Source organism: Pelmatolapia mariae, linkage group LG15, assembly GCF_036321145.2.
Source record: "Pelmatolapia mariae isolate MD_Pm_ZW linkage group LG15, Pm_UMD_F_2, whole genome shotgun sequence".
NCBI classification, from domain to species: Eukaryota; Metazoa; Chordata; class Actinopteri; order Cichliformes; family Cichlidae; genus Pelmatolapia; species Pelmatolapia mariae.
In genome coordinates this window covers 10255080-10399258 of record NC_086240.1, presented here as the reverse complement: position 1 = coordinate 10399258, position 144179 = coordinate 10255080, and the positions used below count along the sequence as shown (strand labels likewise).

Here is a 144179-nt window from a genome sequence, read left to right as displayed (position 1 = left end):
CGTTTGGAGAAGTGTGTTCTGCCTCCTCCTTTCAGCGCCTGGGACTCGAGTTGGATCCCACAGAGCGCATTTCAACAAAGAGACGACGAGACACTGTTCAGCGCAGTCAAGCGAGTCACAGTCTCATAAAAACATTCTGTTTATTAAAAACTCACCCGTTGCATCCAGGCATGTTGCCAAGGGCACGGGAAAAATGTGTGAAAAACACAGAAAGTATGTTGAAAAACATAATGCCCCCACGCACCCAGGCACCACCGGGGTTGATTTCCTCAGTGGTGTCCGGACCCATGAGCGCTGGTCAGGCGCGAGCCGCCCGCGCATGCGCAGTCGGATCTGGCCCGAAGGACCAGTTTCCGCCACAAGAGGGAGCCAGAGCTCCGTCTACTGTGGATTGCCTGTCATTGGGACGGCTGTCGGCGAGAATAGAGCGATGGCGAGCTCTCGCTGCACCAGAATGGGTTGTGAGGACATTAGAACGAGGCTATCGTTTGCAATTCGCAAACACCCCTCCCAGATTTCACAGAGTGATTTTCTCTCTTGCAAAGGGCGAATCAGCCAGGATCCTGCAAGAAGAAATAACTACTTTGCTGTCAAAGGGAGCAGTACGAGAAATACCCCAGGAGCAGAGCCAGTGCGGCTTTTACTCAAAGTATTTTCTCGTGCCCAAGAAAGGAGGGGGACTGCGTCCGATACTGGACCTACGGGCTCTGAATCAGCATCTGAGGTCATACAAATTCAGGATGCTGACGCCCACCACTCTGCTGCATGTAGTGCGCCCAGGCGATTGGTTTACATCAATAGACCTGAAGGACGCATATTTTCACATTCCTATTTACCCGCCTCACAGGAAATTCCTGCGCTTTGCGTTTCAGGGCAGAATGTACGAGTACCAGGTCCTGCCGTTTGGTCTCTCACTGAGCCCTCGGGTATTTGTGAAATGCACAGAGGCAGCCATAGCCCCACTGAAGAGGCGGGGCATCCGCATAGCATCATACATAGACGATTGGCTGCTGCTATCAGAGTCAGAAATAATGGGAAGAGAGCACACCAGGTTGACAGTGGATCATCTGATGGCTCTGGGTTTCACCATAAACTACGAAAAGAGTGTCCTGCAGCCAGCTCAGGCCATCTCTTTCATAGGAATAGCCCTCAACTCCCAAACGTACAGAGCGTGTCTCTCTGTGGACAGAGCACAGAAAATGCTATCACATGCCGGCATTTTTCAGTTGGGAAGATATCTCCCATTCAGGAAATGCCTGCAGATGCTGGGATTGATGGCGTCCTCACTGGCGGTCATTCCACTGGGCAGACTGCATATGAGGGAATTTCAGCGATGGGTCGCATCACTGAGACTGAATCAAAAGCGCCATACCCACCGCCATATCAGAGTGACAGCAGACTGTGCTGCAGCACTCCGCTGTTGGAGAAATCCCACATTTCTCACTCAGGGGGTGTCACTGGGGGCTGTCACAGCCAGAAAGGTGGTAACCACGGACGCGAGTCTCACGGGCTGGGGCGCCACTCACGAGGGCAGAGCAGTGAGCGGCAGCTGGGACTCACAACAGAGGGGTGCTCACATAAATTGGCTAGAATTGCTAGCAGCATTTCTAGCACTGAGACACTTCCTTCCCCTGTTGAGGAACCACCATGTTCTGATCAGAACAGACAACACCACTGTTGTGGCGTACATCAACAGACAGGGCGGGTTACGTTCCCGTCCGTTGCACATGCTGGCTCGCAGACTGATCATGTGGAGCAGCATCAATCTGTTGTCACTGAGAGCTACTCACATTCCAGGAGCTCTGAACTTGGGAGCGGACTTAATGTCCAGGGGAAACCCGCAATACGGGGACTGGACCCTGCACCCACATGTGGTGACCGAAATCTGGACCCGCTTTGGCCAGCCACAGGTCGATCTGTTTGCCTCGAGGGAGAACGCTCAGTGTCCACTGTATTTCTCCCTGAGGGACCAGGAAGCTCCGCTGGGGGTAGACGCATTAGCTCACAACTGGCCACATGCTCTGCTTTATGCGTTCCCTCCGCTGGCCTTAATTTCTCCCACTCTAACCAGAGTGAGAGAAAAAGGGCTAACAGTGATATTGATCGCCCCAAGGTGGACGAGGTCCCATTGGTTGGCGGAAATTATGCCCCTCTTGTGGGACGAACCGTGGCCTCTCCCTCTCCTAGTCTCCTAGACCTAGTCTCCCAAGCCAGGGGGGAGATTTTTCACCCTCATCCCGAGCGCCTCGCCCTGTGGGCTTGGCCCGTGAGAGGCTGAATCTGAGTACGGCAGGACTCCCCCAGGGAGTTATAGCCACTATTCAGAATGCTAGAGCCCCCTCCACAAGATCATTGTATGAGAACAAGTGGAGGGTATTTGAGGAGTGGTGTGGAAAGTCTCACACTCTCTCCTTTCAATGCTCTGTGACAACAATTCTCTCCTTTCTCCAAGAACTGTTAGATAAAGGAAAGGCCTTTTCCACAATTAAAGTATATCTAGCAGCTATTTCAGCTTGCCATGTGGGCTTCATGGATGGCCCAGTGAGCCACCACCCACTGGTCTGCCGTTTCATGAAAGGGGCACGACGGCTCCACCCAGTGTCTAAACCTCTCGTTCCCACGTGGGATTTATCTCTGGTGTTGGAGGCAGTTTCACAGCCACCATTTGAACCACTAAGCCAGGTGGAAGTAAAAATCCTGTCTTTGAAGACTGCATTGCTCCTGGCCCTCGCGTCTGCGAAGCGTGTCAGTGATATTCATGCGCTGTCAGTACACAAAGAGTGCATCCGGTTCACGCGGGATAACTCTAGAGTCACACTCCGGCCTTTGTGCCCAAAAATCCTTATCTCCAATGCACCCCATTGGAGCTGGACGCTTTTTGCCCTCCTCCTTTCTCCTCCCCTGGACAGGAGCGCCTACATGCTCTCTGTCCAGTTAGGGCTTTGTGTATCTATATGGAGAGAACAAAGGCTTTCAGGAGGTCGGATCAGCTGTTTGTTTCCTGGGCTAAACCACAGCTTGGCAAGCCCATTAGCAAACAACGCATTTCCCACTGGATTGTTGAGGCAATCCAATTGGCTTATTCAAGCACGGGCCTGTCCCCCCCAGGGGGACTCCGTGCTCATTCTACCAGAGGGATGGCAACCTCTTGGGCCCTTTTTAGGGGTGTCTCTATAGAGGAGATATGTGCAGCGGCGAGCTGGGCTTCACCTTCGACCTTTGCAAGGTTTTACAGGTTGGATGTCACTGCACCATCTCTAGCCCACACTGTGTTGAGTATGGGTCCCCACGAGACCTCCTAAGTTGGCAGTCAGTCGTTCAGATGGGCTTATCTGGCAATACGGGAGTCTGCATATCCCCATAGTGAGACACCGAAACGAATGTTTGAAAGAGAACTTGAGGTTACTTTATTCCGTAACCCCCGTTCTCTGATAACATGAGTGAGGTGTCTCACCAGATCACCCTCCTTGCACGAAGCGAGGAAGAGGTGAGCTTATCTTGAATGACGGGTGACGCTGCGTCACAACCTTTTATAGGGAGGAGGGTGGCCCCTCCCTGACGCAGGCGTCACGACTGCCAGCCAATACTGGCTGGAGTAATGATATAGAGGCTTCTGAGGACAACGCTGAGAGAGCGTTCCCCATAGTGAGACACCTCACTCATGTTATCAGAGAACGGGGGTTACGGAATAAAGTAATCTCAAGTTATAATAACAGAATTTATTTGTCTCTCAAATGAGAAAGAGCTATTGAGAAACACAAACAGAGATTTTGCAAACAGAGTTCTGAACTTTTCCAGGTCATTTTCCAGGTTCCAAGGTCAATATTAAGGGAAGAACAGGGGGGCAAACAGTGTGATTGTTTTTAGATCATTTATATGCAAAATATTTAACACGAAGCATGATTATGAGGTTGTCCAAATTAATGGGCTGCATCCTCCTGAGGCCGCATTTGACGAAGGCGAAGGCTGTCCAAATGCCTAGACTCCCCCAAATGCAGCCGTCAAATGTGTCCTCCTTTTCCTCAGATTTGAAGGATGGGTCTGGTGTGTCCTTCGTGGCCCACCATATCCCAGAATTCATAGCGTGGCCCAGCCAATTCCATGTTTTAATAATGGCTGCCGCTACTAACTTTTTAATATTACTTTTACTACTCTTTCTGTGTCACAAAATAAACATTTAACTTATTTTCAGGCGAGATTGTAGCTGTGTAAACTTCAAATATCTGCTCGGTTTATCAAGATATCACATATTTGCAAAAGTGCTCTGATGTTTTCGGAGATGTCTGTTATGCACCAGCTCGATAGCTAGCCTGGACCTCAAGGGTCACTGGAGCTGTCGAGAATGGCAAACTACCGGCATATCATTTTCAGATCACCGTGGTCTTTCGCTACTCAGGTTACACGTAACATATAATTCACTTAGATAACCTAAAAATGTTATTGTTTGGCTGAGTTTCAGTGTTTTATTTGTTTGTGAGTAAATCGGTTTGGCTGAGATGAAAGTGATTAGATTAGATTAGATAAAATAAAACTTTATTAATCCTCCTGCTCATGGTTTTCACACGGCTGAATAAACATCAAACAGAAAATTGATTAAACGGAAGTGTGAGATGGTCGAGAATTTACACCAGTGTCCTGTTATATTTTAGATAGCAAGGAGCAGACAAAGAAATATCAAGAGTCCAAACTGCAAGCATGGAAAAGTTGTTCCGCTACTCTAGCGGACAAAAACAGTGCCTTTTATATTATATAAAACAATGACTGTAGAAATGATGGACGACGCGACACCGCCTCATACCATTGTGCAAAAATGAAGCCAAAATATCCCGCTTGTGGAGGCTGCCATCTTGCACTTTTGGAGCAAATTTGGAGTCTGCGCAGTAGTGACTTGAGGTGGAGCGACTGTGTAACGCTCCCGCCTACACACCCGCTGGACGTGACCGCAAACACGCCCCCCTACACTTTTTACGTAGCCCGGCAACTCGAGTTTTTTTGCTGATGGATTTACCGCGACTGACGACTCGTTAAATTAAGGTAAATACAACCATGTCACTGTTATAAAAAAAGACACACAGCTTATCATCTCATAGTTCTAAAATCACTTTGTTGTTAATTCGTTAGCTAGATTAGCCGCTAGCATACGCGCTGTGTTGGAGGCTTGTTGCTAGCTAGTTAGCGATGCTACACACCTGTTACTCTAATAGTCTGTGTTATTGAAGGATTCACCACTTCTTATGTTTTTTTATCCATTTTTAGACAGCGATGAGATCAGCTGCACACTCTACAGAAGCCCAGAGTTACTGTTAATATCAAAAATATAATGCTGTCCATTGAGATTTTAACATAAGACTGTGAGTGTAATGGATCTAAAACTGTTTAAATCTTCAGAGCCCTCTACAGCCTGGTAACATGGAGACTTTAAAAACAGCAGCATGAGGTTTCAGTAGTGTAGTCTAATTTGTTCTTTTCATTTAATAATAATCCATATTATATCAACAGCTACATTCACCCTGGAGAGAAACTAGTGAGGGAGACCATCAGGACCAAGCTGGGTTTCTGGGTCCAGAGGTTTGGAGAAACTTCTTCCCTTTCTTTCATCACAGCTGTCCTGTGCCAGATGTTCTGTTGACCCGCTGAAAGAGGCTTCATTTAAGAAACAACAGGAACACTGAAGCTCATCGCATTGATCAAGCAGGACTCATGATCTTCACCAGCAGCTCCCTCACAGGGAAATCTTCAGCGCTCCTCCGTAGGCCCGCCCCAGGAGATGGATACACCCAGCATTTCATGAACACTGTGATGAGACCTTTGGTTTGTGTAATGTTATAAATACTCGGATACTCCCCAGAGGCTCCAGACTTTTACATAAAGATATTATATTAAGTCCTGTAGAAAGTTATATATTTAAAAATATATGATCCTCTCTGGTTACTCTGGTATGAATAACTCTGAATCACTTTATGGTAAATAACACACTATATGCAAAAAACTGTGAAAGAATTCCAGATGACAAGTTAGTAGTTCAACATACAAGTGACGACCTTTGACCTTCATCAGGTTTTATTTAATTGTGTCAGAGAAACTCTCGTATGCTCTTCATGCAGCTGAGTACATCAAGTGTTTAAAATGGAAGCTGTGCAGGTCTGAGATCAGCAGCTCTCTGAAACACCAAACTGAGGTCCTGTTAATGCTGATATATAGTGACACTGTTACATGAGTGATTAATCCTTTTGTTTTTTTGTCTTTAACTTTATCAATAAAGCTGCAGCTTTCACTACAGCACGTGTGGTACTTTAGCCTTTGTACTGTTTTCATCAGTTCATTTTGCTTTTAACATATGAACATGTTGGATGATCTGTCTGCTGTCACTGGGTGGTGCTGAGGTCTGAATCTGAGGGCAGCTCCTGTAATCACAAAGAGAACAGAACCATCAAACTCAGATATAAATTATATCCCTCAAAATTGAAACAAAGCTGATTCTTGTGTCCTCACACACTCAGGATCTGAAGTTCTTCTCTTACATTTTTTTCAGTATTACAGTACACTAATCCATAGTTCCTGATTAATGAGGAGTTACTGAAGTAAAAGCTTTTTAAAAGAAAATGTTACTGTCTTTACAGATGTGGCAAAAGACTGAAAACATGCTGCTGTTTGCACATATTTAATATTCAGCTCTGCACAGGAGCTGCAGCAGGGTGCAGCCCGGGGCGTTTCTCTTGATTTCTTTAGGAAGGGTAAATTCATTCACCTGCACAGATTAGCTAAGCGAACCCTGACAGCCGAGTGCTCATCTTAGCTAGCTAGGTCTCAGGACCTAGCTAAGGACGGTACTTACGGATTAGCTTACAAACACGATTAACTTACCGAAAAAGTGCAGCGGGGCCTCGAGTCCTTCCGTCGGGTAGTCCAGTTTACTGAAGAACACCTCAGGCTGTCAGGTTAAAACACTCGGTCGTGTTTTCGTAGCGTAAACGCTGGCCCGCCTCTCAGAGCCTACGCTCTATCTGCTATTCCCGAACAGAGATACGCAAGTTTCTCCATGACTGCAGCTGCCAGTCAAAGCTGTTATGATGACGTTTCACCCCAATTTAACATCACCGCGGAAGCAATTAGAATCAAACTTATGGGAAAGGAGACCCCTTGGACATCAATCAGCGTGATGAGAACTATTGAAAACAAAAGAAAGAATCTTTGGAAAAAAATTATCTGAGGAGAATAAAGTTATTTTAGTCTGACCCCAGTCCCATCCGCTAACATGGAGGAGGCGGGGTTTATGGCCTATACTGCAGCCAGACACCAGGGGGCGATAGAGACGTTTTGGCTTTATTTTTGGGGAGCTGTCGCGTCTTCCATGTTTTCTACAGTCAGTGATATAAAATGATAAACAGGACTTTTTCAAGTCTTTTTCCTGTTTTTATGATAAATTTATGACTTTAATGTGAAAAATTCATTTTTTGTCTCTTGTTGTGTTTGTTTGAAGCTGCTTCCTGTTGGCTTCAGCTGTTTGGAGTTTCCATTTTCTAAACTTCTACATTCTGAACCTTCTTCAGCTCTGAACAGATAATGAAACTCTGAATGATTTCCAGCACACACTTTGTCTAATAAACTTACATCTTTCATTTTTTTATTCAGATTGAAGGACTGTGGTTTGTCAGAGATCAGCTGTGATTATCTGGCAGCAGCGCTGAAGTCCAACCCCTTACATCCCAGAATACTGGACCTGAGTGTAGACTACAACAACCTGCAGGATTCAGGCGTCAATCAGCTGTGTGTTCTTCTGGAGAATACACGATGTCGATTTGAAACTCTGAGGTCAGTCACCATATTTTAGTTGTGCTAAGATGAATATGATGTAAACGTTGTGCTGACACTGTGAATCAGTAGCCCCATAGACCCATATAAAGGAAGTCTTGTTCTACTCTTTGTAGAACTTCTGATTCCTGACCCTCTGAGTCTTACTCAGCAGATAATGTAGAGTTCCGAGCTGATGTGGGTGGGGGGACTCAGGCAGCCTCACAGACTTGATGTCCATGTCTTCCCTGCTTGTCCTGGTACAAATAAACCTTAGTATTCTTGCAGGTCAGATCTCATCAGTCAAGCCAAGGGAAGATATGACTTGGAAAGGCAAAAGCAACCTATTATAGGTGTTTGCACTAACATAGATAAATACTCAGATTTACACCTTTACTGTTTCACAAAGGATTAAAAAGCGAATGTACAGAGAGAGGTGAAAGAGGCACTTCCAGCACTGTAGATGTTTTCCAGCTCAGTGTTCATGGCAATAATCTGTAGAGCAGGATTCCTTGATAAATGTCACGTCTTCTGAGAGTTATAATCCACAGGGAAACTACGGTCTGATATTTAGTCAACCAATGAGGTGTTTGATCTCCAGCCCCACCTCATTATCAGTCTCTCTCTTTCACATCTGAATAATCTTCACTTCACATTTCAGTCAGTTCATGTTTCATTAGCACGTTCACTTTAGCATAATCCATTTTAATCCAAACACCTTTCTCTTTAAACTCTGTTTGTTAATCACAGTGTATTCAGTACAATCCTCTGTTTCACTAAGTCTAAGACATTCAGAGATCAGAGTGTCCTGTGTGTGCTCTCATTCACTCACACTCACTCTCATATAGCTGAAGTCTGTTTGTACACAGGCTGTCAGTTGGCCTGAAATAGGCCTGTCTCTAATATCATTGTTTTCTTACTTTTATTATGATTCATCATTTTAGACAAACTCAAACATCTTTATATTTGCGGATTGCTTTCTCATCATTAATTAACAGTCAGTACGTTCACATATGAATCATAATTCAGTGTTTAACATATTATCACAGATGGACTCCACAGGAGATCCCCTTTATAATAATAATACTAATACTAATACTAATAATATGGATTGTGTTTATATAGCGCTTTTTGAGACCCTCAAAGTGCTTTTACAATTCCACTATTCATTCACTCTCATGTTCACACACTGGTGGAGGCAAGCTACAGTTGTAGCCAGAGCTGCCCTGGGGCAGACTGACAGAAGCGAGGCTTTATGAAGAAACTGTGAAAGTTAGTCCAACAGTGGGAAGCATTTCAGAGAACATCTCAGAGAATATCTGTGAAGCAGAAGCTAAACATAATAATGGAAGAAAAGCAAAATAATGATCAAAATCCATCTCTGAGCAATGGTTTAAACATCACTGTCAGACAGTAAAGGCTTCAAAAGTCTGCTCATCTTTCACACTTAGTAAAAGATGCTGGTGCTGTGCACACATCAGCTGACCTGCTGGGTCTCCATGATCAGCTTTGTTTCTTGGAGATAAAGGCTGAGCCCTTTAAAACTTCAGTTCTCCAGAGCAGCAGGATGTCTGAGGTCTGCACTTCTCCTCCTCTGATTCTCTCCACATGTTGCTCTACATCTGTGCTCAGTTTCCTTACAAAAACAAAATTAAATATTGCTAAATATAATAGTATGTCATTACACTTCAACATAAGTATGTGTGTTTTTTTTATTGTTTATCTTTTATTTTTCAGACTGAGTCACTGTGACCTGTCAGAGAGAAGCTGTGAAGCTCTGTCCTCAGGTCTCAGCTCTCAGTCCTCTAATCTGAGACAGCTGGACCTCAGTAACATTAACTTGAAGGATTCAGGTGTGAAGCTTCTGTCTGAAGGACTGAAGAGTCCACACTGTACACTGGAAACTCTCAGGTGAGATCAAGCATTGTTTTTTCATCAACTGACAGAATTAGCAAATTAATAATAAGGCAGTCCTCTAATAAGAGGGGATGTGGAGGTCTTCTGAAGTGCAACATACTCTTATGTTGAAAAGTTATATAACAGGAAGTAGTTTCTGGGAACTGCTTCCTATCTTGTTATTCTCTAAGTAGAAACATGATGGTGAAAATAGTGATGAGTTTGCAGAGGTGAATCCACAGCACAGAACACAACAATGCTGTGCGTGCTGAAAGCAGACTTCTCACAGATTTTTAGCCTGCAGGTTTCATCACTGTCCAACCAAAACCAGCAGTAAATGAAAGTCCAAAACTACGCTTCACGTTTGGAAAACAGATGAACAGGGGCATCCTCACGTTGTGTTTACATCTTTTTTGGAGGGTCTGTTCACTTGCTGTTTTAGCTGTTTGGTGGTTGTTGAGATGGTTTTGTGAACTTTTAGCTGAGATTCTGACATTTCTGTAGATACCACACATGTCTAATTACTTTGTATAGCATGAACAGTCATAACAAGGTTTTTAACAGTAAGAAAAGTTATAAAAATTAAGAAAAGATAGTTAAAAGTCCAAAACCTTCTACATCTGGTTGCTTGTGGTAAGTAGCAGATCAAACTAGTTAAGAATTATAAATTTTAATTATAAATGGCCGTGGTTCTGTGCTACATGCACACATTTCTGCATCTCTGCCATTCAAACGCACTTTGTACATATGATGAAACTCATCATCTCTGACTCACCAAGTGCTGCTCACAGTGGATTTTGTGATGGTTGGGGCTTTCTCTCTAATATTGTAGGCTGTTACAATACACTGTTAAATAGCTTGAGATGACTGTTGTTGTCTGTTGGGAATTGTCTCTTATAAATAAAGTTACATTGAATGGATGTAAATGGACAGATGTTATTGTATGTGACAAAGAGAAACTGATTGTTGACAGATGGATTGTTGTTTTGTGTGTCTGCAGTCTGTCAGGCTGTCTGATCACAGAGGAAGGCTGTGCTTCTCTGGCCTCAGCTCTGAGCTCCAACCCCTCCCATCTGAGAGAGCTAGACCTGAGCTACAATCATCCAGGAGACTCAGGAATGAAGCTGCTGTCGGCTGGACTGAAGGATCCAGGCTGGAGACTGGATACTGTCAGGTATGGAGAGAATGTCTGATAGAGGAGGAAGAGCTGGAAACATTTCCTCTGTCCTTCACTGACTTCCTGTTTTTTTCCTGCAGATGTACAATGAACTGATTTATAATGGATATTAATGTAGGAGGTCTCCAAGGAGTGTGTTTGCAGGAAAGTTAACACTAGAAGTCCCAGACTTTTCTAACTCTCTGTCAGCCAAGTGGAAGCTAAATTGGCTAGTCTTTTAGCATCAATTCATTTGTAAATTAGGTCGTTACCTGAGAATTCTGGATGGGAGTGGGGGTGTGTGAATGATTGCTGATTTCTAACTGCCAACTGCCTCTTTGTTTGTGTGTCAAGTCAAGTTGGCTTTATTGTCACTTCAACCATATACAGGTTGTACACAGTGAAGCGAAACAACGTTCCTCCAGGGCCAAGGTGCTACATGCAACATAAATTTACAACATAAATTAACAGAAAAACACTAAACTGGCTAACTAGAGACAGGACAGACTGACGTAACATAAATTACAACATAAATTAACAAAAAACTAACTATCTAACTAAAACTAACTATCTAACTAGGTAGGTAGTGCAAAGGAAACAGTAAACATACTTGGTATGTAGGTAGTGCAGGAACAGTAAACATAAAAATATTGTGCAAAAAGAGCATTTACAGGTTGATGTGCAAGTCCAGTCTCAATGTTTTGAGGTAGTTGAGTTGAGCTGAGTGATAGTGTGTGTGTGTGTGTGTGTGTGTGTGTGTGTGTGTGTGTGTGTGTGTGTGTGTGTGTGTGTTTATCAGTCCAGTCCCTTTTTGTTGAGGAGACGCTGTTGGGCTTTCTTGTGCAGGAAGCTGGTGTTGAGGGACCAGCCGAGGTCCTTCTCCAGGTGGACGCCCAGGAATTTGGTGCTGTCGACGATCTCCACGGAGGAGCCGTTGATGCTCAGCGGTGAGTGGTCGCCTCGTGTCCTCCTAAAGTCAACAACCATCTCTTTTGTCTTGTCAACATTCAGAGACAGGTTGTTGTCTTTACACCAGTCCGTTAGCTTCTCCACTTCCTCTCTGTACGCTGACTCGTCGTTCTTGCTAATGAGATCCACCACGGTCGTGTCATCAGCGAACTTATTGATGTGATTTGAACTGTGTGTTGCTACACAGTCATGAGTCAGCAGTGTGAACAGCAGAGGACTGAGCACACAGCCTTGTGGGGCCCCAGTGCTCAGTGTGGTGGTGCTGGAGGTGCAGTTCCCGATCCGTACTGACTGAGGCCTTCCGGTCAGAAAGTCCAGGATCCAGTTGGAGAGGGAGGTGTTCAGGCCCAACAGGCTCAGCTTTCCGATCAGTTGTTGGGGGATGATCGTGTTGAATGCTGAGCTGAAGCAGGGTCTTGATGTGTCTCATGACGAGCCGCTCGAAGCACTTCATGATGGTGGGTGTAAGTGCAACAGGACGGTAGTCGTTGAGACAGGACACAGAAGACTTCTTGGGCACGGGGACGATGGTGGTGGCCTTAAAGCACGTGGGAACGACGGCACTGCTCAGAGAGATGTTGAAGATGTCGGTGAGAACATCTGCCAGCTGTTCAGCACATTCTCTGAGCACTCTGCCTGGGATGTTGTCTGGTCCAGCAGCTTTACGTGGGTTGACTCTGTGTAGAGTTTTCCTCACCTCAGCTGTAGTGAGACACAGCACCTGGTCGTTCGGAGGAGGGGTGGACTTCCTTGCCGCCACGTCGTTCTGCCTGTCGAACCGAGCGTAGAAGTTGTTCAGCGCATCTGGGAGGCAGGTGATGTCGTCCTGTAGTTAGTGATGGCTTGTAAGCCCTGCCACATGCGCCGTGTGTCGCCGCTGTCCTTGAAGTGGTTGTGGATTCTCTGGGCGTGTGCACGCTTCGCCTCTCTGATGGCCCGAGAAAGTTCGGCCCTAGCTCTACTAAGCGCCACCTTATCTCCCGCTTTGAAGGCAGAGTCTCGGGTCCTCAGAAGTGCACGCACTTCCGCAGTAATCCACGGTTTCTGGTTGGGTCGTGAAATGATGGTCTTGGAGACAGTGACGTCATCGGTGCACTTGATGTAGCTGGACACTGATGACGTGTACTCCTCCAAGTCAGTGAAGTCGCCGTAAGTTGCAGCCTCCCTAAACATGTTCCAGTCAGTGCTCTCAAAACAGTCCTGAAGAGCAGAGGTGGCTCCTGCTGACCAGGTTTTCACCTGCTTCAGAACCGGTTTTGATCGCCTGACGAGTGGTCTGTATGCTGGAATTAGCATAATAGAGATGTGGTCTGAGTAGCCAAGGTGGGGGCGGGGCTCTGCCCGATATCCGCCGGGGACGTTTGTGTAAACAAGATCCAGCGTGTTTTCCCCTCTCGTTGCAAAGTCCACATACTGATGGAATCTAGGAAGCACTGACTTGAGATTTGCATGGTTGAAATCTCCAGCAACAATGAACAGTCCATCCAGGTGTGTGTTTTGCAGTTCACTGATGTTTGTATACAGTTCCCCTAGCGCTTCCTTAGCATTAGCGCTAGGTGGAATGTACACTCCGATAATGAAAACAGTGGTGAATTCCCGTGGTAAATAAAAAGGTCTGCATCTAACAGTCACAAACTCCACCAGCGATGAGCAATAGCTAGAAACTAGCACAGAGTTCTTGCACCATTTCGCGTTGATGTAAATACACATTCGCCACCGCGAGTCTTACCGCACAGAGCTGCGTTTCTGTCGGCACGAAACGAGGCCAGCGCGTTCAGCTGAATAGCGGCGTCCGGTACTCTGTCGCTGAGCCATGTCTCCATGAAAACAAAAACACAACAGTCTCTAACCTCACTCTGTGTAGCCTGCTGGAGTCGGATGTAGTCCAGTTTATTATCCAGGGAGCAGACTTTGGATAAGATGATGGACGGGAGAGCCGGCCGGCTAGCTAAAAGCTGTGAACTTCCTTTTGTGTTCGTCTTGATGCATTCTCAATCATCCAGGAAAATAAATCTCCAAAAGATTTATTGATAAAAACAGTACAAAAAAACAACAACAAAAAAACCCCCAACCATTTGTACACATATTTACAAATAATAATAAAAAGTGAGTACATTTCAACATTTTCAGCAGTCACTCACAATCCTGGCACTGCCATGGTATCTGTAGTCTGCATTTACCACATGTGTATCTGTAGCAGTGAACACATCGCACAGTGGCATGATTGTTCTTGCATTTGTGTTTGACCTGACACGTGGCTCTTTTTCCAGGGCTAGGTGTGGAGGGTTGTGTCCGAAGCAACTGTTCTTATCTTGCCTTCTTCCCAGCTATACGACAGTAAGCCAACTCTTTTGCAAGCTCCACCAGGAAGTCCACCCGTCTTTCCTGCCTCCCGGTGCATGCTTGATACAGCACATGTGCATTCAGTGCTGCCATGTCAATCATGTTATAGAACACGGCAACTGGCCAGCGCCGCGTTCCTCTGCGGACAGTGTACTCCCGCACCATCTGGTCCATCACATCCACGCCACACTTTGTGGTGTTGTAAAGGGTGACAGTGTTTGGCTTCCTTTTGGTGGTGTTATCAGTCTGAACCACGCTGTGCATGCTGCTAAGAATATAGACTGTCTTCTTCCGTTTGGCCGCATACGCCGTCAGCGTGGCAGCAGGCAGAGGTTGAAAACACCTAAGAAATAAGATAAATTGTTATTTCCATAGCACTTTTACACACAATGAAACACATAAACATAGAACCATAAAAGACCTGCAACATACCTGAGTGGTGAATTCATTGCGATCTGTGTGTCTAGCGGATTGAGGAATTTCCCGGCGAATCTTGTTGACTGTGCCGAGGATGGTGGTTTTCCGTCTAAGAAGTTTTTGCGCAAGTGAAAGCGATGTGAAGAAATTGTCTGTGGTAACATTTCTGCCCTTGTCTAGGAATGGTTCCATCAGCCTCATCACTACATTTTCAGACAGTCTCTCCCCACAGGGACGATTGGGGTCCTTGCCAAGATATGGGAAGACATTGCAAATGTACTTGGATTTTAGGTCGCAAGCCACCCAAAACTTGATCCCAAACTTGTCAGGTTTACTTGCAATATACTGCAGGAAACAGCACCGAGTCTTTGATGGGAAAAGCTGTTCATCAACGGTGATATGTAGACCAGGGTTGTAGCACGTGATGCAGTTGGTGACAAATGAGACAGCGAAAGATGGCACAGTGTGGCGTGAAGAACAGGTGGGGACCTGTCTCCCTTTCACCCCAAGGTCCATGAACCAATGAACATGCTCCGTTTGCTGTGCATGTTGAATAGTCCATTCTTGAATGCTATGAAGCATGCCAAGAGTGATGAAACACAGGAAGCTCTGAAGGCGACTCGAGATACTTTTCCTGGCCTTAACCGTTGGCTCTCCATCTGCAGCGTACGCTTCTATTGGGGTGAAAGGGAGACAGGTCCCCACCTGTTCTTCACGCAACACTGTGTCATCTTTCGCTATTGGTGTGTAGTGTACTTAGTGTGTAGTTGGTGTGTAGTTAGTGTGTAGTTGGTGCGTAGTGTAGTTGGTGTGTAGTGTAGTTAGTGTGTAGTTGGTGTGTAGTTGTTGTGTAGTGTAGAGCTGAGCTAAAGAAAGGTGTTGTGTGTGGAAAAACTGTTAATTGTTACAGGAATTGTTAATTGGGCTGTTACAGGAAGTGAACATGTCTGAATGCACATAAAAGGAAATTGGCTGATGTGTGTAGCGGGCAACGAGTGAGAGAGAGACGTGTTAAAAATCTAGATAGAAGAATTAGAGAATGGAAGTGTTAAGAAATAGTAATGAAAATGATATTAAATAAATGTTTTAGTGTGTTAATACAGGTGCCAATGGACTTGGCTCAACCTCAAAACATGAGTACAGCGGCAAAGTGATAGATTAACATAACTGGGACAAAAACAGGCCAGGCTTTGGCTTAAAATTTCACAGCTTAACCTCTCATTCTGTCCTTATCCTGAGAAGAAGCTTAAAGGAGAGTCAATCTCCTGATGAATACAGAAGACAGACAGAACAACATCGTGGACTTGAAGAAATAACAGCAGGCAAGAAACAGTGCAACTGACCTAAAACACTGAAGGGTCCAGCAGCATGTATGAATACCCTTGTGGATGGAACATGCACTTTGATCAGTGATAAGACTGTGAAAGCACTTGATTGGACTCTCTTATTTGCCATCATATTTGCCATGCTGGGAGTTAACCTCGAAGAAAAGACTGAAAAGATCAAGAGAGAAGGAATGGAGAGAAGAAACAGCTGACTGGGGCCTGTGTTTGATTTGGGAGGCCACACAGGAAACTGTGAGAAGAGGGACAAGGACCGGTGAGAGGTCAAGGCTGGATGAGTTCAATTGAGAGCATATGGGAAATTGGGTTGAAAATTGAGGCTGAACTCATGGATGTTGAGAAGGGTCCAGAGCATCACAACAGAAAGGTAAATTTTAAAAAAAGAGAGAGAGATAAAGGAATAAATAAACGAAAAAAATTACATGAATGAATAGAAAACACACATATACAAATTGTTACATGTGGAATTATTTTTGGAGAGAATCAGGGGTGAGACAGTTTGAATCCACAGCTCAGCGCAAAGATGCATGAATTAGATCTGATTATAAAACACATTGAGGCAATGAAGACCAGCTTACACTCAATATTAATCTGAATACAAAACATACATACAATGAAGACATGCTTACACTCATGAATGCGAATACATGACATAAATGCATATTGAGCAGCTACACTGCACACTGCTTCCACAACTACACACTACAGGATCTCTCCCGACACCTTCGACACACAGTGTGGGAACACCAGACAAAACCACCCCCTCCTACATCCAGTTCATCCCCAGCTTATATGACCTCAGAGAGGTGATTGCTGACTGGGCCCAGGTGGTAAATGAGGCCAATGAACAGCAGCTGTGTCCTGGGGAGAGAGAAGAGCAAGAGAGAGACAGAGGGGTGGAGCAAGAGAGGAAGAGGCGGATAGAAAACACCACACTCACACAAGGGCAGTTTCAGGAGGCCCAGCTAGGGCCGTAACACCCCCTCCCATAAATACAAACCAGTGGTTTGTCACAGAACGTCCTACCCAACTTTTAAACATATCTGGTCATCTGGACCTGAAAGACGGTAAACAGTTGGCGGATCACAATTAGTCGATCTCTGACAGTGACCAAATGGCACCACCGAGCAATTATGCTACAATTGTCGCCTAGGATTGGCAACTTTGTCCGTTTGTGAACAACAGTTCACTCTTTTGAAAGCAGATCGATTTTGCTTTGAGTTGGCTTTCGAACAGTGAGCAACCATTTGGCCAGGTTTGTGGCAGAAGAAACAGAACTTTTCTCTGGATCTTGAAACCATGCCTGCATTAGCAATGTTAGCTGGCACACTCCTAGCCCTCGAGACCGACTGTTTCTGTTTGTAGGCTTCACAATTTGCAATTAAATGGCCAGGCTTAAAACAGAAAAAAACACTTTTGTTTTGCCTTGGGATGGGACACAAGTACCTCACTCTTTGGGTACTGTGCAGCTGGCACATCGCTAACCTTCACTGAGGTGTCAATCATGCTTAATAACACTGGTTATACGGATGAGGGCAAGCTCATCAGCCAGTGTTGCAGCCTGCTGTAATGAGGAAACCTTCTGTTCGTTAAGGTATACTGCGATGCGCTCCTCTATCAGCATTAATTCACGAATCGACGCCAGGTCAGTAGCTTTGCTGGACACACAGCACCGATCAAAAAGCTCACTTTTCTTCCTCGCAAAATCTCGGTAGGGTTGACCCTGTCCCCTTTTTAATCCCCGAAAACACTGCCTAGAAGCTATTGGGACTAGCTCATAAGCTAGAAGGATGGCACTTTTCAGCTTGTCATAATTCAGACTGTCCTCAGCTGACAATGAGGAACAAACTTCCTGAGCTTTACCTACCAGCTTATATTGTAATGTTACGACCCGGCTCAAAAGCCACAACATAAAAAAGGAGACGAACAGCAGAGTGTAGGTAGGAAGAGGTTTTATCTTGAAATGGCATAGGAGGTTTCCTAAAACGGCTGGTGCCACCAAGGCAAAAGCAAGTGAGCTCCCCGGAAGCTTGCCTCAGGTATGATTTTATCCACACCTGACTAGGTGTGGCCAATTAGCACCAGCTGAACACATTAAGATGATTAGGGGCTGCAGAGGGACGTAACACCTCCTCCCTCAAAAGGGTTCCTCTAGGACCCCTAAATTTATTAAAAGCCCCTCAGAAGCCTTCAGGTCCTTGACCCGCAAACCTAAAATAAAAGTAAAAGCTAACAGAAGCACAGTGTTCACATTATAGTTGGCATCTGTAAGCATGGATGTGCATGAGGATTTGAAGTTGCCACACTGAACACACAAAAAGTAACATGTGACCAATACAAAGGAGCACAACAATCACCAACCCAAAACGATTACCTGACCTACAACACAAAACCAAAAGTAGGAACAAATAATCACAACTAGGTGATCTGTTGTCTCCTCCACACAAACAGTCACATACAAGTGGCCCTATACCACAACAAGTTACTTTAATCCAAAAAGTTCAGTAAAGCAAGCACACTAGTGACCAACCACAAATGGAGAGCTATGGCCACACAATGATCACATCAAGGGTGGCTCAGCACCCCTCAGTGTTACTGCCATCACCTGGCCAACAACACTCACAAGTGATCCAACAAAAGTAGCCATATTCCCCACAACACTAAAGGTCACGGCACAAAACGCTCACCTCATGAGGATCTCATCAGCATCCATCAACACTGACATATTAGATGCACACACAGTACACATTATGCCAACTTAAAAACAACCTACCTGCCTCAGCTACAAGACCATAATTAACGAATGTCTTAACCTCCTGCCAAGTTTGGTGCCACTAATTAACTGTGAGCAACTCCCATCCTAAAACGCTAAAAACAAAACTTGACCTGCCTAGTCTTCAGTGGTGTACCGGGCTCAAGGCAACTTTAAACGCAAACTCAAGGGTAGGCAGCAGACCAGGGGTACAGCCTCCCACCAAACCCTGAAGCGTACCCCCACCCAGGATAACCACCAAACACAATAAACTAAAACAATAAAGCAAAAAAAACAAACAAGTGCTTCGATGGAAGGGCAGCACAGCCACCCAGCCGAAACACACTAACTAAAGAGAGTTTGCTCAATTACAGTGAACACCATCACTCACCCACCTAAAAGCAATACAAAAAACTGATATTCAGTCTCCACTAAAATGTCCAAAAATCCCGGACAAGCCCCCACTTATGTTACGACCCGGCTCAAAAGCCGCAACATAAAAAAGGAGACGAACAGCAGAGTGTAGGTAGGAAGAGGTTTTATCTTGAGATGGCATAGGAGGTTGGCTAAAACGGCTGGTGCCACCAAGGCAAAAGCAAGTGAGCTCCCCGGAGGCTTGCCTCAGGTATGATTTTATCCACGCCTGACTAGGTGTGGCCAATTAGCACCAGCTGAACACATTAAGATGATTAGGGGCTGCAGAGGGACGTAACAGTAACAAAATGCCACACGAATCCCATGGCCAGTGCAAGGCTGTGGCTATACGCTCAAAGGACTCAAAATAACTGTCAACTTCAGTGTCGCGAAACACTGGAACCAGACGAATGTTTTTCCCCACATCAAATGGTGCCTCTGCCTGCTGAATGAAGGCAGTCGCAGGAAGCCTGCTGGAGTTCCAACTGTCGCAACTTGACAGCTGTCTCTGCTTCCACCTCCACCTTTTTCAATTCAACCTCCCTGGCTCTGGCAAGCTCTGCCTCTAAACGCTTAAGCTCCAACCCCTTCTTTAGCTGGAAGTCCCTCTCACGATCCTCCCTTTCCAACTGAAGACGAGCCAGGCGTACACGGAGCCCAGCATCCTGCTTTGAACCTACTGATGACTCTACTGAGCGTGGTTCAAAGTGAAGCAGTGTCATTGGCCTGTCCTCAGGCAGCCCCTGAGCAACAAGTGTGGACGCTGATGGAGCTATAGCTTGAGCTGGCACCTGCGGAACAGGCTGAGACGCTACACCATGCTCAGGTGGGCTGGCAGACACTGCCAAGGCCACTATCCCTTTCTCCACCAAACCAGACACAAGAGCAGCTTTCAGCTCAGCCTTACACAGAGCTGTGGAGACACAAATGCCATAAAATGATGCCACCTCATGCAAATCCGTCTTCCTATAGGCTTCCAGCTGGACAAGCGAAGGGTTTGCTGTCAACACAGCAATATCAAAAGTAGCGATTAAGAACAAAAACAGAAAACATGGCCAATAACACACAGGCCAGCTACCCTAGGCTAACAATAATAACAAATGAGAACCAAAACACAAATCAAAAACAGGTGGGAAATATGTGTGGCCTCAGGGTTAACCAATAAATAAAAATACCACCGACCCTCTCCCCAGACCTACCCTATCTACTAAAATCTTAGCCTATTTAGCTTCTGGAGTGTACCAGGCTCGAGGCAACTTTAAAGGCTAAGCATCAAGTGCACAAAGCACCGGCAAGCCTACCCCCGACAGGGAACTAATCCCCACCCAGGGATTACTCCGAAAATAAAAAAGCAAAATTAAAAAATGAGTGCCTGAAGGAGGAGCTTACGCTCAGCTAGACACTCCCCTGTGCTAACTGGAGAGAGAGCGCAGCAGATACAATAAAACTAAACAAGCCACAGGCAAACAACACACTAAAAGCTAACCGCTGTTCCTTCCATTCATATCCCGGACGAGCCCCCACATTGTTACGTCCCCACGATGAAGGTTTAGGAATGTGTGTGGGGACTGGTAACAAATGGGTCCAGAAGAGAATGAAAGAAAAACAGACAGAGGTATTTTTAGTAAATAAAATAGTCTTTATTATAGATAATCTTTACATAAAGAGCTGGCAACGCCGTTTTACCAATAACACTTGGAAAAAGAAAAAGGTTGCAACAACAAAGAACACAACAACCAAACAAAAAACTCCACACCACGAGGAGGCACTTCCAGGGGCCCACAAGCTCACCCTGTCCCTAGAAGCTGCTAGCTTTACTGCTGCCGAGGCCCACAAGCCCACAGTACTCACGTGAAGCAGCTACACTGCACTCTGCTTCCACAACTACACACTACAGGATCTCTCCTGACACCTTCGACACACAGTGTGGGAACACCAGACAAAACCACCCCCTCCTACATCCAGTTCATCCCCAGCTTATATGACCTCAGAGAGGTGATTGCTGACTGGGCCCAGGTGGTAAATGAGGCCAATGAACAGCAGCTGTGTCCTGGGGAGAGAGAAGAGCAAGAGAGAGACAGAGGGATGGAGCAAGAGAGGAAGAGGCGGATAGAAAACACCACACCCACACCAGGGCAGTTTCAGGAGGCCCAGCTAGGGCCGTAACAATGATACTTAAAACAATTTTATTCCTGATAAAAACAGGTTTGCAGGCCCAGTGCAAATACACTCGAGAGGAGAATTGCTGAGGTTTTCTGAGAAATAATATGACTAACCTTTTTCTTTTAATTTCCTAATTGTGGTTTTGTTTGACACATGGAAATGTGTCAAACATGGGGAGCAATTCAATTCAGTTTCAATTCAATTTTATTTATATAGCGCCAAATCACAACAAAAGTTGCCTCAAGGCACTTTATATTGTACAGTAGATCGCACAATAATAAATACAGAGAAAAACCCAACAACCATATGACCCCCTATGAGCAAGCACTTTGGCGACAGTGGGAAGGAAAAACTCCCTTTTAACAGGAAGAATCCTCCGGCAGAACCAGGTTCAGGGAGGGGCGGCCATCTGCTGCGACCGGTTGGGGTGAGAGAAGGAAAACAGGATAAAGACATGCTGTGGAAGAGAGACAGAGATTAATAACAGATATGATTCGATGCTGAGAGGTCTATTAACACATAGTGAGTGAGAAAGGTGACTGGAAAGGAAAAACTCAGTGCATCATGGGAATCCCCGGCAGCCTACGTCTATTGCAGCATAACTAAGGGAGGATGGAGGGTCACCTGGTCCAGCCCTAACCATATGCTTTAGCAAAAAGGAGCGTTTTAAGCCTAATCTTAAAAGTAGAGATAGTGTCTATCTCCCGAATCCCGAGTCTCCCGAGTATTAGGTCTAATTTTAAACAATGGATTATATGATCAGTGTATGACTTTTTGTATGTTTGATAATTTAGGTAAGGTAAAATTTAGGCAGAAATCATTGTTTTCATGTTTAAGCCAAAGGATTAAAATAAACTGAATCCTTTTCAGAGGATAAAATGCTGACGAAGAAGCTGAATACCACACTCAAGGGGAAACTGTGGGACAGCAGCTTGAATAAAACATATGCTTAGGTGAAAGGAGGGAAGATGTTAGGACTGAAAATGTTTGTTTTCTCTTTGATCTTTTTTATTAGAATAAGCGGTTATAATCATTTTCTTATAAATATTGCAAAATGTGCTCATAAAAGAGTTAGGCATTCAGTCGTTCGAGGGTCATAAGCTTCATCTGGCGGGGATGTCCAGATGATACATGGTGAGAAGAGACTTAGAGTGTAATAAGGTCAACGCCAACACGCTTACACACACAGACATGACGTAGACCTATTTTTAGGGTAGAGGTGAGACATATTTTGCTCTGTCTTTGCTTAGCAACTAGTGATGCAGAAGGTGTTAAAGATAAGCATTCCATGAATAAGCTGAAAGGAAACATCTGGAGAGTGAGACAACCATATAGAGCAAAAATGTTGTTGAGCTTGTAACTGCATTTGTGCTCACAAGAGTAACAGTTTTGTACAAGACGTGCTCGAGATGTTCCAGAGATAAGGGTGAAGAGAGCAATGACGGGAAATACTTGGAGGGAAGACGGTGAAAGTGGCTCTTTAAGCGTGTTAAAGGTTGTCAAAAGTGTGGCTTACACACATAAAGAATATTGAGATTATATATATATAAATGAACATGATACTTTGAACCAAGTTTGAATAATTAAGAGAACAATTGATGAACATATTATTATTGAGGCGTAGCAGAGAGAGGTTTTTTTTTTTCTGTCCTTTACAGGAGAAGGTTCCAGGACCAGAGTAAAACTACGAAGGGGTTGGCGAGGATCCAGGAACCAACCACGAGAAAGGGGAACTCAAAAGAACCACAGAGCACCGAGAAACCTCTCAGAGGAGTAGTTGTTTAGATTACAAAGACGATCAAAGGCTTGTTAGACAGAGGTTATAATGTGAGCATGAAAGTAATGAAGAGTAATGAGAGGGACTTTAGTAATAGTTTGCAGGATTTTCATGTTACGTAAATTGCCCAAACATAGTGTTCAGGCCGGATATGCGCTATCCTCTAACGGGGGTGAAGAAACCAGGAGTAAATTAGTAAAAGAGGAAACGGACTAACCAATAGAGACTGTTTCCAGAGATTGACAAAAGTAATGTAGGACCTTTTACCAGAAAAAGCTAATTATCTGTTTTTGGTTCACAGTAGTTATTGAGGGAGTCAGTTAATTAGGTTAACTAATAAAATTAGTTAAACAGGGGGACTGTTACTATATAAATATATATTCTTAATGCTTATTTTCTATTTATATCTTTTTATAGAGCTCAGTGTAGGAAAACACCCTTGTGAGTTAGAATGTATGCCAAAGGTCACAGAGTAGACTGCACGTCTTGTGCAGAAAACAGGAAGTATAGAAAAAGAGGAACTAAGTAAACTGACTGTGTGTGTGACGTGCAGCAGAACTATATAACCATGCTGGCTTCTAATGCTTTCAGACCTGAGCTTGTGTGTTCGTGTGATCAGGTCTCCATTTCTGGAAACATAAAAATAAAGATTATTTTTTGAGCTTTACCACTTTGAGTCCAGTCTTTCTCTGTCGCCAAAAGAATTCAAAAGAACTGAATTTAATAGGCTATGTTGTCTGGGGGCTTTTGTCTAGGGTCTCCCATGGCAAATTGGTCCTGGGTGAGGGACCAGACAAACAGCGATTCAGAAGACCCTTATGAGAAAAACATCGAGGGAACAGTTTACCCTGGCCGGGATAGGGTTACCGGCACAGCCCGAAGAGGGGACATGGGCCCATCGCAGGCCCACAACCCGCAGGAGGCGCCAGAGGGGTCGCGTGCATTGTGTGCCGGGCGGCGGCCAGGAGCGGAGGCCCTGGCGGACCACCACCCGCAGGAGGCGCCAGAGGGGTCGCGTGCATTGTGTGCCGGGTGGTGGCCAGGAGCGGAGGCCCTGGCGGACTGATCGCCGGCTGCCAAGACTGGCAATTGGGACATGGAATGAAAAAACCTCTCTGGTGGGGAAGGAGCCTGAGTTAGTGCGTGAGGTTGAGAGGTACAAGCTAGATATAGTTGGGCTCACCTCTACACATGGCTTGGGCTCTGGAACCAGTCTCCTGGAGAGGGGCTGGAGAGGGGCTGGACTCTGGTGAGAGGCGGCGGGCTGGGGTGGGTATTCTAATATCCCCTCGGCTTGCTGCTGGTACGTTTGGGTTCTTCCCGGTGGATGAGAGGGTTTGTTCCCTGCGCCTTAGGGTCGGGGAACGGGTCCTGACTGTCATGTGCACTTATGCGCCGATTAGCAGTTTAGAGTACCCAGCCTTCTTAGAGTCCCTGGGTGGGGTGCTGGAAGGTGCTCCACCTGGAGACTCTGTTTTCCTGCTGGGAGACTTCAATGCTCACGTGGGTAACGACAGCGAGACCTGGACGGGCGTGATTGGGAGGAACAGCCTCCCTGATCTGAACCCAAGCGGTGTTTTGTTATTGGACTTCTGTGCAAATCACAGTTTGGCCATAACGAACACCTTGTTCAAACAAAAGAATGTCCGTAAGTGCACGTGGCACCAGGACGCTCTAGGCCGCAGGTCGATGATCGATTTTGTAATTGTATCACCAGACCTGCGACCATATGTTCTGGACACTCCGGTAAAGCGAGGGGCTGAGCTGTCAACTGATCACCACCTGGTGGTGAGTTGGTTTAGGTGGCGGGAGAGGACGCTGGACAGACCCGGTGCACCTAAACGTGTAGGGAGGGTGTGCTGGGAACATCTAGCAGAGGCCCCAGTCCGCGAGATCTTCAACGCACACCTCCGGCAGAGCTTCAACAGCATTCCGAGGGAGACTGGGGACATTGAGTCCAAATGGAGCATGTTCAGCATCTCCATTGCCGAAGCTGCTGCACTGAGCTGCGGCCGCAAGGTGGTTGGCGCCTGCCGTGGTGGTAATCCCCGAACCAAATGGACACCAGAGGTGAAAGGAGCCACCAGGCTGAAGAAGCAGTCCTATCGGGCTTGGCTAGCCTGTGGGACTTCGGAGGCAGCTGACAGGTATCGACAGGCCAAGCGGAATGCGGCTCGGGCAGTGGCTGAAGCAAAAACTAGGGTGTGGGAGGAGTTCGGAGAGGCCATGGAAAAAGACTTTCAGACTGCCTCGTAGAGATTCTGGCAAATGGTCAGGTGTCCCAGGAGGGGAAAGTGGTGCTCTACCTGCACTGTGTATAGTGCTTGCGGAGTGCTGCTGACTTCGACTGAGAAAATTGTCGGGCGGTGGAAGGAATACTGGGAGGACCTCCTTAATCCCACTGACACGTCTTCCGAGGAGGGAGCAGAGTCTGTGGATGAGGGTAATAACCTGCCAATTTCCGGAGGCGAGGTCACTGAGGCAGTCAAACAGCTCCTTGGTAGCAGAGCCCCTGGTGTTGATGAGGTCTGTCCTGAGTTCCTGAAGGCTCTGGGCTGTCCTGGTTGACATGCCTCTACAATGTTGCGTGGAGATCAGGGGCAGTACCACTGGACTGGCAGACCGGGGTGGTGGTCCCCATCCTCAAGAAGGGGGACCCGAGGGTGTGTTCCAACCACAAGGGGATCACACTCCTCAGCCTCCCTGGGAAAGCCCATGCCAGGGTGCTGGAAAGGAGAGTTCATCCACTAGTCCAACATCGGATACAGGAGGAACAATGCGGTTTTCGTCCTGGTCGCGGAACACCGGACCAGCTCTTTATCCTTTCGAGGATACTTGAGGGTGGATGGGAGTTTGCCCAACCAGTCTACATGTGTTTTGTGGACTTGGAGAAGGCATTCGACCGTGTCCCTCGGGGTGTCCTGTGGGAAGTGGTGCAGGAGCATGGGGTGCCTGGCCCATTGTTACGGGCCATTCGATCCCTATACAACCGTTGCAAGAGCTTGGTTCGCATTGGACTCGTTCCTGGTGGGTGATGGGCTCCGCCAGGGCTGCCCTTTGTCACCGATTCTGTTCATAATATTTATGGACATGATTTTTAGGCGTAGCCAAGTGGCGGAGGGCTTTCGCTTCAGTGGCCTCAGAATTCATCTCTGCTTTTCGCATATGATGTGGTTCTGTTGGCTTCATCAGGTGATGGCCTCCAGCTCGCACTGGAGCAGTTCGCAGCCGAGTGTGAAGCAGCAGGAATGAGGATCAGCACCTCCAAATCTGAGGTCATGGTTGTGATCCGGAAAAGGGTGGAGTGCCCATTCCGGGTCGGGGATGAGTCTCTGTCCCAAGTGGAGGAGTTCAAGTATCTCGGGGTCTTGTTTGCAAGTGATGGGAGAAGGGAGCCGGAGATCGACAGACGGATTGGTGCTGCGGCTGCAGTGATGCGGACACTGCACCGGTCCGTCGTGGTGAAGAGGGAGCTGAGTGTAAAAGCGAAGTTCTCAATTTACCGGTCGATCTATGTCCCTACCCTCACCTATGGCCACAAGCTGTGGGTAGTGACCGAAAGAACGAGATCACGGATACAAGCGGGGGAAATGGGCTTCCTCCTAAGGGTGGCTGGCCTCTCCCTTAGAGATAGGGTGAGAAGTTCAGCCATCTGGGAGGGGCTCAAAGTGAAGCCGCTGCTCCTCCACATCGAAAGGAGCCAGCTGAGGTGGTTCGGGCATCTGACAAGGATGCCTCCTGGGCTCCTCCTGGGTGAGGTGTTCCAGGCATGTCTCACCGGGAGGAGGCCCCGGGGCAGACCCAGGACATGCTGCAGAGATATCTCTCGGCTGGCCTGGGAACGCCTTGGTGTTCCCTCGGATAAGCTGGAAGAGGTGGTTGGGGAGAGGGAGGTCTGGGCTTCTCTGCTTAGGCTGCTGCCCCAGCGACCCGGCCCTGGATAAAGCAGATGAAGCGGATGAAGACTGATGGATGGATGGATAAATCATTTGTGTGGCTTCTTATTTAATACAGAACACCTTCTTGTTCTGTAAATAGTTTGAAATGCTTATATAAAAACCACCTGAAGCCTCGGCTGCATTTTTAGGGAAATAGTTGCAGAGTTGTTGTTTGCAAAACTTGTGCATCATTTTTTAAAATGTACAAAATGATTGGTTAAACATGTTTTTGGTTTTTACAGTAAAAATCTAATGTTTTTTCTCTGACATTTCCTCCAATGATTGGATATATGGTGTTGATGAATGTGTCAGAACTAATCCAAAGATATAACCCTGTGCAGTCTGGAGAAATGGCCATCATCCAGTCTGTCCTGTTTCCATCAATCACTGTCTGGTTGCCCTCAGTCATGAAGCATGACGGGGCGAGACAATAAGGTCTTTAGAGAGGCTCATCTGTGCTGTCTTTTCTCCATCCAGGACCTGTAAAGGTCCAGAATGAGGGACAAACACATCTCTACAGACCTTTCACATCATGGAGATAAACTGTTCACTTTTCTTCCTTCAGGCAGACGATACAGAGTGTTGTTAACAAAAAAACAGACACCACAGACAATCCATTACCCCGGGCTTTCACTTTGATGAACACTGTGAATGTTCATGTGTATGAGTGCCATGTAATGTCCATGTGTGCATGCTGACTGCTCTGACCCCTCCTCCTTTCAGGGTGGAGCCTGCTGGAGTCCGATGGTTGAGACCAGGTCTGAGGAAGTGTAAGTGTGTTTTTAATGGGATTCATGAAAACAAAGCAGCACACATTCAACCATCTTCATCATGTCAGGAGTCATCATCAAAGTGTCAATCAATGAACAGATGATGGCTCAATAACTGCAGCTGGATTGTGTTTGTTCTCTCCATCAGATTCCTGTCAACTCACAATTGACACAAACACAGTGAACAGAAACCTCCAACTGTCTGAAAACAACAGGAAGGTGACACATGTGGAGGAGGTTCAGTCATATCCTGATCATCCAGACAGATTTGATGGTTTGTGGTCTCATCAGCTGCTGTGTAGAAATGGTCTGACTGGTCGCTGTTACTGGGAGGTCGAGTGGAGAGGAAACGTTTATATATCAGTGAGTTACAGAAGCATCAGAAGGAAAGGAGGCAGTGTTGACTGTTTATTTGGATGGAATGATCAGTCTTGGAGTCTGGACTGTTCTGATGATGGTCCTGTTTGTGTCTGGCACAATAAGAGCGACACATCCATCTCCTCCTCCTCCTCCTCCTCTGTCTCTAACAGAGCAGCAGTGTATGTGGACTGTCCTGCTGGCACTCTGTCCTTTTACAGCGTCTCCTCTGACACTCTGATCCACCTCCACACCTTCAACACCACATTCACTCAAACTCTTTATCCTGGGTTTAGAGTATATCCTGGTTCCTCAGTGTCCCTGTGCTGAGTGGAGTGTAAAGAGTTTCCTCCTGTTAGAGAAACACTGACTGTTGAACAGATAGTTCAGTCTGTACATGTCTGTCTCTTTCACTCACAAACACGTTTTCACATTCATGGATTCAATCAGTTGATGTTTGAAACTCTTCTAAATGATTCCTTGTAAACTTCTTCCTCTTCAGTCACCAACAAACAGGAAGTGATGTCACATGTGTTCCTGTCCACACAGCAGAATGAGTCTATTGCTGACAGTGATGTACAAACAGAGTGAGCATTTCTGAGGCCAAAATAAACTGAGTAGTTCACTGAATGAACACTGTGAGCTCAGTTCCTTCATCATTAGTATGGATTATATATGTATATGTATTATATTAGTATCATATATATCAGGTGCTGCTGGTTTCAGTCATTGTGCAAATGTGCTGTTTGTAAGGTTGTAAAGCTGCAGTCAGCTGAGACTGAAGAAGTCACCTGATCAGTGAGCAAACGTGAAAACGTCCAGATGAACAGAATCAAGCTTTTGGGATCAGCCAGCAATGCAGCATCATTGTTGTTCAGGTTCAGAGGTTTGCAGGAATGAACTGATGACCAGAAACAGCTGCAAAGTCCAATCAAATACCAGCTGGAGTTCAGCTGCATCTGAAGAAGTCAAAGAAAAGTAAGGATGGCAAAGGGCGATGTTTTCTTCCAAAGAACTGAAAACATGGTCGACGCCTCATTAGAAGAATCATCTGGACATTTGTGAGGAGCTCTAACCAAGAAAGCAACACAAGAAAGCAACGTCACACAGATCCAACAGACAGTTTCCATGACTGGAAGTGTTCAGTGTAAAAATGCTACATTGCATTATTGCATCCTCTCACCACAGGAGGTGCTGTTGGCACCACTGATTGCTGATCAGCTGTTCTCTGATGATCTGATTGATCCTGTGAATAACGGGACTCACTGAACTCTGTGACACAGTGAAGATTACAGAGTTTAACATCTGACTGACGTCACACAGACAGAAGGATGAACCAGTGAGGCACAGAACACAGTTACTGGAGATACTGGATCAGCTCCATGTGAACCTCTGATGGAGAAGCTGCTGACCCAGAGAAACATCAGGACATGACAGGCAGCTGCACTGATCTAACAACATGTAGCAGAGCTGATCTATGTTAGAGGATCTATGACAGCAGCTGAAAGTCCAACACTGGATACCAGCTGAGCCTGTGCTGAGTGTTACAGGAAAAGAAACACTGACACTGGGAGACACAGTGATGCTGACTGGGGCACAGAGCTGAATGATGCAGCATCAGGACACTGTTTCAGTCTGACTGACAGAGAAACCTGTAGCTGCATCTACATGTGAGGCAGAGGCCACACAAGCAGGTTTCTATGTTTCACAGTGACTGAGATCTTCAGTGGGGGTGGACATGCTCCTGTACAGACCTCTGAGGAGAACCAAGGTGCAGTCAAAGAGTCCAATCTGTCCTCACAGATGTCAACATGTGGTTTCATCAGGTCTGCTGTCAGCTAGCAGGCTCACATCAGAATCACTGTTCCTGAAAAACACAGTCTGTGTGACATCATCAGTCAGCTGATGGTCCCAGATCTGAATGGTTTCTGTCTCTACTGAGGAAGTCAAAGAATCTCACTGAGGTGTGGATCAGGTCTGAGTGACCTGTGGAGGGACAGCTTTAAACAGTCCACAGGTCTCACGTCCTGCTCAGTCTGGTAGCAGATACCTCGTATTGTTCCAGATGTGCTGACATCACCAGCAGCAGCAGCACAGCTGTGTGATACGATGAATCTCAGTTATTGATCCAACACACAGTAAATACAAAGATCAGGATTTATGAGAGTAATCATTATGAGTCTGAACACATGATCACTGAATGTTAGTCTCCACAATAATAAGCTAACACAAGCAAAGACAGCTTTCAGCTCTTATTTTGAAACTTCTTTAGAGAGCTGTGATGTGAGCGTGCCTGGCTCTGAGGCACTTGGGTCAGCCTCTGTTGTTTAGAAGTGTTACAGACTGTGAATGACACAGACCTGTCAGTTTCATGTTTGTCTGTAACACAGCTCAGGGCTCCATGCTGAACGCATCCATCCAGTGTTATTGATCCAGGACTAATACCAGCATTGGGATCAATACTACACAATCACATGTGTCCACGTGATGGATTTGACCAGCTTTATTCATTAATGATCAATCAACTTATTTACTGCATCTGAGTCCAGCTTCATTTAAATGATCCAACCATGAAAATGACATCAGTCCTACAGAAGCACTTAATGCTAACAGGAAGTCATTTATTAAGGTGGAATAACACAGAGAGACACAACCACTCACAGTTAACCTGACCCCACTAACTGCATGTGTTTGGACTGTGGGAGGAAGCCGGAGTACCGGAGAGGACGCACACAAACACGGGAGAACATGAAGCACTGAAACAAAGATGGTGGATTTGACCTCAGGACCCGGCGCATAATTTCCAGGGGGGTTACGGGGGTCATGACCCCCCAATAATCAGATCCAGCCAATATAATTTCATCATTCCAGTTCATAAAATGATGAATTATCTTGATTTTCTTTAATCGTTTCAATTATTACCAGCAAAATAGTTTCATGTTTAATCATCTAGTAATGTAACCCCGCCTCCTCCTCCGCATACTTGGTATTACCCAACCAGCTTTCTCTACCAAACCTTCACTGTTTGCTGTGTGTTTGTTAGCGCAGTCGCTGGTGCCAGAGACTGCCAGTGACTTCAGTCTGAGGGTTTGAAGTTTCCATGTCTGTGTGATGTGTGGTGTGAAGGCTGCTGGTTAAACTGGGACTCACTGTTTAAAGCACTGAGTGCTCATAGAGAGATGCTCCATGAGTCCCAGTACAGACTACAAACATGGTGGAAACTTAGCTTTGATATCCACACACTCTGCACGTCTGTGAGTAACTGTGATGAAGATGTGCAGAGATCTGTGTACAAACAGGAGAAAGACTGTAAAGACTCTGTGCTTCTAACAGCCTCTGTTAACATATGTGAGGCTGTTTGTTGTTGTTGCCATGGAGCTTTTCACTGTTTGGGTCAGCAGGTCATGTGATCAGGTTTGTTCTGCTCGACGATGGTTCAGTGTCAGGGTTTGTTTGCATTCATCAATAAATATCTAAATAAATCAAAGACTCCATGTTTGTTCTTTCATCATGTGACCTCTGCTCATCCATCTCTGTGTGTATCAGGATACATTTAGTTCATAATACACAGAAAAATCAGAGTTATTACCTGTAATAAATGTGAAAGATTCCTGCAGTGATAACCAGGCAGGACTGAAACACATCCAAGCTGTCACCACGGTAACAGCACCGTCCATCCACAGGTGAGGGGAGGAGCAAAAAGAGGGACTTTCACCATTTTATACTAAAAACACTCGACTAATGTTTCTAATATTAAACAAATAAGCCCACATTAATGTGAGCATTTATTATATAATAATAATGATGATTTCCTCCTGATCTCATTTCCATAGCAGAGAAAACTGTGGTGTATATTGAGGTGGAGGGTGTGGTCTATGGCTCAGGTGTAGAGTGAGGGTGGGGTGCACCACAGCAGCATGCTGGGACTGCTGAGGGTGGAGGAGGGAGTGATGATGACATCAGAGCTGCAGCAGTCAGCAGCACAGAGACCAGTGAACACACAGTCTGTTCATCTTTGCATAGATACAATATATACACAATATTGAATGACAGAGACGCTGTGTGAGCTTCCACAGATACACTGATGTCAGCATCCAGAGTCCTCCTGCTGCTCCCCCCTCAGAGCCCCGTGATCAGCACCAACACATTCAGTTAGATGACAGAGTCCAGCTGCAGCTAGAATCAGCTCTGTGAACAACAGCACAGCGTCAGTGTTTCACACTCAGTGAAAGGAGGAAACAGCAGAAGAACACCATGTGTGCTACGTTTCCCAGGACACACTACAAACTGCACAAATACAGCACGTGGAAGGACCTGGAGCTGCATTTAAAGAGAAAAGACAGCGTGATGTCCTGTATGGACAGGTGGAAGGAACCAAGTCCTCAGCTGAAACACTCGTGTTTGTCCACAGACAGGAAACACAGCAGGAAACAAAGAAGCTCATGGATAACACACTTCCTGTCAGTCACAATGAGGCTGGAGCCAAACACAGAAAGGTGTTTTTGTCCAGATGAGCCCAGAGAAGAAACACGAGTGTTCACAGACATCAGAAGCTCAGAGAGGTGAAACATGAGGTTGGAGTCCTCGTCAGCATCCAGAAGAGCTGCTGTGAAACCCTGAGTACTCATGACAGACTCTGATGGCACAAACACATCATGATTCAAACATGAAGACAAACATGGAGCTCCTGATCCTCCTGCATGAGAACAAGCTGACATGAGCGCTGTGTCTGAGAGTGTCTCCCTGTCACAGTGACAAGAACACAGCTGCTGCTCACAGTCATTAAACTGACCTGAGGTCAGCTGCTAGCACGTCTCTGTGTTCCTTACATATGAACCATGTGACCTCACATCAGTGCTGTGGATGACTGTAGTCATAGAAGAGTAGAGCTGTAGCAGGTGGCGTGAGGAGGAGGAGGAGGTGGTGTATTCTAGTTAACGCAGTACTGAAACACTCCAGCAGAGGGCGCTGTTAAGTCCTTATTGTAACACAGTTACTGTGTGCAGTTATACTTCATACATAATCTGCACTTATTTCCATCAGACATGCTGTCAGTAAATGATTGGTTTCTATTGATTCTACTTCCTGTTGACTAGTTTGATGACAGTGAAACAATCACAGCTGATTGTGTGATGATGTCACTGTTACATTCAGTGTGTGTGACATCATGTTAGTGCAGCTGATAACAGCCTGGTTCTGTTAGAAACACATGAACGTGTCCATAGATCAGTGTGTGTTTAACATGAGAGCTTCAGCCCTGCTGATGTGTTCAATAAAGACATGCAGGAAAACTGATGAGACTCTGAAATAACTCTTTATATTTATAATGTAACTCTGCATCAAAAGAACAACAAAGGATCCCAGACAGGTTTATGTGAACAAAGACCATGTTTCTGTGTTTCTAACAGTTTGACATTATTAGGAAACAGACTGCAGTGAACAGGATTTATAAAGAGCTTATATATAAAGATATGACAGCTGTTTGTTGATCACTCTGTGTTTGGACCTGATCAGCTGTTTACTTGAAATATGTTCATTTACCTGTGACGTTATATTTATGTTCTTGTCTCTGGTGAAAAACACATTTTAATGTCCCTCAGATTTTTCTCCCAGATGAATAAATATAAAAATGACACAAACTGACTGCAGCTACTTTTTGTCCTTTCTGTCAGAAACCTTCATGTGACTCATGAGAGACACGTTTCAGCTGTTTGTGACAGATCAGAGGCCAACAAGTCATTTCTAACACTTTCCATCATTGTTTAGCACAAACACATGTTGACACAGCAGCGGGGCCGCAGTGAGAGTCAGAGCCAGGAGATAAAAACTCCTGTTTGACCACAGCCTCACTTTGTTCCTGCAAACACTTCCTGTTGTTGACTGGGTGGAGTCAGGAAGCCAGCGAGGCCCTGCAGGACTGAGACTGCAGACTGGGACGTGCTCTGTGATGGAGATCAACAGCATCACTGACTGTTTCTGTGAGGACACCATCATCCCAGCAGGGCTGTTTCCCAACAACAAGCCTGGACCATCAGAGACCTGAAGCTGCTGCTGAATGAAAGAAGAGGATCTTCAGGTCTGGAACAAGGACGAGCTGAGAGTGTTAATAACGTTACTAATGTTCAGCTACACTTTACTAGGTCACATCTGTGACACACGTCACTTAAATAAAGAAGGAAATATTGGCTCTGTTTTATCTGCTGGGCCCAAAAGTGACTCCCCGTATTTAAACTGCTATGAATAACTTGTTGGTCTATAATATGTGAAACATGTGTCAAATGTCTCCATCATGAAAGATATCAGGTCATCTTGAGCCACAAAAACATTCCTATCATGAGGTAGAAGCTGGAATCAGTTTGTTGCAGAGGGACGTTTATATATCCCATATTTATCCAGTTAAAGTCACATTGAAATTCAAAAATGTCTTTTCAAGAGTCGTCTGTCCAAGAGGAGCAGAAACAAATATAACAACAGTTATTTAAGCTGTTTTAAAGGCCACAAAGGAGCAGATTGGTTATAATGCAGCTGCTTCAGAGGAATAAAGATGAAACACTGTTTTTATTTCATGTATACTTGCTGGCTGTTTAGCCTTAAAATGCAGAACATCGAATGCTCAGCAACCCAAAGGGGTGGGTTTTGTAAAAGCTGAGGCCCGTAATGAGGTCCATGGTTGTGGGAGTAAGGTGCCAGACCCCTGTTTCGAACCATTCATTTTTGATGGCTCAGTGTCGCTAACAGAAAATCCATCTGATTTAAAACCTGTGCGTATTTTAAGGGACACTGGAGGTTCTCAAACTGTCATCCTCTCGAGTGTGTGTGCCTTGCCAATAGAGGGTGTGGCCATGTTGTTGGGCAATGATGTTGCAGGAGGGTTAGTGCTCCCCCGTCTGGAGGTTTTAGACAACCCCCTAAATCAGAAGATTTCTGATGTTTCCGTGCACACTGGGTTGTATCCAGCCTGTGTGATTACTCGAGCACAAGCTCGTAAAGATACTGATGTTGCCCTCTCTGATTCGGTGTTGATGTCCTCATTTTCAGAGGAGAATGATGTACTGACTAACAGAAACAATGTTCTGTCACCCCCAGACTCAGTGAACCCTGAAGAGCCTGATCCATTTCCTAAGGTCTCTTCGCTGCCCTTGACTAGAGATCAGCTGTCAGCAGCTCAATTAGCTGATGAAACACTGCAGAGCTGTTTCAAACATACGGTAAGTGCTGAGCAAGTCAATAAAAAGCAACAAGCCTATTTTGTAGAACATGATGTTCCAATGCGTCAGTGGTCTCCACCTGGTGCAGGAAGTGTGGACTGGGGTCAGGCCAATGCTCTGGCTGAGCAGCTCATTGCCGTTTCACAAAGAAAAATGAAACGCACTTATGAAAAGGCTTCTCTCAAAAGACACCTCAGTGTAAGTGATAAAGTACTTGTCTTACTTATTTTACTCACTTATGTATTTTTACTTGGGTACCTTGAAGAAAGTACAAAATCCCTCCTATGCCACACTTCTGTGTTAACTGCACCTGATTTGACGCGACCATTCAAACTTGAGGTTGATGCCAGTGCTGTCGGGGCTGGGGCAGTGCTGTTGCAAGAAGACTTGCAGGGTTTGGACCACCCCGTTTGTTACTTTTCCCGCAAGTTCAATAAAAATTAGTTAAACTACTCCACCATTGAAAAGGAGACCCTGGCTTTGTTGTTGGCTCTTCAGCACTTTCACGTTTACCTGGGGTCCAGCATGTTACCTCTTGTTGTGTACACTGACCACAACCCACTCGTGTTCCTTGCTCGCATGTTTAATCATAACCAGCGCCTTATGCGCTGGGCTCTGTTGTTGCAGGAATACAACTTATTCCGTATTCACCACAAAAAGGGGTCTGAAAATGTTTTGGCTGATGGTCTGTCCCGGTTGTAAACATGTGTTGCTGTGTTTGTACTTTGTTTTTGTTCACACTCTGTAGTGTCTGCTTCTGCCCAACATAGTTGGTATTTTAAGGGGAGGGGTGTTACGGCCTCTGGCCTCAGGTGGCCCCACCTTCCTCCATGGAAATCACTGGGCGTTTATCAATATGCGTACTTGTGCGTACTTGCGTTCTCGTGTACTCGTGATACGTCATCAGTCGGAGACCAAGTACTGTTCCAATTCGAAGTACGCATCACGCCGAGAACGCGAAAAAGTCCCGGATGTGTTCTCGATCCGCCCATTTTATCGAGCATGCATCGGTGTAGACTTGGGACAGCTATATCCCAGAATGCATTTCGTCCAAAACTCAACAGCGGACTCCCGGCAATGAATCATTAGAAACAACTTACAGCTGCACAGTTGTGTCAAACACATCTTTGTGTCATTGTGGGATTTTTGTGTTTCTACATGTGACACACGTCTAAAACATGCACACAATTTGAACACAAACAGGGATCATTTGTTCCCACAGCCAGATGCTGAGAGCCATTTCCTTGTAGTCCTGTGTCTATATATATGTACCATTAGATGTTATTGGAATGATTGTCAGCTTTGATAGTTTCATGTATGTTTAGCTGGACGCCTGTTTGATCCTCCACATGTTTAAAGGTGTCCAGTCCTGAGACACTGGGGGTGGAAACAGCTGTGATGTCATTGGACTGTCACAAAGACAGAAGTGCATGAAGTGAGCAGCCAAGGAGCCGCTGATGTTTTGGATTCAACAGCATTTGAAAGGTTGACACAGACACATTTGCACATAGAAAGCTGAATTTGTCATATGCCACAGTGAACTCACTGTTCAGTGTTTTTCAGGAAGCTTCTTAACTGCCTCTGCTGCCAAACAAGCAGCTGATGTCCTTGAGAAGAAGCTGAAGAAGTCTTCAACAACAAATACAGGAAGTGGACTTTCAAATACTAGATTCACTTTAGACTCACACAAGAAATGACTCAACTAGCTGTGTTTGATTGACTCCTTTGACTCTATGAAAGCTCAGTGTGTGTCTGTACACAGACTGTTGTGTTGGACTGTTATTCAGTTGTTTTCAAATGTCTGCATCTCAGTGTAGATGAGGCTGGGGGTCATGGGAGGCCACCATAGCAGTCTCTTCAACATCATGACATCATCATAAATGCTGCTGGACTGTCTGATGGGCTGACGGTGAAAAAGCCGTCGGGAAGGAAACAGAAGACATTTCAGAGGCTGCAGCAGATTTCTTTGATTTGGGGCCTTTTTCAGCTTTATTGGACAGAGCAGTGAAGATAAGTGACAGCAAAGCAGAGGGAGAGAGAAAGGGGGCGTGGTCAGAATCAAAGCCAGGCCAGCTGCTCTCCACCTCGTGGCACATGGTCACCTGCTCATCCTAGTGAGCTCCACCAGCAGCCCTTTCACACAGTTTACACTGTCAAACACTGTGTGTGGACCTCAGCTAACAATAGGCTCCATTTAAGTCTGGACTACATGCTTTTATATTGAGGCAGATTTTTACCTGTTTTTATTCCATCAGCAGCTCAACATCATGAGCAGCTTTGACATAAAGACATCAAACTCAAGCTGACTTTAAACTGGATCTACTTTTAATACAGGGGCTCAAAAACAACAACATCTTTATTATATATCAGGACAGAAAGTCATCTCAAATGGAAAACAGCTTTATTTGGAATAACCAGCACTATCAACTGGTTTGGGACCAGTTTCATGTCTTTCCAACTTCTCCAACAAAGTTCCTGTAAAATCAGCATCTTTATTGGTTTGATAGTGATTGATTATTCAGTCCCAATCTGCTGTCATCTAAAGAACAAAATGATGTTTCTATGAGTCAAAAAGCTCCAGATGTTGTTCACAAAGAAAACAAAGATTAGGAAGTTAAACACAAAGTGTTTGGAGCCAAAATGTTCCCAAGCTGCTCTTTTTGAAATGGCAGAGGTACAGTGGTGTCTAACAGCACACTGTGGAAGGCAAACATGTTCTTGTTGGATGAAACTTCATGAATCCTTTGTAGATTTGAGCTTTTGGAGCCTTTCTTTTCTCTTCAGGTGTACAGAGGCTGAGGAGGCAGGTGAAGCAGGTGGAGCTGTTGTAATGCTGGCAGAGGGTGTGTCTTAGTAACTCTGTGAGGTAGAACTGGATCCAACATTGTGGATGTGTTGATGTTGGAGCCATTAAGATTCTCTGCACACTGTAGGATTTCCCTGTGATTCACTGCGGGGGCATTTTGGAGTCTGTCAATGAAACTCTTCATATTTGTGTTTGACACCAGTTTATAGAAACAGACAAATGTCTCATGCTTTTGTTCGGCCTCCACAAATATACACATTTGTTCATTGGTTGGACTTTTTGGAAGGAGACACATTGAAAACCATGTTAATAAGATCTTGTTGTTTCCTGTGGATCCGACACAGAGAGTGGACTTCAGACAGAAAGCGTGGAAGAGATTTTAGAGGCCGTGTGTGGCAACAGGAAGTTTCTGTATGTTTGCTGATCTTCCATGTGGAAAACAACACGTGATGTTTGTGAAGTTCTACAATGATCATTGTTCTGACAGCATTTTGAGTGGGAACAGTTCAAACTGGGAGTAGTGGGAGTTATTTACTGATTGAAACAAGCTGAATGTTTCTGTGCACGATGAAGATCAGCAGCTCAGCTGATCAATGAATTGACATCTATCAGTCATTTCATGAGATGAAGTCATCAGCAGACATTTGTTCTAACTGTGTGATAAATGTCAGAACGTCAGGGCTCTGCTTTAGTCACTACTTGATGATCATTGGCTCATTGTTGAATCACGTGGCCCAGTCTGACCTCTGACCCTTTGCTGCAGGTCTTCTGTGTTATCTCCACTTTCATGTCTGATCTTCTGCTGGATCGTCCAAAATAAACATCTGAATCATTTCAACACTTCAGCAGATCTTTAGTTTGGGCAGCACAGTACAAAATAACACATATTGTACTATACTGCCCACTTCCTGATCTTATTGGATCTGTGTGTGAGGTTGGTGAAGGAAACACATGTTTACTGAGTGAATCGCTGCCATTAGGAACTAGTTTTTATATCACAGCCTAGAAATCACACAGGACCATTTCTGCAAGGGAAAAGTCCTAATTGGAGGAAAATCATTGTGTAGTTTGTGCGACTGAAGAATTGTCCCAACTACATGTGCTGCTGACCTTTGACCTTTTCTTTAGGTGCACAGAGGAGTCTGTGGAAACATCCTGAGGCAGTGCTACAGATGTCTTCAAATAAAGTGGTGTATTATCCATGTTTTCTATGGATCACATCAATATCCTGATCTAACAAGCCCCCTTTTTGTGGATTTTAGAGCCTCTGACTTTTGCTGCGTCTGCGTCTCATTTCAAGCACAAGAGCAAGAAGTGGATGAAGAAATGGGGCGAGTGGGGTCAGTGTGGTGCATGTCAGCTGTGCTCATGCTTTCACAAAGAACATGTGTATTCATTGGCAGCATTAAGGTGCACTTTAGTCTTCATAATAATAAAGTATTGTGACTTTATTATTGTGAATCCTCACAGTCATGTTGCAGCTCTGCTTTGCTTTAAGAAAATGTTCTACCAGGATGTTACTTTCCTAAACGTGTTCTCCAAATGTTCCCAAAGACTTTGTTCTAAGTAGTTCTACATGATGAAACATTCACACTAAGTTTAAGAAGGACACACAAACACCATCTGTCCTTTCATCATGTGTACAAACGTGTTCAGATGTCAAATGTACCGTGAATGGATGCAAATGTGGATCGTTCCAATAAAATGAGACAGTTTTGTAAGTGGATCCCAGTTTGAAGTTCATTGAAACCTATAAGAACATGTTATTCAAACCAACTTTATCCAACAGGAAGAAGCATCAGGGGAACAGGAAACATTCAAACATGTTTCCTGTAAGAACTGCACAAAGGAAGGAAACACAATCCTACACACGAGCACTTTAAAATGGACATTTAGCTTTTCAAACATCAGGGAGTGCTGCAATAACAACACTGTGCCCATTCTGATCAGACTGAAAGATTTATAGAGATTTATCCATGTGCTGGAAAAGGATTTGATATCAACATATATGCAGATTAGTAGGAGCATTTTCTTCATATTGATTTAGAGTTCAGTACTAGGAATATGTAGAATTAACATCTGTGTACATGACGAGTGATGAAAACTTTCAAAGGACGTCAGAATTGGTGTCTCTATCTGTGACTGTCCCAGAGGAACCTACCTGAGGGATTATTAAAGATCTGTCTATCTAGAAAGACTTGCATTGATTCACAGTGTACAATTCTTTCTAATCTATTAACATCTTCCTCCAAATCCTGTTTCTGCTGCATCAGAAGGGCTCAAACCTCCTGCTGTTGTCTGCTGGACCGTCAATTCTACTTTATGATGATCTTCAAAGATAAAAACGTGAGTTTATTTGTGAACTCTGTGAAATGATGTTTAGTTTGAACCAATCCTGTGTCAGCTGCAGCCACATCATTGCCACGCATACAAATGGCTGCGTTCCTGTTTAGACCTGCTGGCTGTCAATGGGCTTCATTCCATTTCAGACTGCCGGTGGTCGCTGTGATCTAAACTCAACATGGCTCCTGTGTTAGAAGAGCCTCTGATTTTAAATTTGCACATTGAATAGTTTCTTTGCAACACTATGGAGCTACCAGCCCAGTATATGTAGCCCACAGTAGATGGAGTTATCAAGCTGCACTGACAAACATCAGGACTCATGTGATCCCTACATGTGGACCTTTCACACATGGATCCAAGTGCAGATTCAACTCTGCATTACATTTGACTTCAGCTGTTACACACTTTCATTTTCTAGCTGTGTCACTTCCTGCTTTTTGGATCAGAGAGTTTATCCATGTCCACAAATGTTTGGCTGCATATTTGTATCATCTATATTTTCCAGTCTTCATACAGCCGATATTTCATGTGGACTCCAATCTGCCACCTGCCATCACGTTTTCAGGGTTCATTCAGTGTTGAAATGTAGGACAAACAGCAGCACATGTTCTCTAAATGTTTGCAGTCATTTTAAATGAAGCTGATACTACAGGAGACATTTTCAACATTTATTGTCTTTGAACAGAGAATAATAAAGCCATCAAACATATACAGGCTGTGCAAATACAAACTTCTGTGGTGCATTTGATGACCTGCAGAGGAGAACAAGTCGGGCTTTTCAGCCCTAACACAACCTCTTTGTTCTCAATACTACAAAACCTTCAAAGGCTGATATGCAAGTTTGCATGAATCACCAACACTGTTGTGTTTGTTTCTAGTATAGTTATAAATAAGGTGATCAAATATCTGCTGACTGATTAGATCCAGTATCTATTACAGATGAACTGGATATCACAGCATGTTGTTAATCCGTCATATCAAACTAAACAGTGTTGCTGGTGTAAATATCCTCCAATAAAGTCAGATGAGGGCTGCTGTTGCCAGGTAACGATGATGTCACACTGGATCTTCTGATCTTTAGCATCGTAGCGCTCGGAGTCTGATGTTGGCTCATGTGTTGTCAGACACCAACATGACGTTCTACTAGTCAAGGCCTCACCTTAACCCACTGATGCTGATCACACAGACCCACTAATAGAACTGTTTGATCGGGTTTATGCAGCGTCACCATTAATGTCACATTTAATCACATTTACATTACAAGCCCACTACAACCATTATCAACATTTAAATTACATTATACATCTGCACTGATTTAAAGTATTTTAACCTGGTTCATTTTTCCACCTTAACAGTTCATTCCTCAAATGAAGCAAGATATTTGACCCTCAAAAAAATGTACCAACAAATAATTTTGCAATAAAAAAATTATTTTTCAACTTTTGCAGGTGAAATCAAACAAGTGTGTTTAACAGTGAAACCAGAGTGGAAGCTGCTCATATAGAGTCCAACCCAGGCTAACAGTAAGTTGAGTAGAGCAGCATCATCAAAGTGTCGGCTCTCTGAACACGGTGCAAGATCGCCATCTGCAGGACAAAACTAGTTTTTCTCCTCGTCAACATCAAGATGACGTCATCGTACAGCAAAACATGCAGATCAGGTGACCTGACTGTCTGAGAGGCGGAGTTAAACTGTGGCAGGTAAGCATGTGGAGGAGGAGCAACAACATGACGCTGGAACATCATCATTGCATTATACAGTTTCCTCTCTAACTGGATGCAGCTGTGAACAAGAACAGCTGTGGAACCAGAGTCCTGAGTGTCATCTATGGATGAATGCAGGTCAGTGTGTTGCTGGTGATGAATCACAGGGTCCATCTCACGTTGGAGTCAGAGCTTTTCTTCAGCTGCTCTGCTCTTCAAATGTAAGGCATCGACGGCTCTGCTTTTCAGCTCCGTAGGAATATCACCTTCTTCTGTCTGAGAAATGTTCATGAAAAAAAACCTGACAAAACTCACATAAGAGAAATAATATTTTTGGGAAACATTTGGTGACATTGTTGACTGTAGTTTAATGACTTAAGCATTGATTAACAACTCAGCGTTCTCCGTGAGTCATGTTCAAAACCATGAAGGGAATTTCATGACAACAGGAGGCTCCAAGTACGCCAGTAATACCAGTTACATCGAATTTTTCTGCTGGTTTTGTGACCGAAGTAAATTTAAAATGGTTTATTTATCAAACACTGAGGTACGTTTACAAGTGAAATCCAAGCAACTCAGCAGGAGACTGTTTAAGAGCATTTTAAAAGCTCAGCATCTTGAACCATCTTATCAGCTTCATCAATACTTGTGTTTAATGTGTATTAATGATGGAGGTCATTAGATAACAGCTCACAGACTGATCACCAACCCACTCCAGTGGACATAAGAGTAGAAAATATGATCTAGTGTCAACATTTAAGGACTGTTCAGCCTGAACATTTTTATATACAGAAATGTGTCAAATGCTGTTAAACTGTATGATCTGCATTGTGTTACACTGAGGAATGACACGCTAGTGTCCTCAGTTGTTGATGAAATATTGAGATATGAACCTGCTCGTTTGAAGCTTTATGACTAAAGAATTATTGTCAGTGAATGAAGACAACAATGATTTTTATTGATCAGCTACCAAAACATGAATTTATATCAATCCCTGATACAGCAGCATAACAGAATGACTCATTTCTGATATCATTAAGATATCACGTTGGAAAACTTTGAACTTAAAGTATTAAATGACCTCCAGAAAAGTCAGACACTGTTTCCACCGTAAAGTGTTGCAAACTTCTTCAGCAGAGACCTGCACTCTAAAGAGAGATGGTGAAACAGCTCAAGGAGAGCTGCTGAAAAGGCTGTCTGTAGCAGGACTAAGGCTTGTCCGCTGTAGCAGGCCAAAGCTCAGATTTTAAGAGAGGACAAGCTTCAGGTTCACAGACATAAAAAGCAACTCTGCAGTTGCAGAGCTGACCTGCCAAAAAGAGGCAAAGATAAGAAGTCATTCGGACTTCCGGGATGACGGCACACTGAGAGGATCAGAGGCTCGTGAGCACCCGATAAGACTTTTCAAAACTTCAATATTTTGCCTATAACTTGTGCTGCCACTCTGCACAAAACAGGTGACTGGCTAACGGAAAGTATGCCAAATAAAAAAGATAAAACAGAGAACGTCGATAAGAGACCTCTGAAGTCTAATTTGCAACTACGAAGTCAGGTCAGTCCCGAGGCTAACCCTGAAGCCAATGACGGAAATATGGCTGAAGCTAATCCAAGCTTTCCCATCGTCTATGATATTTTAACTGCAAAAATAACAGATGTGGTTGGTGCGATTGTAGAAGGGAAGATGGATGTCATTAACAACAAACTCGACGTTATCCAGGCAACCCTTGATGGCAATACAAGACGCCTTGACGAAGCCGAGACACGCATATCGAAGGTAGAGGATATAATCGCCGACATGGAAACCAGGCTAACACGTGTAGAAAGTAAGATGTGCACGTTCACGAACCGGCTAGATGACCAAGAAGCTCGGAGTAGAAGAGATAATCTCCGCATATTTGGTGTCAAGGAAGGCGTGGAAGGGGCGAATGCTATTGCATATTTTGAAAAGTGGCTTCCCTCTCTTCTTAATATGAAGATGAAGAACGGGAGGATCCGACTGGACCGCTGCCACAGAAGCTTAGGGGAACCAATATCAGGTTCACCAAGAGCGGTTATAATGAAACTCCATTACCCGACCGATAAAAGGGAAGTGTTAGCCTTAAGTGGCAAGAATAAACAGATTTTCTTTGATGGAGCACTGATAACCATTCGTCAGGATGTACCAAAAAATGTGCGACAGCAGAGGAGAAGCTTTAACGAGGCCTGCCAGGTCTTGATTACCAAAGGAATACGATTTACGATGCTGTTTCCTGCAACCCTGCGTTTCACATATGAAAACAGAAGATTTTCCTTTGACTCGGCAGAAGAGGCATTGAAAGTGGTATCAGCAATCGGAATATTACGTGAGTAAAAAAAACAAAAAAAAAAACAACAACAACAACAAAAAAACTGTTCTCTGACTCAAGTGGTTTGACGAACAGCTGACTATTACACTAAGTGACTATGTTGTATTATGATACTATGGCAAGAAAAGAAGCAGAAGAAATGCGGCAACACCTGTTGGTGCATGGGAAGTCTTGTTGGGGGTTTGCTTGGCGCATACGTTGATGCGGGGTGTATCATCTCTGTACAAGGTGCGCCCGCAGCGGGTGAGGTGTCCTCCCAATCTTCGGGAGCATGAAATATTTTCTGGGACTGGTTTAACCCTGTTTTTGGGACGATATAACTGTTCATTGCAGGAATTTTATTTTTCAGTACCCAGACTTTTGTTTTTGTTTATATTTTGTTGGTGTCTGAGCAGATCTGAGCATAATTTGTTCTATATGTTAAACTACAAGGCTGATACTGTCATGTTTCGGCTGTGTAAAGGCAGGAGAAGGACCCAAACGCAAAACTCACCGAGACAAACGTGAACTCAAAACACTGCTTTATTGCAGGCTAGTACGAAAAAATATAACAAACCTAAACTGGGACATGGATAACTAGAGACACACAGGGAAACACAGCCATGAGGGAGAACGCGACACAGAACTGAGGGAGACGCAGACCTAAATACACAGAGGGTTAACGAGGGAAGTGGGAGCACACGAGGAACACAGGTGACACTGATAATCATAACAAGACAAGGCAGGAGAAAACGCAACACTGACGGGAGACTGTCAAAGTAAAACAGGAAGTACAGAGGTTCAGACAGGAGGAGAGAGAGCACGGGGAGAGCACAGACATAACAGGCTGGGGAAAACATGGAATAAAACACAAGGAGGGGAGACGAGGGCTCACAGATACACAGAGGGGCACACAGGGGGTAAAAGCCACAAGGGGAAATCAAATAAGAAACAACTTAACAGAGCAACCCAGGAACATGGCCTAAATAAAGAAATACAAAAATACACGAGAACCAAGAATGCTGGGCCAACATGGCCCAGGATCATGACAGATACTTATGTTTTCGCTACCACAATACATAAACCAAGTAAACTGATCTTTCAATGAGTGATCTAAAGTTTGTTTCCCTAAATGTTAAAGGGATAAATAATGTTATTAAACGTAAGAAAATTCTGACCTGGTTTAAGAAGGAGAAAACTAACATTGCACTCCTACAAGAAACTCACCTGTCAGATGTGGAACACCTAAAATTAAAGAGAGAATGGGTGGGGCAGGTGTACTTTTCCTCTTTTTCATCAAGTAAGAGAGGGGTTGCAATCTTAATTCATAAAAATACTCCATTTGTTCTTACAAAGTGTATTAAAGATGATCAGGGTAGATTTGTTATTATAATAGGACGTTTATATGGTGAATCTGTTTTGATAGGCTGTATTTATGCGCCGAATGTATATCAGGAAAATTTTTACTCAGAACTTATAAAAGAAATATCTCTCAACCTGACAACATTTACTGTTCTGGTAGGAGATTTTAATTGTAGTATGGACCCAGAATTGGATCAAAATCCACCATCCAAAAATTCAGTATCCAAAAAGCGAGAAGCTATTAAGGGACTGTGTTCTGACTTGCAGCTGATAGACGCATGGAGAACCCTTCATCCAGGGGAAAAAGATTATACCTTTTATTCTAATCCACATAAGAGTTTTTCCCGTATTGATTATTTCCTTGTCTCGAGGGAGGTCCTTAACAGAGTTACTATCTGTGATATTGGCACGCGTATACTCTCCGATCATTCAGATGTTCATTTAAATATTTCACCCCCTGAAGCTCACCCAACTCTACGTAGTTGGCGATTAAATCCATCACTTTTAGATAACTCTGTGTTTCAGAGTTATATAAAAGAACAAGTTGATCTTTTTTTTACAGACAAATGATAATGAAAACACAAATCCTTCTAATCTTTGGGAGACAATGAAGGCTTACCTACGTGGCGCTATTATCTCATACAGCATAGCGAAAAAGAAAGAATTAGCAGATCTAGAACACTCCCTCAAAATACATTTTTCACCTGAAGTACTGAAAAAAATAGAAGTCACTAGATCAGCTCTGAATCAGTTACTGACTGAAAAAGCAGAGGCCAGCGTATTCTATGCTAAGCACAGGCTGTTTGAGTTGGCAGATAAACCAGGGCGGTTATTGGCGCGTTTGGCTGCTGGGAAACTAGAATCTCATGTTATATCATCTCTGAAAGATGAAAGAGGACAGAATCAATACGAAAATAATAAATTGGTTAAATTAATGGAAATTTTTTATAAACAATTATATATATCTGAAAATACAGCCACATTAAGTGACACCCAAAATTTTTTACATAAACTTAATCTACCAACTTTATCTGAAGGTGATCGAGCTCGTCTTGGGGAACAAATAACACAAGAAGAGGTGCTGACAGCAATTAAATCTCTGCAACGAGGGAAAGCCCCGGGCCCAGATGGTTTTGGTCCAGACTTCTATAAAGTTTTCCAGGATCAAGTAGCTATACCTCTTTTAAATATGTATCTGCATTCTATTAAAAGGGGAAGTCTTCCCAATACATTGTACTCTGCGAATATATCGCTATTCCATAAGAAGGATAAACCAGTTGATCAATGTGCTTCCTATCGCCCAATTAGTTTAATAAATGTTGACAGCAAAATTTTGTCTAAAATATTGTCTAATAGACTAGAAAATTATATACCTAAACTTATTAAGGCAGATCAGACGGGCTTTATCAAGAATAAAGAATCAATTACAAATATAAGAAAGTTATTGAATATTATAGAACACTCTAAGGTAACCAAAACACAAGGACTTGTTGTATCACTTGATGCGGAAAAAGCTTTTGACCGCGTTGAGTGGACTTATATGTTTGCTGTGATGGAGAAATTTGGCCTGGGCAGGGGGTTTATAGACATGATCAGACTGTTATATGTCACCCCAAGAGCATCTGTTATAGTAAATGGTATTAAATCCTCAGAATTCTGTTTACAGAGATCAACAAGACAGGGGGACCCGATTTCCCCATTAATTTTTGCTTTAGTTATTGAACCACTGGCAGAGGCCATTAGAAATAATCAAAGTATATCTGGATACCAAATACAAGGAGTTGAATTTAAAATTCTACTATACGCAGACGATGTTCTGCTGTTTGTCACTAATCCCCAGGATGCTATACCCTCTGTATTATCTATTATAGAAACTTTTGGATATCTGTCCGGGTATAAGGTTAATATGAATAAAACTATTGCTTTGCCACTAGGAAATTTGCCCAGGACATGTAATATCCCATTTACCTGGTCGGGTTCGGGATTTAAGTACTTGGGGATACACATTTCACCTAATATAAGAGGTATATTGAAACAGAACATAGACATAGTTCGTAACAGTATTAAAAAAGACCTTTCCAGATGGATGGATCTCCCGGTCTCTTGGATGGGAAGAATAAATTTAATTAAAATGAATGTGTTGCCCCGGCTTTTATATCCTCTACAAATGCTCCCAATAACTCTTACCAAAAAAACTGTAAAAGAAATTGAAAAAGATATGTCAAGGTTTATTTGGAGGGGTAAGAAACCCAGATTAAGTATGAAAACGTTACAGCTGCCCAAAGATAAAGGGGGTCTTGCCTTTCCCAACATCTTGCTGTATAACTGGTCATGTCATAGTAGAGTTATACATGAATGGATCCACGCATATCTAAAAGAGACAGATGATCCCCTTGAAGCCTGGACATGTCAGCCATTTAATCTTCTAAGCGAACTAGTGAGTAAATATAATAAAAAACATAACAAAGTAATGATTGATACTTATTTAAAAACATGGCGTGATATGAGTAAATACACTGAAAGTAATCCTATACTTAGTTATCTAACACCTTTTTTAAATAATCAGTACTTCACACCGGGAATGAAAAGTGCAGTATTTCAGAGATGGTTTGGTGCAGGAATACGTGTGGTGGGTGATCTGTTTGATGGGAATGTTTGTATGTCTTTTGAGCAGGTCCAAAAGAAATATACTATACATCAAACGGATTTTTTTGCATTTCTACAGGCTCGTCACCTAATTACTTCATGTCATGATGCTTTGCACAATATAATGCAACTAGGACCCATGGAAAATTTCTTCTTACACTTAAGTGCAGATAATAGTACTATAAGACAGTTTTACAATGCACTACAAGGTTATAATAAACACAATATTGGAAAACTGATTAGGAGCTGGGAGGGTGACCTCCAGTGTCAGTGTGATGATCATGCCTGGAGTGAGTCCATACAATCTGTGCATTCTTTATTTCTTAGTAACAGATTTAAAGAAATACAATATAAAATTTTACATAGACAGCATAGAACACCTATTTTTCTGAATAAAATTGATCCGAGCAGGTCTGCACAATGTATTAAATGTAAATCTGCGGCGGGGTCCTACGTGCACTGTCTTTGGACTTGCTCAAAAATCTCAAAATTCTGGCTCTGTGTAACGAAAGAACTAAAAGGGATATTTAAAAGCAGAATACAAAGAGATCCAGCTCAGTATCTATTGGGGCTGCCAATTTCGAACAAATTTCCAGATAAAAACAAGCATATACTTCTATGCAAATTACTGTTTTTGGCAAGAAAATGTATTCTTTTTAATTGGATTAATGAATGCTGGTGGTGGTCAGAGGGCCCGGTGGCGCCAGTGTCCGGCAGCCTCACCTCTGTCAGTGCGCCCCAGTCTGTAGTTTGGACTATTCTGAAGATCAGACAGCTGCTTCGCATCTGGATCCCGCAGCTTGTTTCTATACAGGTCCAGCTCTCTTGATAGTAAGGAGAGAGGGAGAAGGGAAGACATGCATCACAGGGCTGTAGGTCAGACTTGAACCCAGGTCAGTGCTTTCCATTATATGTCGAGTAAATACAGCATGAAAAAAAATGGTTAGATATTTTTTCTTTAAATTATTGTCTAAAAACTGCATGTTGTATTTGAACAAACTACACATTTTGATGTTATCAAAACATTAGGATCCTTCTCTTCTGCATCCTCCTCATGAACTCTGGGGCAGCGGTCCCCAAGCTCCGGGCCACGGACCAGTACCAGTCCGTAAGTTGTTTGGTACCGGGCCACGAGAGTTGAGGCTTGGGTGTGAAATTTATGGCTTTCAGGGTTTATATTGTTAACTCAGTTTCACTGGGTCTTTTCTCGTGTTGTAGTTATGTCTTATTTCAAAAGAAACATTTACACGTTACCATAGCGACCATAGCGCATTAAGGGCCAGAGAGGATGTTACTCTCAATGTTGTTGGCGCATTTCAGGAGGCTAACAAAGTTACACAATTGCGCAGTGAATTCGTGTTTATTATTATATTTTAAAGATGTCCCAGTTTTTGCTGCTGCTGTAGGCCCCGGTCTGGATGGGCCTGGACTCCCTTGCCTTGGTGGGTGCCAGAGGACGGGGGTGCCTACTCGGGTCAGCGGGGGAGCTGGCCCTAAGGAGGAGCATCTTGCCCCTCCTTTCTTTCCCTCCCCATCCCCGGCTGCCTCCCTCTTCCCACTCCACCACACCAACCCACACAGGTAGGGCCTTGGGGTGCGGGCGTGTCACCAGGGTGCAGGGGAGACATTCCCCCCCCCCCGTCCCCTTCTGGCCACCTGTTCCTCAATTTTATTCCACTCTCATAACACAAACATATATAGGACCTTGAAGGTGACCACGTCAACGGCGTCCAGTGGACGGTCTGAGTATTCAACCCTACCTCTGGCGCCGGTGCCCACCTCTCAATTTGCTCAATGCTGCGTTCATACACCAATATTCTAAAAGGCCTCTGCTGTGATGCTCACACCTCTGATGACGTCTCACAGTGTCAGCTTTCTTTTATAGATATAAAAATATGGAAATGAATGATAATATTTCTGACTGTCTGAGGCAAACTGATTCAAAGTGAATGGATTGTAGAAATGAGTGAGGATACCAGCCCTGTTAGCAGGTGTCCTCTGGTGGCTCCTTGACTGTCACACAATCATGTGCTGACAGGAAATGTTGCAGCAGCTTCAGTAAATGTTCCTCCCTGAGTTGTGCTCAGTCATGTGGTGGAGAGCTTCAGATGTTCAGAGCAGGAGAGCTCCAACAAGACCAGGACTGTTCCACCATCTGCTGCCATCACAATATAACTGCTTACTGTTAGTAGTGCAGTGTCAGTGGATGCATTTGACCAAAACCAGAGTGGAAACGGTCACAGATGTGGTGTTTCTTCAAGCAGGCTGTGAGGTGGGCAGCAAGCGGCTTCTCAACAAGCTTTGACCTGAAAGAGAAACTGATCTATAATGTTGATGTAATGTTGGATCTAAGCTGGCTTTGCTGAGCTTTGCTTCCACAACGGCATGTTTGAAAAAGCTGGAACACTCCAGTCTGAAGAAAAGCGTTAAAAAGGTTTACAAGGCAAAAAGCTTTGTGGGGAGAATATCTGAGGGAGCTGCAGACGGCTGATTCTCATCAAATGTCACAGGTGTAAAAGTAGAGCAGCAGTGAGCTGCACAACAAGAACGCTCTGGGGGGGTTTGTCATTGATTTCTGTGATCTACAGAAAATCAGACTTTTGTTGCTGTCTGCTTTAGAGCCACATTTATAGGTGAGGCAGCTCGAGACGCAACAGCTGATTGTGTCAAACAAAACTTTGAATTTCTCCCATTTTTCTGATCTGAGTTTTGTTTCTGAAGTTTCAAATAGACTCATTTATCCAACGGCACGTCCTCAAGTGAAGGTCAACAAAGACGCAGTTGTGGTCACTCAAAGCTACATCCTCCGCAGACACGTTGCTGATGCTGAGGCTCAAAGAAAGGAAGCGTGTGAGACATGGCCGACTGTGGAGGCTCAGTCTGTCTGTTCTTCTTCATCCAACATGTCTGCAGCACTTTACAGGACGCTGCAGACTAGTTACCAAAGAACGAGTCAGGAACACATCAGGAACAAACTGAGACACACAAGTTTTACAGAGACCCAACGAAGATGAAGAGAAAGCTGCTGTAACCTGGAGACCTCAGTCTGACCCTGAAATACCCCACAGATGGAGACACAAACACCTCCACCTGCACCGTCTGCAGCAGGGAGGGAAACATCCTGCTGAAGAAACAAGTGCTGCTCACTGTCAGGGCTCAGTGCTGTAGATGCAGGTCAAAGGTCAGAGGTCATGGTGGGACCAGTTTACTCCATTTAATCCATTCAGCCTGTGGCTGATAATGTTTCTAATAATGACAAACTGGAAACACAACTTTACGATTGTGTCTTTAACATCATATTTCCTGAAGTATTCAGACACTTATTTGAAGCCCCTTCAGCAGGAATCACAGCAGCAGCTGTTTTTGATGCAACGAGCCTCGTCCACACCTGGAGTTTCTGTCCTTCTACTTTCTAAATACTCACAGGCTCAGGCAGTGGGCTCACAAAGAGGGGGCTCTGAGCCCGTTTGCAGTGCTGATGAACACTGTGATGTTTGCAGACAAAGTTATGATCTGTGGTGAGAGTGAGGAGGAGAGTCTGGAGAGAAGAGAAAGTCCAAACAAGGAGAGATGAGGAGGAGGTCAGGGCTGATTTATGACAGGAGGAGAGCAGTAAGAGTGAAGAGGAGGAGATGGCAGTGAGACCTGCTGTGATGGAGACACACAGACAGGAGGAGCTGCAGGTGGCAGAGCTGAAGATGCTGAGAGTTTGGTTGGAGGTGAGCAGGATGGACAGGATTAGAAAGAAGAAGATCAGAGGGATCGCTCAGGTCCAGCAGAGCTGCAGTCAGACTGTGTGCTGGATGCTCCAGAAACTGACTCAGTGTGTGTGTCAAGTTCACACAGTGCAGAAACAAACTCACTTTACAACATGATCACAGGTTTATTGATCCATCAGAGCAGCTGGAAGGAAGAGACGAGCTCCTGAACATTTCCTGCTGCACAAACAAAGTGATTCATTATTAGTTTGATTAGATCTTTGATGTCACAGCTGAAACATGCTGATGTCACACAGTTTGATCAGACTGTGCATTGGTGCATAGTGTTGATTTTACCTGCATGATTTTATTGTCATATTTATATGTTTGTTTATTTAAATATCAGGTTTTATCCTGATATTGTGTGTTTTAGTGTTGTTGCACAATATTCTTTTAATCCACTGTGGACTAAGCGCACAATAGTAGCACCTGTGGAGGTGGGGGCGTTCCCCGAGGCAGCCTATCAGCTGCCAGGCTGACCTGTTAAAGGGGATGGTGAGCGCAGAGATGGGAAGGCGACGCATGAAAGGCGAGCAGGAGGAAAAGAAACGCGTACAAGCCAGCATAGTGGGAGGCGATGCAATCCACAGCAGGGCAGGGGTGTCCCTCTGCCTGCATCTGGCGGTGCTACGACAGAGGCCGTGTTCAGGTGTGGAGTGGGGCGGGACTGTGACGCGCTGTAAGGAGGAGACAGGTCTGCGACAGGAGCCCCGCCCCCTTGTTCTTCCGGCGGCGTGGTTTCCATCCCGGAAGAGAAATTCCTCTCCTGTTTCAGATAAGGAACATTTGCCCGCGTGTGGCTGGACTGTGGCATTATGGGAATTTTGGCATATGGAAACATTTGTTTAGCCTTTGTGTTGACAGTGTAGAGTTATTTCTGCAGCAGGGTTTTTAGCCTGTTGAGACTCTTTTTATTGTATAGGGGGATTTAACCTGTAACTCTGGTTGTGTCTGTTTCCATGGAAATAAATGGTGTGTTTAAGGCCAACTTAGTGTCTGTGTCCTGAGCGCTGACCCACTCACTCCCCTTCTACTTGTATGCGAACGCACTTTGAGGTGCAGATTTAGATCCACCACTTTTAGCGGCTCCACTAACACTGAAGCCTCACACAGGAAGTCATTTCCATGAGCCGTTTATTTACTTTCAGGCTCTTTGAAGCTTCGCTGCCAAATGTGGAGGAAAAGTTTTATCTGCAGCAGGTATAAACTGATATTAATCTTTAATCTGTCAAAACTGAGAGCAAACAAAAGAACTGCTGTATAATGCCGTCCACCCACTTAGTTTAATTGGTCACATGACTGCATCATGTGACTAAAATGCGTCATTGTTTTCAAAGGGCTCAGTTTTTCTTGACCAAAAACGGCGTCTCAGTGTGGAGGCCAAAACGGAGAGAAAAAGAAGCTTTTAGAAGGAACACGTATCAGTGTGGACACGGCCTCCGTCCTCTGATCGGCTTCAGCTTTCTCTACACCTCTGAAACCTGCTGCTGTCTGTACACCTCATGCTGTGTTTGCTGTTCTCTCAGAGTGTCAGGTGGAGGAGGGGGCGGAGTCTGTCCGGCTGCCTGAGGACACTCAGGTGGAGCGGTGGCACCGTCCTGAGAAGCCTGACAAACAGGAGCAGCATCACAGAGTGAAAGAAAGCGGACAGTTCAGCCTGACCCTTAAACGCCCCACAGAGAGACAGATACAGCTGTGTGGCCTGGAGCCAGGGAAACATCATGGATGGAGAATCGTGCTGCTCACAGTTACAGCTGTTTGTTCACTTTCACTTGGTTCTCTTTCACTTATTATTTTATTGTGTTTCTGTGTGAAGCTGTCGTGTCTCCTCTGCAGGGACGCTTCAGGTCCAGGATCAAACATCAGGAACAGAAGCAGCTCCATTGATCCTCTGATGGCTGATCAATCAGTTTGATCTGTTTGATTATTGATCAGTGATGTCAGAGTGGAGTCAGTGTGATGTTGTTGTTGTGTGTTTGAGACTTTTAGTGTCCATGAAGGTCTCTGCTGCCGTAGATCCTCTGAACTGTGACAGAGGTCTCACTCTGGAGGAAACTCTCAGCACTTTCCAGCAGCTCCTCCATCATGGAGGACGTTCCTCACTGTAACAGGTGGAGGAGAGGAAGCACAGGTGGATCCTCTGAATGAAGAGGAGCGTTCCTACAAACCACATGATCACATGACCAGAGGGGCGTGGCCTTCAGTGGTAGTAATAAGTCCACATGTGACACTTTGAAGGCTCCAACAAAGCAGACCTGTGATCACTTTAACTCAGTATGATGGATTGTTTGTCTTTGTTTCTCTGGCTTTTCTTGTGTGTCTTTGTGTGTCTTTGTGTGTTGGATAGAGTCATGTGACCTGCCCAGGGACGACACATGAGCAGCTCAAATCTGGCAGGTTTCCATCTTCTGTTTTTATCCTGATGTCCATGAACATGAACTCTGTCCCTGTCAAATAAATCCAGATAAAAACAGCCGGTTACATTAAATCTGATCCAGTGTTGTTCTTCTTCTGTGGTGTTTGTGATGGAGCAGCTGCTCCTGATGTGTGTGAAGATGAAACCTGGGCTCCTGCAGCTTTCTTTGCTACAGAAAGTTACATTTAAGATGTTTAATGTCACATACAATGAAGTTTAGGACTCATTTAAACCAGCATGAACTAACAGTTGTGTCAGGAAAGGGAAATAAATGAGATGTGAACACCAAGAAAGAAGTGAAATGATGTGAACTCTCATACATCTGCACTGAGAGTGTAACAACAACAAAGACAAAGTGTTCCCAAAGCAGAAGCCATGGCTCAACAGTGAGGTGCAGCTCTACTGAGAGCAGCGCCTTCAGATCAGGAGACCAACAAACCTACAAAGAGGCGTCTGATCTAAAGGCATCAAAGAATCCAAACGCAGATTCAAACAGCGCATCGAGGAACACTTTAACACAAACCACTCCAGAAACATGTGGCAGGGATCAAGACACTCACAGGCTACAAGGACAATCGCACACAAACAAACACATCACCTCACCTGACACCATGAAGCAGTTCTTCGCCCGCTTTGACCAACAAAACAGTGACACCAACACCTATCCTGCGTTACAGAGAGGGACGACGCCCCCATCCAGCTGCAGCAGCATCAGGTCAGAGCCACACTGAGTCTATGCGAGGAAAGCAGCTGGTGCTGACGGTGCAGCCGGTGGAGTGCTTAAAGCATGTGCAGACCAACTAGCAGAGGTTTCACCACCATCTTCAACCTCTCACTGCTACAGTCTGTAGAAGGCAAACAGGTGGACAGAGGACGCCATCATTACAGCTCTTCACACAACCCTCACACATCTGGACAGTAGGAAACACGTACGTGAGAATGCTGTTTGTGGACTTTACCTTCAACACAGTTCAAGCCCACAAACTGGTTCATAAACTCAGCAACTTAGGACTCAGCAGCTCACTGTGCAGCTGGATACTGGACTTCCTGAGCAACACACCCCAGAACGTCAGGATGGGAGCCACACCTCCTCCACCCTCACTCTGAACGTGTGTCCTCAGTCCCCTCTTATACTCACTTTTCACCCATGACTGTTCTCCACACCAGTAACACCATTATAAATGTGCTGATGACACCACCATCATAGGACTGATGGACAACAATGATGATTCAGCTACAGAGAGGAGGTTCAGCATCTGAAGAAATGGTGTGATGACAACAACCTGCATCTGAACACAGCCAAGACCAAGGACATGATAATCGACTTCAGCAGAACAAAGCCATCTGAGCACTCCACCCTCTACATTGATGGAGGAGGTAGAAAGGGTGGAGAGCTTCGAGTTCCTCGGAGTCCACATCTCGGCCGACCTTACCTGGTCCACAAACATCTCCCACCAGGTAGGGAAAGCACAACAAAGGCTGCACTTCCTCAGGAAGCAATGTCAAGCCCCAAAGCCTGCTAATTAATTTCTACTGCTCCACCATCGAGAGCCTTCTGACCTCCTGCTGCACCCTCTGCTTCAACTGCTGCACTGTGGAGGACAAGAGGAAACTGCAGCGCGTGGTGAGGGCAGCAGAGCAGCCAATCGGCACTTCACTAACCCCCCTCAGAGACATCTATACTGGCAGCCTTCAGCAGGAAGTATCATCATCAAGGACCCCTCCACCCTGGACACTCACTTTCCCACCTTCCCTCTGGTAAACTCTACAGGTCCAACAAAGACAAACAGACTCAGTAGAAGTTTCTACCTCCACCCTGATTGAAGGTTAACTGTTAACACTCATGGACACTCGCACTAGATTTATTTCTAACCAGTATTCATTACAGTAGAATTCCTGCCTCTATTTATAGAACTGTGTTCTTTTACAGCAGCAACCAGCATTTCTACCACTTACTCAATGTGCAATCCCACCAATCACAGAGCACCTTATACTGACCTGATCCTCCTCTTTACACCTGCAGATATATCTATAGATTTGTTTCTGTATAGAACTTGTGCAGATCCTTTTGTTTACTTCATTTATTGTGCATTACACACATTCCCTGTGTAGGTACCTCTGAAACTTGTTCTTATCTTTATTTATCTTCTTCTATTATCCTGAGAATCTGAATGTAAACAGATACAAGCTGCCAATGGAGAGAAACTCCTCATTGTTCTGGTAACAGTGACAATAAAGATCTTCTATCTTATCCTGATAGAATTTCTATGAATTTGTGTCAAACTGTGGACTCACGGGACGAGTCTTCAGATGACGTCTCTGCTCATCGCAAGAACTCGAGCAACTAACCATAAACGTTCATCCTCTCTGTGTCTGACTTTTAGCCTCAAAATCGCTTCATTTCATTTTCTTCTTTTCTTCTTAACATAGAAAATTCCATTATGAACATTTGGCTGCATATGAATATACTTCACTTTATGAAGCATCAACCCATGCAGTTCATCTTCAGTTAGATTCACCATCAGCTCATTTTCACATCAACATCCACATAATGTCTTTTTGATTCAAACACACAGGAAAACTTTCTTCCCAGAAACAAATATATTCAGTATAATTGATTTGATTTCCATGTTAATGTTAGATTAGTGGCTCCTCCATCCTTTCCACACAGACTCTCAGTGTGGGGCCTACAGAGTTATTATCATAGTTTCTTATTGGTTGCTTTGGTTAAACTTCTACCTGATTGTATTCTAAACAGTTTCAGTCAGTTAAGCAGGATTAACTATCAGCACAATCACATATGAATTATGACTCTATTGTTAACTCTTAATGTCTTATATCAGGATGGAGTTCTGGCACATTTCTTATCTTCCAACATTCCTGCAGCCACACACACACTAATCTCTCAAAGCTGAGTCTACACACACAACATCTACACATTTAAATCATGTCAATCATTCAACATATTCATTAAACTTCTGATTCAGAATGAAGATGATTTACTAACAGCACTTCATATCAATGTAAACACAACAGCCTAAATGTTAAAACCTTTTTATTTCTCTCAGAGGCAATAAGAGGTGAGGGCGGGACTTCTGTCTCTCTCTGTCCCACCTCTCTCAACAAGGGCTCATTAAATTCATCCCACTTTCATCATTCATTAAAAACATATTTATGCTGACTATGTGATGTAATGCAAGAACAGTAGAGGTGAATGGATGATAATACAATAATAAAATGTCATATAATAACTGCAGCTGTCAGCAGAGCAGCTGAACTAGAACAGCAGTCGTACATTTATTTACAAACCCCACGTGTACAGGGCAGGATGTGCAATGGTCCAGGGGAAAAGGGACAAAGTCCAACACTCGCTCCGCCCACTTGCTCCTCTCGTATTTGTTTCCAGCACACTCACTCTCACTCCACTCCACGCCACCAGGGAAACAGATCGGGGTCACGGACGAGTGCGAGAACCTGAGCACAAGAGAACTGCGGTGAGCATAAACAGAGTAATCACACGACAAACGGGGTTTATCGGTGCTGTGCTGACGAGAGTAAGTCCACCACCCAGCCAAGAAGCCTTCTGAGCCTCAGCTTAAATAGCCCAGGAGTCCAGGTCATCAGGTAGATTCACGGCAGGTGCGTGGGCCGAGGGCGGAGCCCAGCTGAGCTCCACCCAGGCAGACAGGTGAGAGACAGGAGAGAGAGACATATAACCATAGTATGCTAATAGCAAATTCTTTTGTCAGGGTTAAAGTGAGATCCTGCAGCAGCTTCATCTGCTGGTAATGACAGATGTTTCTAGTATATCAGGCTTGGCCAACATTACAGGGACTTACTTGCAGAGACCCACGTGCTCCAAACTTGGTGCTTTATGATTGGTGCAGATGCTCTAAGCTACTATTAACCAATAAGAACCACGGGGTCAGGGGTCACTACAAGAACTTATCAGCCACCAACTTGTATATATAACTTTACTCACACTTGTAAAACTCTTAGAGTAGAACTCAATGGGGCAGAGTGACCTGAGCACAGGCCCACTCTGTGACACTCAGAGCTTTGTGGATCTGCAGGTGCACGTACTGGGAGTACTGGACACAGTGCATGTACAGCCAGCTTGCAGCCACTTTGCCACCACTTTAGGACAATGTTTACAGTAGACTGAGCCACACTGACTGTGAGCAGTCATTGTGCTGCTGCATGGCTGATGGCACTGTCCCTGCAGCTGTCAGGGACAACAAGAACCACTCAGCTACCTCAGCCAAGCCAAGACTGTGCTGATGTTGTGACCTGAGACCAAGACACTAACCCAGGATGGTGATATGATGGTGTGAGAGTGGCTGGATGAGCCCATCCACCTTAAATATGGATCATATAAATATCTATAATGCAACACATGTTTTATGCAACATGAACATATTTCCAGCTGTTTCATGTTGTGTTTCCAAGATTTCAGTTTCCTGTAACTTTCATTTGTATTTCCTTCAGTCTGTTAATCTTGGAGCTGTGTGCAGCTTCTTATTACCAGGTGAGAATATGTAACAGTCTGTAGATGTGATGACACTATGGAGCGGATCTCCTGTCTAGTTCTGCACAGAAAGCTGATGTCACTGCAGCTGCTAATATGTGCTGCAGCCAAGCCTACATGAGAGGCTGTGCTGTGGAACAGGGTGGTGCAGGTGGTGTTATCTACATTCGAACATTAGACAACAGTCACATGAAGACACTTGTTAGCTAAAGACCTACAATAAGAGAAAGAGAGCAGCAGCACTAGTGCAGCAACAGCAGCTCATGTTATAAAAACACTGATCAATGATTTGACTGTAACTGCTCCAACTGTCTGTGTCAGTGATGCTGTTGGAGATGTTTCAGTAACACTGAGACTGAAATGGTTTAACACTGGTTTCATGTTCAGAGAGATTTGACTGTTAAATGTCACATATTTCTGATATATGTATAATACATAATCATGCTCTGTTACACACATTCATATTTGACTGTTACTGTATCATATTCAGTCCTCGTCTTACACTCAGGTGTTCATCACAGACGTGTCTGTAGTTGTTGTTGTCAGTGTGTGTGTGTGTGTGTGCGTGTGTGTGTGTGTGACTTTTACTGCTACCTTTCATTACATAATTACCAACAAGAATAAACTGTTAATTACCACCAAAGAACAGCTCACTTCCAGATGATAGCTGCCAAAAGATTTTGTCAAATGTTTATTATCAACTTATTTTTTATTTTCCAACCTAAATATCAGCTGCTTTAAAGCAGCTTGGTTGTCTAGCAGTACTAGTTTGTGTCACTAGATGGCAGTGTATGCTTTGGTACCGTATTTTCACGACCATAAGACGCACTGTACTAAAAGGCGCAGTTATGTGTGTTATATATATATATATTATATATATATATCTCAGTTATGCGTGCCATTACTGTATTTAACACACACATAAGGCGCACTGGATTATAGGGCGCATACAAGTACTGTATGCGTATTTAAAAATAAAGTGGACGCAAACCTGAGTTCGGTACCTTACTCACATTTCTATTACCGGTAATCGTCATCATCAACAACACACAAGCATACAAGTGTGCATATTTAAAAATAAAGCAGGAGCAAAACTGAGTTTGGTACTCACATTTTTATCATCAATCAAACCCATTGAAGTCCTCTGTGATTGAACTAAAAACACAATCAGAAACATCAGGGTGGCTAAATATACATTATATGTGTGTTGTACAGTGTTGGGAAAGAAATGACACCGACCTCTCCCACAGGGGAATTGTAGAAAAGGGGAGGGGCCAAAGGGGTACCCCAAAATTTACAGGGTTGCACCAAAGAAGAAGAATGAGGAGGGGCTCCAACTGATAATAAACATAAGTGCAGACTTGGAGGTCCTGAAAGTATAAAAGGAACAGTTTGGGTCTGGTTCCATTAATAAACTACATTCTAATGCTCACTATTGTGTAGTTATTATAAAGTGCGACTAAATCCTCCCTCTGGATGGAAGAGTCCATGTGTCAGTATTCAGACACCTGGCTTGGGTTTCTGCAGCTAACCTGTCACCTGTGAGGACTCTGAGACAAACCCACAGCATGCAGGTCATTTCTACATCTGTTGGTGTGGCCTCAGTTTCCCAGCATGCCTTGGCTGTGCTCATGGAAGTGAATGAGGGGGAAAGATCTGTCCTGCTGCCCTGTCAGTACTCGGATTTCATACCTGGTGATCTCAGAGGACAAAAGCAGCGTTACAGCGGCGCACATCGATGAGAGCTGATGCTCTCAACACTTCAGACCTCCACCTGTCTCTGAGAAAACCAACAATGGCTGTCAGCAGCAACTACACCTGCTCCACCAGTGCTGGGAGAGAAGAGCTGAGACTGACAGCTCTTTGTACAGGTCAGTACTGCAGAGGTCAGAGGTCAGCTCGCAGACAAACCATTTAAAAACATTTTGAGCTAAAATCCATGGAAGTCACAGAGGAAAGAAGAGACACTGCAGAGAGGATCCGGAATATTTGATGTTTTCTGATGACAGTTAAAGTTTCCAGCTATCAAAAAGTGTAACAGCGCAGCCTTCATGTCCTTTCAGTTCTCCATCATTAATGATGACTGTCCGTTATAAATCATGTTGGCTAGTTTTCTAACTCAGTCCATGTCTCCAAAGCAAACTTCTGTCCCTCACTTTCTGTGCTGAGTCTTCAGGGATTCTTTTCACTTGGTGCTGAACTAACTTTAATGAATTGGGGCTCCAAAGAAACCCCAGCCCTCCCTAAACAAGGCTAACAAGCAATGCAACAACTCTGTGGGCTCTCTGTAGTGTAGCTATGAATCACAATCAGCTTTACTGACCACAGATATGCACACATGACACCTTCATGACAGACACTTACTATATGCACAGCATATGCATGAGGACTGACTATAAATATCTACAGAGCCACTTCCTCTATCTGCTGGTGGTACATACCTGTCCTTCCATCATGGCTGCTCTCCTTGCTCCTCCTCTTTCTCTGCTTTCTGCTGTCTGAGGTTTTCACTAAGTACACGCTCAGTTGTGGCTGATGTCTGTGGTCTGGTCCTGAACAGTGGTTCTGCTGACACTCACTGGTCCTCTGACTCGCTCCTTCCTCGTGTCAGTGCTTTCAGTCTTCTCCTTCGGCGAGCTCATTATCCCAGCTGGGTATCTGATCAGGGCGGCAAGGCGCAGGTGTTGATTGGCCACAGTCAGATCCACCTACAAGCATCTTTGAGGGAAACATCCTGGTGGCAAAAGAAGCTGAAAGTCACTGTAGAGTGTAGCTAGCATACAGCTAAAGCTAAGTCAAAGAGTTCTGTTCAATTCTAGTTATCGGTCACGTCTGAGCAACAACAGGAAGTGCTGTGGACTTTTGGAGGAAACAGAAAGTTCATGTTGATGTCACAGCTCATTGCTCGCCCAGATCTTTGCACATCTGTAGAACTTTGCTGCAGAATGTAAAGCACACGTGGCTACAGGAAGAGTTTTAGCTCCAACTTTGTTGGTTGGGAGCTGAACATGAGAAATCCTCAACACCAAGACTGATCACAGACACACAAAGCCCCGGGTCCACTCCACAAACTGTGTCTCATTGAAACACAACGTGACCAAACAACTATGTTAATAAGGTGAAAGCTGCTCTGAAGTCATTAGTGACCATCACCTCCTCTGTCTCCACCCGCCTGCAGGCCTTCACCTCCTCATTCATCCACAGTCTGCCTCCCTCTGCTCCATCAGCTGATGTCCTCTGTACAACTACCTGCTGTGTGCACATCTTTGATTTCTTCTTCTTCTATCCTGCAAAGCTCAAATTCACTATAATACAAAGACATTTCAGAAATGCTGCACTGAGTGAAAGATAACAGCAGTGACCTAAATGAGTCTCCAGCGTATTCAAATAGATTTTCTGTGAAGCATTAAAATCAAACTTTTGTTTCTCATCCTTTCAGTTTTGTGCTCGTGCTGTTAGTCTGAGAAGCTCCTTGTTTGAAGTCAGCTCAGGATCATAAAGACTTCAGATCTATTTGATGCCTGAGTAACTTCCATACGCAGAAACATCTGGATCAAATCCACACTGAATCTTTCTGTGACACATTTAAAAGAAGTCTGTGTTGTTCACAGTCGTGCTTGTACAGAGTGCTGACAGCTGACAGGACCTAACAGGAATAACGTGTCTGTGCTGAATGAGACATTAACATAACACATGATGATGAGTCTGTGATGGGAACACTGGTTTTTTCAGTCACTGGTGTCCTCACTCCAGTCCATGTCAGCTGGAACTAATGATTTGGATCTTATTGTGTGAATGTTGTTGGATCTGTTTACATATTTTATTAAAAACATTTTTCTCTAACGTTATCCTTTCATATTTTAATAAGAGTTCATTGTTATTATGGGCTGTAACAGGCTGACTGTGTTACAGAGGATTTCATCCTACCATCCAGTTTTATCTAACGTGATCCTTTCATATTTTAATAAGTGTTCACTGTTATTATGGGCTGTAACAGGCTGACTGTGTTACAGAGGATTTCATCCTTTGTCCATCAGGACAGTCAGACAGAAATCTGCTTCCTGTTCCCAGTGTGAGCGTTTGTCAGCCTCACTGATAGAGGACGGCTCTGTCACAGTGTGCAGACATATTTAGGCAAGGCAAGGCAAGTTTATTCATATAGCACAATTCAACAACAAGGTGATTCAAAGTGCTTTACAGAGACATTGAAAACAAAACACATAAAAAGCATGATTTAAAATTGATTAAGACAAGCAGACAAACAAAAAAACAAACAAACAAACAGTATATAAAATCAAAAATCAAAACAGTAGATAAAATCAAAACAGTAGATAAAATCAAAACAGTAGATAAAATCAAAACAGTAGATACAATCAAAACAGTAGATAAAATCAAAACAGTAGATACAATCAGTAGCTAAAATGTATATTTTGAAATTTAAGCTCAAAGGTGTGGATTTGGTGCTTTAATCAAAAGCAGCTGAGAACAGGTGAGTCTTCAACCTGGATTTAAATAAACTGAGTGTTTCAGCTGATCTGAGGCTTTCTGGGAGTTTGTTCCAGAGATATGGAGCATAAAAGCTGAATGCAGCTTCTCCGTGTCTGGTTCTGACTCTGGGAACTGATAACAGACCGGATCCAGATGACCTGAGGGATCTGGAAGGTTCATACTGGGTCAGGAGGCCACTGATGTATTTTGGTCCTAAACCATTCAGAGCTTTATAGACCAGCATCAGAACTTTAAAGTCTATCCTCTGACAGACAGGCAGCCAGTGTAAAGACCTCAGAGCTGGACTGATGTGGTCCACTGTTTTGGTCTTAGTGAGGACTCGAGCAGCAGAGTTCTGAATGAGCTGTAGTTGTCTGACTGATTTTTTAGGTAGACCTGTAAAGATGCTGTTACAGTAATCAAGCCTACTAAAGATGAATGCATGGACTAGTTTTTCCAGGTCCTGTTGAGACATCAGATCTTTTATCCTTGAAATATTCTTGAGGTGATAGTAAGCTGATTTTTTTAATGTCTTAATGTGTTTTTCTAAGTTTAGGTCTGCATCCATCACTACACCCAAATTTCTCGCCTGGTTTGTGGTTTTTAGGTGTAGAGATTGAAGTTCTCTGGTGACCTGTAATCGTTTTTCTTTGGCTCCAAAGACTATTACTTCAGTTTTGTTTTTATTTAGCTGGAGAAAATTGTGGCACAACCAGTCATTAATTTCCTCAATGCATTTACCAACAGCCTGTACAGGGCCTCGGTCTCCTGTAATGAGTTACTGCTAACAGTCACAGTTCATCGCAGCAGCTGTTTAATATGGACGTGAAAGAATCAGAGATCCAACATGTCCTCTGATCTGGACCCACAGCACTGATCACAGAGTCTGTTACACAGACTGACCGTTCTGTGGTCAAACATGAAGGCATCAACGTGACCTCTGACCTTTATCTACAGTCTATTTGAACTTTTACATTGAGCCTCATGATCACTGTGATAACATGTGATCATTCAGCCCCACGAGTTCATGGATATACTGGAGGAAATGCATCTTTATTAGAAGGACCAGACCTCAGACCTCAGAGTTCCTCTGACCAGCAGGGAGAAAGAAAAGTGTCTGTATTCTGATTGGTTTTCTCTGAGAGTGATCACAGATCCCTGCAGGGTGACTGAACACTCGCACACACTTCCAGCTGTGGAGGCGCAGTGATGGCGCCCTGCAAACATGAATGAACCCTGTGCACTTTGTTTACATGCTGCTTTATGCTCTTTGCTGTAACTGAACTTCATGTCTCCTGAGCACGACCCCGGCGCTCTCCTCCTGTTACAGGATGTGATGTGTCAGATGGGAGCATGCCCGTGGGGATCTGTGATGTTCAAGGTCAGGATGTGTTTCAGCCTCTGCTGGCGTTGATGTCACAGAAGAGTTCAATCCTTCCTGTTTCATCGTCCTCGTCTTCTGACAGCGAGCAGAGACGTGTCTGTGACGGCGTTTGGTCGTGTCGACGTCTCGTTACGACGCGAGCGTTTCATTTGATGAACAGTCCTGATGGATTGTGATTGGTGAAACTGGAGACTTGCTCCGCCTCCCACCTCGTCCATCATCTTCCTGTGTGTTGTCCCAGTCTGTGTTTGCTTTGAGCCTCATTATATCTGCAGTATTTAGATAGTTTACTGGGTCCTGTCCTCACCATCAAACATACTGGTTTGTGTCCTCAGTAGCGGTTTTAGATACGGGCGACACGGGCGGTTGCCCGGGGCGGCATCAAGGCATCGGCAAAAAAAAAAAAAAAATGCTCGTACTCGTGCTGCCCCGACATCATGCCAGCGCATATTGGGAATGGCATAGGCACCGATCAGTTTTCTATCGCCCATTTGCTGGGAGTAAGGGCGCCCTCCGCTTGTGAGGTGCGCCTGCTGCTTGTGGCACAGGGAGGAGAGGGCGGGGCGGCGGGGGATTCTCTGGCTGGAGCAGCGTCTAATAACCAACTCACAAAATAAAACAAAATAAAAACAAACCAACAAACACGAAAACACCAGACATTATGATACAGACTTATAATTTGCACCGATGTTTTTTCAAAATTCTATACACGAAAAGTGAGCGCGAGAGCCCTCGGTGCGCCTGCTGCTGAAGCCAAAGTCAACTTTATTGTCATCTCCGCTACATACAGTCCAGTATATAGAGAGACGAGTTAAAGTCTCACAAACAACCCGTTTTTAAAGTTTAAAAAAGAGGGAAAGAAGAGGAGGAGTGTAGCGACTTCCACAGTCGCTAGAGGCCGGGGATGGAGCCTGCCTATTTGCCTGACGCGCTGTCAACTTTACGCAATAATGCGAGAGGTGGAATTGCTTGCTTGTTTATTAAAGTGCTTGAAAAGTTTACAGAGCAATGTGATCGGCTCGCGATTCAAACTCTTAAAACTTCACAGGCTCTAATGCAACAAGGAGAAACTCGTTGTGCTGCGGTCAACAAAAACTACAGCTACCCAGCCCTCCTCTCTGTCAAAATCAAACCAGTGAAAGACAGACTGACAACGCCCTCTTAATGTCACCGCTAGCACCCACGTGACTCTCGTTACACATCACCATAGCAACCAAACGAATGAAAACCCAGTGATCATTAAAATTCAATACATTTAATTATGGCTCCTACAAGGAGAAACGAGCAAAAGATACAGGTAAGCAGATGTGTCATTGGATAATGGCAGGTCATGTATCCTAAAACATTAAGAATCAGAATACTTTCTTAATCCCTAAGGAAATTTTATGTGGGTTACAGCTCCTCCAAGAAGAAATGGTAAAAATAGTAACAGTAACAGACTAAACTCCAAACAATAAATACAATAATATAATATTAATTAGTCATTGTCAATTGTTGATTTGTCCTCTTCTCATTGTATGACGAATTATGATGTATGTTTAGTAGCCGTTTGCATACTATGTATACTCTCTCTCTCTTCATAAGTGTGTGTGTGTGTTGGGGGGGGGGGCAAAAACTTTATTGAACAGAGCTTGTGTGACAGGAGAGTGTGAGTTTAAAGCTCTGCACAGATGAATCACACGAGCTGGGCAGGTTTCTGTGCAGCTTCACCTGAGACACGAGGAGGGTGGAGACAAGGACACGAGGAGGGAGGAGACAAGGACACGAGGAGGCGAAGGAGACCCGATGACAAAGCGCTCAGAGTAACGTCTCTGACTGGAGGCGGCTTCATGGTGTGATGGTGGATAAAAGGCTGAAACATGCTGAAGGTGGTGTTTGACTGCAGGCTGGAAGCATCACACTTCCTGACAGCGCTCGTCTCCCTGCTGCAACACGTCTGACTCTTCTTCTGTGTTTCCAGATTAGAGAGCAACAGGCATGAAGTCGTCACCTGTGTGGCCTCGTTTACTAATGTTTGTATGAAAAAGTTCAAACTTCTCGGAGACGTCACACAAAATAACATCAGATTTATTGAACGAGACTATTTTGTTGTCACCACTGTGCGTATGTTGGAACAAACACAGTGGTGTGTATGTTGGAAACACTGGGAGCTCAGCGTCTGCTCTTCTTCTGCTCCATCTTTGCCTTATTTTACACACGACTCCATCAGGTTACAGCTGAACGATGAACGTTTCCTGCCACAGGCCATCAGGCTGCAGGTCAGTCAGCGTTCTGATGGCGCCGATCTTTCCACCAATGACATCTGTCGTCTCAGTCACATGACTTCTCCTTATGTGAATTAATGTTTTCTATCTGCATTTTGTTTATTTCACACAAACTGTTGTTGTAATGTCATCAAATGTCCACTAGATGTCAGCAGTCATCAGTGGACATCAGCCTTCATGCTCTGAATACACAAACATACATGTGCACTTAAATGAGCTCACATGATTGATCTGGACTGATGCCTTTGTTTTTATAAGTCAGTGTTACCATGGAAACGACACACTATCTAAACACACAGTGGATTTGTTTGACTTCAGTCTTGATTCTGCATGGAAACAATAACCTGACATCTTTGATCATCAGAGCGTTGCCTGTAACCATGGTTACTGACCTGCAGCCTCACATCACCACGAGGACGAAGCAGCTGTGAGCAGCGTCACTGCTGAGAACATGTGCAGGAAAGCTTCTCTGCCTGTTTACAGCTTCTGTAGGTGTTTGCATGAGAAAGATGGAATCATGTGTCCATGCACAGCTACACGTGTCTGTTTCTACACGTGTGCATCATGTCACACGTGTAGAAACATGTCACTTCTGTCACTAAAAATCTGCTGTTTTCTTTTCTACGTTTTTATTTTTGCATTTCTGTGAAGATTCAGACACTGATGATCTTTCACATGTCAAGTGTTTTTGTTACCGTGCACTCACAGATTTGAAGGAGCGCTTGCTGGTTTTGTACTCGTGTATTTAAGTCTCTGTGCTGAAGGACAGACCCTGACTCATGTGCATGAGAAGAAAAAGCAGTGATTCCAGTGTGTTTATAGGTGTTGACAGATTCATGTTTAAGCTTGGCCTCAGACTTCAGTGTGCAGGAAAAGGACATGAAAATGAGTGGAAGGAGCATTTTGATGTAAAATATTTGATAGATGAATATAAAGTTTGACAGCAGGGTGGGCTCAGGGGGGGTTTCATGGGGCCACAGAACCAAAACAAGAGCCAATATTGAACTGTTTCATCTATGAAGTGAATTTATTTGAAGCACAAACAAAGTGAACATTTAACAATCAAAGTGAGGATTTCACATCCTGCACACGTGCACATCTTTAAAATGCACTGACTGGCATCACTGTGGACTGAAACGTCTGCATGCATGAGTCCATAGTTACAGAGAAGTCCACCCAAGGAGGACTTTCCTACCAGCTGGGCTGGAAGCTCCGCCTCCTGTCCCCCATTCATGTGGTGGGAACGTCCTCAGACTGGGGGGGTCGTCCTCGCTCCTGCTGATGTCTGAAAAGAGACGAATGTGGAGGAAACACGAGGCTGTAACTGAGAACTACAGTAATAACAATAATAATGGATTGCATTTATATAGCACTTTTCGGGACCCCTCAAAGCGCTTTACAATTCCACTCATCCACTCATTCACTCTCACATTCATACACTGGTGAAGGCAAGCTACAGCTGCCCTGGGGCAGATTGACAGAGGCGAGGCTGCCATATTGCGCCATGAGCCCCTCTGGCCACCACCAGTAGGCAACGGGTGAAGTGTCTTGCCCAAGGACACAACGACTGAGACTGTCCGAGCCGGGGCTCGAACCGGCAACCTTCCGATTACAAGACGAACACCCAACTCTTGAGCCACGATCGCCCCCCGCCAGTAACTTATTACTTTATCTTTTCATTGTTGTTCATGAGTGTTACTGAAACTGAGTGTGTGTAATCACAGTGTGAGACACACAGGTCTGAGGGCTGCTCCACTGCGTCCCTCACAGCCCGTGTCCTCCTCCTCCTCTCTGTAGTTCCCTCACGCTCTCCATCTTCATCTTTGCTAACAGGAACAAACGTCTGTGTTTCTTTCATGTCAGCTGATGTTGTTCCAGCTGTGACGCTGAAAGCTGAGCTCCTGTCTCATTATGAGCCACAGCTTCATGTTTCATGGTTAAAGTAAAAGGATGAAGTCTGTCCCTGAGCCTGTGCGGACTGGATTTGTTCAATGTTAAAGTCATGACGCTGGATTTCACTGTGACGTCACCAAACCGTACCGCTTACCTTCGTCTCGTCACGTGTTTTCACGTTAGTCGGCTTTAACGCGCTCGTGCTCTTTTTTCTCCTTTCTTCGGCTGTGTCCCAATTCAGGGTATGCACGCTTGAAGTACGCACACTACGCGTACTACGGACGGTGCGTACTATAAGTATGAGAAGTGCGGAAGTGAGAGGCTTGTGAAATGGGACGGTCTAGCCTCCGTCGTGCTGCTCAGGTTGCCTAGCAACCATGATACTAACCGCTAGAAACTTTACATACAGCAGAAATGAAGGAGAAAAAATGTTTTGTTGGTCATTCATTTTTGTCATGACATCACTTTGATCAGTTGAGTATCTGAGGTTGAGACCACAGGACTGTGAAACATGATAGTTGGGCTTCATTTCTGTACTGAACAGTCATTTTAAGATTAGTTAGTAAATAACAATTAGCTAACGTTGTTCATGAGACTCACTGTGGTAATGTAAATATTATATAGCCAATATTACACGTATTTGTAACAGAGCGAAGGTGATTTTTGCACAGTGTTATTAAAGGAGGGAAACACATCTCAAAATGGACAGAGCAGTGGAGCAGCCAAGGGAATGCAAACGAATTAAAAACTGTATGACTAAAATATAATTTATTATATTTAAACAGTTAAAAGTGTAAAATGAATTAAAACAACCCTGGCCAGGGAACAACACAAAAGAAATCAATAAAACACAACATTAACAATCCAGTGGCGTCCGCCACAGTATAAAAGTCACTAAAAATTTACAATCCAGGCAAGCGGTGCAGAAGGGGGAAACCCGGCGGCGTCCTCACCTTCCTGTCCGTGTTCTCCGCTCCAGCGCGCTATAAAAAAAAAAGAGGAAAAAAAGGGCAGCGACAGTAACTAGTCTTTTAGCGGCTACCGTTCAATAAAGTGGGATAAGTCAGAAGACTTACCTTAGGTGGGCAGAGCTCTCAACTTTCTATATATATATATATATATATATATATATATATATATATATATATATATATATATATATACACACACACACACACACACACACACACACACACAAACATCACTCATATCACATAACTTTGCCGACATGTGGCCAACAGTAATGTTTTAATGTTCTTCGTTATTAAACGTTCGCACATAAATAAGTGACATAATATTCAGTTCTCACTTTTGACAGTTCACTCTTTCAGCCGCTCCCTTCTGCTGTATTTTGCGGCAAAATTATCCACACCCACCGCCGCGCTATGGATTGTGGGATATATAGGGCCACGAAGCGTGCACCGGACCACGCTTGATATTTGGGGAAATCGACGGCGCATTTGGAGTATGCATTTGAAGTACACTTTGAATTGGGACAGCCGTCGTCGCGTGGCGGTGACGTATTCGCACTTGAAATGCGTACTTCAAGCGTGCATACCCTGAATTGGGACACAGCCTTCTTGTTCCGAAACCCGCGGGCTGAGAGAGCGAGTGTGCAGCGCACTAAAGAGTCCGTGTTGAACACAAACTAGAACACTAGTTCCAGTTTCCGTGCCAGCGTAAGAAATTAATTCATCATCGCATCTTCAGCCTTCGTGGGACAGTGAGCCGTCGCTGTGAGCCGCTTCTCGTCCGCCGCACAGGTTTTCTTGCGCTTCTACACTCCGCTTTACGGCAGCGCCTTTTCTCCTGCGCTGATCACAAACATGGACGCGCGCTCACGCACCAAACATACGGGCGCGCGCACACAAACAAGCAGCCTGATTGCGTCATATTCAAAAAAATCATTAAAAATCATCCTTGATAGCTGACGTGAAACTTTCAACACATCCTTCCTCTGCTCCACCTGCTCTACACCTGCCCAGTTTCATCCCAAACTGCGTTCATGCTCCCGAGAGATTAAAGGCCAAGTCTACTCCAATGTAACAACTTTAAAGGAATGTGATGAACTCATGTTAAACATTTATTAAAGGGACCAAGATGGCGGCGCTGTAAACGGTCTGTTACAGAACTCGCCCTGTCTTAAAATTCCTTTAAAAGCAGCACAGCGAACTTTACGGTGCACACTTCGAGCTGTATGTGATGGCAAAAAACCTGGGCTCAAATAAGAGAGCTCTTATCACTCCTACTTCCTCCCCGTCAAAACCTTCTGGTAAGAAAAGAGTTATGGAAACTGACACGGCAGAAAGCATTATTACAACGCTCAAGGTGGCTATCGAAGAGCAAGGAGCTAACATCGAGAAAAGTATTAGCGACCTGAAGGTTACTATTAACTTTATCTCAGAAGATCTCAGGGAGCTAAAAGGGAAAGTGTCTCGTACTGAAGTAAGGGTGGATAAAGCAGAAGAGAAAATTCAAACACTGGAAAACAAAGTGCTGGAGTTGTCTCGGTATAAACGAAGATGGAACCTGCGACTTCACGGGCTACCTGAAGAAGAAGGTGAAAACGTACGTAGTAAGGTTATTGAAATCTGCCAAAACATGGATCCTGACCACCGTGATAAGTTCCCGGAGGTACTTGATTCAGTCCACAGGATCGGTCAACGACGTGAGTCCTCTTCTGCGCCACTGCATCGCGCCATAATCCTGCAATTTACCATGAGACACTTTCGAGACATCATCTGGAAGGCGGCGAAGCGGTCTGACTACCTGAAGACAAGGAAGCTCCATTTCAAAGAAGATCTCTCTCCCGAGGACCGAGAGAGACGCAACCAGCTATGGCCACAGGTGGAGGAAGCACGTAAGGAAGGGAAAATTGCTTACTTCGTGGGAGCCCGTGCCTTCGTGAACAGAAAAGAAATTCACTGAAATCTCTTCCAGTCCTGTTGTGGATATACCTCAAGGTCTCGTTTCCCTATTGTTCTGAACACTTACAGTATGCTGTTGCTGATAAAATGTTTTGTGAAGCATTTTTTTAGACAGAGTAGTTCTGCTCTCTCTGAAGCTTACACACTCTTCTCAGGGTAAAAAGTTAATTTACTTTTCAAAATTTCATCTTTATCTTTTATTTCCTTTAATGCTCGAGGACTAAGAGACAATACCAAAAGGAAAGCTCTGTTTTTATATGCTAAAAGTTTGAATACTGACTTTTGTTTCCTACAAGAATCCCATTCTGAACCTAAGGACGCTAACTTTTGGAAATACCAATGGGGCGAAGATTTATGGATGTCTCATGGCACAAACCGTTCAGCGGGAACTCTGATTTTAAAGCATAAATTTAATGGAAAAATTATATTTTCAGAAACTGATCCAAAAGGACATTTTATTTTTCTGGTTGTTTTTTTTAATGATCAGACCCTCTTACTGGGTAACATTTACGGCTATAATAACAAACAGGAGAATATTGACCTAATACTTGTTGTGAATGAAAAAATTGAGTCTTTAATAAGTAAATTTGCTAATCTTAAGATTTTATTAGGAGGAGACTGGAACTATTCACTCAATAACATGATAGATAGATGGCCAAGTAAAAGTCAGGAAAGTAGTAATTATATGTTGGATTTTCTGAATGAAAGAGACCTAATCGATATCTGGAGACTCAAAAATCCAACAATTAAGGAATTTTCGTGGAAAAATAGATCTGGCTCATCACTGATTATTGGCTAATTTCTGATCCTTTATCCGAATATGTTTCTACATCAGAAATGTTGCCAACACCCTTGACAGATCATAAAACAATTTTTTTGGAGATATGTTTGCATACCAGTAAACCGTCTAAAAGAGTGAATTCATATTGGAAATTAAATAATTCTCTTCTACTGAATGATTCTTTGGTAAAGGAAATTAAAACAAAAATAGATGAGTATTGGAACAAGGCATGTGTTGAAAATGCTTTTTGTAAAAATTGGGAGCTTATGAAATTTGAATTGAGGTCCCTTTTAATGAAAAGGGGAGCTGAAATAGTTAAAAATAGGAAAAAAGAAGAGTCAGAAATCATTTCTGAAATTATCACTTTGTCTAGATCACCTGATAATTTATCTGAAGATAACCGGAACAGACTTCAAATTCTACAATTAAAATTAGATAATATATATATTTACAAGGCAAAAGGTGCCTTTGTGCGGTCAAGAAGGAAATGGCTTGAAGAGGGAGAACAAAATTCTAGCTATTTTTTCAAACTAGAAAAACATCATAATGCTCTTGCCAGCATGACTAAACTTTGTTCAGGTGGGGTCATCACACAAGACCCTCAAGTGATTTCCAAGACTTGTGAACTTTTCTATAAAAATTAATATAAATCTAATTTTTCTACAGAAGCCATAGAAAAATTCTACAATTCCTTAGGTAATATTAAGACAATTAGTGACAATGATAAAACTATGTGTGATGCCCCCATCACAATACTAGACATTGAAGGTGCTATTAATAAAATGAAACTTAATAAGAGTCCAGGGAGTGACGGTTTGACATCTGAATTTTACAAATTATTTTCAAAGGACTTATCACGCTATTTACATAAAGTATATATTGAAAGCATTGATAATGAAAAGCTCCCCCCCTCTTTGACTCAGGGGCTAATTACTTTGATTCCGAAACCTCAAAAAGACGCCCTTTTGATAGAAAATTGGAGCCCTATTTCACTGCTGAATAACGATTATAAAATAATTGCTATGTGTTTGGCTAAAAAGTTAAAATGTGCACTTAATGATATCATTGATGAAACACAGTCTGGTTTTATGACTGGCAGACACATAACTAACAACATAAGACTGGTAATTGATATTTTGGATCATTCAGATCTAATCACAGATAATAGTTTCATTCTTTTTTTGGATTTTTATAAAGCTTTCGACTCCATTGAACATGAATTCATGTTCAGAGCTCTTGATATTTTTGGTTTTGGAAATATGTTTAAAAAATCAATTCAAACGTTATATGCAGATGCAAATAGCTCAATCAAACTTCCATTTGGTACAACAAGATACTGTGGAATTTTTCATACCCTTTCTATATCCTACATCACTATGTATACTTGTTCTTCATTTGTCTAAATAAAAAAAGTTTTGATTAAAAAACAAACAAACAAAAAAAAAACATTTATTAAAAACCATCTGTGATTGTTGATATGAAACTGTCAGTTGAACACTCCTTTGGGTTACCTTCTCTACATGGTGCCAACTTTCATTACTTTCACTGATATTATACAGTATATACACTATAGCAGCGGTGCCCATGGACCGGTTTAATGTCAGACAGTATTTCCATGGACCGGCCTTTAAGGTGTCGCGGATAAATACAACAAAATAAAACGATACGACTGAGACAAAAACTGGTACAGTTTTTAAATATAATAAAAAACACGAATTCACTGTGCAATTGTGTGACTTTATTAGCCTCCTGACATGCGCCAGCAACATTGAGAGTAACATCCTCTCTGGCCCTTAATGCTCTATGGTCGCTATGGTAACGTGTCAATATTTCTTTCAAAATAAGACACGACTACAACACGAGAAAAGACCCAGTGAAACCGAGTTAACAATATAAACCCTGAAAACCATAAATTTCACACCCAAGCCTCAACTCTCGCGGCCCGGTACCAAACGACTCACGGACTGCACTGTAAAATCTAATTAGTTCCCAGTACTCAAACAAATTGAGGAAACTCGTTGCCTCAAAAAAATTGAGTAAAGCTTAGCTAAAAATGACTAAGTTAGGACAACTTATTTATTTTGAGTACTCTGTACAAGCTCATTTGTTCCCAGAACTCAAAAAAATTGGATCAAGTTTACGTAAGATGACCAAGTTAGGGCAACTTACTCATTTTGAGTACACTGTACTCAAAATGTACACAGCCGTGTTAGTTCCCAGAATTCAAAAAAATTGAGGAAACTCGTTGCCTCAAAAAAACTAAGTAAAGCTTACTTAGGATGACTGTTATGACACCTTATACATTGCAAGTCTGCAGTATTAAGAATAACTTGATATTTCTGACTTTACAATACTTTTTGTTTACCTACTGACAAACATTTCAAGTTCAACTAAATGAAAAAACTATTTGTGTTAACCTGAATATGATTAAAAATAATTAACAACAATTTTTGTAATGATGTTAAAATCAGCCCAACTTTTATTTTCAAACACAACAAAGTATAACAGCCAACATACTGGACACTGTTCTGCTGAACAACAAACAATTATAATCTTACAATGAAACAAAGTCTCAGATGTAATTATTCTGAAAATAAGTTTAGGCCTACCACAGTTTGTTTTGTACTTACATTACTTATATAATCAAAATAAAATATTTATGTCACAAGTGCAGTCTCTGATTTAAACAACACATTTGTTTTCCATTCCAACACATGAGCTGGAATGTTGTAATATTTTAAGGATGCTTGTTTCCAGTCCAGGCATTACTGCCTGAATGACTGTCATGGATCGAGGTGATCCAAATGTAAGTGCAGAAGAAAGTCTTTAACTTCCCTTAAGTACAGTGGCAGTGGATGTGGGTTGGAGATGCAATGAGCTTGAACCTGCAGGCGACCATCTTCACTGACCACACCATCTGTGATGGAGGACTCGTCTCTCCTGGTGTCCTGCAAGCAAACAATCATATTTTTTGGAACATGAACTTAATTGCTTTCTTAAAACATTTTTTTATGCATTTGGTATAAAACAGACTCCAATTTAGACAATCTCAGGCTCCCTCCCCACCGGAGAGGGGACATTCAATGTCCCAATTGTCAGTCTGGATAGCTGTGACCACCACCCAACACACAATAATGTCATGAAAGCATCATTTTAAAAAGGGCTATGCAAACCTGGCCAATAACTTTCATTCTAATGGTGTGCAAAATGATTTTGGGCACAAAACAAATTTTGCTGTTAGAAAACTTGCAGACTTCACTATATACAGTGTAGACCCTCTAAACTAAGTTTGGGGGATGTGATCTTTCAAGAAATGCAGACCAAACTGTTGTTGTTTGTTTACTTACACAGCATGTCTTGTAGAATTAACTGGAGTCACAGCAACAGCATAGTGCAGTCATATCTCAAGTCTAATAACAGAAGACAGGAAAAGATCAGTAAAGAAACAACTTCCCCAAACCAAAGCACAAATATAACAATAAGTAAAACAGGCTGATCTAAAGTATGATTAAAGTTCAGCCTGATTAATATAAATGTCACTGACAGTTGCTAATATATTGGAAAACCAAAATACTTACTGATGTCTTTCTGTCCAACAACAGGAGTGCTGGTCCCGAGCCTCAAAGACAGTAAGAAGCCAGCAGAGGGAGAAAAAACAGAACATTTTTCAGAAACTGATTTGATCCTTAATGGCTGTGCAATCATTGTAACATAGAGTTTGCTTATGTTGTTAAATAAAGGCTAGATTTGACATTAATAGATGCCACAGATGTTCAAAAGCCGCCACAAAGCATGAACAACAAATGGACGTCTCTGAAAACGTCGGAGCATTTTTGCAAATATGTGATGTCTTGATAAATCGAGCAGATATTTGAAATTTACACAGCTACATTCTCGCCTGAAAATATCTTAAAAGTTTATTTTGTGACCTTCAAAGTAAAACAGGAAACACACACACACGCTAACGCCACGTGACGACGGCTCACCCAATTCAAAGTGTACTTCAAATGCATACTCCAAATGCGCCGTCGATTTCCCCAAATATCAAGCGTGCATACCCTGAATTGGGACACAGCCACAGACTCAGAGACTTGGGCTAAACACAGAGACTTGACTACACTACAGGGGATCCACAGCAGAGATGACACCAAACAGAGGGAGCACAATCTAAACCCTAGGAAACCAAAACACAACAGTCATAATACAAAACAATGTCACAAGTAAAAGTACAAAAACTAAAAACACCGGGTCACCGACCCAGGACCATGACAGAATACATGAACACAAAGGTCAGGCTTCAGGGCGACGCCTCAGCTTTTTTATTGCTCCTAATAAAACAGGACATGGGGAACATGGCTGACTGCGTCATCTTTGTTTAATTTTTTTTAAATTATAAAAGAAGAGAAAGAATAAAGATGTAATTTAATTTTATTTCTACAGCATCAAATCACAAGAGGTGCTTTATACTGTAAGGTAGAGCCTACAGGTTTCTTCCTGTTAAAAGGGAGTTTTTCCTTCCCACTGTCTCCAAAGGTCTTGATCATAGGGGGTCATATGATTGTTGGGTTTTTTCTCTGTATGTATTATTAACAGAACCAGGCTCAGGGAGGGGTGGGGCCATCTGCTGCGACCAGCTGGCGGTTGGGTGAGGAAGACAGGACACAGACACGCTGTGGGAGAGAGAGGTTGTAAACAAACTTATAGCAGCATCTGTATATAATCTGGGCTCTTTGTACTGAAACTCTGAGTCATGTTTTTACTTTTGTTTTCACATTTGGGGAATCCCCGCTCAGGTTTTACTTTCATTTGGTGTCTGTGCAGGTACTTTCATACCATACAGCTTGTTTAGTCAGCCAGTCAGAGACCTGCAGCATGGTGGCGTGCCACGACTAAAGGTCTATCCTGTCCTATTCTATTCCACAGGCTGCACAGGATCAGAGTGGACGTTTTGGAGCAGGTAAGCTGACGTTTTTGTCTTTCTGAAATGTTCTTTTGGTAGTTTGTCCACATGATGAGCAGGCTGGTCCATAACTGGACATTCATACATTATGGTATAAATGTCATCAACAGTTTTTAACCAACCAAGCATGAAGCATGAATACAAACAGAGGCTAGCTGTTTTTAGGATTTTATTCAGGTTTAAATCAGACAAATAAACAACGTCTATGATGCAGGAACGTTCTTCTTCTTTCAGTTTGAGGACAAAGAGTGTTTGTTTCCCAGCAACGAAATAATCTTTAACTGAACTCTGATCATTTTTACTGCAAGCTTTTCAAAATACCGAAGATGAGCCAAGAGTCTGTATTCATGTACCTGAGATCTGACCCACATGCTGTCGACTGTTGACCACAGGAAGCACCTGAAGGACAACGTTAAAGACAGTCAAACTTCCTCTGAGGAGATGGACACAAACGAGGAACTGGAGTAAGTTTGGAAGCAAAGAGTGAAATGAAACGAGAAGATGTTCTCTGTGTTTTGTTTCAGGATGCATCTGTGGACAGATTAAATATTTGCTGTGCTTAAAATGTGTTTTCTATAATTCCTGTTTCAGCAAATTGTTTCAGAGGTTATTTACACACTGCAGAGCAGACAGACTGAGCAGCTGTGATGAAAGGCAAAGACTGACAAAGCTGGCAATGAGAAGCTGCACAGATGAAGTCGTCCTGCAGTGGCTGAGAAAAAACTCAGAATCTGACGCCTTCAGCAAACTCACAGACATGTTTGACTTCCTGAAGAAACACATTGATGAGGAGGAGAAGAAGAACCACAGTGATGATGTTCACATCACCTTTGTGGCTCATGGAGCAATCAGAGACTTCATGATCCCAGCCAGCTGTTACCTGCCTCTGGCCACCATCACTGACGTGCTCCTGTATTCTCCCTGGAACTGCATCAGTGCTGGTTTAGCGTACGGTATCGCTACAGGAAAACTGAGGCCTCAGCACAGAGTTTTTTACTGTAACGATAAAGAAAGCTGTACCATTCCTGATGACAAACATCGACCTGTGAACCTGCCAGATCACTGGAACTCACTGAAGAAAGCTGGAGCACAGATGGTCCCAAACATCACGATTAGCCCCCTTTCACCAGATGATGATGGAATATGGAAATACTTTGAGTCTCTCTCAGCTAAACACGGCCCACCAGGAAGGAACCGCATCGTCATCCCGTTCATCCTCCCAGGACGGGAATATGAAAGCGTCCCGTTCTCTGTGGTGACCTTGGCTCTGTCCCTGGTGCTCCTCTCCTCCAGGTTTAAAGCCACTCTACACATCTCTGGTTGTCTCTGTGATCAGTCGACTGGACAGAAATTTGACAGGAAGTATCTTCAGGAGCAGTACGCCTGCACCATCGACAACAGCAGGATGAAATGTTCACCTGAAGCTTTCAGATGATGATAAATGCTGCTCGCGTTAGACATGTTTGTGGACATTTTAGTGTAAAGATGAAGATGAAATGATAAAAGTATTGTTTCTATATTTGAGGCTCAGATTTATGATGAATGGACTTGAATCCTCATTTAGAAATGTTCCAGCTGATAATCTGACCATAATCTGCTGACATCTGTGGAGGTTATTAATATAAACAGACTCACCTGTTCTCTGCTCGCTGCTCACACGTGATACTGATGTCAGACCTTCAACCAGCACACACACAGATCATTGACATGACGTATATAGATTATTTATGTACATTATGTATTATGTAATATTTTGATCTGTTATTGCTTTATGTCGGGTTTTAGATCTGTACTTGGGTAGAACAATACGTTATGAGCCACAACTTTCTAACTCAGACTCTGAACTGTGTCACGTTCCAAACATAGAAGTAACACAAGTCTACAAGTTGTACATCTATATTTTCATGCAGACTTGGTAATTGTTTCTGATCTTTTGTTATTGTAAAAACATTAAAATGTGAAGATGATGTTGTCCAAGTGAAGAAGAACGATGAAAACCTGAAGCTGCTCATTAAAAACAATATTGTATATATGAAATTTATGGAGGACCACAAGAACCACGCGCATCAAAATAAAGAATTCTGTGATTAAATAATGAATTTTAGAATAAATTTGGCATTTGTAAATTCATTTTTGAATTCCATGTTAAAAAACTGGTTTTTAAAATGTTTTTTAAAATGGTGATTTAAAAGAGCTGTCTGACCGGTAGGACAGACACAGGCTGGCTGCCTGGATTTTTCCTCACTTCTTGTTTGTGCTCATAGCTTTTCCCTGCTTAGAAGTGTGTGTGCTTGTACAAAGACCACTCAGCCTCAGGATTTACATTCAGCTCAACACGGATATGTGAAGAATGAAGAACAAAGGGACCCTGCAGCAAAACAGAGAGCTGAACCTGTTTATTATTTCAGGTATAGATGATGGAATATGACCAGTCTGATGTCAGCCAGCTTCTCTGACAGCGCCTCACCTCTCTGTGCTGCCCCCTGCTGGCTCTTATCATTACTGACTGAGTCCTTGCTGCCACTTTATTAGGTACAGCTTGCTAACACAGGCTCAGACCTGCTTTGCCTTCAGAGGCGCCTTAAATCTTCATGGCTCAGATTCAGCGAGGTGCTGGAAACATCCCTCAGAGTCATGTGATCAGTGACGTCTGCTTCAGCACTGACAGACAGAAAAGTGCATCCACATAAACAGGATATATAATAATAAAAATCAAATAATGGTTTTCAGTTTATCAGCCCTTTGTCTGGTGCTAATCCAGCTGTGTGTTTGTGATGACAGTAAATAAATGTCAGACTTACAGCTCCTGTTTTACTGCATTAAAGTAACAGATGACGTCAGCGCTTTGACATGGATGGTAGTGAACGCAGGAAATGACAAATGTATCACAGCAGCAGCTTTTAACACGTCTGAGCTGGAAACAGAAACTCTGGTATGAACATCATTCATATAACAGCTTCCAGCTTCTTTTTCTCGGCTACAGTTTGGATGGATTTGCATTTAAAGATGCAAAGAGACTAAAATAGTTAGGGTCAGGAGGTCAAAGGTCAGAGCTCCTGTGGGTCTGAGGGCGGCCTCACGTTGGAGAAGGATGAAGGACTCTGACCGGAGCCAGTGTTTGACATGAACACATCAGCACTGCTGTCAGTGAGCCTAACGACAGCCGTTAGCATCATGTCAGTGTTTCATCATTTAAAAACACTTCCTGTCACTGTGGTGGTTACAGTGACATCATGCAGTTTGTGTTTTGACCTCCAGAGGGCCTCTCTGTTGCTGTGTGCAGCTGCCTGTGTCACTCACTCATCCAGTCATGCACTGAGGTCTCATAAGGAAACTCAATTTTTTGATATAAAGTTTTTCTTGTTCCCGAATACAAATATTTTTTAAAGTATTTGTTCAAAATAAGTATTCGTAAAATACATGTTATTTGTGCCTTTCCAAATACCATATTGGGTTCGGCTCTACTCCTAGTTGGGATTATTGTCCTTTGCTGATGCATGTATTGTGCAGCCACGAGGAGCCTTAATAATGCAGCTGCATTATTTATCCACCATAACAGAGGTTAGTGTTCAACTCTGTCACCACTCTGGCCACATGTTGCCACACTTGTACTTCCAGCTCTGAGCTGCTGCTGCTGAACACGTTACTTTTGTAATTATGTCTCCAAGCAGCATCACAGCTTTCAAAGAAGAAAAAAAGCATCATTTCCTGATAATGTCTGATGTGCTTGTACAAGATGTAAAGACTGGTAGTTTGAGGAGATCCTTTCAGAAACATATTTGCCTGCACAGAGCAGTGAGCCTTCTTGGTTTCCTTGTAGATTACAAACAGGATGGAGTGATGAGGTACGCGGTGCTGCACAGCTGTCTATGGATGACCTGTACATCAGAACCAGCCCAGACCCAGACATCTACCAGCACCAGTACAGAGCCTTTATCTCACATGTCTGAGCAGTCGTTCACCTTCATCTGTTTGTTCTTATTGACGACTCTCATCCACCTTAAACACAGTGGGTGTGTTGCTGGGAATGGGAGTTACCTTATGGAGCTGTTATTGCAGTAAAACTGTTTTTATTTCAGTCCATATGAATTCATGTAGCTCTGTGTGGAGTTCCTTGTGTACATATTGAAACCTGTCTGTGTTCTCACTCAGCCAGGCTTTTCAATCAGCTGTTTTTGTTTTTAATACGTGACCTTTGCTAAAGTTCATCCAAAGGTGCAAATGATGTGTGACAGGATGTAAAGATGTGTTTGTCTGTAGGACAACAGTTTAGTGATCTGTGGCTGACAGGCTCAGTTTATCTCCAGCTCAGTACTAACAGGTGAATCTTCCACAGGCTGAGGTGTGATGTTAGAGGGCTGCTCGTGGTGCTGATCACAGACAGGCTCAGTTGGATCTGAATGCACATCTGTGTCCAAATACTGCAGTAAGTTCACATGTGGTGAATCCACTGCATCGGCACAACCGTCACTACCAGGCGACTAATGTGACACCTGCAGACTGAGTGATGCTGATCAAAACAATCATGCAATCAAAACTTGTACTGAGTGTGAGACAGAGCTGACCCCTGACCTCAGGGTGGAGAAATCTTAGAGAAAACTCTGACTCAGCAACAATGTAGCCAAGGTCACATGTAAGAGGACAGCCAATGAAAAAGCTGGGTGAGTTGTAACTAATAACTCAGCTGACACAGTCAGATACATGCCTGTTTTTATGGCAGGTTTATTTGGCTGTTTTGAAAAGCATTTTATCCTAATAACTCAGTTTAACTATCACAACAATGAAATGGTGCAAATGTAAAATCCTTGTATTTTGAGTCACTTTATGATTGGCTGCATGTGATGTGGGGACATGTGGCTAACAAAACAAGCATAACTTAGGCTGCATGTAAATGGGCTCTGTGCAGCTTTGAATCAGCTCCTGTTGGCCTCCAGCTTCTGGAAACTAGCTTTGCAAGCCCGACTGGGACCAGTTCCCAAAGCAGGTGGTTCCCATCATGTCAGTGGTTGCCGTGTGGGTGAGGAAAGGACTCACAGGTAGGTGAAGGCTGGTGTTAATTATCACGAACACAGGGTGACTGGCTGAGCTCGTAACACTGCCAGGCTTAGTGCAATACTCCAGCGCTGTCTGTCACTCAACCACACCACTGAATATCCCTGCCCAAGCTGGTAGATGATTGGCAGCAGATGGTGAATTGATTGCAGGTGCGGCAGCTTCGGGCGACAGCACTTCCGGGTTGGAGGTCCCCTGTTGCTAGGTTACCTCCGTATACACAAGAGTGGAGCCGGAGGGGAAAGACAGAGAGAGAGGAGACACACACATATATACACACAGCGGCAGATCAACCGATTGGGGCACCGTCAGATCAGATAGTTTTTTGTGTATGTTGATTTATTCTTATTTTGCGAGTTGGTCATTAGATGCTGCTCCAGCCAGCCAGAGAACATGTCAAGTTCTACATCTTAATAGTTCACCAGCAAGTAGCTGCCTACTGCTCCTTGTTGTGTGGTTGTTAGACCCCGCTGTGCTTTCTTCCAAAACCTTCTCTTCTGCCTTTTTTCTCTTTCTTTCAGATCACTGATGTTCTTTATTTTTCTCTTTTTCAGTCTATTTCTCCATCTTTCCCTTTCCTTTATGAGAAACTCTTTCTTCAACTCGGGCTGGCTGTTAATTTTTTCTCTCCTTTTTTCATCATCCCTGTTCCTTCTCTTCCGTTCCTCTACTGTCAGGTTCCCCTTTGCTATTCTAGCCTGAAATGTACCATTTTGTAATTACTATAGTTTTTCTGAACCTGATGCTTTTTTACAGATTAAGGATGAATATTCACAACACAATTATGCATTAAGCAATAGAGATGCTATCTGGTCTTTAAGTCTGATGTCATTTCCAGGTCCAAACTCCGCTGCAGATCCCAAAGTCAAAGGAGAGTTACAAACTGTCTAAATTCTTTCATCGTTAATAAAATGATCAGCGTGGCTGCTCTACCAGGTGTAACATCCAGGCATCCATGAAAACAGAATATATGAAATTTAACAGCGTTATAAGTTAGATTGCTTGTTTCCACCTGAACATGATATACCAGCTCTGCTGTCACTTCCAACATAAATGAAGACAGAAAATTAAACAGCAGTGATGTTTGTAGGGTTACTGAAGTTGGGCTAGCTGGTATATAATGATGTGCTACGTGATCTAGCGACACAGCTATGTTAGCATAACATAAACAGTGAAGCTGGAGGATGAATTCTAACTTTTTTCCACTTGATAAAAGTTAACGTGAGGGTTCCCGATGGTTAGGCTGACAGTGATCACTGACTGTTTTTAGGGGCTTGTTCAGATGTAATAGAACAAGATAAAAAGCATTAAAACATTTTAACAGCACAACAGGCTTAATAAACACAGAGTAGTTTGTGCCCGGAAGCAGGATTCATACATCATCACTTAAAGACCAGCTCTCGGGGCAGAGATAGCTCAGTAGATGCCACATGATCGGAAGGTTGGGCATTCAAGTGCAACGAACAGCGGCTATCCTGGATTTGTAGCTGCCCACTGCATCACTGAGTGAATGGGTTAAATGCAGAGGACTAAGCATTTTCCTACAGGATTAATAATGTATACATAAACAATGATATTCAAGATAAGGCAAATTTGATAATATTTGACACATCTGAAAAGCAGAAATATCAGTAAAATACACAGTAAGTAATATGACTGAAATATTAATAAAAATAACTTAATATAAATGGTGAATAGCACACTTTTGTGGCATTTGTCAACACCATTAGAAAAAATCCTGATGGCGTTGACGTCTGATGGTGTTGACAAAATACCCTACTTTCTCTCATAACACATGTTTTTCTGACAGAAGCCATCTTGTTTTTCATCGTTTGCTTATGGCTTCAACAATCTACCTAAATTAAGCTCTTTTTACAAAGAAAAATAATTAAATCTTGCATTACATCGACTTTGGTGTTGACGCACTATGGTTGTGACACAGAGTTTTATCAGAAAGGTGTGCAATAAATGAAATAAAAACAAAAAAATTATCACAGCAGTGACCTTATGGCATGTGTATCAAACAGGAAGTGGTAAAGGGGACCTCAGAGTGTAAGCTATCCACAATAATTCCTGATTTTTTTGTACTTTTAAAAAAATCTGATGGTGTTGACAAAAACTCTGGACACGATTTTAATCACTTAAAAAATATTTAAAAATAAATTTTCAATTGCATATTTTGATATGATATAAGGTATTGACTTAAATACTTAATGACGAGCTGAGATCTGCATAAACATCAATGTTACATGTATGAAGTTCACATGTTAAACTAGGACAGTCACAGCTATCATGTGATCCTAAAGTGTCTGAGCTTTAATTCATACTGAGGTCGGAGTTTGCAGTGAGCTGACTGCATCACACTCAGAGCTGCTTCTAATGTTTTGTCAATTTATTGCTTTTTTTGTTTCGTTGTTGGAAGGTCATAAATGTCAGTCAGCAGGTGAGACCAGGTTTCTGTGATCGGTGAAGTGGATCAGGTGACCTGGTTTCTAGGTTACATGACAGGTCAGTGAACTCACTGAGTGTTTGTGGTTTACCTCTCAGACTGACTGAAGATGATGATGGAGGAAGAGGAGGACAGAGCAGAGTCTGCAGGATCCAGCTGTCCTTCTGTGACCAGTGACGGGTCCAAAGGTCGTCCTCCAGACTTCAGTGCTGAACCTGGACCAACGAGGTCAGAGAGCTGAACTCACTGAGTAACAGAAATAATTCTGCACTGACATTATAATCAGTGTTGATTCTGGTTGATTTTCTGTGTTTGTGAGCTGAGAGGAAATGAAAATGAATTTGTAACAAAAATCAGTTTTGTCCAGGTTTCCTGTAAAAAGCTGAACTCTAATCTAAGAGGATGTTACTGACAGGAAACAGCTGCATTATCTGCAGTCTGTGTGATCACAGCTGCTTCAATCATGTTTGTGTCTGCAGAGGTCAGAGGTCACAGTCTGCAGGGTCCAGCTGCACGTCTGTGAGGAGTGACCGGTCCAAAGGTCAACCTCCAGTCTTCAGTGGTGAACCTGGAGCAACGAGGTCAGAGAGCTGTGATGACTCCTTTACATGTTTGTGTTTCCTGGATAAATCTGACCTGAAACATCCTCAGATTGTTACAAAGATTCATTAAAAAGAAAACAATGAAAGAGAAAAGATCCAAATGTTAGACTTGGTCATTTGCTGTTTGAGGACAGTGATGCTCATATCTGTGGGGAAAGTGTGACCTGAGTGGGTTCATGTTTGTCTTTAAAGAGCTGCTCTGATTCTCTTTGTGTCTGATCTGTTAAACAGTCTGAGAGGTCACACAGAGACCCAGCAGCTAAAGCCTGGATCATACTGGCTGCTGTTACTCCATCAGGACAACACTGAACCACAGTGGTGTGGATGTAGTGGATAAATCCCACCATACTGATGCTCAGATTTAATCACAGTGCTGTTCATGGAAATCAATCAGTGCAACTTTACACTGTATTACCAAAAAAGTACTCACTCGTCTGCCTTCACACACATGTAAACTTGAGTGACATCATATTCTGAATCCACAACATTTAATATGATGTCAGTCAACATATAACAGCTTAAACTGTTCAAAAAAGGCTCTTCACAGGTTTACGAGTGTTTATGGGAATTTTTAACAGTTCTTTCAGAAGCACATTTGTGAGGGAAGCAGCAAAAACAACTGAACACAGCTTTCAGATACATTTCAATAATCAAAGTGTTTGTCTGTGTGTGTGTTGGTACAATGACACTAATTCTCCATGGTTCCTCCACAGAGTGGACCAGCAGAGCTCAGAGGTTCCCAGTGGTCAGTCTGCCCAGCAGCATCAAACACAGCTGGACTCCATATTTATGGTCTGTACATGTACAACAACTACTTTACATCTATTCTGTTCACAGTCATCTCCATGCTGCTCTTTGTAGACCAGTGGATCGTCAATGTGTCCAACATGGATCTGATGTTTGGCTCCATGATTTCAGTCTGATTGGCTCATTCATAAATATTCTGTTCCAGCTGCTGGAGGACAACATCATCACTTTTGTGAAGAACGAGCTGAAGAAGATCCAGAAGGTTCTGAGTCCAGATTACCCAGAGACTGTGCAGAGACTGTAGAAGGACAGAGCAGCAGCAGAGCAGTCCAGATACACTGATGATCCTCTGTCAGATCCAGAGGGACACACAGGGATGATGCTGGACTCTACATTGTGTCTGACAGTGGAGCTGTTCTCAGAGCAGTTCACTCTGCAGCACTGACAGTCATCTGCACTTCATTCCTCTGTCAGTCACTGCTGGATGAAGCTCTCCACCTCCCAGTAACATGGCCCAGTCAGAGCGTCTCTACACACAAGCTGCTGCTGCTTTAACCTCTCTGGACCATCAGGACACAGCTGCTCCTCTCTCAGCACACACACCGTCCTGTTTACCATCATCACCTCCACCTGCAGAGAGAAGAAGGAAGAGCAGAGGAGATAAACGAGTGTTTCCAGAGACTCTTCATCAGCTGTCAGTCAGTGATGCAGCACATCCAGTATGAAGAGCTAGTGATGGGATTTCTGGCTCTTTTTAGAGAACCGGCTCTTTCAACTCCCAAACGGCTCTTCAGGTTGTTTTGTTGCTTTAATTAATTTATTATTAACAACAATATGAAATTATGCACAAAAGGAATTACTAATGTAAAAAAATGTGGTTTTATTTATATATGTTTATATATAAATATATATAAACGTAAAAACTCCAAAACACGTAAAAACTCCATAGCACGTACAAACCCGGAAGCATGAAGAAACTCCAAAACACGTAATAAACTCTGAAGCACGTACGAAACACAACAGAAGTGCTCCAGGATGCTCGGCGCAGTGTTGAGCTTTTGTTACCTAGTAGCTACACAAGCCAGCAAGTACCAACGACCAGATTTGGTGTGTGGTAGTAACGAACATTTTTTTTATAACGCATTTAAATATATATGAGTGCTTGTGTATAAATACACAAACAATACACATATGCTTTCAATTGTGTAATGTAAGTGATCTAGGTAGCTCTGTTTTGGAAGTTCAGTTAACGCTAGAAATGTGTTTTGGAGTTTTTACGTGTTTCAGGGTTTGTACGTGCTTCAGAGTTCGTAAGTGTTTTGAAGTTTGTACGTGCTTTGTCTCTAGGGGCCACCGTAAATATACTTTTATTTATTAACTCCACATAAAATGTGATAAATAAATCATATAATAGAAAAAACAACTATTTACATTTTAAACATTTAACTATTTAAATTTTCATCTTTTTCCTTTTAAACAAATTTAAAGTGAAACAACACAAAACACAGCAAACCACAACACAATGAAATATAAATTAAAATATGAAAAACAAAAAGAAGATGCATATTCTCTGTCATATAGGCCTGCATGAATAAACTTTCTGAATCCTTTATCATCAGCAACTGAAAATAGTTGTGGATGATTACTATACCTTTCTGTGACGTTGTTGTCCCTGGCTCTCTCTCTCTCTCTCTCCCTCCTGCTCTGTTCCTGCGCTACTACGAGTGTAACTACCGCCCCTCCCCCCTCTGCCCAGCGCAAGCACAAGTCTCGCTTGCGGAGTGAAGCGAAAAAAAGGGTGAAAGAGAGGGTGAGATAATGAAAAAAACAACCCACGGCTCCCAATAATGAGCCGGCTCGCGTCGTTCACTTCAAAGATCCGGCTCTAAGAGCCGTTTCGTTCGCGAACGACACATCACTATAAAGAGCAGCAGGGACTTCAGTGCTGGGACTGTACTAGGACACATTGTTGCTTCACTTTTTCTAATCTTTGGATTTTTATTGAAGTTGATGAAAACGTTTTTCACTCCTAGTTTGAGTTTGGACTTTCATTCATTAGAAGAACCTTGATGTGTCCACTCTGAGCTCTGTAGGAACCCCAACAACAAGCCCAACAATCCAGATGGACGGTTCCAGCTGTTAACTGGAGGAATTCCATCCAAACATCTGCTCTCACTAAAGTCGTTGCTATGGGGACCATAAAGGTCAGAAACAGGAAGTATTTGTGTCCAATCCTGAAGCCTGTCACCATTCTCCTCTCACAGCTTCACTGAGAAGCTGCAGCTTTACAGGAAACACTGGATCTTTGTTTCATACTGACTGTGTTTAGTACAATACTGCTGACAGCACCACCCACTCACTCCATCACTCTACTGACCTCACAGTCTCCAGTCTGTAGTCTGGACTCTCCTGAAGATCACACAGCTGCTTCACATCTGTATCCTGCAGTTTGTTGTCTCTGAGGTCTAGCTCTCTCAGATGGGAGGGGTTGGACTTCAGCGCTGCTGCCAGATAATCACAGCTGACCTTTGACAAACCACAGCGCTTCAATCTGTATAAAGAATGAAAGATGTAAGTTTATTAGACAAAGTGTGAGCTTGAAATCATTCAGTGTTTCATCATCTGTTCAGAGCTGAAGAAGGTTCAGAATGTAGAAGTTTAGAAAATGGAAACTCCAAACAGCTGAAGCCAACAGGAAGCAGCTTCAAACAGGAAACTGTGCAGAGTTTCAGACTATATGTCCTGATGCAGCCAGTTGGATTTTGGAGATTTGAATCTCTGTTCTGTGACTAAGTCCTTGAATCTTTTCTTCCAGTTGGTCCAACAAGACAGACTAAGTATTGGACATGTGTTGTGGCTCCATTAGGGGAGCTTCTACATGTGATGTGATGGCCCCTCTGGGTCTGTCAGGTCACAGCACTGAAGAGAGCTCAAACTGGGCACACAGTTGTTCCAGTCTGAACCAAAGACTTTATACTGGGACTGAGGGACTGCTTTGACTGCACCCACTGGGACTTGTTAAAGGCTCATGTTCTCACCTAGATCATTTCTACTGACATTTCTTTCTGGGAATAATGGGGATTACTTTGAAAAAAGGAAGTATTTTCCCCAATAAGCAGCCCTGGATTAGTAAATCACTCCAACATGTTCTCAGGCAGAAGAAGCTGTCTTGTTATGAGGGAGAGAAAAAAAAGACTGAGGCACATAAACTTGTTCAAAGAGAGATAAAGCGGCTAAAATCAGGTGTAAAAGTAAAGCAGAGGATGAGCTGAATAAAGGACACTCAAGGCTGGCTTGGAAAGGAATGAAGTCCATGGTGGGGATGCAGAACAAGGAGCAAAGATGAATGTGATGCTGAATCAGCAGAAGACTTGGACTCATTGGATTCCAGCTTTGATATCATTGATTTCAATGAAGAGCTTTGTGATTGTAGCAAAGGGCTGGTAGCTCTGAGAGTCCCACTGATGAGGTGTTTGTGTGGAAATCTCTTAGTGGGACCAAAGAGAGAAAAAGCCCTGGTCCTGATGCTGTGGGAGGGAAATGATTGAAGTGTGCTGTGAGGAACTGACTGGGAGATTTTCACACATTTTCCAGTCCTCCTTGGAACAACAGGAAGTTCCCAGCATATGGAAACAAAGGTTAAGTGTCCTATGGCACTCAGTGATGATGGTGCTGTGGCCCCACCACCTCCACCTCTTTTTAAAAGAAATAACTGTAATCTGAAGCTTCAGATGGAACTAAGACTTCCTCCACTAGGTGGCAGTGTCTGAGGAGAAAGTGTTAGTGGAGCTGGCCTGGAGTCAGAAACAGGAAGATGCAGGATTTGGGCTGAAATGGGGAAAAGTGGTTGGCACTAGTGCCTTAAAGCAAGAAGGTTGTAGGTTGAAGCTTGTTGGCCTTTCTGTGGAGGTTGGATGTTCTCCCACAGTCCAATGAAATGCTGCTTAGGTTCATTGGTGCTTCTAAATTGGCTGTAGGTGTGGATGTGAGAGAGTGGTTCTCTGTCTCGCTCTGTTGGCCCTGTGATGGACTGCTCACCTGTGCAGGTGGACCACGCCTCTTGCCCTATGACAGCTAGGGCACAGGCTGCAGCCCTGTGAGCCTCAGCTGAATAAACAGTTAGCAAAAATGATCCATAGATGGCCTGAAATCCCCCAGTTAGCAGTTTGGTAGATAACTATGACATGCTAATCCCATCCAGCAGCTGTATTCTACCTGTAAGATGATCCCTGCTGAGCCAAAGCACTTTTTCAGATACAAATTACAACCTTTAATAGAAACCTATTGGTCAGCATCTTATTAGCCTGCTGTTAGCTTCATTCCACAGAAAACTGAGAGAAACTAACAGAGTTGATAAAGAATAAAGAGAAATGTGCTGATTTAAAGCCTTTGAAGTGCTTCAGATGATCTCTGTCCACTTCTGTCCACTCATTCATTCATGTAAGCTTCTAATGCAGCTTTGATCTTCACAGTCTGCTTCATGAAACTCATTCTAACCCTGAATGTCAGAGTCTTCCTCCTTCTCTTTCCCATCATTCATGCTGCAGTGGAGGAGATTTGGATGTTGGACTGTGTTTTGGATGATGTGTGTATGTTTGTGTTGGACTGCTGTCTGTAAAGCAAACGCACATTTTGCTTTGGATTTCAGTGTCAGACAGACTTCAAGGTGGAATGAAGAGTTGGAGAGTTTAACAGTGAATTATCCAGTGGAGGATTTTTCTTCTTCTTTGAAGGTTTGAAATGTGAACATTGTTCTGCTGCAGTCAATGGACTAAACCAGAGAAGAAGAAGAACACAGACTGTACCATGAAGATCCTCGGTGTGGATCAGTATAATATCAGCCTGATGTCTGCAGTTTAGTGTCAGCACAACTTTCACATCATATTCATCTCAGCACAAATAAAATATGCTGACTGACCTCAGAGTTTCAAGTTTACATCCTGGACTCTTCAGAAAACCACACAGATGCTTCACTCCTGAATCCTGCAGCTTGTTGTTGAAACTCAGGTCCAGCTCTCTCAGATGGGAGGGGTTGGACTTCAGCGCTGCTGCCAGATAATCACAGCTGATCTCTAATAAACCACAGGTCCACAATCTGTATAAAGAATTAAAGATGTACGTTTATTAGACAAAGTGTGAGCTTGAAATCATTCAGTGTTTCATCATCTGTTCAGAGCTGAAGAAGGTTCAGAATGTAGAAGTTTAGAAAATGGAAACTCCAAACAGCTGAAGCCAACAGGAAGCAGCTTCAAACAAACACAACAAGAGAAAAAACTCTGAATTTTCCACATCTAATGTCATACATCTATCATAAAAACATGAAAAAGACTTGAAAAAGTCGTGTTTTCCCTTCCAGGAACCACATGGCTTCAATTTTAAAGGTGAAGTGTGAAAGAAATGGACATATCTGAAGTCAAACACCTTTTTCCAATCACATGATTAAAGCAGACAAACTACAAGCTCATTTTCATTCCAACAAGTCATCTTCTGACCTGGACTAACAACACTGGTCTCTATGTGCAGCTGGCTGTGAGACCAGTGCTCAGGGACCGTCTACAAAGTGCAACACTGAAAGAACATCACACACCAGTTTGCTTCCAGCACTTTCACACAAACATCTACTGTCATTATTGTCACCAAACTCTGTGGATCCTTTATTGGAAATTCAAATGTGATTCAAATGGTCAGACAAAAGAGGCTTATGAGGAAATATGATGAAATGTTGTGTATTAGCAGGAAGTTATTGAATCATTTTCCTCATAAACCAAACAAAATGATTGACAAACATGTTCTTACAAACTCAGTGTTGGACTTTGATCAGCAGGATAACCTGATGTTTAAAGGGATTTTAGTCTTGCTGTATGAGAGTCCAGTTATTACTCAGTATTTATGGATGATGTTCTAAATTAGGCTCAAATATGTGACAGACATTTAATCCCATTTCAGTTTGGCCTCATCCTGGGCCGGATTATCCAACACACACTCTGACCACAGGCCCAGGGGCCACGCACAGCTGGGCTCCATCCAAGAGACAGGAAACTAAACCAACACAATAATAAAGAGCACCATTTGATTTTCTTACATTTTAGGTCTTCAAGCCAAACATACTAAAAACATGAGCATATCTATGTTTTCTGTTAAATGATGTCACAGGTAGAACAGAGTAAAGTGGTGGTGTTACAGCCTTTCTCCCCTCTGCTGCCGAGGGTGTTAGTCTCTGCCAAACTCAGCTACAGGACTTCCAAATGAATGAAAGCAGCAGAAGTGGCTTTACAAATGAAAGAGGAAGAGCAGAAGAAGAGGAGAGGGAGGCCACCCTGACCATCACTGCAGCTGAAAACATCACACTTCCATTAAAGTTGGTGAGAAAATGTTGAGCAGGATGAGCTGCTGGCTAATCTGGAGGCTGTAGCAGCAGCTCACAGTCACAGTGGATTTCCACTCATGAAAAAGCTCTGGCTGCTTCATTTCATATCAGAGACTTTAAGGCTTCAGTGAAGCTGGACTGTGATGCTTCCTCTCCATAGTCCAGTGAGGCCTCAGTGTTCGCACACTGTGTGCCCTGTATGTCTAATTATTGAAGAAGGAAAAGAAGCAGAGCATTCAAATCCAGCTGGCGAGGGTATATCACACATTTGTGCCCAGGGCTCTGTAAGCTGAACATCCATCCGTGGCCACATGGAGCCATCATGGATTTAGTGTGAACAATAAAATAGGCAGTGATGTTTCCACATCTGATCCAGAACATAATGACATTAAAATGATGGGATTACATGGAACTGGCAGATCCTGGTTCAGGCTCCAGTCTGCAGTCATGTCAGCATCATGTCCCACATTCACTAAAGGCCATCTTTGGCTTTATTGTCAAAATCTGGCTGGCCTGGAATCCCTGTTACCCATAATGCAACAGGTGTCAGACACAGGCAGAAAGAGTGTGTGAGACTCCAGGAGGAGCAGCCAGCTATCAGCTGTGCAACACTCACACAAATATATCAGCTGGGTTTAATATTTAGGCACGTAGATCATTTACGTCCTTCAGCTCTTCTTCCATTTACCGCCAACACGTTTCAAAAGGAGCAGCTTTTACTTTGAAGGCCAGCTGTCTCTGTTTCCTGTTTTCATTGTTGGATAATGGAACAAGTCGATACTTCAATGCGTTGAATTGTGTTGCACAAAAATAAGAAACATTTTCACGTTGTTCAGGCAGAATCGAGTGTTGAAGAATGAATTCACATGTCAATAAACATTTTCATCAGCACAAGCAGGACAATGAAAGCGGGAAATACCTCAAACTGCCATTTCTCATTCTACAACTTCAACAACTGCACATGAATTAGACTTCATACATAGACCCACAGTCTCTGGTTGCTCTGATATCTCACTGACAGCCAATAGAAATAAAGAAAAGTCCAGACTGATAGTCTCTGTGGGGTTAGGCAGTGAACTGCTCACGCTGCATTCAAGTGCATCACAAAATGTTAGAACTGGATCCAACTTTGTGAAGCAGATTTGTTCTCAGCTGCTGTTTTGAACATTTCTCATTTCCTCATGAACTGTATTAAACTCCATTTAAAACTATGGATTTGAAACTATCCCATTCATTCCCCACATTAGTGTATAAATGAATGTTAGAGTGGTTGCCCCATGATCGAAAGGTCGGGGTTTCGACTCCACTGAACAGCTACCCTGAGGTACGCCTGAGCAAGGTACCGTCCCTACACACTGCTCCCCGGGCGCTGCATTGGTGGCTGCCCACTGCTTCACTGGGTGAATAGGTTAAATGCAGAGGAGTAATTTCCCTACGGGGACTAACACATACACATTATTAATATTATATTATTTATTACACTTCATACACAGACCCACAGTCTCTGATTGCTCTGAAATCACACTGACAGCCAATAGAAATAAAGACTGTCTCTGTGGTGAACTGCTCACGCTGCGTTCAAGTGCATCACAAACTATTGGAATTGGATCCAACTTTCTGAAGCAGATTTCTTCTCAGCTGCTGTTTTGAACATTTCTCATTTCCTCATGAACTGTATTAAACTCTGTAAATGAACTGAGAACTATTTCTACATTTGAAACTATGGATTCATTTTCCCATTCACTTCTGTACGTTAGTGTATAAATGAATGTTAGACTGGGCTCCATGGAAACACTGGGACTGGTCTCAGCTGCCTTCTTTCTGTAGTCCAACAGAGTCCTTTCTCTTCTCCAGCTTCTGTTTGAAATCCTCTCACAGAGCCTGAATCCATCTTTGTTGTCATGTTTGGGCCTGTGTTAGGCTGCACTGTGTTCCTCTGCTTTAACACACACCTCACCACAGCAGCTGTGTGGGTCGTCTCTGTAGCAGCCAGATCAGCTTCTGATACATGAACATCATCACAGCTCCTAACTTCACCTTTATTAGCTTTGACATTCATTTCTTTCTTTTCTCTCTCTGTGTTTCACAGAAGCTCAAAGTCTCTGCAGCCTGTTTTTATCTGCTGTCATCAGATCTTCAACAGCCTCATTCACATCCCTCACACACTCTACAGCCTCATCACCACTGACTTCATATTCACTGACTAATGGAGCACAACATGAACCTGTGGAGGCTGAAAAACTGTCCTGTCAAACATCTCCCCGTCACCACCCCACTTCTGTCAGCCTTTAAATGAACCCTGCTCAAGTCTGTCACTTCTGTTTGGAGCCAAAAGGAAAAACTGTTGTTCAGTCGTTTGGAAAGACACAACATTTCTAAAAGCACTCAAACTTCTTCACATTTGTCTTCAGACACATCCTGAACATTTATGAACTAAAGAAAGTTTCAAACATCAAAGATCTGAAATATAGAAAAACAACAACAGCTGCAGTCAGTGAACTCACCTCAGAGTCTCCAGTCGACAGTTTGGACTCTCCAGTCCAGCACACAGAAATTTCACTTCTGAATCCGGCAGCTTATTTCTACTCATGTCCAACTCTGTCAGATGGGAGGGGTTGGACTTCAGAGCTGAGGTCACAACTTCACAGTGAGTCGTTAAGAGTCCACACTGAGTCAGTCTGTGATTATAGAAAATATAAGATGTGTTATTATAAAATAATGACACAAGCAGGTAACAGGAACCATCTCTGTTCCAACCTAAGATGCAGACTAATCTTGTTCCCAAGAGTTTGCGCTTTCACAGGCAGGGGACACAGAGCACAGTTGATTCTGGAGAGAGCACAAAATCAGCTTCTGAGTGATTGGATAAGACAGGTCCATTTCCCTACAGATGCCCTCCGGAACAAGATTAGTCAGACCCTGCAGGAACTGAAAACACTTCTACCGTCCCCTATTCTAGAAGAGGTTTTCAAGTTTGTGGACAAGACTCAGTGGGCCCAACACTCTCAAGGAAAAGAAAGACAACTAGGGAAATTCCATACTTTGCTAACGAAAACTAATACTTCCCAGCCAACACCTACACAACAGAGAGAAGAACAGGACTTCACACCTGAAGACAGTAAGAAAAAATGGGTGAAAAACCTTTGAGAAAAGAATCTCACGGAACCTGAAAAGAAAGTGTTAGCCAAAGGACTCAATTTTGCCATTTCTCCTCAACAGTTGGCCATAGTGGACCTCATCACAGCGACGGGAACTGCCATAAAGATTAATAAATTATCACAAACGGAAGCAGAGCAAATCAGGATGAATGTTTCAGCAACCGTCTCCAGTGCTAAAGTCCCTCCGTCTAACCTTACAATAAAAGAACAGAAGGTCGTCGCTTCCCTGAGTAAAGACCACAACATCACCATATCAGCAGCCGACAAGGGGAGCTGCACTGTTGTTCTAAACACAATGGATTATCACACAATAATTACAACACTCCTCAGTGACAGCAATACCTATGAAGCATTAAAACAAACCCCCAAAAGCAGCTACAAAAAGAAAGTTATCAGTTGCCTTCAAGAATCTAAAATGGACAAAATCATTAACTGATAGACATATCTATACCCAGGGGATGCTATACCCTGTATTTACAGACTTCCACAAGATCCACAGAGAGTCCCATTTAGACCCATTGTTAGCAGCATAAACTCAGCTACCTACAACATTTCTAAACACCTCGCCACCATTCTAGCGCCCCTTGTGGGAAACACCCTGCATCACATAAAAAACTCCACCGACTTCACCAACAACATCCAGAAACTTACATTTAACCCAGATGAAACCATAGTGTCCTTTGACATAATCTCTCTTGCATACCTACAACAGAGGCAGTGGAGTCAGAAAACGACTATAAGAAGACAGCTCCTTGGAAGACAGAACCAGCCTCACCCAAAATCAAATTTGCAGACTGTTAGACCTCTGCCTTACCACCACATACTTCAAATACAACAAGGGTTTCTAAAGACACAAATGTGGCGACAAATGCCTCCTCCTTTTCCCCAGATTTGAAGGATGGGTGTATCTCTAAAGAGACTGTGGAGATGAAATTGTTTTTTCTGTTACTATTCATAACCAGCATATATATATATGACTGTGCATCATTTATCATTATCATTTCATTAAAGCATTAATTGAATCTGTTGATGTTATATTACAGTTTGTATTCCAGGTGTGAGAATAATTGCATAATAATCTTTCATTGCAGGTTAAACTGTATTCATGTTATCTATATATTCATATCTGGTTCATATGGATCATATGGTGATCGTGCTCGGCTTCCCACATATATATATATATGTGTTCAATAAAATCACTGTTTTGACGCATCACTGGGCTCTGCAGTCATTTGTCCTTCACCTCAAAATACGAATCAGGACAGTTTTTGGTGCCGAAAACCCGGTTTGAGGAGGGACTTGGTTGGCTGAGGTCCGGCAGGTGCGGTCAGACGGACGGACGAGAGCCCAGCAGGTCGACTGAGTGACGTGCCAGGCAAGATAGAAAGGTAAGCACCACCTGTTGATTAAAATAATATCCAAAGGTGCTGAACTGGAAATTAAGCTAAATTAAATGTTCACTCAGTGGAGTTGCTGGGGATTTTGTCTGTGGTGATTTTGGGTAATTAGTGAAAAAATAAAAGTTTGGGGATATTTGACTGACAAAATTTGTTGCTGTTTATTCTGGGGTGAATTTGAAGTTAATAGGTTTTGTGTTTAAGTGAATGCTACGTGCTTAAGTTAAGGTGTTATATTTGCTGACTGTGATGCCAGTCAAGCAAGATTGTAGATTAGGGTATTTGGCCATAAGGGATTTTATTCCCCGTTTTGAGTAGCAGGATTGGATCCGGGCATCAGATAATAGACTGTTGGGACTTGGAGTCCACAGTGATGCTTTTAAAAAGTATTTAAATTAGTCTAGGACCGGAGTTGGACTCCGAGGAGTGCAGTCGCTCAGCGTTTGGCACCGACCAATAACCGTGGACGCATGGTTATTTCTTAGCCTGGGTGGTACCCGCGGGACGTCGAGCACCCGTTAAAAACCCAGTGGTCAAGGACCACAGTTTTACTGCGCTGTTTGAATGAAGGGTTGGACCCGGCCGTGACCATCCAACGTGGGTGACTTATGAGCTTTAAGTAAAGCTGAAAGCGTGAGTGTGAAACTAGACGCTGGATGTGGAGTTCTCTGTCAAGCTGCGGGAAGCGGTTATAAATTAATTAGGGCCTAGTAATTTGACCGCTGTCGGCGACGGCATTCCCGAAGCGGAATCAATTGGGCAGCAAGGTTGGACCTGGGCTTAGATGCTTTTAAATTGGTCAAAAAGTTAAAGGGGAAGCTGTGTATTGGTGAACCATTGAAGTTGGAGTGTGTGAGAAATGTGGATGTTGTTTAGTGAAAAAAAGACTATAATAGAGCTTTTGGTGATTTGTCAGAGGTTGTGTGTAATGTTTGAGTATATTGAATAAACCCTGTAGTCTGGCGTCTGAGATTTTGCATTGTGAGCACGGGTGTGGTGATATTTCATGAGGAGGTCAGTAAGAGGTCTCCTGGAAAATTCTTGTAAAATAGAGTTGTTGTTTTGTTGTTAAGTATATAATTGCAATAAGAATCAATTGGGTGATTTGTGGTTGATTTTTCTGTTTAGCCTAAGGAGGCAGAAGTGTGGGTTATTTGTGACATTTTATTGAGAGTGAGCTGGTTGATGTATGTTTCCTCCCTATTAAGAGTGGGAGAAGTGCATGTACAGTGGAGTTATTTTTGTTTTAAACTTTGTTATTGCTGGGTGACGTGAATGTGAGAGTGAATTTTGCTGGCTTCGCGTGCCTAATTTGTTGCAGTGGGTCTTTGAGAAATTTTGTGTTTTTGGAGAATTGGTGCAGTCGACGCACCAACTGTGAGTGTGCGTGTGTGTGTGTGTGGAGAGACAGAAAGTCTGTGTGTGTGTGAGGCGGTTGTGAGGGCTTAGAGGAAGTGCAGCCTAAGCAGACAGGGCGCCTCTGACTGTAAAAAGGGAAGTGCGGCGAGGCAAACTAAAGGGAGGAGCTCAAGAGCGGCCATTTTGTGGGTGAGGTTAAATACAGAATGGCTGACAGCGAGAGGATGACCCCCAGTGGGGAGAAGAAGTATAAGCCACTGAAGGAGCAGATTCTACAACTTAAGAAGGCCATCAAAATTACCTCTGAGGGAACTCCTAAGGAGACTGCCCGGGAGTGTAAGAACATGGAAGATGAAGTGAAGAAATTATGTGAGAACCAACAAAAAACTTTGGAAGACAGAGTACCCCTCCATTTGATCTTTCAAATTGGAGGTGAAAAATGTGAAAAGAGGACAAAAGAATTGGAAGAGAAGCATGTGGGACGTTTTGTGGGAAGAAAAGGGAAGGCAGAAAAGAAGTTGATGATGGAAAGACAAGGTAAGTGTTGTAAGTTCACGATTATGTGTCAGGGGGTGTCTCATTGGATGAAAGAGGAAGTGGTCGGGACCACTCCAACACTGACGAAGGAAGCCATGGCTGAGGGGACATCAACGTCAGGTTATCCCAGCCTGACACAATTCTCAAGTGCCCCGCCCCCTCTGTACGCCTTTCCAATTTTGACTTTGGAGGGTGGTACTCTGTGGGGGCCGGGAGGAAAAACAGGAACGGTGAAGGGAGGAATTGTGGATTTTCAGGAGGACAGTAGGCAAATGACTCCGACATGGCAGGCAGAGGGAGCCAACACAGGAGTGACACAGCCTAAATCAGTGGCAGTTACACCAGAGGTGACTCAGTCTCAGCCAGTTGCTGGGACATCAAGAGGTAGCATAACTACACCGCGTGTGACTTTGCTTCCTCCCTCGCACTTCAGCCCAGAAGGAGCTGTGGAAGAAGCTCAACCTATGGCTCCTAAGAGTGCAGATCAGGTGACACCAGAGCGGGTCAGCCAGGAAGTGGTAACCCAGGATTCATGGACTTCAGAGGAAGATACGCCTGCCCCGCCACCTCAGAGTTTGCTGGCAAAGGTAAAGCAAAAGGCCTGTCAGAGGCCAGATGTTGGCGACCTGGAGGAAAATCAGTGGCAGGGGGAGGTCCTTGGGAAAATATCTACCAATCGGGAAGCCGTGACAAAGTTAGAAGAGAAGTTGAAGGAGCTGGAAGAGGGGATAGTAGAACAAAGGATTGAAACATTGGAGAAGGAGATTGTGATGTCAGCAAGAAGAGGACGGAAACCATGGGAAGTGTCGGCTTTGGGGATCGAAGGGTTCGCCCCAGAGTTTAACGCTGACTTAGGTCTGCGGACGCTTCGCTCTGGAAGGGCTTTGGGGGAACAAAGAGACAAGAGACAGTCGATTTTTGAGAAAAATCGGAGCCAAAGCATCGCGTTGCAAACCAAGGAGGGGGAGCTTGACCCAGAGGAGGAGTTGCCACTCTCTATACCCTTGATGAAGGGGCTAAAGGGAGAACCAGAGTATAAGCCCTATAACATCAGAGACTTGGAGGCACTGGTGAAGCAACTGCCCCCGATCACAGAGGGAGGAGCTGCTTGGCTGAGGAGGCTGCGCAGTCTCGCAGAAGGAGAGGAGCTCGCCCTGGGTGATTTTAGAGCGGTTTCTGGACGGGCCATGAGAGGGTGTGGTTTAGCTGACGTGGAAAAGATAGCAGGCACCACATGTGCACCAAATGACGTCCCCTATGAAATGGTGCGAAATGCTCTCGCTGACGCAGTGCGTGACAAATATCCGACCCCTAACACTGGCACCACACCTAGAATAGTGTGGAGCCCAGAACACACTCCTAGAGAGTTTATAGAGCATGCAAAAGAACAGTGGATTATGCAGACTGGAGAGCATCCTGGGCAGGAAGGAGATCATCGGGCGTGGTTCCGCTCTGCACTGTTGGCAGGTTTACCAGAACGAGTGAGAGCTATCCTGGAGAAGAACCCAGACTTTGCGGTTGCAAATTCTACAAAGTGGGAGCGACATGTCATACACAGACTTGAGTTGGAGAAGGACGAGGCGACCAAAAAGAAAAAGGAGTTAGAGGAGGCGCAAGGGCAGCTGGTGAAATTGAAACTGGCTGAGGCCAGAGAAAAACTAAATGAAAAGAAAAAAGAAAGTAAGGAGGGAGCTAAGAAAATGCTGGTGGCAAGGCCTCAGGGCGATCCTATGCCTGACTGGCCAGATCTGGACCCGGTTTTGTACCCTGATGACCGATGGCCCGCCAATGGACCAAGGCAAGGACGACCCGCGGGGAACTGGGGGGCTAGTAGGTCGCTGAGGGGGCGTGGTGGATCTCAAAGAGGAGTGGGACTAAGGGGTCGTGGTCTGGGGGGACCTATGCTGGACCCCAACATGTGGCTAAAGTGTGGAGGACAAGGACACTGGGCTCGCAACTGTCCTACACCATGGCCACAAGAACCATATTATCCACCCCAGGCACGTGGAGCTCCTCGAGGCAGAGCAGTCCAAACGAGAGGACATCAAGCTCCAAACCCAGGCATGGCGCCGGTGGCTCAGTATCCCCTGGCCGACTGGGGCAGGGAGGAGGAGCAGTACTGACGGGACCCACAGAGATCCGGCAGCATGGGAATGGCAGATCCTATGTTGTCGATGACCGTGGAAGGGACTGAAATGACCTTCCTGGTGGACACTGGAGCGACTTACTCAACGCTGAGACAAAGACCAAGCAGTGCAACACTATCCAATCACACGGTCACTGTAGTGGGTTTTTCGGGGGTTCCTATGACTCTGCCAATAACCAATCCAGCCCCGACAGAGCTGGGAAAACAGACATTGAAGCACAGATATGTGGTGTCTCCTCACGTGCCAGTGAATCTGATGGGCAGGGATCTGCTCATTAAACTGGGAGCCACTATCATGTGTTCGGTGGATGGATTGACAGTTACACTTCCGGGAGGAAAACAGTTCCTGTGCCTGGGGACACATTCAAAGAACCAGTATTTGCTACAAGACTGTGAACAATCGACAGCTGATATATACTGGGGTCGGTTGGTGGACGAAGGCATTCTGAGACAATACCAGCAGTGGAAACCTTGGATTATGGCCTTGGCTGTCTATTCTCCTTCAAGAGATCCATACCATGTCACCCTCTATTATGATAGGGACGATGATGAAATCTATAGGGACCATTTCCAGTCTGAACTTGAAGGTCAGACTTGGAATGTGTGCTCTCAGAACATCTATGTCGGTCCTGAAGGCGTCGCGGCAGCTGTAAAATTAACCGAAGAACAACGGCCTTGGTTCAACATGGGACCTGATTCAGTGCCCCACATCACATTGGCGGTCCATGAGGGTCATCAGGCGAAGGAGGCGGGAACGATGGTCAGGAGAGCGCTGGATGAAGCCTGTTGGCAAGCCACTCAGATTCCAGATGTTTGGTATTCGCCAAAATGTAAAATTTACCGTATCACTTGCCTGTCAAAGGACGTAGTGATATTGGAGCATGACCAAATCTCAAGAATCCATGGAAGAGAGAGAATAGACCATGCTGATGCAGTGGCCGCACTTGCGACTCTTCCTGACACTTTGTGGTCAGCAGGATCCACAGATGTGGGCCTGGCAACTTGCTCGCCTGTTTTGTTCCAACTGAAGTCTGATGCACCAATCTGGAAACCGCAGTACAGACACAAACGAGAAGCTGAGGAGGGAATTGCAGAAACCATTGAAGGGCTATTGAAAGTAGGAGTGCTTGAGCCCTCACATTCCTACTGGAACACTCCCATTTTGCCGGTAGAAAAGCATGGGACAGGAAAGTACCGGATGGCACATGATTTAAGAGCTGTAAATGCCATTCTACGTACTGACACTGTGCCTGTTCCAAATCCTTACACAGCACTAACAGCACTAACACCAGAGCAAAAGTGGTTCACGTGCATTGATCTAGCTAATGCATTTTTCTGTCTCCCACTGCATGAGTCTCTTAGGGACATTTTCTCATTCACATACAGGGGGCAACAGTACAGATACACACGGTTACCACAAGGGTTTGCATTGTCACCTGGGATTTTCAACCAAGTGTTGAAAGAGGCTCTCTCACCGTGTCACCTACCAGAGGGGTGCACACTGGTGCAGTATGTTGATGATTTATTAATCGCGGCTCCGTCAGCTTCGGCATGTATGGCAGCCTCACTCACCATACTGAAGAGACTCGCTGAGTGCGGGTTCAAGGTGAGTAAAGAAAAGTTGCAGTTGGTCCGACCAGAGGTAACATTTCTGGGCCGTGTCATTGCTCACAAATCAGTGGGGTTGCTCAACACACACCGGGATCAGATTCTAACACATCCAAAACCGCGCACGGTGAAGGAACTGCTCTCATTCTTAGGCTTAACGGGATACAGCCGGCAGTACATACCAAATTACGCAGGTAAAACAGCTCCTTTGAGGGATTTGGCAAAAATGGTGGGTGTCCGTAACCTTAAGGCTGAACTGCCATGGACATCGGCCACTGAGTCGGCTTTCATCACATTGAAACAAGACCTGTCGAGATCGGCTGATCTTGCCATCCCTAACTATGATGAACCCTTCTATCTTGATGTTTCAGAAACACACGGGATAGTTAATGGGGTGTTGTTTCAGAAAAAGAGGGGAGGAAGAGATGTACTTATGTACGTCAGCATCAGACTGAATCCATTGGAGACAAGGCACCCTGTATGCACACAGCATGCAATTGGGGTGGCAAAAATCATACAAAAGACAGCACACATAGTGAGGGAGCACCCATTGAAAGTGCTGACCACACACAGTGTAGTGGCATATGTTAACTCACAAACCTTCACTATGACACCATTGACACAGCAGAGAGTGAGCAAAGTCTTAGACGCTCCAAATCTGACATTCACACATGAGGGAATCAACATGGCAGATTTAATGGGGTCAGGAGAGCCGCACGACTGCGCAAAGAGAGCTGAAGTTGAAGAGAAAATCAGAGAAGACTTGAAGGCGGAACCTATTTTCGGAGCTGAAGACTGGTTCACCGATGGATGTTGTTACAGAGATGAGGAAGGACTGAAAGCAGGTTATGCGGTAGTTTGCAGAAATGGGACCGAATTTGAAGTGAAAGAGTCCAGAAGACTTGAAGGGCAGCAGTCCGCTCAGAGAGCAGAAGTAATTGCTTTAAGCCGAGCCCTGAGACTTTCCAAAGGGAAAAGAGTCAACATTTACACAGATTCAGCTTATGCCTTTGGAGCAGCTCATGTGGAGCTAGCCCAATGGAGAAGAGCAGGATTCAGGACAGCAGACAATGCACCAATCTGCCACAAGAAGGAAATGGAGGAACTTGAACAGGCTTTGGAGGATCCGGAAGAGGTGAGTATTATAAAATGTAAAGGTCACTCTTCTGGGACTGGCATGGTGGCCAGGGGGAATGAAGAAGCCGATCGAGCCGCAAAGGAGGCTGCAGGATATAAAGGACCAAGGCAGATGGTGCAAATAAGTGTGGAAGAAGAAGCAGGAGTCAACATGTTGGAGGAGGCCAGGAAGGCCCAAGAGGAGGCGGCCCCAGAGGAGAAGGGGGTGTGGAAGAGCCGAGGAGCATGGGAAGAAGGAGGTCTTTGGCGAGGACCCGACGGACGACCTGTGCTGACTGCAAACCTGGCAAAACAGAAGATCGCCGAAGCCCATGGGCACGGTCATGTGGGTGTGGCCCAGATGGAGAGACACCTGTGCCATTGGTGGGACCCATTTTTGAATGTGGTGGGGTTGTTATTGACCAAATACTTATTTGCCACCCTGATTTACGAATAAATTCTTTACAAATCCTACCATGTGTATTCATGGATTTTTTTTTCACATTCTGTCTCTCACAGTTGACGTGTACCTCTGGTGCAAATTACTGACCTCTGTCATCATCTTAGGTGGGGGCACTTGCACAATCGGTGGCTGACTAAATACTTTTTTGCCCCACTGTATATTGGTTATGGGTTGTTGTCTCATCCCTCTGGCCAGACGAGTGCTGATGGATTTGGAGCCAGTTGGTTTAACTGGTCCTGGGTCTATGATGCCATTGCGAGAGGTGGCTAACTGGTCTGAGGAGTGAGACAATCATGATGAGTGTTGGCCTTCTTCAAAGGCCAAAGAGGAGGAGTGTGGAGATAAAATTGTTTTTTCTGTTACTATTCATAACCAGCATATATATGACTGTGCATCATTTATCATTATCATTTCATTAAAGCATTAATTGAATCTGTTGATGTTATATTACAGTTTGTATTACAGGTGTGAGAATAATTGCATAATAATCTTTCATTGCGGGTTAAACTGTATTCATGTTACCTATATATATTCATATCTGCTTACAATACAACACATCAGATATTATGAAATCAAAGCATAGAGATCTGTGTGTCTATGTGAGTCTGACTTTAGTAGAAGGTGAACTGAGGACACAAAAACACTCAACGTGGGCCTGCACATACACACACTGTATCTAGACTTGTTTTGTTCAAAAGTACAGACAAAAGTACAGGACTGTTGAGCAGACAGTTCAGACAGGAGAATTTTTATCATAACAGTTGCGGGCGAAGCGGGAATAACATATAGCGAATTTAGATTTTTTTTTTTCAAATGAACCTTTTTCTGATATGTTTTAGGGAACAAAGCCCAAAAGGCTTTAGTAAATTGTTACTAAACTGAGAGGAGAAAATGATCACCTCTTCACTGTCGTGAAGAATTTCGCCACTGTAGCATGGAAGTATAAGAATAAATCAATTTACACATCATATTCATATGAGTACGGTGTTATTAAGCCTCATGATGTACAGAACCTGTGATGTCCAGACGGTATTCCTCTGGTGTTCTGCTGTGAAAATTTTTGGATTTAGGGATTAACATAATTGCCACGGTTTTCTCTCATCTTATTTTTTGCGTGTGATCAGGACAATTCTGGAGAAGATGGGTAAAATCACCTGGCCAGAAAGAAGTGGGATAACTTAAAGAAAAAATACAAAGTATGTATGTGTGTTATCAAGAAGATAATTCCTTCGATTAGGCCTCATGTACTAATTTTCTCTCTCCCTGAAGACACTCCAGGTCCAAGCGCAGCAGTGGGTGACGAAAACAACAGTGATGAGGAAGAGAGTCAGCCACCCATAACAGGGAGAAAGAGGAAAAGAGACAGGGATGATGAGCTGCTAGACCTCATCAGAGAGGATATGAGGCAGCAAAGAGAGGCTGAGGAGAGGAGAGCAGGGAGAGGACGGAAAGACTGTTTTCAATACTTCAATGATTAGTTCCAAAATGAGTTATTCATTAAGAAATGTATTGTATGGATGTATGGATATATTTGTTACATTGTTATATGTGTTGTGTTTGTTTAAAAGTTTTATGTTATAAATAAATTGATTAAAACAAACAGTAATTGTCACTGAACTCATTTTATTTACCGGTATTTGTAACATGTATGACCATAACGCTAACTTTGAACAGATTTAAATGGATATTTATTTGATAGTAATAAAGTGAATAACAATAACAATAAAACAATAATAATACATTAATAATAATCAGGCCTGGGATCCTCCTGGTTACAAACACGGTCCAGGACTGGGACACTCAGGTGAATCCTGTTGGGTCTGGTTAAGGAAAAGGTGGCGAACAACATAAACAGTTTTAGTAGAAAGGTATGATTTAATTTATTTTAAGAGATCCAAGCATTATTCTGATTATTAAGCTTAAGTAAAATATACTAATTCACTGTAAAAAGACTTAAATTTAATACACTTCATCTGTGTAACTGAGCTTTGTTGTGAACTGAAAAACAACCCTGGACCCTGCCTGTAACCCTGGAAGTTACAGGATCAAATGAAAAATAGAAAATAAACAGAAATATAAAATGTTCTTCTATAAGTTTCAAAGACATTTAGTTTAGATATTTTAGATATAACAGTAAATGTGTACAAATGAACAGCAATAATTCAGTCAGTGAATTTATCCATAAAACTAGCTAAGTAATTCCTAAATGTATGTAGATTAAAGAAAATTAATTTACCTGGACATGATTCTCTCTCATGAGCCTAAGGTACAAAACATGCCGGCGACAATGATAAAGTTTTTCTGGCTCCTCCAGAATTAAAAATGTACAAAGAAAAGAGAGTGACATTTCTGGGTCCATTTTGAAATTGTCGCGCTGTGGCGCTAGCGACCAGAAAAACGCGGAAGTAAGGGCGGACTTGAACGAAGGCAAGAAGACTGTCCAATTTCACAGCCGCTCACTTCCTGCCTACCAGGCCTTCGAAGGATCTGCCCTGTATGGACCAAGTAGGTCGGGTCCTTCGAAGCATTCTACCCCTGAATTTGGTATCCAGCGACCGCACGCTTCGTAGTGCGCATTTGGAGACCGATTACGTCACAGCGACGCGACAAAGGGTGTCCCAATTCGAAGTGTACTCCAAATGCGGTCGACAAATGTGCCGTTCATTCCCCAAATTTGAAGTGTGGTCCGGTGTAGACTTCGTGGTCCCATATATCCCACAATTCATAGCGCGGCGGAGGGTGTGGATGTTTTGTTCGGAAAAAAACAGCGGCCGAAGAGTAAACTTTCAAAAGTAAGTACTAAATATTATGTCACTTATTTATGTGCGAATGTTTAATAATGAAGAACATTAAAACATGACTGTTGGCCACATGCCAGCAAAGTTATGTGACATTAGCGATGTTTGTACTTTCAGCGTCAACTTGGTTTTAAAGCCTTTACTGTAAAATATACGCCGTTCAACAGTCGATCTTAATCTTACAGAGAATGTGATGATTTCATGGATAATTAAAGTCCACAAACACAACAAGCTGAAAGTCAGTGATGCTGCTCGGTTTGCAGTCCTGAATATCACGGCACAAGCAGCATTCAGTGCACTGTTAATGTTAGCTATTGTGGAGTTTAGATAAATATTTTGCTGCTACTATTCATAATCATCATCATTACCATCCATCCATCCATCCATCCATCCATCCATCCATTCGCTTCCGCTTATCCTTTTCAGGGTTGCGGGGGGCGCTGGAGCCTATCCCAGCTTTCATAGGGCGAGAGGCGGGGTACACCCTGGACAGGTCGCCAGTCTGTCGCAGGGCTAACACACAGGGACAGACGCACTCACATTCACACCTAGTGGCAATTTGTATTATCCAATGAACCTATCCCCACAAGCTGCATGTCTTTGGACGGTGGGAGGAAGCCGGATTACCCGGAGAGAACCCACGCAAACAAGGGGAGAACATGCAAACTCCACACAGAAAGACCCCGGCCTGATGGTGGAATTGAACTCAGGACCTTCTTGCTGTGCGGCAACAGTGCTAACCACCGTGCCACCGTGCTGCCCATTGCATTAATTATCATTTCATCAAAGCATTTATTGAAGCAGTTGGCCTTATGTTAAAACTTGTATTACAGGTGCAGCTATAATTATTGTATACACATATTGCATTTCATGAAGAGTTGAAGCTCAGTCTTTGAGCTATGGAAAGAACACGCTTTCAAAACACATACAGTATATCAGGTTATCCATTAGTATTTCTTATATTCATTTATATCCTTTTTATTAAGCTTTGAGTAGTGGCATTTTGGTGAAGCATTTATTCAATAGATTATATATGTTCTTAGTTAAGATTACTACACATATCACAGAGAGCTTCTGTCTGGCAAAAGGGCAGAAGCGTCAACGGGCGGAGTGAGGCTGAGTGGATGCTGAGGTCATGACACACTTGCACACACAAACAGTAGATAGACTCATGTTTAGGTAAAAGTTCAAATATTCAAATAATAGTTTGCAAAACCTTGTAACTGTAAGATTATGTTTGCAAAAGAGACAGTTTGTTTTAGGGGAAAAGCAGAGTTAGAAGATTACCAGGAAGGACCTGGCCTCGGGAAGAAGAAGATGTCCTTTTAAATGTGTCAAAAGTCGTCAACAGAACATTTGTTGTTTTTGGAACTTATGCATGTATTGTATCTGTTTGACGCATGAGGGGGCGTCATAAACAGTACCCTGATGTTATAAAACAACTGCTTGTGTATTATCGGGCGGAGATTGATGCTGATGGTGCAGTGTTCATCTCCGCATGCGTGTGTTCGTTAAAATCATTGTTTGACCGACTCTCCTGGACCAATTGTTATTTTTGTACTTTCCCTCAATATTTGAACCTGCTTTTAACCGTTCTCTGCGGCCTGTTGGAGCGGGGGGGCCAGGAGGAGGAGTTGGCTGTCCGACTGGGGTCTGGAATGTGGGGCCTCCCTGCTGCTGCGGAGTCGGGGCGGTCTGCTTCTCCCCACCGCAGGGAAAAGGGTAACACCACCTGGGCCTGGGTGCAGTTCCCCCCTCCAGGGGCAAAGGTACCTAGACCCGGTTCTTAGAGTACGCTTGGGGAGTGTGATTGTGTGTACAGTGTCTCTTTATGTCTGTCTCCACGTTGGGTGAGTGTGGAGTAATTGCTTATGAGAGCATGAGGGTGGGAATGGATGTTTGTATCTGTGTGTGCCTGTATGTCTGTGTCCATATGTCAGGTTGGGTATCAGACGCCACCTCTCTGGGGACATCTCAGGCCCTCCAAGGTATGGAGGCCAATCTCCCCCCACCACCTCCCCTGCCAGTGGCACAGCTGGCTGCCGGCGGAGCTCCCGGGCACGTCACTGCAACCCCCCCTGGCTTCTGCTCCGCGGCTGCTGAGTGACCCCTCATCTGGGACTCTCCTCAGCTCTTTCTGGGATAGTGGCGCGGCTGCCCCTCTGTTGGTCTTCCTTGGTCTCTTGTGTTCTGGGGGCCTCTGGATGTCTGGAGTTTTGATCTCCTCCATACCTGCTTCATGCCCTGGAGGACGGGGCTGTGGCCCCCCACACCCTCTAGCAGATCATTACATGAAGGAACCTTTTAAAAACAAGCGTGCTCATGCTCACAGGTGTACACACGGGTGCTCACACACACAAACTACACCCTTTTTGGCTCCTACCTCAAAGCACACTGTGCGCTGTCGATATTACTTGCTGCACAATAATGTTTAATATTTAGTATTTACTGTTATATTCACATATATCATCGTGATGTTGTTTATTGTATTGCTCTCGTTTTCTTCTGCTTGTTTTCTTTTTTCTTTCTCAACAGGTGATCCAGGTGATCGATATATGTATTTTTTGTCTGCTTATTCTGTTGGTTTTTGTTTTTTGCCCTTTTTTCCCAGGGCAAAAAACTCAGCTGTTTTTCTTTCCCTCTTTCTTTCTCCCCTTTTCTTTCTCCCAGTAAAGTCTGTCCCGTATTCAGCAAGTGAAAATAAAATAAACAATAAAAAGTGAATCAAATGGACCATTACGGCAAGGCTGGGATGGTAAATTTGGTAAAGTAAATCCGTTGGGCATCTTTCTTCGCTTTTAGACAATAATTCTGATGACAAAAGAGCCAAACGGGACAGGCAAAAAAATAAATAAATAAAGTGGTTAGCCTACTCAATGTAAATTCGAACAACATTAAGCTACTCACGCAGAGAAGAACGGCTGCTTCTGCCATCATCATCCGTCATCATTTCTGCTTCACTGGCAGGGCTAGGGGCCAGGACTCCCCTCAACGGGTTCTTGGGGGATGTTGCTAACTCCGGGTCTGCTAACAGGCACCACACCCGCAGTAGGTACGGTGCATTTCTCGGCTTTAAAAAAAAAAACGCTATGCGTCGCCAGGTGTTTCATCAGATTTGAGGAGTTACCTCCTTTGCACAGTATCACAGTATCAGCTTAAAGCACTTGTTGCAGGCTGCTGAGTTTGCATCTTTTGCTGTGAAGTAGGGCTGCCACGATTAGTCGACTAGTCACGATTACGTCGACTATCAAAATCGTCGAAGACTGATTTAATAGTCGATGCATCGTTTGAAGCTTTGTAAGATCCCAAAAGACGCAGGAATAAGTAGTAGGATTCAAGAGTGTAATAACGGACTGAAACAGAAGATGGCAGCACTGCATACACAAGGATGCCAGCTGCCGTTAAACCCCGAAGAAGAAGAAGTAGCTCTGTCCCAGAATTCATAGCGCAGCCCAGCTCAGTTTCCAACAATGGCGGAAGCTAGCTAGTTTTAATATTACTCTTATTATTCTTTCTGAGTCACAAAATAAACGTTTAACATATTTTCAGGCGAGAATGTAGCTGTGTAAACCTCAAATATCTGCCCATTTTATCAAGACACCACATATTTTCAAAAGCGCTCAGACGTTTTCGGAGAGGTGTGTTAGCCACTAGCTCGATAGCTAGCCGGGGGCAAGGCTCACTAGAGCTGCTGAGAACACCGGACTCCCGGCAAATCGTTTTCAAACCCACCGCCGTCTTTCGCTACTCAGGTTAAACATACATAAGTCACTTAGATAATGTAAAAATGTTATTTTTTGACTTTTTTTGTATTTTATTTGTTCCTGAGTAAATCGGTTTGGCTGATATTAAAGTTATAGTTTTCACACAGCTGAATAAACGTCAAGCAGACAACTGGTTATCAGAAGTGTGAGATGCTCGAGAATATACAACGGTGTCCCGTTATATTTTAGACAGCAAGGAGTTTATTAAACTTCCCCGAAACAATCTGCAAATTTCATTAACATTTAATAAACTATCATCTTGTCTTTAATTTTAGTTAGCACATACCTTAAACACTTAAATCTGGAATCTAATGATAGTTATATAAGAGCAGATGCATGCTGGTGCAATAAGCTGTATGTTTTACATCCAATGCATGCATGATCTGATTAGTCGACTAATCGCAAAAATAATCGGTGACTAGTCGACTATCAAAATAATCGTTTGTGGCAGCCCTACTGTGAAGTACAGCCAGACTTTTGACCGCTTCGCCTTGGGCATTTTTAATCTGTAGCGTAGCTCTGCTCTAAAAGAACGTACGTACCTGGGCCCGCCTACTATCCTCGGAAACGTAAAATGATTGGCTAGAATCTGAAGTGTATCACATCTCAGGAAAAAAAAGCAACGAAATAAAGCACCGAAATAAAGCACCGAAATGTGCGCTGCTTTTCGGTCTGGTTACTACCGTTTATGTCAGAACCGGTGCGATACCGGTACCCATCCCTAGCCATATGTAGTCCGCGAACTGCGCGTACTACGAACCGTGCGGTCTCTGGATTGGGACACAGCCATTATTTTCATTCTAGTCAGCTGTTTCCTCATGTGTTTCCACTTGCCCCTGATCACCTCCCAAAAACAATAGTTTTTGTTAATATCCAACGGTGTTATAGACTCACAATACTTGAAATGTGCCGTTCCCTTGTATTCTTATTCCTATTTATTCTATTTATCCCTTTTGTAAAATCTGTATTTATATATGTGTATTAGGGCTGGGCGATATTGCCTAAAATCCATATCATGAAGCATGCACAGTAACGATATATTTCGTGATATATTCTTTACTGATGTATACCGTATTTTCCGCACTATAAATCTAACATCCAGGCATCCATGAAAACAGAATTTATTAAATTGAACTACAAATTAAATTTCTTTTAGCAATTATTGTTTTCTTTTAATGTCACAATTCCAACACTCCTCCTTTATCCAGGCTTGGATAAAAAGCTGCAAAACATTATCGGGCAGCTGGTGTTCATAGCAAGCCTCACCAGACAAAAGTGACCCGAAATAGGCACTCTGGCAGTTGTGTTTTTATGTGTGTGTTAAGTAGTTTTAAACCTTGTGATCCACAAAAAGTAACAGTAAAAGAAGGTTTTTTAACAATAACATTGTTAACAAACTACATTAACAATCGAAATGGACAAAAAGAGACAAAAAGATGATGTGCCAAAAAGCTGCAAAACATTATCGGGCAGCTGGTGTTCATAGCAAGCCTCACCAGACAGTTTCAGTCCATATCGGATGTACAATATGGAGTTAACACTAGATTTACTAACCCTGCGCAAATTTGCATAAATCCCCAGGACCTAAAACCACCTAGAATTACTGACTTTTTTATTTTCTGGCGCAAGTCCCAAGGTGTTATTCACCCCTGCTGAGATTTTCAAAGGTCGTCAGCTCGATTCTCCTCCTGCTTTTGTTGTGCAAACCACCCATTATAATTATCTTTATTATTTTTATTTATCTTTATTTACAGTGGGTGATAAACAAAAGCCAGGATGGTGAGGACAGAACTAAAAAAATAACCTGAAATGGGACAGCTAGCAAAACAAACCTGAAATCATGCAGGGAAAAACACGGGATGACACGTAGTGGTAACACAGGGTATGATGACCAGGAAAACGCAGCCAGACTGACAATGAGCAAAGGCAAAACAACACTATGAATACACACAGAGGGAAACAAGGAATAGCCAACAAGAGGGAGACACAGCTGAACCTAATTGGGCAAGATGAGACAAGGGACACAGACCTTCAAAGTAGAACAGGAAATCCATAGACTGAACTTACAGACACAGACTCAGAGACACAAAACAGAGGGAGTACAGAGTGACATGAGGAGTGCTGTGCTGAGTCTATACAATAAAGGAATGGTGTGGAAGGTTGCAGTGTACGGACACAAACACTGTGTGGTTACAACCTAAACCTCCCACTGTCTATAAAGCAATGATGACATCAGGGGTGGCTGTAGCTCAGGCGGTAGAGCTGATTGGAAGGTTGGTGGTTCGATTCCTGGCTTCCTCTAGTCTGCATGCCAAATATACTGTGAATGTTACTTAGAAAAGTGTGCTTGTGCGAATGGGTGTGAATGCACAAGTTGTGTGAAGCGCTTTGAGTGCTCAGAAGAGTAGAAAAGCGCTATATAAGAATGAGTCCATTTACCATTACATCATGACGTTTGGTTGCCAGGAAGTTAGCTCGGGGATGTAAACAGCAGCCAGAAACACAGCAGTGAATTCCATCAGCAAAAAATAGGGACGACATTTCAGCAGCAACAACTAAACATTGAACAATCAGCTCTGTGATTAATGAGGACATGAAGTCAGACATTCATCATTAGGAGCAGCAGCAGGAATGAGTGAGTCCATGTGCTGCTGTGACATCAGCGTTAGCTCTCAGATTGGACACATGTTCAGTCCAGATGTCAGCAGTGTCTTCTCACTCAGTTTGTCCCACTGTTGGCAGTAAGAGAGCACAGCTGGTTCACCTCTGAGCCGTCACTCTGAACCACAGCTCTGTCACTCATCAGTACATCACACTTTAATCACACTAAACCAGAGTCTTCCTCAGCACCTTCATCCTCACTCACCATGTTTATGCCACTAAACTCTGTGTTTGTAGTCAGAGGAGAAGCTCAGACAGTGACTGCTCTGGATATTTGTCTCTGTTTGTAACATCAGAGTTCACTTCACTACAAAGAAGCTCTTCATAGATTCTTATTTCTGTCTAACAGCAGCCTCTGAATGACCAACAACAGCAGCAGCAGATTTAAAATACTGCCTTCTAATGACACAACACAGGTACTACATGTAGATGTGAGTCTACAGCACACAGCGTACGACTACCAATGCAGGATCATGCTAAGTGCACACACACATTTACTGATCAACACAAATATCATTTTATCTGAGAAACTCAAACTAATGAGAGGCGTTTAGTACTGTGTATATCTGAAGAACTAAACTACTAATCTACACTAATTAATGATGTAAATGATCACATCTGGACTCACCGAGCCTTTCTGCAGTTCCTCACAGCTGGAATCAGTCTCTGTCGTCCCCACTCTGATGTGTTGTACTTCCTCAGGTCCAACTCATCCAGAACCTCCTCTGACATCTGCAGCATGAAGGCCAGAGCTGAACAGTGGATCACAGAAAGTCTCTCTGATCTGTTCTCTGACGTCAGGAACTCTTGGATATCCTGATGTACTGAGAGGTCGTTCATCTCCATCAAACAGTGGAAGATGTTGATGCTTCTCTCAGGAGAGATGCCATCACTGTTCATCTCCTTCAGGTTTTTGATGATACTCTGGATGGTTTCTGGACTGATCTCTGTCTGACCCAGCAGACCTCCTAAGAGTCTCTGGTTGGACTCCAGACAGAGGCCATGAAGGAAGCGAACAAACAGGTCCAGGTGGCCATTTTGACTCTGAAGGGATTTCTTCATGGGTCTGTTCAGGAAGTCGTCCAGAGATGATTCCCAAAAAGTTTGTCCTAGGAAGCTCTTCAGCACCTCAGCCTTCCTGTTGGTGTGACAGTGGAACATGTAGACTGCAGCCAGAAACTCCTGAATGCTCAGATGAACAAAGCAGTAGACTGGTTTCTGGAAGATCACACACTCTCTTTTGAAGATCTCTGTACAAACTCCTGAGTACACCGAGGCCTCTGTCACATCCAGACCACACTGCTCCAGGTCTTCTTGGTAGAACATGATGTTTCCTTTCTCCAGATGTTCAAACGCCAGCCTCCCCAGCTTCAGAAGAACTTCCCTGTCAGCCTCCGTCAGCTCCTGTGGACTCGTCTCATGTCCCTCGTGGTACTTGTTCTTCTTCCTCTTTGTCTGAACCAGCAGGAAGTGTGAGTACATGTCAGTCAGGGTCTTGGGCAGCTCTCCTCTCTGCTCTGTAGTCAACATGTGCTCCAGAACTGTAGCAGTGATCCAGCAGAAGACTGGGATTCTACACATGATGTGGAGGCTCCTGGATGTCTTCATGTGGGAGATGATTCTGCTGGACAGCTCTTCATCACTGAATCTCCTCCTGAAGTACTCCTCCTTCTGGGCGTCAGTGAAGCCTCGTACTTCTGTTAGCCTGTCGACACATGCAGGAGGGATCTGATTGGCTGCTGCAGGTCGGGAAGTTATCCAGACGAGAGCCGAGGGAAGCAGATTCCCCTGGATGAGGTTTGTCAGCAGCTGGCTGACTGATGACTTCTGTGTGACATCAGACAGCAGCTTCCTGTTGGTGAAATCCAATGAAAGTCTGCTTTCATCCAGGCCGTCAAAGATGAACAAAAGCTGAGAGACAGCCAGCTTCTCTGCTGTGACCTTCTGTAATGTTGGATGGAAAACATGGAGCAGCTCCAGAAGACTGTACTGCTCATCTCTGATCAGGTTCAGCTCCCTGAATGAAAGCAGAACCACCACACTGACATGTTGGTTCTCCAAGCCCTCTGCCCAGTCCAGAGTGAACTTCTGCACTGAGAAGGTTTTTCCAACACCAGCCACGCCGTTGGTCAGAACCACTCTGATGGGTCTCTGTTGGTCAGGGAAGGCTTTAAAGATGTCCTGGCACCTGATTGGAGCGTCATGGAGGGCGTCCATCTTGGAAGCTGTCTCCAGCTGCCTCACCTCATGTTGGGTATGAACCTCTTCACTCTGTCCCTCTGTGATGTAGAGCTCAGTGTAGATCCTGTTGAGGAGGGTTCTACTTCCTGTTTCATCACTTCCTTCAGTCACACGTTCACATCTCCTCCTCAGACTGATCTTATGTTCATCTAAAACCTCCTGCAGACCAACATCTGCTGAAAGAAACAGAAAGAAAACTCTTCAATATATGAACAACAACAAGAAGTCCAGTTTTCAGAAATGAGTCCATCAGCAGACAGATGTTCAGTCTTACTTTGTACACAGCTGCTCTGACTGGCTGTCTGCAGTCCAGCTCTGCTTCTGGATCTTTCTCCACACTGGGGACAGGAGGAGTCTCCTGATGAAGCAGACTGGTCCCAGTATGAGGAGATGCACTGTCTGCAGAACCAGAATCATATCCAAAGTGAGCAGGTTCCCCTCCAGCATCAACTCTAAGCAGCTAAAACATGAATGAATGTAAAAAGTGTCCCAGCTGTCAGTCAGACTGTACTCTGTGCCACATTACAGATGTGGTTTCTGACATCTGCTCCAGCTGCAGGATCAAACACACACCAGTCCACATCTTTGCTGTTGCTGCTTCTTTATTATTGAACATGTAGTTCTTGTCCCAGCTGAACATTAGTTATGCAGCCTTTAGCGTTAGCATTGTTAGCATATCTGAAAGAGAAAAGATTGTCAGAAACTGTTGAGAGGGGCCGACACAGGAGAAGTTATTACAATCAACCCACCGCTGACTCAGTAAGAGTCAGGGCGAATCCTCTCCCACTCAGTCTTAGGGGAATCCACACTGCACACAGGTCCTAATGTCACATCACACGATAATTACCATGAAGGAGGAGAGGTAGGAAAGACTAAGGAAAGGAAACAATCAAAGGGAACACTAACAGATCACCTTCTGTAGTGTCTCTGGGTTCACCTGGTGACCAGCCTCTATGTCCACACTGGCTCAAGTGTGTAAATAAGCAGACTTTTCTCTGTATGCAGCAGCTGTGAGATAAAGGCTCCAGGACATCTACATGGAGACTAAACATTTCAGAGTATCTCCTAAGTTCAGGCTCAGGAGTGAAGCTTCACTACAATCATGTTCACAGCTTTGGTCTCTGCTGATCAAACTACATCTCTTAGATTAGAACTACAGACTTCTAAATGTTATTTTAGGAAACTTATTGTCACAGTACAACATGACACATTGTTTCCATGTTTGTCAAATGGTTTTTTCATGACTTTCAGCAGAAAATATAGGAAGAAAATTCATTGCAGTATTCTCCATCTATAAGATCAAAGAAATATGGGAAACATTACTAACAGAATCTGCCACAACGACTTTGTGCAGCAACTCTAAACATTTCTGTAGCTGCTGATTGTTCAGGTCAGGTTCACTTAGTTTGAAGCTTCTAAAACATTTTCTTACTTTTCTTTGACGTTATTTGGAACAACGTCTTGTTTGCTTTGTGTCTGTCTTGCTTTCTCCTGACACTTACTTCATATACACAATATCCTCGTGAGAACCAGCCTATTCATTTTTGTCCTCTGTAAAGGACATTTGTTTTCGGTCTAAATCTTTTGAGTTATTCGAGCTACCCTACTAACTCCTGATGTGCTAGACAGAGGACATCCTGGGCTGACCACTGACTTGTCATGTAAACTAGAAACCAGGTCACATGATCCACATCCGGGATCACTGAAACCTGATCTCACTTGCTGACAACAACACAAAAGCAATAAATGGACAGAACATTGGGAACAGCTCTGATTGTGATACAGTCAGCTCACTACAAACTCCGACCTTAGTATGAATTAAAGCTCTTTTATGGTCACTCAGACACTTTAGGATCACATGATGTTCACACATGATATCTGTGGCTGTCATAGTTTAGCTCCGCTAAAACAGCAATAAGGATCATTATTAGGTCATCTAGATTATTATATAAATAACAATAACTTAAAGCAAAAATTGGGAAACGTAAAGTCCGAAGTCTTTATATTAAGGGCAATCAGTCAAAAAATATTGTTTTCTCTGGGTCTAAACAGAGCGCGTTGTGTGTGACGTCTTCTTTTGCACATGTGGGCCGCTTTGAGCGTTCACACTAGAGCGCGTTTGCTGTCGCATTTTATTTGTAGTGTGAACAAGCAGACAAAAAAAATCGGAATTGAGCATTAAGACCTGCAGTGTGAACGTAGCCTAATACCTGCAGGACACCGGCCCTCGAGGCCTGGAGTTCAACACCCCTGCCCTAAACAAACTGAATCTGTGCACTAAAGTGTGGGTCTGTTAGGTTGTGTTGTGGTGATTCTCGGGTTGGGGAATGGATGTTGACACAGGAATACAAAATAACACCAATGGAAGATGGACAAGAAAAGGTCAAAGGTCATCAGGTGCTCAGTTTAGAAAACAGAGAAAAGAACAAATGTAAGCAGGTGTGTGGTTGGATAATGGCAGCTGTTATGTATCCTGAAACAGGACAACATTCATTAGTAGGAAAACTTCTGTTTACATTTGTTAGCCACTTGGCTGTGATAGTAAACAGCAGACAGACGACAGACACTGATGTGGTTCATTGAATCTTTTGGACTGTGTTAAGTACAATATTAATTAGCCATTAATTGGAAGAAGAGCTGTATTGTTTCCTTGTCTCCTATTCAACTTAAAACGTCGAACTAATATATGATATTGACTCATTAGATGTAGATGTAGAGTAAGATATTTCAAGCCTTTATTTGCAATATTTTTGATGAGGCAAGCAGGAATCCTGCTTGTGCTGTGATATTCAGGACTGCAAACCGAGCAGCATCACTGACCAGCTCATTCCTTTGGGATTCCTTTGGGTGGCGCTGTCACTTGGTGTTTCGCTCGCTCTGCGGTAGAGTATCACTTCCTGTTCCTGCTCAAACACAGTGGTGTTTCTGAGTAGCTTTTCTACTTAGCAATTTAATTGAAATCTTTTGATACATCCCTTTTTCATAGTATAATCTTAACGTGCTTCATCTGAATCACCCTTTCTGTGTGCTCACTACCTAATTTATAGCCAAAGTATTCACTCACTGTCTCTTTACTGTTTCGCTAGCTTAGCTTAGCTCGTAGCTGACTCGTTAGCACCATGGCTACTTCACCTGTCCCTGTTGCACTTTCCTGCTCATTGTGTCAGATGTTTAGTTACTCCTCGGCCTCCTTTAGCAGTAATGATACCTGTAACAAATGTAGCATATTTGCAGCTCTGGAGGCCAGGATTACTGAATTGGAGACTCGGCTTCGCACCCTTCATTCACCCGTAGCTAGTCAGGCCCCTGTAGCTGGTGCAGCCGAAGATAGCGTAGGCCCCGCTAGCTGTTCCCCGGCAGACCCCAAGCAGCTGGGGAACGAGGGCGGTTGGGTGACGGTGAGGAGGAAGCATAGTCTTAAACTGAAGCCCCAGGTACACCACCAACCTGTTCATGTGTCTAACCGTTTTTCCCCACTCGGCGACACACCCGCCGGGGGTCAAACTCTGGTAATTGGTGATTCTGTTCTCAGACATGTGAAGCTAGAGACACCGGCAACCATAGTCAATTGCCTTCCAGGGGCCAGAGCAGGCGACATTGAGGGAAATTTAAAACTGCTGGCTAAGGGTAAACGTAAATACAGTAAGATCATAATTCACGTCGGCAGTAATGACACCCGGTTACGCCAATCGGAGGTCACTAAAATCAATATTGAATCGGTGTGCAACTTTGCCAAAACAATGTCGGACTCTGTAGTTTTCTCTGGTCCCCTCCCCAATCAGACCAGGAGTGACATGTTTAGCCGCATGTTCTCCTTAAATTGCTGGCTGTCTGAGTGGTGTCCAAGAAACGATGTGGGCTTCATAGATAATTGGCAAACCTTCTGGAGGAAACCTGGTCTTGTTAGGAGAGACGGCATCCATCCCACTTTGGATGGAGCAGCTCTCATTTCTAGAAATATGGACCAATTTATTAAACCCCCCAAAATATGACTATCCAGAGTTGGGACCAGGAAGCAGAGTTGCAGTCTTACACGCCTCTCTGCAGCTTCTCTCCTCCCGCTACCCCCCCAAAAAACCATCTCCATTGAGACTGTGTCAGCTCCCAAACAGACAAAAAACAAACCAAAAACCAGCAATAAAAAACTTAAACATAAAAAATCAAAAAGAAAGAACAATACAGAATCCACATCTGAACCAAAGAGTAAAACAGTGAAATGTGGATTATTAAATATTAGGTCTCTCTCCTCCAAGTCTCTGTTAGTACATGACTTAATAATTGACCAACAAATCGATTTACTCTGCCTTACAGAAACCTGGTTGCAGCAGGATGATTATGTTAGTTTAAATGAATCAACACCCCCGAATCATTCTAACTACCAGAAACCTCGAAGCACAGGCCGAGGGGGCGGTGTGGCAGCAATTTTTCACACCAGTCTATTAATTAACGAAAGACCAAGACAGACTTTTAATTCATTTGAAAGCCTGATGCTTAGCCTTGTCCAACCCAGCTGTAAAACTCAGAAACCAGTCTTACTTGTTATCATCTATCGTCCACCTGGGCCTTACACAGAGTTTCTCTCTGATTTCTCAGACTTTTTATCTGATTTAGTGCTCAACTCAGATAAAATAATTATTGTGGGTGATTTTAACATCCATGTAGATGCTAAAAATGACAGCCTCAAAATTGCATTTAATCTGTTATTAGACTCAATTGGCTTCTCTCAAAATGTAAAAGAACCCACCCACCACTTTAATCACACTCTAGATCTTGTTTTAACATATGGCATAGAAACTGAACATTTAACAGTGTTTCCTGAAAACCCTCTGCTGTCTGATCATTTCCTGATAACATTTACATTTACAATAATTGATTACACAGCAGTGGAGAGTAGACTTTATCAAACTAGATGTCTTTCTGATAGTGCTGTAACTAAGTTTAAGAATATAATCCACCCACTGTTATCATCTTCAATGCCCTGTACCAACATAGAGCAGGGCAGCTATCTGAACGCTACTCCAACAGAGGTCGATTATCTTGTTAATAATTTTACCTCCTCACTACGTACGACTCTGGATACTGTAGCTCCAGTGAAAACTAAGGTCTCAAATCAGAAGTACCTGACTCCGTGGTATAATTCTCAAACACGTAGCCTAAAGCAGATAACTCGTAAGCTGGAGAGGAAATGGCGTGTCACAAATTTAGAGGATCATCATTTAGCCTGGAGAAATAGTTTGCTGCTTTATAAGAAAGCCCTCCGCAAAGCCAGAACATCTTACTATTCGTCACTGATTGAAGAAAATAAGAACAACCCCAGGTTTCTCTTCAGCACTGTAGCCAGGCTGACAAAAAGTCAGAGCTCTACTGAGCCAACAATCCCTTTAACGTTAACTAGTAATGACTTCATGAACTTCTTCAGAAATAAAATTTTTATCATTAGAGAAAAAATTACCAATAATCATCCCACAGATGTAATATCGTCTACAGCTACTTTTAGTACCATTGATGTTAAGTTAGACTCTTTTTCTCCAATCGATCTTTCTGAGTTAACTTCAATAATTACTTCCTCCAAACCATCAACGTGTCTTTTAGACCCCATTCCTACAAAACTGCTCAAAGAAGTCCTGCCATTAATTAATTCTTCAATCTTAAATATGATCAATCTATCTCTAATAATTGGCTATGTACCACAGGCCTTCAAGGTGGCTGTAGTTAAACCCTTACTTAAAAAGCAATCTCTAGACCCAGCTGTCTTAGCTAATTATAGGCCAATCTCCAACCTTCCTTTCATATCAAAAATCCTTGAAAGAGTAGTTGTCAAACAGCTAACAGATCATCTGCAGAGGAATGGCTTATTTGAAGAGTTTCAGTCAGGTTTCAGAGCTCATCACAGCACAGAAACAGCTTTAGTGAAGGTTACAAATGATCTTCTTATGGCCTCTGACAGTGGACTCATCTCTGTGCTTGTCCTGCTAGACCTCAGTGCAGCGTTTGATACTGTCGACCATAATATCCTATTAGAGCGATTAGAACATGCTGTAGGTATTACAGGTACTGCACTGCAGTGGTTTGTATCATATCTATCTAATAGACTCCAATTTGTTCAAGTAAATGGAGAGTCTTCTTCACATGCTGAGGTTAATTATGGAGTTCCACAGGGTTCAGTGCTAGGACCAATTCTATTTACATTATACATGCTTCCCCTAGGTAGCATCATTAGAAGACATAGCATAAATTTTCACTGCTATGCAGATGATACGCAGCTCTATCTATCCATGAAGCCAGGTAACACACACCAATTAGTTAAACTGCAGGAATGTCTTAAAGACATAAAGACCTGGATGGCCGCTAACTTCCTGCTTCTTAATTCAGATAAAACTGAGGTTATTGTACTCGGCCCTGAAAATCTTAGAAATATGGTATCTAAGCAGATCCTTACTCTGGATGGCATTACCTTGGCCTCCAGTAATGCTGTGAGGAACCTTGGAGTCATTTTTGACCAGGACATGTCCTTCAAGGCACATATTAAACAAATATGTAAGACTGCTTTCTTCCATTTGCGCAACATCTCTAAAATTAGAAATATCCTGTCTCAGAGTGATGCTGAAAAACTAGTTCATGCCTTCATTACTTCCAGGCTGGACTACTGTAACTCATTATTATCAGGATGTCCTAAAAACTCCCTGAAAAGTCTTCAGTTAATCCAAAATGCTGCAGCAAGAGTACTGACAGGGACTAGAAAGAGAGAGCATATTTCTCCTGTTTTGGCTTCCCTTCATTGGCTTCCTGTTAAATCCAGAATTGAATTCAAAATCCTGCTCCTCACATACAAGGTCTTAAATAATCAGGCCCCATCTTATCTTAATGACCTTGTAGTACCATATCACCCTATTAGAGCACTTCGCTCTCGCTCTGCAGGCCTACTTGTTGTTCCTAGAGTATTTAAAAGTAGAATGGGAGGGAGAGCCTTCAGTTTTCAGGCCCCTCTTCTGTGGAACCAGCTTCCAGTTTGGATTCAGGAGACAGACACTATCTCTACTTTCAAGGTTAGGCTTAAAACTTTCCTTTTTGCTAAAGCATATAGTTAGGGCTGGACCAGGTGACCCTGAATCCTCCCTTAGTTATGCTGCAATAGACATAGGCTGCCGGGGATTCCCATGATGCATTGAGTTTTTCCTTTCCAGTCACCTTCTCACTCACTATGTGTTAATAGACCTCTCTGCATCGAATCATATCTGTTATTAATCTCTGTCTCTCTTCCACAGCATGTCTTTCATCCTGTTTTCCTTCTTTCACCCCAACCGGTCGCAGCAGATGGCCGCCCCTCCCTGAGCCTGGTTCTGCCGGAGGTTTCTTCCTGTTAAAAGGGAGTTTTTCCTTCCCACTGTCGCCAAAGTGCTTGCTCATAGGGGGTCATATGATATGATTGTTGGGTTTTTCTCTGTATTTATTATTGTGCTATCTAATGTACAATATAAAGCGCCTTGAGGCGACTTTTGTTGTGATTTGGCGCTATATAAATAAAATTGAATTGAATTGAATTGAATTGTGTCTTACAGCTTCTGAAAAACCCAGTTTCTAAATCTCTAATTATCTAATGTATATATGGGGGGTTTGCCCAGGGCACCAAACTGGCTAGGATTGCCCCTGCCTGTGTACATGTCCCATGTTTAGTCTGTCTTGTCTTCATGTGTGTTTAACTATTGTCTCTGTGTCCCTCACTCTCTCTCCTGTCTGTCTCCTGCATCGTGTCACGTCTGTGTCTTTGTCTGTTTCCTGTTTTTGTCACAGCGCAGTGCGCTGGTGTGTTAGCTAGAGCAGGGCCCAAGAGCAGACGTGACATGACTTCACAAAAGGCGAGCCTTTATTATGACTGATGACAGAAGGCAAAACAAATGCTGAGACGAGTGCAGGCAAGGCAACTAAACTGGAAAACAGACTAAGAAAAACCTATGAAACTGTGATAAAGCTATGAAACTTCGAGAACTAATTCTATGACTGTGACTATGAGAACTGTGACGACTATGACGAGACATAACTGGGAAGGTTACACAGACGACGCGACACAGACTTCATGAAACACATAGGCTGTGTCCCAATTCAGGGTCTGCACGCTTGAAGTACGCATTTCAAGTGCGATTACGTCACCGCCACGCGACGACGGCTGTCCCAATTCAAAGTGTACTCCAAATGCATACTCCAAATGCGCCGTCGATTTCCCAAAATATCAAGCGTGGTCCGGTGCACGCTTCGTGGTCCCATATATCCCACAATTCATAGCGTTGGGTGTGGATAATTTTGCAGAAAAATACAGCAGAAGGGAGCGGCCGAAGAGTGAACTGTCAAAAGTAAGTACTGAATATTATGTCACTTATTTATGTGCGAATGTTTAAGAACATTAAAACATTACTGTTGGCCACATGTCGGCAAAGTTATGTGACATTAGAGATGTTTGTACTTTCAGCATTAACCTTGTTTTAAAGCCTCTAATTCTAAATATATATATAGTTGACCTTAATCTTACAGAGAATGTGATGATTTTATGGATAATTAAAGTCAGTCATATATCCACAAACACAACAAGCTGAAAGTCAGTGATGCTGCTCGGTTTGCAGTCCTCAATATCACGGCACAAGCAGGATTCACTGAACTGTTAATGTTAGCTATGTTATATTGCTGCCTCTGTTCGGTGGTGTCGAGCCAAACGGACTTTAACGTTGTGGAATTACAGGGATTATTTTACATAACCATCATCTTATCATTGCATTAATTATCATTTCATCAAAGTGTTTATTGAAGCTGCTGGCATTATGTTATAATTTATATTATAGGGGTTATCATAATCAAATATTGACATTTTTATTACAGGTGCAGTTATAACTACTTTAAAATGATTGAGTTAAATATATATGTATCATAACTCATATGCTGAGTATATTGTTACAGTAAAATAGTAGCTGAGCAAAGGCCTGAATGTATTCAGCTTCTTGTGGTATTTGAGTTTGCTTAGTTACAGGTGACAGAAGGATGTCCAGTCCATGGTGACCTCAAAGGCCTTAGATCATCACCATATTCTTAAGAGTATGCCACAAGGAGGAACCTCTGTGTTTGCATTTAATTCTTTAAATACATGAATGTTCTGTACATGCAAATTATGTGCTTGTAAACGCAAGAAGGGGCGTTACAATACCCTGATGTTATAAAAGCAATCTAGAGTGTATTTTGGGCAGAGATGTACAACTGTTTTGCAGTTTGCACCTCTCCACGCTGCGTGCATTAAAATCAATTGTTTGAACGACCTCTTCTGGACTATCATTGTTTTACTCTCATCCTCAATTTCGAACCCGTAACAACGTGTGTTTGAACGAGCTGACGGTTCACTCGTTAAGCTGAAAGAAAGATGCTTTAATCACAGGAGTCACACATGTGTCCACTGGACCATCTGGAACTCTTCTTGTTTAGCACTCGTAATAACACAAACACTAAATCCTCCTTCTCTTGTGCTGTTTTGTAGTAGTGTATACACCTGAGACTGTCACCTGTCTGTCTGTCCTGCACTCTCTCTCTGTTTCTTTCTCTCTGATTGTGGAATAAAAGTATGAACATGTATTTATAAGTTACACTTGTGTTTGAATCCTGCAGCTTATCACACATTTGATTTCCATGTGTGACAACTGCAAGTGTCCAGAGTGAGGACAGACTGAGGGACCCACTGCTGCACATCATCTGTGAGGCTTTGCACCCCTGATGATCCACCAGGACAAACTCACAGTGTGTGAGGAAGAGGAGGAGGAAGAGCCAGCAGCAGCTGACAGATGGAGAGAATAGACAGACTGTTCCCTGTTTGTGAAGGACTGCTAGGAAAGTTTAAAATAACTAATTGTCTGTCCTGAATCAGTCTTATTAGGTAATGTTCAAATAATGTTATCATCCCAGTGTTTTCAGTGTGGGAGAAAGTACTCAGGGCCTTCAAGTTACACACTATGAAAGGCAGCAACAAGTTTAATATTCAGAAACCTAAAGTATGTATCAGCAGCAGAATGGAGCTAAAAATAAATGTTTGTTTCAGTTCTATGAAGCTTTGAGTATTTTGGATTAGTAGCACTGCTGTGTTTGTTGCATCATATTGCTGTAATTGTTTATATGCTTTATATATTCTGAGGTAAGTTGATCTATAGTGTTACATCATATTCTATAAGGATGTTATGTGTTTGTTTACTTTCTGCCCAGTTTGACCCATTTAGCAGAAGTCAGCCTGTTTAAGGCTCTGATATCTATTCTGTATGACTTAAAGCAGTTATGACATGGTCTGATTTTCTCACCCAATAAAGGAATATTTAATATATCAGTCTACTCTTCATTTTATCAGAAACAGTTTTCACAGCTCATACATTTTTACACATATATGTAAGCATTGAGCCAAATTTAGTAATGCCAACATATTGAAAGACCAATGTTTGTCTCTTATATATAATACATCTGTATATACACTGTCAGAGATACTTGTCTTTGAGTGAAGATTTAAGATGATAGGAGATATAAACAACTGCAACTTGAATCTTTGACTCAAGTTGACTTTGACTTGTAATATGTACATATATATATATATATATATATATATATATATACACACATACACACATATATATATATATATATATATACACACATACACACATATATATATATATACACATACACACACACATATATATATATATATATATATATATATATATACACATATACATATATACATATATATATACACACCGCACGGTGTGAGGTCTCGCAGCAACCTATCAAACACGGCGCGTTTCTCGGCTTTTAACAAAATGCTATACGTCGCCAGGTGTTTCATCAGATTCAAGGTGGTACCTCCTTTGCACAGTATCATCTTAAAGCACTTGTTGCAGGCTGGTGAGTTTGCATCTTTTGCTTTACAGCCAGACTTTTGACCGCTTCGCCTTGGGCATTTTCAATCTGTAGCTCTGCTCTAAAAGAACGGACGCACCTGGGCCCGCCTACTATCCTCGGAAACGTAAAATGATTGGCTAGAATCTAAAGTGTATCACATCTCAGGAAAAAAAAAGCACCGAAATAAAGCACCGAAATGTGCGCTGCTTTTCGGTCTGGTTACTACCGTTTATGTCAGAACCGGTGCCATCATGGCACCGGACACCGGTACCCATCCCTAGTCCTGATCCCCAAGGACCCCAAGAAGGGACCGGTCCCATCCAACTACCGACCAATAACCTGCCTCAGTAGTACATGGAAGCTCCTGTCAGGCATCATATCGGCTAAGATGAAAAGGCACATGGGTCAATACATAAGCGGGGCTCACAAAGGGATTGGCAAGAATACCAGAGGCGCAAAATACCAGCTACTGGTAGACAGAACAGTCAGCCGAGACTGCAAGACCAGACTGACCAACCTGTGCACTGCGTGGATTGATTACAAGAAGGCCTATGACTCAATGCCCCACAGCTGGATACTGGAATGCCTAGAATTGTACAAGATCAACAGGACCCTAAGAGCCTTCATCAGGAACTCAATGGGGATGTGGCGTACAACACTAGAGGCCATCTCCAAGCCCATAGCACAAGTCACTATCAAGTGCGGGATCTACCAAGGAGATGCTCTGTCCCCACTGCTGTTCTGCATAGGCCTGAACCCCCTCAGTGAGATCATTAACAAGACTGGCTACGGATACCGACTACGAAACGGAGCGGTTGTCAGCCACCTCCTGTACATGGATGACATCAAGCTGTATGCCAAGAGTGAACAAGACATCGATTCACTGATACACACCACCAGGCTATACAGCAATGACATTGGAATGTCGTTCGGTCTGGAGAAGTGTAGTCGGATGGTAACAAAGAGAGGCAAGGTAGTCAGAACTGACGGGATTGAACTACCAGAAGGCAACATTGCAGACATAGAGGACAGTTACAAGTACCTGGGGATCCCACAGGCGAATGGGAACCATGAAGAGGCCGCTAGGAAAGCTGCCTCCACCAAATACCTGCAGAGGGTCAGACAAGTCCTGAGGAGTCAGCTGAACGGCAAGAACAAGATCCGGGCTATCAACACCTACGCCCTGCCCGTGATCAGGTACCCTGCTGGGGTAATAGGCTGGCCAAAGGAGGAGATAGAAGCCACTGATATAAAGACAAGAAAGCTCCTGACCATGCATGGAGGGTTTCACCCCAAGTCCAGCACCCTGAGGCTGTACGCTAAGCGGAAGGGAGGGGGCCGGGGACTGGTGAGTGTCAGCACCACAATCCAGGATGAGACAAGAAACATCCACGAATACATCACGAAGATGGCCCCAACTGACAGCGTACTCAGTGAATACCTCAGGCAATAGAAACCCAAGAAAGAGGAGGAAGGCGAGGAACCATCATGGAAGGACAGGCCCCTGCACGGTATGTACCACCGGCAGATAGAGGAGGTGGCTGATATCCAGAAATCCTACCCGTGGCTGGACAAACCTGGACTGAAAGACAGCACAGAGGCACTAATCATGGCAGCACAAGAACAAGCTCTGAGTACAAGATCCATAGAGGCTGGGGTCTATCACACCAGGCAAGACCCCAGGTGCAGGCTGTGTAAAGATGCCCCTGAGACAATCCAGCACATAACAGCAGGGTGAAGGAACATCAGAAAGAAGGAACACGAGAAGCTGGAGAAATACCAAGGGCTCAGAGAAGAGCTCGAGAGGATGTGGAGGGTGAAGGTAAAGGTGGTCCCCGTGGTAATCGGAGCACTAGGTGCGGTGACTCCCAAGATAGGCGAGTGGCTCCAGCAGATCCCGGGAACAACATCGGAGATCTCTGTCCAGAAGAGCGCAGTCCTGGGAACAGCTAAGATACTGCGCAGGACCCTCAAGCTCCCAGGCCTCTGGTAGAGGACCCGAGCTTGAAGGATAAACCGCCCGCAGGGGCGAGATGGGTGGGGTTTTTTTTTTTATCATAATAATCTGACAATACATTTGGGGCGACTGGAATCGATAAGGGAATCGTTTGCAAAAATGGCAAACAATTCCAAGGAATTGAAACAGTGGGAACCGGTTCTCAACAAGAACCGGTTTTCGATACCCATCCCTACTCAAAATGCTGGGTCACAGACCCAGCCATGACAGTTTTATTCTGACAGTCTTGTGTCTCTAAAGGATTTTGTTAAGTTGTGCGTTCTCCCTGTCTTGTTGTACCTTATTAGTTCCAGATGTTGTTTAACTGAACTTCCCGGAGGAACCAACTCGAGGGATTAATAAAGTTCTCTCTCCGTTTCTCCTGTTTAGCCTCGTTACAAACACTACAGCTAACAAGTGGATTTTCCTGTTTTAGCTCAGCCAGCAAACAAAGCAGAACCACTTCCTGCTGAAGAGACAAAGTGAAAGTTTTTAAATAAACTCATTGCTGCAGCAAAGAGCAGCACAACAGTGAGACAGATTTTTAGCTTCAGTGTTTTTTTATTCACCACTAACTCAATGCTTCTGTCTCTAATTAGCTAACATAAACTAATCTATGTCTATTAGCAACCAACCAACTCAAAGAGTTCATGTTACTAACAGCTCACCTCTCTGCAGCAGACACAGGCTGGACTTTAAAATTAATGGGGCGATCTGCAGACCAGTCACTCTGTAAGGACACACAGCTGGGTTCAGGTCCAGCAGGTCTGTTAGAGAAGAAAAATGTGTTTTTCCATTTGGAGCCACAGAAGCTGATGAAGACTTAGATCACCTTCATCATCCCAAAGAGAAACAGGTTTGCAGGTTGAGCATGAGCAGAAGGAAACTCCGAACTACTGTTTTACATAGTAAGAACAGAGCGCCACCCAGAGGTCATTTACACAGTGCAGGACTATTGATGGTCCCACTGTGAGCAGCAGGAGTTTAAATGGTGGACATGTTTTATAGAATAAAGGAATAAAGGTTCAGTGACTTCCTTTGAGATGCAGTCTAGAGACCAGGAAACATCGAGCAGTTCATTTAAATGAGATAAACTGACATCAAAGAGTTCATATTACTAACAGCTCACCTCTCTGCAGCAGACACAGGCTGGGCTTTAAAATTGATGGGACGGTCTGCAGACCAGTCACTGTGTAAGGACACACAGCTGGGTGGAGGTCCAGGTGGGTTCCTGTGAACAGTGATGGAGCAGTGATGTGAGTGCTGAGCTGTGACATGGAGTAGAGTCATGGACAGTTAGAGATGGTCATCTCACCTCTGAGCTTTGGTCTGGCTCTCATGTTCCCCACACAGAGTGCTTTTAGAGGGAGGGACTCCCTCCTCTCTGTCCTCACACTGATCCATGCTGCTCAATTCAGCTCACACACACTTTCTACCTGCAGAGGAAACACAAATCATTCATGTGCACATCAACTGAGAGCTGCAGAGGTCGTGTCTGATGTGTTGGACTAACATCCATCTGAGACACAGCTTTCATCACTTCACTACAGAAAGTGTCACAGAGCCGAGTTCAGCCTCCAAATCCTCCATTACTGTAGTCCTACAAAGGTCAAACATGGCTGCAGAGAGCAGCTTTATGTCAGTAACAATGTCCAGGACCAAGCTGACTGCTTACAGAGTTCATACTCTAACTGCTCTGCTAGCTAAGCTAGCTCATGTTAATGCTGCTCAGAAAATGGATATAAAACATTAGAGTGAAAAGTAAAGCTTAAAAGCTGCATGGAGCTGGCAGTGTGACATTTGTCTCAAAGCTGCACGTGGACATGTGGAGCGAGATGTTTTAGATATTTGTGCACAGGAAGGTTTTTGATTGGTGAAGCTGAACTTAATAAACTGAGTGTAAATAATGAGAATATACTCAGGTTGCGATGTGTGGATTGAAGCACACGCTTGTGTAGGGATGGGTATCGAAAACCCACTGTTCCCACTGTTTCAATTCCTTGGAATTGTTTGCCATTTTTGCAAACACTTCCCTTATCGATTCCAGTCACCCCGAATGACGTCACCACGTTGCGGAGCGTCATTTACCTGGCAGGAAACATGGCGGCTCAAACGCTAAAAAGGTTGGTTATACTTTACGAGGACGGATGACAACAGGGCAACTTGCAATACTTGCAAAGTAGATATTTCATTTAAGAGAGGAAACACTACGAATCTGCAAAAGCATTTGCTCACAAAACACGCGATAACCTTAAATGAATGTCGTGTTTTTAATTCCGCTCCGGACTCGTGAATCTCAACCAGCAGCAGCGGTAATGTTTGCACGTCCTCTCCCGTTAATGCGGCAGGTAAATAATCAACTAACAGTGCATATTATGTTAGCGCGATCTGCTTTATTACAAAACCTGCCATTACTGTGCATTTAGGCGACCATGATGAGACAGACAGAGTCTGTCTGGCAGTTGTTGCTGCAGTCTACCGGTAGCGTCTCCTTTCAGGCCAGGATAGACGAATGTCACCGAGCAGTGACCAAGTTTGTGGTCAAAGGCATTTGCCACAGCAGATGCCCCCAATTTTCAGTAAGTGAATGTGTTTAATTGTAGGCAGGGGCATTACTGGATATTCTTGTGTAATTGCTACAGAATAATTTATGTTATACTTTGTTATTGCTACAGAAGAATATTTATTTCTGTGACATCCCATTGAAGAGCCGTAGGCTGTGGATCTCTTAAGATCTCACTGTTGGGTTTGTAAGGCCATGTTACTCCTAAATTTCTATCTTGTTCAAAGAGAAAATATAAACAAAGTTCTAAGCTAATCGACCTTAGTGTTCTCCTTTTTAAAAAGAATCGATAAAGAATCGAATCGTTAAACAGAATCGAAAATGGAATTGGAATCGTGAAAATCTTATCAATACCCATCCCTACACTTGTGAGTCCTCAGATGAAACACACAAATCACTGCACACGTGTGTAAATCTGTGCATCACATTGTATTACTCTAGAGACAGGTTTCTCTGTTAATGAGCTGAGATCTTTTATTGGGACTGTCACCTGTCACCATGGTTACCGACTGTCACCTGTGTGCACTGAGAGCAGAGAGAGGCTGTGCAGCTGTTCAGCGCTGACATCAGTGTGTGCAGCTGCATGACTTCATGAATCAGTGTGACACAGGTGTGGGAGCAGTGTTGCCAACTCCTCAGTAAGGAAAATCACTATTGGTTGTCCTAAAAGCCACTAGAAGTCGCTAAATGACGTCATCGCCTAATTTGCATAATTGGTCATGCTTATGTTATTGTAACCCACGCTGTAGGAGAGAAATAACATCATAGAAGAGACATACATAGAGACAGTTTGGATGCATACAGGCAGTAGCGGTTTTTGATATGGGCGACATGAGCAGTTGCCCAGGGCGGCATCACGGGCATCGGCAAAAAAAAAGTTGCTCGCACCCATGCTGCACCGACATCATGCCAGCGCATTTTTGTGATTGCAGGCGGTTTTCTGTCGCCTGTTGCGAGGTGCGCCTCCTGCTTGCAGCACAGGGAGGAGAGGGCGGGGCGGCGGGGGATTTTCTGGCTAGAGCAGCATCTAATAACCAACTCGCAAAATAAAACAAAATAAAAACAAAAAAACAAACACGAAAACACCAGACATTATGATACAGACTTATAATTTGCACCGATGTTTTTTTGAAATTCTATACACGAAAAGTGAGCGCGAGAGCCCTCGGTGCGCCTGCTCGCTGCTGAAGTCAAAGTAAAGTTTATTGTCATCTCCGCTACATACAGTCCAGTATATAGAGAGACGAGACGACGAGGCTCCAGTTACAGCAGTGCAAGTAAACAAACAATAAATATAAGAAGAGTAAGAAAATAAATACACACTTTAGGACCAGGGGTAAAGGGATCAATAACAATTTAAAATTTATAATTTACAGTTTGACACACAAACTGTCGAAAGGGGAGGGGGGCTGCTTCCAAATAGAGCACATTTCATTCATAATGATGTAAAGCCCATTATGTGTTCATGATTTGAATCCTGGGTTGTGTGAAACCCCAGAAATAAACTCTACACAAAGTGAATCTGTGAACTGAGGTGTAGGTCTATTAGATTATGTTGTGGTGATCCTTGGGTTGGGGGATGGGTGTTCATACTGGAGTGCAAAATTAAAACCAAGATGGACAAGAAAAGTTCAAAGTCATCAGGTGCTCAGTTTAGAAAAAAGAGAAAAGAGGAGGAGGAGAAACGAGCAAAAGATCCAGGTAAGCAGATGTGTCATTGGATAATGGCAGGTCATCCTGAAACAATCAGAATACTTTATTAATCCCTAAGGAAATTATGTGGGTTACAGTTGCTCCAAGAAGAAATGGTAAAAATAGTAACAGTAACAGACTAAACTCCAAACAATACATTATGTTAGAGATTTGACACATTTAAGAAATATCACTAATATATACAGATCACTCAATTATAAATATCAAGAATTAATTATTATAAATAAATAAATATTAAGAAACTTGACAAGTATATTCCAGAGTAGAAAAGGGTGTGTGTAAAAAGGATGTACCTGTCCTTAACTTGGACAACATCAGACACCACCCTAAGGGAGTCCAGCTCCATCCCCACCACATTACTGGCCTTGTGGATCAGTTTATTTAGTCTGTTGGCATCTGCGACCCTCAACCTGCTGCCCCAGCATGCAACAGCATGGAGGATAGCACTGACCACAACACAGATACAACAAGATAACATCAATTAGTAGGGATAGTGAAAACGTCTGTTTACGTTTGTTAGCCACTTGGCTATGAGAGTAAACAGTAAACACTGATTTAGCTTTTTGAGTCTTTTGGACTGTGTTCAGCACAATATTAATTAATCATTGTCAATTGCTGATTTGTCCTTTCTCATTATATTGGCTGTTTGTAAGCCATTCTACTATGCATACTCTCTCTCTCTCTCTCTCTCTCTCTCTATATATATATATATATATATATATATATATATATATATATATATATATATATGTGTGTGTGTGTGTGTGTGTGTGTGTGTATGTTTATCTGGTTAAATTCAATATGGTTCCAACAACAGTCTTTACAATAAAATATGTTGGAGGGAGTGACTGCCCAGGGCACCAAAAAGGCTAGGACCGCCACTGCATAGAGGTGAACGTGTCCTGCTCTGACAGCAGCTGGGGTAGACTGTTGCGTGAGCGCTTTGGCACCGGCGAGGTGCCCCCGGTGTTCCAGATCCGCTGCTTGTTGACAGTAAGAACGATACGTGCTTTCACGTCAAACAGTCGTCACAAGTCTCCAATAACACCAGAAAAAGTCGCCAGATTTGTCGCTTTTTAGAAAAGAAAAACTCGCTAAGGGGGTCTGAAAACTCGCTAAATATAGCGACAAAGTCGCTAAGTTGGCAACACTGTGTGGGAGTTTCTGGCTGTTCTCCTGAATAAGTCAGTGACGTAATGACGCTGGGCCTGCGGAGGAATGCGTGTTTCTGATGTGGCTTCATCCCAGACACACGATGACAAACAGCTTTACCTTAACTTTACATTTTTCGTGTGGTTTCTTTCAGGAGATTCCAGATTACTACACAAACACTCAGAGCCTGAAACACTGAGACTAACGGAAAACTGGGTTTCTCTTGAACACAAAGTGACAGCAGAGTGAGCAGAGAAACAAACGACAGACCAAATCTTCACAGCATGTTTCCTTTTTTCAGCAGAAACATCTGTTTCCACGTTATGTACAGCGGCCTCACTCAGAGCTCACGGCGGGTCGGCCTCTTAGTCCAGCTGTGAGTCCGTTACCGTGAACTATGGAGCGGCAGATTTGTGCTGAACTAAGCTGCACACAGCTGATGTTAGCCAGGAAACATTACAGACTGCTAACGTTACCTTAACACGGAGCTTCACACGGAGACGATCAGCGTCAAAGTTCAGGAGAGAAAAACTTTGGGAAGGAAAAACCAGGGAGGGGCTTGTGGGACAGAGGGTCCACAACCCACCTGCAACAGGGACCGCCCGTCACAAACATTCTGACCAATCACAGCACTCCATGTCACTCCGCTGCGGTCAGCCTGTGGCTGTGTTGAGTGTCAGTAACAGTCAGAGAGGATGGAGTCAGTGAACGCAGCACATAAGATTTTCTATTGAGCGTAGAAAAACACTGAATAGATTTAGTTTGAGTGAATGGACAGCACACGTTAGTCTGCACAGACCATAATAAAAATGACAGGCGGCTGTTTGTGCAGAGCTGATTTATTTCCGCTTATTTTTCTGTTTGAAGCCATTGACTGTAGAAAACATGGACGACGCGACAGCTCCCCAAAAATGAAGCCAAAACGTCTCTATCGCCCCCTGGTGTCTGGCTGCAGTATAGGTCATAAACCCCGCCTCCTCCATGTTAGCGGATGGGACTGGGGTCAGACTAAAATAAATTAATTCTCCTCGGAAATTTTTTTTTCCAAAGATTCTTTCTTTTGTTATCAAAAGTTCTCATCACACTGTTGTGTTGGGGTCTCCTGTCCCATCAGTTTGATTCTAATTCCTACCGCGGCGATGTTGAATTGGGGTGTAACGTAATCATAGCAGCTTTGACTGACAGCTGCAGTCACGGAGAAAATTGCGTATCTCTGTTCGGGAATAGATACAAAATAACACATATTGTACTATACTGCCCACTTCCTGATCTTATTGGATCTGTGTGTGAGGTTGGTGAAGGAAACACATGTTTACTGAGTGAATCGCTGCCATTAGGAACTAGTTTTTATATCACAGCCTAGAAATCACACAGGACCATTTCTGCAAGTGAAAAGTCCTAATTGGAGGAAAATCATTGTGTAGTTTGTGCGACTGTTGTTTGTAAATGAAGAATTGTCCCAATTACATGTGCTGCTGACCTTTGACCTTTTCTTTAGGTGCACAGAGGAGTCTGTGGAAACATCCTGAGGCAGTGCTACAGATGTCTTCAAATAAAGTGGTGTATTATCCATGTTTTCTATGGATCACATCAATATCCTGATCTAACAAGCCCCCTTTTTGTGGATTTTAGAGCCTCTGACTTTTGCTGCGTCTGCGTCTCATTTCAAGCACAAGAGCAAGAAGTGGATGAAGAAATGGGGCGAGTGGGGTCAGTGTGGTGCATGTCAGCTGTGCTCATGCTTTCACAAAGAACATGTGTATTCATTGGCAGCATTAAGCTGCAATTTAGTCTTCATAATAATAAAGTATTGTGACTTTATTATTGTGAATCCTCACAGTCATGTTGCAGCTCTGCTTTGCTTTAAGAAAATGTTCTACCAGGATGTTACTTTCCTAAACGTGTTCTCCAAATGTTCCCAAAGACTTTGTTCTAAGTAGTTCTACATGATGAAACATTCACACTAAGTTTAAGAAGGACACACAAACACCATCTGTCCTTTCATCATGTGTACAAACGTGTTCAGATGTCAAATGTACCGTGAATGGATGCAAATGTGGATCGTTCCAATAAAATGAGACAGTTTTGTAAGTGGATCCCAGTTTGAAGTTCATTGAAACCTATAAGAACATGTTATTCAAAGCAACTTTATCCAACAGGAAGAAGCATCAGGGGAACAGGAAACATTCAAACATGTTTACTGTAAGAACTGCACAAAGGAAGGAAACACAATCCTACACACGAGCACTTTAAAATGGACATTTAGCTTTTCAAACATCAGGGAGTGCTGCAATAACAACACTGTGCCCATTCTGATCAGACTGAAAGATTTATAGAGATTTATTCATGTGCTGGAAAAGGATTTGATATCAACATATATGCAGATTAGTAGGAGCATTTTCTTCATATTGATTTAGAGTTCAGTACTAGGAATATGTAGAATTAACATCTGTGTACATGACGAGTGATGAAAACTTTCAAAGGACGTCAGAATTGGTGTCTCTATCTGTGACTGTCCCAGAGGAACCTACCTGAGGGATTATTAAAGATCTGTCTATCTAGAAAGACTTGCATTGATTCACAGTGTACAATTCTTTCTAATCTATTAACATCTTCCTCCAAATCCTGTTTCTGCTGCATCAGAAGGGCTCAAACCTCCTGCTGTTGTCTGCTGGACCATCAATTCTACTTTATGATGATCTTCAAAGATAAAAACGTGAGTTTATTTGTGAACTCTGTGAAATGATGTTTAGTTTGAACCAATCCTGTGTCAGCTGCAGCCACATCATTGCCACGCATACAAATGGCTGCGTTCCTGTTTAGACCTGCTGGCTGTCAATGGGCTTCATTCCATTTCAGACTGCCGGTGGTCGCTGTGATCTAAACTCAACATGGCTCCTGTGTTAGAAGAGCCTCTGATTTTAAATTTGCACATTGAATAGTTTCTTTGCAACACTATGGAGCTACCAGCCCAGTATATGTAGCCCACAGTAGATGGAGGTATCAAGCTGCACTGACAAACATCAGTACGGTGGCCCTGAAGTGCAAACCACAAAAACAAATCACAAAACGCACAACAAATCTCTTAACGCAAAAACAAATTGAAAAGCGCAACAACAAATTGAAAAGCGCAACAACAAATTCACTTAACGCAAAAACAAATTGAAAAGCGCAACAACAAATTGAAAAGCGCAACAACAAATTGAAAAGCGCAACAACAAATTCACTAAATGCAAAAGCAAATTGAAAAGCGCAAAAACAAATTGAAAAGCGCAAAAACAAATTGAAAAGCGCAACAACAAATTGAAAAGCGCAACAACAAATTGAAAAGCGCAAAAACAAATTGAAAAGCGCAACAACAAATTGAAGAGCGCAAAAACAAATTGACTAAACGCAAAAACAAATTGAAAAGCACAAAAACAAATTGAAAAGCGCAACAACAAATTGAAGAGCGCAACAACAAATTGACTAAACGCAAAAACAAATTGAAAAGCGCAAAAACAAATTGAAAAGCGCAACAACAAATTGACTAAACGCAAAAACAAATTGAAAAGCGCAAAAACAAATTGAAAAGCGCAACAACAAATTGAAGAGCGCAACAACAAATTGACTAAACACAAAAACAAATTGAAAAGCGCAAAAACAAATTGAAAAGCGCAACAACAAATTGAAAAGCGCAACAACAAATTGAAAAGCGCAACAACAAATTGAAAAGCGCGACAACAAATTCACTAAGCGCAACAACAAATTCACTAAGCGCAAAAACAAATTCACTAAGCGCAAAAACAAATTCACTAAGCGCAACAACAAATCACAGAACACACAACAAATTGAAAAGCGCAAAAACAAAAACCAAACCGGAAGAGGTAGGTACCAATGCTGCAACAACAGGCATCACTGATTGGATGATGGATCCGGTAGCCTTTTGAACCGGAAGTTGTTCTGCCGAACGTGGTTATGAGAAAGAGCAGTCGACGGCTGTATCCCAATTCAGGGTCTGCAGCCTTAAAGTACGCAGCCTCAACGATCCTCAAGGGCCGCGTACTCAAAGACCACTAAGGCCAGAAGTGCGAGGCTTGTGAAATGGGACGGTCTAGCCTCCGTCGCGCTGCCCAGGTTGCCTAGCAACCATAACACCAACCGCTGGAAACGTTTCATACAGCTTTGACGGAAATGAAGGAGAACATATTTTGTTCGTGTGTTTGTTTCTACACGAGCTTTGTATGATTTAATAAGTATCTGAGGCTGAGACCACAGGACTGTAAAATATGATTGCTGGCCTTCATATCTGTACTGAACAGTCATTTAAGATTAGCTAGTAAATAACAATTAGCTAATGTTGTTCATGAGACTGAAGTCAGTGTAAATATGATATGGCCAATATTATAGTTATTATATTAATCATAAGTTATTACAGCAGTGAGTTTGAACTCTCAAATCAAATAACTTCTATTGTCACATCACATGTGCAGGTACACTGGTACAGCACATGTGAGTGAAATTCATGTTTACTGAGCTTCAGTAAAGATTCAAGTTGCAGTTATTTATATGTCCTATCGCCTTAAATCTTCACTCAAAGACAAGTATCTTTGACAGTGTATATGTAGATGTATTATATATAAGAGACAAATATTGTCCGTGTAATATGTTGGCATTACTAAATATGGCTCAATGCTTACATATATGTGTAAAAAGAAAATGTACGAGCTGTGATAACTGTTGCTGATAAAATAAAGAGTAGACTGATATATTAAATATTCCTTTATTGGGTGAGAAAATCAGACCATGTCATAACTGCTTTAAGTCATACAGAATAGATATCAGAGCCTTAAACAGACTGACTTCTGCTAAATGGGTCAAACTGGGCAGAAAGTATACAAACACATAACATCCTTATAGAATATGATGTAACACTATAGATCAACTTACCTCAGAATATATAAAGCATATAAACAATTACAGCAATATGATGCAACAAACACAGCAGTACTACTAATCCAAAATACTCAAAGCTTCATAGAACTGAAACAAACATTTATTTTTAGCTCCATTCTGCTGCTGATACATACTTTAGGTTTCTGAATATTAAACTTGTTGCTGCCTTTCATAGTGTTTAACTTGAAGGCCCTGAGTACTTTCTCCCACACTGAAAACACTGGGATGATCAAATTATGTGAACATTACCTAATAATGATTCAGGACAGATAATTAGTTAGTTTAAACTTTCCTAGCAGTCCTTCACAAACAGGGAACAGTCTGTCTATTCTCTCCATCTGTCAGCTGCTGCTGGCTCTTCCTCCTCCTCTTCCTCACACACTGCTGAGTTTGTCCTGGTGGATCATCAGGGGTGCAAAGCCTCACAGATGATGTGCAGCAGTGGGTCCCTCAGTCTGTCCTCACTCTGGACACTTGCAGTTGTCACACATGGAAATCAAATGTGTGATAAGCTGCAGGTTTCAAACACAAGTGTAACTTATAAGCACATGTTCATACTTTTATTCCACAATCAGAGAGAAAGAAACAGAGAGAGAGTGCAGGACAGACAGACAGGTGACAGTCTCAGGTGTATACACTGCTACAAAACAGCACAAGAGAAGGAGGATTTAGTGTTTGTGTTATTACGAGTGCTAAACAAGAAGAGTCCCAGATGGTCCAGTGGACACATGTGTGACTCCTGTGATTAAAGCATCTTTCTTTCAGCTTAACGAGTGAACCGTCAGCTCGTTCAAACACACGTTAAAGTCCGTTTGGCTCGACACCACCGAACAGAGGCAGCAATATAACATAGCTAACATTAACAGTGCAGTGGATCCTGCTTGTGCCGTGATATTCAGGACTGCAAACCGAGCAGCATCACTGACTTTCAGCTTGTTGTGTTTGTGGATATATGACTGACTTTAATTATCCATAAAATCATCACATTCTCTGTAAGATTAAGGTCAACTATTGTATTATTATATTTTAAATGCTTTAAAACAAAGTAAACGCTGAAAGTACAAACATCGCTAATGGCAAATAACGACATCTGGCCAACAGTAATGTTTTAATGTTCCTCATTATTAAATATTTGCACATAAAAAAGTGACATCATATTCAGTACTTACGTTTAACAGTTTACTCTTCGGCCGCTACGCTTCTGCCGTCAGCGGCAAAATTATCCACAGTGACTGCCGCGCTATGAATTGTGGAATATGTTGGGCCACGAAGTCTACCCCGCCACAGCCTTAAAATTCAGGGAAATGAAGGCCGAATTTGAGGACCGCATTTCGAGCAGCCTTTGAATTGGAACAGCCTTCGGCGCGCCGCTGTGACGTAATCGGCCTTAAAATGCATCCATTAAGGCTGCAGACCCTGAATTGGAATACAGCCAACATGTTTTGTCCAAGTTGTGGAAAAAAGTTGTTAGAGCAGTCACCAAACTTCCGAACAGAACAACTTCCGGTTCAAAAGGCTACCGGATCCATCATCCAATCAGTGATGCCTGTTGTTGCAGCATTGGTACCTACCTCTTCCGGTTTGGTTTTTGTTTTTGCGCTTTTCAATTTGTTGTGTGTTCTGTGATTTGTTTTTGCGCTTAGTGAATTTGTTTTTGCGCTTAGTGAATTTGTTGTTGCGCTTAGTGAATTTGTTGTTGCGCTTAGTGAATTTGTTTTTGCGCTTAGTGAATTTGTTTTTGCGCTTAGTGAATTTGTTGTTGCACTTAGTGAATTTGTTGTTGCGCTTAGTGAATTTGTTGTTGCGCTTTTCAATTTGTTGTTGCGCTTTTCAATTTGTTGTTGCGCTTTTCAATTTGTTTTTGCGCTTTTCAATTTGTTTTTGCGCTTTTCAATTTGTTGTGCGTTTTGTGATTTGTTTTTGCGCTTTTCAATTTGTTTTTGCGTTAAGTGAATTTGTTTTTGCGCTTTTCAATTTGTTGTGCGTTTTGTGATTTGTTTTTGCGCTTTTCAATTTGTTTTTGCGTTAAGTGAATTTGTTTTTGCGCTTTTCAATTTGTTTTTGCGTTAAGTGAATTTGTTTTTGCGCTTTTCAATTTGTTTTTGCGCTTTTCAATTTGTTTTTGCGTTAAGAGATTTGTTTTTGCGCTTTTCAATTTGTTGTGCGTTTTGTGATTTGTTTTTGTGGTTTGCACTTCAGGGCCACCGTACATCAGGACTCATGTGATCCCTACATGTGGACCTTTCACACATGGATCCAAGTGCAGATTCAACTCTGCATTACATTTGACTTCAGCTGTTACACACTTTCATTTTCTAGCTGTGTCACTTCCTGCTTTTTGGATCAGAGAGTTTATCCATGTCCACAAATGTTTGGCTGCATATTTGTATCATCTATATTTCCAGTCTTCATACAGCCTATATTTCATGTGGACTCCAATCTGCCACCTGCCATCACGTTTTCAGGGTTCATTCATAAATAAGCTGATCAAATATCTGCTGACTGATTAGATCCAGTATCTATTACAGATGAACTGGATATCACAGCATGTTGTTAATCCGTCATATCAAACTAAACAGTGTTGCTGGTGTAAATATCCTCCAATAAAGTCAGATGAGGGCTTCTGTTGCCAGGTAACGATGATGTCACACTGGATCTTCTGATCTTTAGCATCGTAGCGCTCGGAGTCTGATGTTGGCTCATGTGTTGTCATACACCAACATGACGTTCTACTAGTCAAGGCCTCACCTTAACCCACTGATGCTGATCACACAGACCCACTAATAGAACTGTTTGATCAGGTTTATGCAGCGTCACCATTAATGTCACATTTAATCAGACACATTTACATTACAAGCCCACTATAGCTATTATCAACATTACATTACATTATACATCTGCACTGATTTAAAGTATTTTAACCTGGTTCATTTCTTCCACCTTAACAGTTCATTCCTCAAATCAAACAAGATATTTGACCCTCAAAAAATGTACCAACAAATAATTTTGCAATAAAATATTTATTTTTCAACTTTTGCAAGTGAAATCAAACAAGTGTATTTAAGAGTGAAACCAGAGTGAAGCTGCTCATATAGAGTCCAACACAGGCTAAAGTAAGTTGAGTAGAGCAGCATCATCAAAGTGTCGGCTCTCTGAACACGGTGCAAGATCGCCATCTGCAGGACAAAACTAGTTTTTCTCCTCGTCAACGTCAAGATGACGTCATCATACAGCAAAACATGCAGATCAGGTGACCTGACTGTCTGAGAGGCGGAGTTAAACTGTGGCGTGTAAACATGTGGAGGAGGAGCAACAACATGGACCATCACCATTGCATTATACAGTTTCCTTTCTAACTGCATGCAGCTGTGAACAAGAACAGCTGTGGTCCTGAGTGTCATCTATGGATGAATGCAGGTCAGTGTGTTGCTGGTGGAGGTGATGAATCACAGTGTCCATCTCATGTTGGAGTCACAGCTTTTCTTCAGCTGCTCTGCTCTTCAAATGTAAGCCATTAACGGCTCTCCTTTTCAGCTCCGTTGGAATATCACCTTCTTCTGTCTGAGAAATATTCATGAAACAAACCTGACAAAACACACATAAGAGAAATAATACTTTTGGGAAACATTTGGTGACATTTTTGACTGTAGGTTAATGACTTAAGCATTGATTAACAACTCAGCGTTCTCCGTGAGTCCTGTTCAAAACCATGAAGGGAATTTCATGACAACAGGACGCTCTAAATACGCCAGTAACACCAGTTACATCTAATTTTTCTGCTGGTTTTGTGACCAAAGTAAATTTAATATGGTTTTATTTATCAAACACTGAGGTACATTTACAAGTGAAATCCAAGCAAGTCAGCAGGAGACTATTTAAGAGCATTTTAAAAGCTCAGCATCTTGAACCATCTTATCAGCTTTATGAATACTTGTGTTTAATGTGTATCAATGATGGAAATCATTAGATAACACCTCACAGACTGAACCCACTCCAGTGGACAGAAGAGTAGAAAATATGATCTAGTGTCAACATTGAAGGACTGTTCAGCCTGAAACATTTTTATATACAGAAATGTGTCAAATGCTGTTAAACTGTATGATCTGCATTGTGTTACACTGAGGAATGACACGCTAGTGTCCTCAGTTGTTGATGAAATACTGAGATATGAACCTGCTCGTTTGAAGCTTTATGACTAAAGAATTATTGTAAATGAATGAAGACAACAATGATTTTTATTGATCAGCTACAGAAACATGAATTTATATCAATGCCTGATACAGCAGCATAACAGAATGACTCATTTCTGATATCTTTAAGATATCAGGTTGGAATTGTTGAACTTAAAAAAAGTATTAAATGACCTCCAGAAAAGTCAGACAGTGTTTCCACCGTAAAATGTTGCAAACTCCCTCAGCAGAGACCTGAACTCTAAGGAGAGATGGTGAAACAGCTCAAGGAGAGCTGCTGAAAGGCTGCCTGAGGCTCATCCGCTGTAACAGGACAAAGCCCAGATTTTAAGAGAGGACAAGCTTCGGGTTCACAGACACAAACAGCAACT

General features: G+C 43.3%; 1 protein-coding gene across 5 annotated transcripts; it reads right to left on the bottom strand.

Moving 5' to 3' along the window:
• Nucleotides 1–86876: 86876 nt before the first annotated feature.
• Nucleotides 86877–135253, bottom strand: LOC134643110 (protein NLRC3-like). 5 transcript variants are annotated; one of them, XM_063495341.2, is made up of 10 exons: nucleotides 135160–135253; nucleotides 130571–130691; nucleotides 130385–130486; nucleotides 129924–130022; nucleotides 116617–116741; nucleotides 114730–116515; nucleotides 95599–95772; nucleotides 91646–91822; nucleotides 89105–89278; nucleotides 86877–87357 (listed from the first exon to the last, which is right to left on the bottom strand). In XM_063495341.2, the coding sequence occupies exons 2-10, from the start codon at nucleotides 130657–130659 to the stop codon at nucleotides 87348–87350; spliced, it is 2736 nt and encodes a 911-aa protein (XP_063351411.1). In that variant the 5' UTR covers nucleotides 130660–130691; nucleotides 135160–135253; the 3' UTR covers nucleotides 86877–87347. The 5 variants fall into 5 exon arrangements, with proteins under 5 accessions (XP_063351411.1, XP_063351409.1, XP_063351410.1 ...); XM_063495339.2 differs by having other exon boundaries at nucleotides 86879–87357; nucleotides 114730–116518; XM_063495340.1 differs by lacking the exon at nucleotides 135160–135253 and adding an exon at nucleotides 135013–135029 and having other exon boundaries at nucleotides 86879–87357; nucleotides 114730–116518; nucleotides 130571–130687.
• Nucleotides 135254–144179: the final 8926 nt, after the last annotated feature.

What these genes read in the sequence shown, in the direction of transcription:
- LOC134643110 (XM_063495339.2), bottom strand. Translation starts at nt 130,659, where the DNA reads ATGGATCAGTGTGAGGACAGAGAGGAGGGAGTCCCTCCCTCTAAAAGC. An exon ending in AGCCAGACCAAAGCTCAGAG is followed by an intron (nt 130,487 to 130,570) that starts GTGAGATGACCA and finishes CACTGTTCACAG; the next exon opens with GAACCCACCTGGACCTCCAC. An exon ending in CCTGTGTCTGCTGCAGAGAG is followed by an intron (nt 116,742 to 129,923) that starts GTGAGCTGTTAG and finishes CTGGTTCTGCAG; the next exon opens with ACAGTGCATCTCCTCATACT.